Raw genomic sequence first — 144,179 nt, forward strand, 5'->3', positions numbered from 1 at the left:
CTACAAGATCACAAGACTTCAAAGTTGTAAAATAAGATAAACTTTTATGTGGGGTCAGTCACAAGTTATGAGGCTATAGAGTTACAAAGTAAATATTATATAGTTACATAGTAAAGCATTAACATCAAAGATCAAGGCATCTGGCCTTGAGTTTCAGCAGTTTCAGGTTTTTCTTATGTCTTGTCTAAAAAATATTAGAAATTAAAAAGGCAACCATATAGTGATTAACCAGCTACAATCATTTGTTAACTCTTTAACTCTCGGTTACATTAGCATCACTGAATATTAAGCATGTCCTTTAAAGACTGATGTAAACTATTTCTTTTTCCTTGGGGATAGTCCTAAAATATCAGAATCCTGAAATCCAAAACAGGGAAGTCAGACTTAGTGGCTTCCTGCAAATCAAGGATTGTTTTCAGGGAGTCTATTCATTGTCCAAAGATATGACTCAAAGAGTGAATTCCTGAAAATTAGGTGTGTGCATTTTTTTTTGGTGGGGGGGGGGTTCATCAATTTCATCAGATTTTCAAAGGGACAAAGAATTCAAAATAACTGCTTAGTAATGAGAAAAATGATCAAACATTTGCTCCCAGGACTTAAACTTTCAAACAGAAAGACCATAGATTTAATGGACTTGAACCAAGAGAGGTTGACCTGGGCAGTCAGTCTCAGGCAGGATTCATGCAAAACAACCCGAAGAATTCTGTAACTCCCCTGGGTAGTGTAGAAAGACTGACCCTCAAGCATGTAGGAACAATAGAGACTCACCTGGAGCTGAGAATTTTTCTGTAGAATCCCCCGTGGTTCTGCCATTGTCCTTTCTGAGACTGATGTTGAATTGCCAAGGCCTGCTAAAGGAGTTAGCTTCAGTCCTTGATGCCAGGGCTGCTCTTGTGACTCAAGTTTCCACAGAACCCAAGCCTTAATCACAGCCCTGCAGTCAAAACGGTAAACTTCAGTCTTCCCTCTCCATTCTTGAATGTCCTCCATAGCCAGAGTTCCCATCTACTTTAGACTGGAAGATATCTCAGGGCCTGAGACGTCCCAGAACTTGCCTGGGACTACTACTACTGGGTGGTAATGTTCCTGGAGCAGAGTTTAGTGAATGGAGAGCATCACATAGATTTGCATAAAGAAGAGTCTCCCTAGAGGACAGCCATGGACAGTACAGCAGGTTCACAAGAAAAGGGCCACACACTCATAAGGGATTTTGGTTCTTCTGATGAACCAAGTAAATATAATCTTATAGGTGTGTATGTGAGTTGTTTACTTTGATCTGTATCATTTAATGTTTAAAGAATTTTAGATGTATTTTATTGGGATAAAATTCATATACCATGAAATTCACAAGCTTGTGCAGCCACCACCACTATGAAATTCCAGAAATGTTCACCACCTTATAGAGAAACTCTTTACCCATGAGCACTTTTACTCCAAATTCTCCCCATCCTCCAGCTCCTGGCAACTACTATTCAACTTTGTCTTTATGGATTTACCTATTCTGGATATTTCATATACATGGAATCACACAGGTGGCCATTATGTCTGCCTTCTTTCAGTTAGCATGCTGTTATCTGTATCATAGCATGTATAAGAACTTCATTCCTTTTAATTACAGAAAGCATTCCATTGTATAGATACGCGACATTTCATGTATCTTTATCAGTTAATGGCTATTTGGGTTGTTTCCACTTTTTGGCTATTATGAATAATATCAAAAATTTGTGCACAAGTTTTATATTCATCCAGTATTTTATTTTGGGGGGCATTCATGTGCAATATTTGTGAGAACATGTTTCCAAGTGTCTTGGATATATACTTAGGCATAGAATTATTGAGTCATTCATTTTATTTTCTGTGGTTTGACACTTGCATCATTTAAGCCATAATCAACTCTAATCCTGAGTTCCAAGGCACTGCCAATTTATTTCTGTGAATACAACAAAGTCTGTTCTGTTTTTCTTTGGAGTCTCTCTGCCTGTTTGCATGTCCCCCTCTACCTCAGGACCCTCTCTGTGGACAGTGCTCATCAGGGTTTAATATTGCACATGTAGACTGATGTCATCAGTCTATACATAAACAGGTACTGAAAATTCTCTCCAGAAATTCAGTGGAAAATAGGACAATTCTAAATTGTTTGAAACTCTGGAGGAGTCTGGATAAGGGCCCTGCAAATGCTGAATTCAAAATTGAGGAAATATCAAGTAGGAATTTTCTGTCCAAGACTAGCAAGTTGTCTCCTCCCCCTCACTCAGTCTTCATGCAGGAAAGGCACAGAAACAGCAGACAGGACCCATCCCACCAGGGAAACATTTTAAAATCTCATAGCAGTGAAAAATACCCTCACTGTTTGAAAACCTGGTTGAAAGGGGAGGACAGTTCAAGGCCCAGATCAGTGACAGTCAAAGAGACTGAGAAAATGTGACCAGAGTCAATGTTTTCCAGCCCTGGTTCTGAATGCCCTTCACCCACCCTTGAGGGAAGGAGCAGCTGGCAACTATGCTCCAAGGCAGAGCAGCTTCTGAGGACAATTAAGCTACCTAACTGCCCCATCTGCTGGACAGTCCCGAAAGTACAAGGACCCTTTCTTAGGAACACAGGAGCTGGTCTACATGGCTGTACAGAAATTTGCACTGTATATGGCAGACAAATAGAGAAGACCCAACTGTTAAAGCAAGACCCCAAAACCCAGGTCTTGCTAGCCAGTGGAAAATAGAGCACCACTGGAAGCAAGGACATTTGTATTACCATACACAGTTAACTTCCTGGCATGCCCAGTGCCTGCCTCTCATCCCTGTGGCAGGCCATGGTGAGCACCAGATTTGGGGGAGAAGAGAGAACGTGACAAAAGAGATGAAAGATAGAAAAAAGACACTGGGTGATGACAATGAATAATTTGTAAGCTTGAAAAACAAATGACTCAATTTCTGGGAATGAAAAGGCACAATAGAGAAGATGAAAACCACAGTGGAGACTGTGCCTGTTTGGATGTATTGCATCCCCCAGAAAAAAGCCATGGTCTTTGATGTAATCTTGTGGGGGCAGATGTTATTAGTGTTGATTAGGTTGGACCCTTTTGATTGAATCCTTCCATGGAGATGTGACTCAACTGTGGGTGAGATCTTTCATTGGATTATTTCCATGGAGGTTTTGTCCCACTCAGGGAGGGTCTTTATTGGATCACTAGAGTACTTTAAATAGAATCACACAGCCCTAGATGCAGAGCAGCTGTGAGTGACATCTCGGAGATCCAAGTAGACCTACTCCAAGACACTTAGTAATCAGATTTTCAAATGTCAAAGAGAAAGCATTCTGAAAGCAGTGAGTGAAAAGCAATCCATCACATACAAGGGATGCTTGATAAGACTAAGTGCAGATCTCTCAGCAGAAACCATGGAGGCAAGAAGGCAATGGTGTGACATTCAAAATACTTAAAGAGAAAAACTGCCAACAAAAAATCCTTTATCTAGCAAAACTGTCCTTTAAAAAATGAGGTCAAGTTTTAAATATTTACAGATAAACATACTGGAGAGTTTGTGAACTGGAGAGCTCCTTTATAGGAAATACTAAAGGGAATGCTACAGACAGGAAAAGACAGGAGAGAGAGGTTTGGAGAAGAGTGTAGAAATGAAGATATGAGGTAAGGAAAGGGTAGAGATCAGGCATTTGATATTGAAGGAGTATAGAATATTCTACAGGGTTGTGTTGATCTAGAAATGGATGGCTCAATACTTTGTGATCATAGTACAATACTGTTAGTACACTGAAAATAGATAACAATATGGTTGAAAATGGAAGGTAGGGGTCTGTATGGCACTAGAAGGAAAAAGAAGATAAAGATTTGGACTGTATAACTTAGTGAAATCTAGAGTGGTCAATGAGTGTGTGCCAAGGGCTGGCCTAACCCTCAGCAACGGGCAGGGTCCTGATAGGGGGGCTGGAGTCGGCGAAAAAAATGAGACAGACACCTTGTTGTGTCCGGGTACGAAGATGAAATCTCCGACCAAGCAGAGCATCAGAGCTTTATTTTTATAATTTTCTGTAACATACGCACTAGCATTTAGGCAAGCAATACTAGAGTAGTTTGGCTAAATTTCAGACATTATCCTTACACAGTGATCAATAGGCTAGCAGGGACAGATTCCCTGAAGCGTAGCAAGACACAGTGCTTGGGCACAGGCATAGCAGTTCCTATTATTTAGTACCAAGCAACCTATAACTATTTTTTGTGTTCATGTTTTAGAGTCTGCTAATCATTACCTTTTTGTTTCTTCTAGCTAACTCTTTCAAAGCTTGGGAAGGGGGATTTTGAGGAGAAAGGGTGACCTATTGTTTTCTAAGAAAGGAGCAGGCATTTTCACTACGCTGACGCTAATGCAGGGTAAGCTGCTGGCTCATTAATGTAGCTAGGTGGGAGCATTCCACCACCACAGAGCCCAAAAGACGTCAAATGAGAAAAAGAGGCAGTATGAATATAAGAAACAGCAGCAAGAAACAAATTCCTTTTAGGCAGGAGTCATAGGCGCCACTCGATGCTCCGCCTTGTGGAACGGTCACCACGACATGTACTGAAGGCCCAAGGACCGTGCCACTAGGCCGACTGCCGGGTGCTGAATTGGCTGCCCACAAGTGTGATTAAATGTACAAATATAAGAATGTTTTTGCATGAGGGAGCAGCAAGTAAGAAGACATTATGAGGTATGCAGTGAAGTAAATGGACCGTAAGGAGAGTAGGTTGAGTAAAATAAACTGGAAATGAAAAGACAAACATTATGCCTCACTAATATGGACGAATAACAATGTGTAAACTCTGAGAACTGAATCTGGGAACTTGGGTTATAAGTGGAAGGCTTATGTAAAGGTTCCTGGATTGTAAGCTCTTATAGCAGTCACATTTATTCATGAGTTATAACAGTTATATCTAAATTTTGAGATTCTGAGCAGTTTGTGTGTGATGTGGTTGGTCCCTAGAGCTTCAGGTGTCTGTGTGGTACCTGGGACTCAGAGCCAGAGTTCAGCAGCTGTGACTGTTGGCATTGCCCCATGAATCAACTGTTAAAGGCTGAAAAGGAGATCAGACATCAACTGGAGATATGAATGAAATGGACTTGGTTGACGTTGGGGTAAATCAGACTAAAGGGTATAGGATGATATTAACTGCGTTTTAAAATTTTGACTTCTGTATGTGACCAAAGGAAGAGATCATTATATGATGCAAAATCTATATTTTCTATATCACACTATATAATTTAACTTGCATAGTCAGTTTTCTCAAATGCCATAACTACATGGAACCTTGACAAGAGAGTGAGTCCGTGTTATTTGTACAGGTTAGCATGAAGCCCTGATACAACCCAGAGTAATTTGGGCAGAGAATTTCAAATTGCATAGAGGGTTCATTCCAGAGGTAAGTTTTTTGCATTATGCAGATAAACCTTTTTAATTTTTAGTTTATTAGAATAGGAAATATCTGAGAATGTGACTGTGTGATTGTGAAAACCTTATGACTCACACTCCCTTTACCCAGTGTAACATAATTGTTTAATGTATTCTTTTTTTAAAATAATAGAAACATAAGTCACATAACAAATCCCTTAAAGTGTTTCAGTGATCTGTACAGAATTTTTTTTAGGGATGATAAAAATGAGTAGAAAAATGTGGATTAAAAGTAAATGAATAATATGGAAGAGGGGGTATGGGACATATGGGATGTATGGGATGTTTTGGGTGTTTTTTCACTTTTATTTTTATTTTTATTTTCTGGAGTAATGAAGATTTTCAAAAACTGGTGATGAGTGCACAACTGTATGATAATATACTGTGAACACATATTTCACACTTTGGATGATTGTATGATTTGTGAATATATTTCAATTTAAAAATGTAAAATATAAATGGGAAGAGCTGGTATGGGATGTTTGAGTGTTTCTTATTTTTATTCTTATTTTCATTTTTATTTTTCGGAGTAATGAAAATGTTCAAAAATTGTGTTGTTGAATGCACAACCATATTATGATACTGTGAACAATTGCACACATTGGATGATTGTATGGTATTGAATATGCTTCAATAAAATTATATTAAAAATATTGTGTTTACAGTGGTGGACCATGGATCTATTGGATGGCTGCCAGAGTTTCCTGATGGTTCAGCTCAAATAGTGTATTATTAATTTGGGTTCTCTAGAGAAACAGAACAGGAGATATCTTCAAATATGGGATTTTATAAAAGTGTCTCATGCAACTGTGGGGATGCAGGAGTCCAAATTCCATGGAAGGATGCATGAGTCCAAAACCCATAAGGCAGGTTTCATGAGTCCAAATTCTGTACAGCAGGATACACATGACTCTAAATTCTGTAGGGCAGGATGCACAAGTCCAAATTGTGTAGGGCTGGCAGCAAGCTGGCAACTCTGCTGAAGGTCTTTGATGAACTCCCCAGGAGAGGCTGGCTGAATAAGAAGTGAAAGTTCTGTCTGCTCTCCCTTAAAACTCTTCAACTGATTGGGTTAACTCCAGCTGATTGAATTGTCTCATTGTGGAAGACACCATTCTTGATGCAATCAGCCACGAATGCAATCCATTGATTGATGATTTAATAAACCAGGCTTATTGTTTATTAACCAGTGGCAAATATTCTTGCAGTAATGGTTAGGCCATTGGTTGGTTGATCAGACACTGGACACTATCACCTGGCCAAGTGGACACATGAACCTAAACATCACAGGTAGATAACTCTTGGAAAACATCTGAAACGTGATGTTCCATTACCACCCTTAGCAAGGTCCAGACCTCTGTATTCTTCCCTCCATCTCAGTTTCCCTTTTCTTTACTACCCTTCATGGTGTATAGGAATTGTATTTAGCATTCAAGAAATGTTAGGATAACATTTCTTTCTTGACTTTCCTTCACTCAATGCATCCAGACTTCTTGTTTTTTTTTTTAACATATTCTTTTTTTTTAAATAATTAAAACATAAGTCACATAACATAAATCCCTTTAAGTGTTTATTTCAGTGATCTGTACTATATACACACAGTGGTCACCTCTTCCTGTTTTGACACATTCATTTAAAAAAAAATTTTATTGTGGTGGTCTAGTTTGCTAATGCTGCTGGAAGGCAAAACACCAGAGATGGATTGGCTTTTATAAAAGGGGGTTTATTTGGTTACAAAGTTACAGTCTTAAGGCCATAGAGTGTACAAGGTAACGCATCAGCAATCGGTACCTTCACTGGAGGATGGCCAGTGGTGTCTAGAAAACCTCTGTTAGCTGGGAAGGTACGTGGCTGGCGTCTGCTCCAAAGTTCTGGTTTCAAAATGGCTTTCTCCCAAGACGTTCCTCTCTGGGCTTCAGTTCCTCAAAAATGTCACTCTTAGTTGCACTTGGGGTATTTGTCCTCTCTTAGCTTCTCCGGAGCAAGGATCTGTTTTCAACGGCTGTCTTCAAACTGCAGTTTCTCTCTCAGCTTCTGGGCATTCTTGAGTGTCCCTCTTGGCTGTAGCAGCTTGCTCCTTCTGTCTGATCTTATATAGTCCTCCAGTAATTTAATTCAGACCCACCCTGAGTGGGCAGGCCAACACCTCCATGGAAATTATCCGATCAGAGTCATCACCCACAGTTGGGTGGGGCACATCTCCATGGAAACAAAGAATTACAATCTAATTAACACTGATAGGTCTGCCCACACAAGATTACATCAAAGATAATGGCATTTGGGGGGACATAATACATTCAAACTGGCACATGTAAAATATAAATAACATAAAAACCATTTTAACCATTTTCAAATTCACAATTCTTTGATTTTAAGTACTTGGACACTGTTGTCTATTTCTCACTATTTTCTACTTACAGAAAGTTTTCATCATCCCTAAGAGAAATTCTGTACCCATTAAGCAGCAACTCCCCATACCCCTCCCACTATCCACTGGTAACCTTCATATGCTTTCTGTTTCTGTGTATTGGTCTATTCTAAATTATTTATATAAGTGGAATCATACAATATTTGCCCTTTGGGTCTGGCTTCATTTAGCATGCTTTCAAGGTTCATCCATGTTGTGGCATTTATCAAAACTTCATTCCCATTTATGACTGCATAACATTCTATGTATGTAGAATTATTCCACATTTTGTTTACCCATTCATCTTTACTGGACACTTGAATTGTTGGGTTGAATAGCCACCATTGGCTGTTGGGAATAATTGCTGTTATGAACATTGGTATACCTGTACCTGTTCAAGTCTTTACTTTCAATGCTTTTGGGTAAATGCCTAGAAGAAAAATTGCTGGTTATATGGTAATTCTGTTTAACTCCTTGGGGAACCTCTGATCTGTTTCCCAGAGTGACTATACCATCTTATATTCCTACGAAGTACAAGTGTTGCTAATTCTCTACAACCTCCCCAACAATTTTTTTAAATAATAGGCATCCTAGTGGGTATGTAGTGGTATTTCATTGTGAGTTTGATTTGCATTTCCTAATGGTTAATGATAAAATTCTTTTCATGTGCTTATCATCTCTTTGTATATTCACTTTGGTGAAATATCAATTCAAGTCCTTTATCTGTTTTTTTTTTTTTAATTGGACTGTTTGTGTTTTGTTGTTGAGTTGTAGTAGTTCTTAACATATTCTGGATATTAAACCTTTATCACATACATGATTTGCAACTGTTTTCCCCCATTCCATAGGTTGCCTTTTTACTTTTGGATAATGTCCTTTGCACAAGAAGTTTTAATTTTATGAAGTCAATTTATCTATTGTTTGTTTTGTTGTTGATGCATTTGTTGTCATATCTAAGAGTACAAGGTCCTGAAGATTTCCCCCTAAATTTTCTTCTATGAGTTTTCTGTTTTAGTTCTTATATTTAGGTCATTAATCCATTTTGAGTTAATTTTTGTATATGGAAAGAGGCAGGGGCCCAGTTCACTCTTTTGCATGTGGATTCAGAGTTGTCCCAGTTCCGTTTGTTAAAGAGAATAGTGCTTCCCCACTGGATGGACTTGTTGCCCTTGCCAAAAATCAATGGATATAGATGTATGGGCTTATTTCTGGACACTCAATTCTATTCCATTGTGCTATATGTCTAGTCCATGTGCCCCTACTGCACTGTTTGTGCAGCTTGGAAGCAAGTTTTGAAATCGAGAAGAGTAAGATGTCCAACTCTGTTCTTTTTCAATTGTTTTTGCTATCCAGGTCTCATTGTAATTCCACATGAATTTCAGGATTGGCTTTTACATTTCTTCACAAAAGTATGCTGGAATTTTGATAGGGATTGCATAAAATCTGTAGATTCTTTGGGTAGTATTGAGGTCCTAACAATATTACATCTTCCAATTCAAAAAATGGGGTATCTTTCCATCTACTTACATCTTTTTAAATTTCTTTCAGCAGTTTTGTAGTTTTAATTGTACAAGTCTTTCACCTCCTTGGTTAGATTTATTTCTAGGTATTTTATTCTTTTAGATGCTATTATAAATGGAACTCTTTTCTTGGTTTCCTCTTTGATGTATTCATTGCTAGTGAATAGAAACATGGATTTTTTTGTGATGCTCTTGTACCCAGATACTTGCTGAATTCATTTATTAGCTCTATTAAATTTTTTGTGGATTATTTGGGATTTTATGTATGGAACATAGTGAAATCTATGAATAGATATTGTTTTACTTCTTCCTTGCTAATTTGGATGGCTTTTATTTTTTTTCTTACCAAATTGCTCTGACTAGAACTTCCGCACAATGTTGAATAACAATGGTGAAAACAGACATTCTTGTCTTGTTCCTGATGATCTTAGTAGAAAACATTCAGTCTTTCACTATTGCTTAAGTACAATGTCCACTCTGAGTTTATCATAAGTGCCCTTTATAATGTGGAGAAAGTTACCTTCTATTCCTAGTTTATTATTGCCTTCTATATCAGTCTCTCACCTGCTACATTTTATCAATTCCAAGAGGCAAAGTTTTTCATATTTTAACATGTCAAATCAGGGTTCATGTCATAATCAGTCAGTGGTATGTTAAACTTAACTGGAAGCCTTTTTCTTATAGAGATATAAAACGATGGTGTCTTCTAGTTGATGTTATCTTGGATTTATTGAAATCCGGTACTTATCAAGGATGGTGTTGAGAAATCTTTACAAATGTAAAGTTAAACCTGATATGGTAGCCATCCTCAACTTCCCAGATGTGGTGTGCTAGCCCACTGAGGAAAAATGTCTTCTCTTTTCAGAGATAGTAATAAAAAATGATTTTAGCTGTAAACTATCCTGAGTGCCTCCAAGATTCCAACAAAATTACCTCAGAGTGCACCCTTATGAGCTCTATTGAGTCCAGACCATAGAAGAGGGAGAACAAGTAGCATCTGGCTCTTGGTTCTCTAGGATTGTTTCAGTGACTGCTGTCTCTCACTCATGGCACTCACTCTGCATCCTTTGTGCTCTTCTCTGCCTGAAACCTCCTCCCTCTTTCTTTTGTTCTGGCTGACTCTAGTTGTCCTCAAGACAGTCTCATGCCAGCGCCACACCTAATGTCCCTCCCTGAGGTGGCTTATGGGGCCCATTTTTCTGCTCCTATTACAGTCTTCACAGGCTGCATTTTAATTATCTCCTTTTCTATCCTCACAGTCAGAGCTCCCCAGAATGTCTCACTTGTGTTTTTGTTCAGATATAGCAGGCTGTTTGGTAAATCACAAGTGTCTGAGACCAATTGCTGGCTCATAAAGGCCCATTCCTCCATCTTGTCTTTTTTGGTACAGATTCCTATCCTTCTACTCCCAGTCAATGGTTTGCTCCTTTCAGATCTGACTCTTAGCCCAAGGTCCCAATGTGGTGCTGATAATGTGTTTCAAATTCCCTGTGGGGAAGAACCTAAGACAGTGTCTAGGAAAGACAGGGCAAAACAACATCTCTGTGAAAGACAGTGACCCAGAACACCAGTTCCAGTGATGCACCAACTGGACAAGATCTACTAAATTCACAGGGACCATACACTTGGTGAAATGGGGAGTCTGCATTCTGAAACGAGTGAGCCTGCTGAATGTCTGGCAGCCATGCTGCAGTGTGGGAAACCATGGGTTGGCATTTGGAGGTGGACTAGTTCTTTTTTTAAAACAACCCCAAAGTGGCGGCAGATATGGCAGCAAGAACCACACAGTGAAGTGCAGCAGGAAAGGGCTGTGTGAACACCTCAATATCTGGCATGGGAGATAGCTTTTCATGCACCTGCTGCTAATTGTCTCAGAGCAGTGAAGGCAGAGGTGAGCCAAAAGGGGGAAAAAACCATGCCCCTTGCAGCCTTCTTCCTGGCAGGCTGGGAATGCTCCTGCCTGGTGCCAGGGCCTCAGCCCGGAGCCACACCAAGAAACCCAGTGTGATGGGGGGTGTTTCTGGCAACACCGTGAACATGCCACAATATTGGGCATGGACAATAGCCTTTCCTGCACCCACAGCTAATTGTCCCAGAGCTGGGAAGGCAGAGCTGTGCAAAAAGGGGGAAATTAACATGCCCCATTCAGCTATCTTTGAAGCATGCTGGGAATGCACCCACATGGCCCAGTGGCCCAGGGCTTCCCTTGAAGGATGGCACACACTTGTGACATAGCACAGCCTTCCCTCAGCAAAGGCCCTAGAAGGCCATGGCTGGGAAGAGGAACCCACCCAGAAATTCCAGAGGCCCTATGCCAATACAAAGGACTTGTGGGTCAGCAGCAGAGACAATTTGTGGCGAGACTGAAATGAAGGTTTAGACTCTTGCAACAGCCTTAAATCTCAAGGAACACCTGGGAGGGTTTGATTTTTAAAGCTGCCCTACCTCCTTAACTACTCAGACACATGTCCCACATTCAGGGTGGACAGCACCAAAAACACACCAAACTTGGTGCACCAATTGGACCCCACAAGAACCAGACCCCCACACACCACAAAGACAAAGTTGGGGAGAACTGACTTCAGGGGAATAGTTGACTCGTGGATGCCATCTGCTGGTTAGTTAGAGAAAGTGTATGCTACCAAGCTGTAGATCTGACAAATTAGAGTTTGGTGTCTGAATAATCCTTCATAACCTAAAAGAATCCTATCAAGTAAAGCAAATGCCAAGAGGCCAATAACAACAGAAAATTTTAAAGCACATGAGAAAACCAGATGGTATGGATAACCCAAATCCAAACACCCAAATCAAAAGATCAGAAGAGACACAGTACTCGGAGAAATTAATCAAAGAACTAAAGACAAACAATGAGAGCATGGCACAGGATATAAAGGACATGAAGAAGACCCTAGAAGAGCATAAAGAAGAAATTGCAAGAGTAAATAAAAAAAAGATGATCTTATGGAAATAAAAAAATGACCAAATTAAAAATATTCTGTATACTCATAGTACAAGACTAGAGGAAGCTGAACAATGACTCAGCGACCTCAAGAACCACAGAATGGAAAATGAAAGAACAAAAGAAAGAATGGAGAAAAAATCAAAATGGATCTCAGGGATATGATAGATAAAATAAAACATCCAAATATAAGACTCATTGGTGTCCCAGGAGGGGAAGAGAGGGGTAAAGTTCTAGAAAGAGTATTCAAAGAAATTGTTGGAGAAAACTTCCCAAACCTTCTACACAATATAAATACACAAAGCATAAATGCCCAGCAAACTCCAAATGTAATAAATCCAAATAAACACACTCCAAGACATATTCTGATCAGACTGTCAAGTACTGAAGAGAAGGAGCAAGTTCTGAAAGCAGCAAGAGAAAAGCAATTCACCACATACAAAGGAAACAACATAAGACTAAGTTGTGACTACTCAGCAGCCACCATGGGGGTGAGAAGGCAGTGGCATGACATATTTAAAATTCTGAGAGAAAAATTTCCAACCAAGAATACTTTATCCAGCAAAACTCTCCTTCAAATTTGAGGGGGAGCTTAAATTTTTCACAGACAAACAAATGCTGAGAGAGTTTGCCAATAAAAGATCTGCCCTACTTCAGATTCTAAAGGGAACCCTACCAACAGAGAAACAACAGAAAGGAGAAAGAGATATAGAGAATTTTAACAGACATATATAGTACCTTACATCCCAAAGCACCAGAACACTCATTTTTCTCTAGTGATCACGGATCTTTCTCCAGAAGGGACCATAAGCTGGGACATAAAACAAGCCTCAAGAAATTAAAAAAAAAAAATTTGAATATACTCAAAGCACATTCTCCAACCACAATGGAATACAAATAGAAGTCAATATTTTTGAACTGTAACTCCACTATTTACTTCCGACATGATACAAATTACACAAACTCTAAGGACAAATCAGTGGTTTTGAACTCAATGTAAAATATGTAATTTTAGACAACTATATAAAGGTGGGCGAATGGAGGAGTATAGGAACATAGTTTATGTGTCCTATTGAAGTGAAGTTGGTATCAAAGAAAAACAAGATTGATATGGATTTAAGAGGTTAATTTTAAGCCCCACAGTAAACACAAAGAAATTATCAGAGAATTTAACCATAGAGATGAACTGTAGAGTTTGGGTTAAGAGAAATGGAGGAAGGGGTGATGGGGAGTTAAGAAATGAGTGTGGAGTTGCTGTTTGAGGTGAAGGGAAATTTCTAGTAATGGATGGTGGGAAAGAGCGTTACAACACTCTAAATGTGATTAATACCACTAATAGAAGTCTAGGGAGGGGCTGGAATGGGAAGATTTAGGCTGTATATATGTTTCCATAACTGAAAACAAACAAAAAAAAAAAGACAGTCTAAATAGATGATGATTGAATGCCAAGGATGAACTTGGATGGGATTGGAGGATAGAGGACAGGTGGCTCAAAGGGACACAGTTGAGACATTAGGTAAAGGAAATGTAGAATGTAAGCTTCGTATCATTGTTGAATCTCTTGTACTTCTTAGCTGCACTTAATGGGATTGAATAAAAGAATGTTCTTGTTCATGGGAAGTGTATATGTGAATTATAGTGTATGTTCAAGGGTGTGTGCAGCTAGCTCTCATATGTTCAGAAGACAGAGCAATAGATGATGGATGACAGGGAGGGAAAGAAATAACGATGTGACAGCATGTTAAAGTTGGTGGATTGAGCTATCGGGGAGGGGGTCAGGGTATGATGGAATTCTTTGTATGGTGTTAGTATTGTTTTTGTAACTGTTCCTATAACTTTGAATTTATTTCAAAATAAAAAAAAAGTTTGGTCCAACTATATGCTGATTAGAAGAGACTCAATTAAGACACAAAGAGGTGAAACAAATTTCAAATTTCTGGAAACACACAAATTACCTAAATGGATTCAAGAAGAAAGAGAAAATTACTTCAACAAGTAAAGAGATTAGAAAAGAAAATCTCAACAGACCAATAACAACTGAAGTGATTGAATCAGTAATTTAAAAAAATCTCCCAAAGAAGAAAAGTTGAGGACCAGATGGATTCACTGGTGAATTCTAGCAAACATTTAAAGAAGAATTAAGACCACAATCATCAATCCCTTCCAAAAAAATTCAAGAGGGAATAGTTATTAATTCATTCTGTGAGACCAGCATAACCCTGATATCAAAGAATGATAAAGATGTCACAAGAAAAGCAAATTACAGACAAATACCCCTGTTGAACACAAATGCAAAACTACTATAAAAAATACTGGCAAATTGAATCCAACAGTGTATAAAAGGATTATGTACCAGGTCCGAGTGGAATTTATTCCAGGAATGCAAGAGTAGTTAAGCATTCTCCTCCTGATTTAAACAATATAACAGTTGATCCTAATGTATAAAAATTTGTATAAACATTTTTCAATGTTATTGAGATACATTCACATATCATGCAGTCATACAAAGTGTACATTCAATTGTTCACAGTACCAAAAGGGGTTTGTGAAAGGAAATGAAATAAGCTTCAGTGACAGAGAGATTCCAAAAGGAGCTGGGAGGTCACTCTGGTCAGCACTCTTACACACAGTATAGACAACCTTTTTAGATTCTAATGAATTGGAACAGCTAGCAGTAAATGCCTGAAACTATCAAATTACAACCCAGAATCCTTGAATCTTGAAGATGATTGTATAAAAATGTAGCTTATGAGGAGTGACAACGTGATTGGGAAAGCCATATGGACCACACTCCCCTTTGCCTAGTGTATGAAGGGATAAGTAGAAAAATGGGGGCAAAAAAAAAAAAAAAAAAGAAAAAAAAAGGCACCTTGTGTTCTTTTTTACTTTAATTGTTCTTTTTCACTTTAATTTTTATTATTTGTGTGTGTGTGGTAATGAAAATGTTCAAAAGTTAATTTTGGTGATGTATAAACATTTTTAATCATTCAAACAGACACGTGATTCCCTCTCCCTGATGAATGAACTGAAATTCTTTTTGCAACAAGGTAAGGGATAAACAAAGATAGTGAGTAAAGAGTAGGTAACAAAGAATTTGGACCACGGGAATGTTTGCCAACTGATATGTTATTACCCTTGGAAAGATACAGGTCAGTTTGGAATTCCTGGGAGACACCTCAGGCCTAAGGAACAGTAGAGAAAACAAATTTGATTATGCCTACAGGACAAAATCTGAACTCCCAAGCACAGTATTGATGATGCAGCCTCTGTTCAGCTATCCTTTTCCTCTGCTCAGCTAGCCTGTAGCATCTGCTGCTTCAGGAATGTGGGCTCCCAACATGCCTTTGTCACCTTTGCTAGAAATCCAGTCCCCCTCTTGTCCTTTATCTGACTCACATCTGTTTCAAGACTCAGCCCAAGTATCTGTTCTTTTTTTTTGATTTTGTTTTCTGTTTCTTTTTTAATTGTTTTTGTGGCATGTAAAATTTTTTAACTTTATTTATCAAAAAGTTTTTTAAAAAACATTTGAAACAAAACAAAGGAATAAGAAAAACAAATAACCTGAAATAACTACATTTCTTCCAACACGTTCCTACCATACCCCAAGAAAATTAACAAACCATAGTCATTCCTGAGCATTCTGATACAATTAAGATTACTCTCCATTACTTATCTGTTCTTATTGCATTATTGTTCATTAGTTGCTGTCTATCTCCTACATTCTACAATATAAAACTTTTTTTAAAATTTTTCACAGAGTTCACATTAGTGGTAACATACAGTATCTCTCTTTTAGTGTCTGGCTTATTTCACTCAGCATTATGTCTTTAAGGTTCATCAATGTTGTCATATGTTTCACAACCTTGTTCCTTCTTATTGCTGTGTAGTATTCCATCGTGTGTACATACCACATTTTGTTTATCCACTCATCTGTTGAGGGACATTTGGATTGTTTCCATCTCTTGGCAATTGTGAACAGTGCTGCCATGAATATCAATGTGCAAATATCTGTTTGTGTCACTGCTTTCAGATCTTTTGGGTATAGACTGAGAAGTGAAATGGCTGGATTGAAGGGTAACTTGAAATCTAGTTTTCTAAGGAACTACCAGACTGTCCTCCAGAGTGGCTGTACCATGATACAGTCCTACCATCAATGAATAAAAGTTCCAATTTCTCCACATCCTCTCCAGCATTTGTAGTTTCCTGTTTATTTAATGGCAACCATTCTAACTGGTGTGAGATATCTCAATGTGGTCTTAATTTGTGTCTCCCTAATAGCTAGTGAAGATGAACATTTTTTCATGTGTTTTTTAGCCATTTGTATTTCCTCTTCAGAGAAATGTCTTTTCATATATTTTGCCCATGTTATAATTCAGTTGTTTGTACTATTGTCATTGAGTTGTAGGATTTCTTTATATATAGAAAATCAGTCTTTGATCATATATATGGTTTCCAAATATTTTTTCCCGTTGAGTTGGCTGCTCTTCTCCTTTTTTTTTTTTTTTTTTTTTTTTTTTAAAGACAAAATGGTTTTATATGTTAGTTTTTTTCTTTTACAAATTTTTAAACATATACAAAAGTAGAAAGAATAATACAATGAATTCCCTTATACTCATCACCTGCTTTAAGGACTGTCAATTCATGGCCAATTGAGTTTCATCTACACCCCTGCCGTACCACTGAGTCATTCTGAAATAAATCTCAGACATTATATCATTGCGTATGTAAATATTTCAGCATGTATCTCTAAGAGAAAAGGACTTTAAAAAAAAAGAGTCATGCTAACCATTATTATACCTAAAAATTAACAATCATTTTTAATATCAAATATCCAATCACTATTCAAATTCTCCAGTTGTCTCATTTCTAAAATATTTGTTTAAATCAGGTCCCAAATAAAGTCCATATATTACAAAGGTTGATGTCTCTTAAGACTCCTTTAAACTATAGATTCTTCTTTTTCTTTTCTCCCCTTACAATTTATTTGTTGAAGAAAACAGGTCATTTGTCCCGTAGAGTTTCCTACAGCCCGGGGTTGGATACATCTAGAAGCTTGTTACGATTCAGGTTCAACATTTGGCACGCCTGCTTCACAGTTATCGGTGTGTTCTTCCTTCAGGAGACATTACCTTCTGGCTGACTTGCTTTTTGTGATGTTAGCTACCACTGACGATGGATGCCTAGATCCATTATTTCATTAGGGTTTGCAAAGTAGTGAAACTCCAATTCTATCATTCTTTCTTCATATAATAGCTGAGTTACTTTTTTTTTAATTCAGTTTTATTAAAATATATTCACATACCATACAATCATCCATGGTATACAATCCACTGTTCACAGTGTGATCATACAGTTATGCATTCATCACCACAATCTATTTCTGAACATTTTCCTTACATCAGAAAGAATCAGAATCAGAATAAAAAATAAAAGTGAAAAAAAAGAACACCCAAACCATCCCCCCCACCCCACCCTATTTGTCATTTAGTTTTTTTTTTTTTTTTTAATCATCATTTTATTGAGATATATTCACATACCAAGCAGTCATACAAAACAAATTGTACTTTCGATTGTTTACAGTACCATTACATAGTTGTACATTCATCACCTAAATCAATCCCTGACATCTTCATTAGCACACACACAAAAATAACAAGAATAATAATTAGAGTGAAAAAAGAGCAATTGAAGTAAAAAAGAACACTAGGTACCTTTGTCTGTTTGTTTGCTTCCCCTACTTTTCTACACATCGATCCATAAACTAGACAAAGTGGAGTTTGGTCCTTATGGCATTCCCAATCCCACTGTCACCCCTCATAAGCTACATTTTTATACAACTGTCTTCGAGATTCATGGGTTCTGGGTTGTAGTTTAATAGTTTCAGGTATCCACCACCAGCTACCCCAATTCTTTAGAACCTAAAAAAGGTTGTCTAAAGTGTGCGTAAGAGTGCCCACCAGAGTGATCTCTCGGCACGTTTTGGAATCTCTCTGCCACTGAAGCTTATTTCATTTCCTTTCACATCCCCCTTTTGGTCAAGAAGATGTTCTCCATCCCACGATGCCGGGTCTACATTCCTCCCCGGGAGTCATATTCCACGTTGCCAGGGAGATTCACTTCCCTGGGTGTCTGATCCCACGTAGGGGGGAGGGCAGTGATTTCACCTTTCAAGTTGGCTTAGCCAGAGAGAGAGGGCCACATCTGAGCAACAAAGAGGCATTCAGGAGGAGACTCTTAGGCACAAATACAGGGAGGCCTAGCCTCTCCTTTGCAGCAACCGTCTTCCCAAGGGTAAAACCCATGGTAGAGGGCTCAACCCACCAAACCATCAGTCCCCCACGTCTGCGGCCATGCCAGCAACCATGGAGGTGGGGCAGGCGAACACCCCCGCACTCTCCACAGGCTCCTCAAGGGGGCACCACATCGTTTTTTGTTTTTTTTTTTTTTTCCTTGTTTGTCTTTTTTCTTTTCTTTTTTTTTTTTTTTTAACTTTCCCTTCTTTTTTCAAATCAACTGTATGAAAAAAAAAGTTAAAAAGAAAACAAACATACAATAAAAGAACATTTCAAAGAGACCATAGCAAGGGAGTAAGAAAAAGACAACTAACCTAAGATAACTGCTTAACTTCCAACATGTTCCTACTTTACCCCAAGAAAGTTACATACTATAGCAACATTTCAGTGAACTTGTTCCTACTACATCCATCAGAAATTAACAGACCATAGTCATTTCTGGGCATCCCCAGAACGTTAAATAGCTTATCTGTTCTTGGATTATTGTTCCCCCTTCCTTAATTGCTCTCTACTGCTAGTTCCCCTACATTCTACATTATAAACCATTTGTTTTACATTTTTCAAAGTTCACATTAGTGGTAGCATATAATATTTCTCTTTTTGTGCCTGGCTTATTTCGCTCAGCATTATGTCTTCAAGGTTCATCCATGTTGTCATATGTTTCACCAGATCGTTCCTTCTTACTGCCGCGTAGTATTCCATCGTGTGTATATACCACATTTTATTTATCCACTCATCTGTTAATGGACATTTGGGTTGTTTCCATCTCTTGGCAATTGTGAATAATGCTGCTATGAACATTGGCGTGCAGATATCTGTTCGTGTCACTGCTTTCCGATCTTCCGGGTATATCCCGAGAAGTGCAATCGCTGGATCGAATGGTAACTCTATCTCTAGTTTTCTAAGGAACTGCCAGACTGACTTCCAGAGTGGCTGAACCATTATACAGTCCCACCAACAATGAATAAGAGTTCCAATTTCTCCACATCCCCTCCAGCATTTGTAGTTTCCTGTTTGTTTAATGGCAGCCATTCTAACCGGTGTTAGATGGTATCTCATTGTGGTCTTAATTTGCATCTCTCTAATAGCTAGTGAAGCTGAACATTTTTTCATGTGTTTCTTGGCCATTTGTATTTCCTCTTCAGAGAACTGTCTTTTCATATCTTTTGCCCATTTTATAATTGGGCTGTCTGTACTATTGTCATTGAGTTGTAGGATTTCTTTGTATATGCAAGATATCAGTCTTTTGTCAGATACATGGTTTCCAAAAATTTTTTCCCATTGAGTTGGCTGCCTCTTTACCTTTTTGAGAAATTCCTTTGAGGTGCAGAAACTTCTAAGCTTGAGGAGTTCCCATTTATCTATTTTCTCTTTTGTTGCTTGTGCTTTGGGTGTAAAGTCTAGGAAGTGGCCTCCTAATACAAGGTCTTGAAGATGTTTTCCTACATTATCTTCTAGGAGTTTTATGGTACTTTCTTTTATATTGAGATCTTTGGTCCATTTTGAGTTAATTTTTGTGTAGGGTGTGAGGTAGGGGTCCTCTTTCATTCTTTTGGATATGGATATCCAACTCTCCCAGCCCCATTTGTTGAAAAGACCATTATGGCTCAGTTCGGTGACTTTGGGGGCCTTATCAAAGATCAGTCGGCCATAGATCTGAGGGTCTATCTCTGAATTCTCAATTCGATTCCATTGATCTATATGTCTATCTTTGTGCCAGTACCATGCTGTTTTGGCAACTGTGGCTTTATAATAAGCTTCAAAGTCAGGGAGTGTAAGTCCTCCCACTTCGTTTTTCTTTTTTAAAGTGTCTTTAGCAATTCGAGGCATCTTCCCTTTCCAAATAAATTTGATAACTAGCTTTTCCAAGTCTGCAAACTAGGTTGTTGGAATTTTGATTGGGATTGCATTGAATCTGTAGATGAGTTTGGGTAGAATTGACATCTTAATGACATTTAGCCTTCCTATCCATGAACATGGAATATTTTTCCATCTTTTAAGGTCCCCTTCTATTTCTTTTAGTAGAGTTATGTAGTTTTCTTTGTATAGGTCTTTTACATCTTTGGTTAAGTTTATTCCTAGGTACTTGATTTTTTTAGTTGCTATTGAAAATGGTATCTTTTTCTTGAGTGTCTCTTCAGTTTGTTCATTTCTAGCATATAGAAACATTACTGACTTATGTGCATTAATCTTGTATCCCGCTACTTTGCTAAATTTGTTTATTAGCTCTAGTAGGTGTATCGTTGATTTCTCAGGGTTTTCTAGATATAAGATCATATCATCTGCAAACAATGACAGTTTTACTTCTTCTTTTCCAATTTGGATGCCTTTTATTTCTTTGTCTTGCCGGATTGCCCTGGCTAGCACTTCCAGCACAATGTTGAATAACAGTGGTGACAGCGGGCATCCTTGTCTTGTTCCTGATCTTAGAGGGAAGGCTTTCAGTCTCTCACCATTGAGTACTATGCTGGCTGTGGGTTTTTCATATATGCTCTTTATCATGTTGAGGAAGTTTCCTTCAATTCCTACCTTTTGAAGTGTTTTTATCAAAAAGGGATGTTGGATTTTGTCAAATGCTTTTTCAGCATCTATTGAGATGATCAATTGATTTTTCCCTTTCGAGTTTTTAATGTGTTGTAATACATTGATTGTTTTTCTTATGTTGAACCATCCTTGCATGCCTGGAATGAACCCCACTTGGTCATGGTGTATGATTTTTTTAATGTGTCTTTGGATTCGATTTGCAAGTATTTTGTTGAGGATTTTTGCATCTATATTCATTAGGGAGATTGGCCGGTAGTTTTCCTTTTTTGTAGCATCTTTGCCTGGTTTTGGTATTAGATTGATGTTAGCTTCATAAAATGAGTTAGGTAGTGTTCCATTTTTTTCAATGTTTTGAAAGAGTTTGAGTAAGATTGGTGTCAGTTCTTTCTGGAAAGTTTGGTAGAATTCCCCTGTGAAGCCATCTGGCCCTGGGCATTTATTTGTGGGAAGATTTTTGATGACTGATTGGATCTCTTTGCTTGTGATGGGTTGGTTGAGGTCTTCTATTTCTTCTCTGGTCAGTCTAGGTTGTTCATATGTTTCCAGGAAATTGTCCATTTCTTCTACATTATCCAGTTTGTTGCCATACAGTTGTTCATAATATCCTCTTATAATTTTTTTAATTTCTTCAGGATCTGCAGTTATGTCACCTTTTTCATTCATTATTTTGTTTATATGGGTCTTCTCTCTTTTTGATTTTGTCAGTCTAGCTAGGGGCTTGTCAATCTTGTTGATCTTCTCAAAGAACCAACTTTTGGTGATATTTATCCTTTCTATTGTTTTTTTGTTCTCTATGTCATTTATTTCTGCTTTAATCCTTGTTATTTCTTTTCTTGTACTTGGTTTAGGATTGGTTTGCTGTTCATTTTCTAGCTTCTTCAGTTGATCCATTAGTTCTTTGATTTTGGCTCTTTCTTCCTTTTTAATATATGCGTTTAGTGCTATAAATTTCCCCCTTAGCACTGCTTTTGCTGCATCCCATAGGTTTTGGTATGTTGTGTTCTCATTTTCTTTCGTCTCTATATATTTAGCAATTTCTCTTGCTATTTCTTCTTTAACCCACTGATTGTTTAGGAGTGTGTTGTTTAACCTCCAGGTATTTGTGAATTTTCTAAGTCTCTGATGGTTATTGACTTCTAATTGTATTCCATTGTGGTCAGAGAATGTGCTTTGAATAATTTCAATCTTTTTAAATTTATTGAGGCTTGTTTTATGTCCCAGCATATGATCTATTCTGGAGAAAGTTCCGTGAGCACTAGAAAAGTATGTGTATCCTGTTGATTTGGGATGTAATGTCCTGTAGATGTCTGTTAAATCTAATTCATTTATCAGATTGTTTAGGTTTTCAATTTCCTTATTGGTCTTCTGTCTGGTTGATCTATCTATAGGAGAGAGTGATGTGTTGAAGTCTCCCACAATTATTGTGGAAACATCAATTGCTTCCTTTAGTTTTGCCAATGTTTCTCTCATGTATTTTGTGGCACCTTGATTGGGTGCATAGACATTTACGATTGTTATTTCTTCTTGCTGAATTGCCCCTTTTATTAGTATGTAGTGGCCTTCTTTGTCTCTCAAAACATCCCTGCATTTGAAGTCTATTTTATCTGAGATTAATATTGCTACACCTGCTTTCTTTTGGCTGTAGCTTGCATGAAATATTTTTTTCCATCCTTTCACTTTCAGTTTCTTTGTGTCCCTGTGTCTAAGATGAGTCTCTTGTATGCAACATATTGATGGTTCATTTTTTTTGATCCATTCTGCGAATCTATATCTTTTAATTGGGGAGTTTAATCCATTTACATTCAACGTTAAAACCGTGAAGGCATTTCTTGAATCGGCCATCTTATCCTTTGGATTATGTTTGCCATATTTTTCTCTCTCTCTATTAATATCCTTTATTGTACCCATACCGAATCTCTTTAGTACTGAACCTTTCTCCAAGTCTCTCTGTCCTGTCTTTGTTTCTCTGTCTGTAGGGCTCCCTTGAGTATCTCCAGTAGGGCAGGTCTCTTGTTAGCAAATTCTCTCAGCATTTGTTTGTCTGTGAAAAATTTAAGCTCTCCCTCAAATTTGAAGGAGAGCTTTGCTGGATAAAGTATTCTTGGCTGGAAATTCCTCTCACTCAGAATTTTAAATATATAGTGCCACTGCCTTCTCGCCTCCATGGTGGCTGCTGAGTAGTCACTACTTAGTCTTATGCTGTTTCCTTTGTATGTGGTGAATTGCTTTTCTCTTGCTGCTTTCAGAACTTGCTCCTTCTCTTCTATGTTTGACAGTGTGATCAGTATATGTCTCGGAGTGGGTTTTTTTGGATTTATTCTATTTGGAGTTCGCTGAGCATTTATGATTTGTGTATTTATGTTGTTTAGAAGATTTGGGAAGTTTTCCCCAACAATTTCTTTGAATACTCTTCCTAGACCTTTACCCTTTTCTTCCCCTTCTGGGACACCAATGAGTCTTATATTCGGACGTTTCATATTATCTATCATATCCCTGAGGTCCATTTCGAGTTTTTCAATTTTTTTCCCCATTCTTTCTTTTATGTTTTCATTTTCCATTCTGTCATCTTCCAGGTCACTGATTCGTTGTTCAACTTCCTCTAGTCTTGTACTATGAGTGTCCAGAATCTTTTTAATTTGGTCAACAGTTTCTTTAATTTCCATAAGATCATCCATTTTTTTATTTAGTCTTGCAATGTCTTCTTTATGCTCTTCTAGGGTCTTCTTGATTTCCTTCATATCCCGTACTAGGGTCTCATTGTTCATCTTTAGTTCTTTGAGTAGCTGCTCTAGGTGTGTCTCTTCTGGTCTTTTGATTTGGGTGCTTGGGCTTGGGTTATCCATATCGTCTGGTTTTTTCATATGCTTTATAATTTTCTGTTGTTTTTGGCCTCGTGGCATTTGCTGACCTTGATAGGGTTCTTTTAGGGTTTGTAGACCAGTTGAAGTCCTTATCTCTAATTTATCAGATCTACAGCTTCGTGGAGTACACTTTCTCTAACTAACCAGCAGGTGGCGTCCACGAGCCACCTGTTCTCCACAAGCCAGATCTCCCCTGCTTAGCCTTTTTGGTGAGTGGGGGAGTGAGTCTTGTGGGGCCCAATTGGTGTCCCAAGCTTGCGTGTGTAGTTGGTGTTGCCTGCCCTGTATGTGGGGCGTGTTTCTGGGCAGTCGGGGAGGGGGGGTGGCCCTAACAATCAAATCTCCCTGATGATCCTAGAGTTTTAAAGCTACTGCAATAGTCTAATCCTTCAGTTCAGTCCTGCCACAGTTTGTCTCTGCCACTGACCCACAAGTCTTTGGTATTGGCGTATGGCTCCTGAGACTTGCAAGTGGGCCCCTCTTCCAGGCTGTGCACCCCGGGTCCTCTGTTGAGGGATGACTGTGCTATGTCACAGGTGAGTGCCGTCCCCCCAGGGCAGTTCTGGGCTGCTGGGCTGTGTTGGGAGGCTCTCAGTCTGCTCAAATGATGGCTGAATGGGGCTCTGTTAATTCACACTGCTCCCCCTTCCCAGCTCTGGGACATTCAGCTGAGGTTGCAGGGAAGGCTAATGTCCACGCCCAGTTTTGTGGTGTGTGTCTGTTATTTGAAGCACTTCCGTCACACTGGGTTGTCTGGGGCAGCTCTGGGCTATGGGGCTGGCGATGGGCAGGAGTGTTTCCTGTCCACCAGGATGGTGGCTGTGAGCGGACACCCCCCTTTTCTTGGGAAGTTGTGTTGTTTAGTGAATTTTCTCAGCCACTGGATTATTGCCTTTTGTCTCAGAGCTCTCTTAGTTCTGCTCTTGACTTGACGTGCTCAAATTTCAATTCTTTGAAGCTTTCTGTATTGAGCTTCTTAGAGTAATTGTTTTAGAAAAAGCAAAAAGGATTTAAAAAAAAAAAAAAAAAAAAAAAAAAAACCGGCCCTCCTCAGAGATCTAATGGGTTATTGAAATGCTAATAGACAAAGCAACCAGGGCCATTAAGGAAAGGTGCACAGGGCAGAGAGATCAGCCTTGCTTCGGGATTTGCATATGCGCCTCAAGGCCTGATCTCCGCCCTTCCCCTTTCTGTGTTCACCAGAACTCCAAAAATCCTCTGCTTTTATTTTGGAGTTTTTCGTGTTGTTTTTTTTCTATGCCTGTCTCCTCTCTGCTGGGCTGGCTGCTCTCAGAGTCTCTGGTGTCTGGCCTCAGTCTATCTATGGTTGGAGTTTGAATCAGTAGAATGAGTTTCCGGTAAGAGCAGCCACTGCAATTCTCCCTTCTCCTTCCTGGAGCTGACAGCCCCTCCTCCCCCGGGACTGAGCCTGGCAGGGAGGGGCGCGGGTCCCCTGGCCGCAAAAACTTACAGATTTCGCTGATCTCAGCAGTTCCACGTTTTCATGAGTGTTGTATGAAGTATGCCCAAAGACAGATTGCTCTGTGGTGTCCAGTCCACGCAGTTCCTGGCTTTTTACCTACTTTCCTGGAGGAGTAACTAAAACATACAGCTCACCAGTCTGCCATCTTGCCCCCTACCTCTGCTCTTCTCCTTTTTGACAAATTCTTTTGAGGTACAGAGGCTTTTAATTTTGAGGAGTTCTCATTTATCTATTTTTTCTTTCATTGCTTATGCTTTGGGTGTAAGGTCTAGGAAACGAATTCATAATACAAGGTCTTCAAGATGTTTCCCTGCATTATCTTCTAGGAATTTTATGGCATTGTCTCTTGTTGAGTTCTTTGATCCACTTTGAGTTAATTTCTGTGTAGAGTGTGAGGTAGAGGTCCTCTTTCACTCTTTTGGATATGGATATCCAGTTCTCCCAACCCCTTTTATGGCCTTAGGACTGTAAATTTATAACCAAATAATCCCCCTTCATAAAAGCCAATCTATTTCTGGTGTTTTGCATAAGGGCAGCTTTAACAAACTGGAACAATCTTGCATCTTTTCTAACAGGTCTTATGAGGACCCAGCGTCAAGTTTGGTCAAAGAAATCTTGGTAATGCAAAATGTACTGGCCAGATGTGTTCTTCACTGCCTCTCTCCTGTGTGACCTCCAGCACTCACTGTTTGTCTTCATGTCCCTGCCAATCCCCATATGATAATTCAACCGTCACTCCCACAGGAAACAAGGAAGGGGAACACACTATGTAAACCACAGCTGCTCAGCTCAGGCATTAGCACCATGTGTGGCTGGGGTTGGGTGATGGTTAAGTGAGATGCCCTGCCATCTGTCTCACGTTCCCACATCAGCAAAGGTCCTGCTCAGGAGCCGAGAGCTGCTGTGCACTTGGCACACCCTGCACATCTCCACAGCCTGTGCCAAGGTGGAGGTGGGCGTGGGGGGTGGGGTGGGGTTCAGGAGCCCCTTGGTGGGCAGGGTGGGGAGCAGGTGGGGGCATGGGGAGCACTTGGGGTCACAGGTCTTTTCTGTTCACAGAACCGTACTGCCCAAGTACGCGTGGGCAAGGGGGACAAGCCGGTGACCTACAAGGAGGCCCATGCACCGCACTACATCACCCACCGTAAGAGCTGGCTGTCACTGCACACAGGTGAGGTGACAGTGACAAGCCAGAGAGATAGCAGCACACCCACCTCAGGGGGCACAGGAAAAGGAGCCCTCACTTTTGCTCAAAGTGTTTAAGGATGGTTTAAAAACAAAAACAAAAAATGACCCATGACTGTCAAGCAAATAGACAATGAACATGTGTACAAGATTTTACTTTAACAGTAATTAATGGGGGAATGAGATATCTAATAAAACTGGTTCAAAGGAGAAATAAAAAAGCTGAGACATATACATCAGGAATATTGAAATGAATTTGAAGATTAATGCATAATTGGCTTTTTCCACCTGGGAGGTGGGGGTCAACTGAACAGAAATGTTTTGCTGTCCCACTTTTACAAGTGTCCCATGCATCTGCATCTCCAGACTGTGCCATGAAATGATGTGTATAAGAACCTATAGGAATATAAGGCACTCCTCTGCCTCTGGTTTGCGTGGATCCTTGTCTTTCATTTCACAGTTGGTCACCACTGGGAAGAATCCTACTAGAGGTGGGGCAAGATGGCAGATTGGTGAGCTGTATGTTTTAGTTGCTTCTCCAGGAAAGTAGGTAGAAAGCCAGGAACTGTGTGGACTGGACACCACAGAGCAATTTGACTTTGGGCATACTTCATACAACACTCATGAACATGTCGAAGAGCTGAGATAAGCAAAATCTGTGAGTTTTTCCAGCCAGGGGACCCATGCCCCTCCCTGTTAGGCTCAGTCCTGTGGGAGGAGGGGCCATCAGCCCTGGGAAGGAGAAGGGAGAACTGCAGTGGCAGCTCTTATCGGAAACTCATCCAACTGATCCAAACTCCAACAATAGATAGACTGAGATCAGACACCAGAGAATCTGAGAGCAGCCAGCCCACCAGAGAGGAGATAGGCATAGCAAAAAACAGCAAGAAAAACTCCAAAATAAAAGCAGAGGATTCTTGGAGTTCTGGTGAACATAGAAAGGGGAAGGGCAGAGCTCAGGCCCTGAGGCTCATATGCAAATCCTGAAGAAAAACTGATCTCTCTGCCCCTTGGATCTTTCCTTAATGGCCCTAATTGCATTGTCTCTTAGCATTTCAATAACCCATTAAATCAAACAGACAGAAGACCAATAAGGAAATTGAAAACCTAAACAATCTGATAAATGAATTAGATTTAGCAGACATATATACAATATTACATCCCAAATCACCAGGATACACATACTTCTCTAGTGCTCATGGAACTTTCTCCAGAATAGAACATATGCTGGGACATAAAACAAGGCTCAATAAATTTAAAAAGATTGAAATTATTCAAAGCACATTCTCTGACCACAATGAAATACAATTAGAGGTCAATAACCATCAGAGACTTAGAAAATTCACAAATACCTGGAGGTTAAACAACACACTCCTAAACAATCAGTGGGGTAAAGAAGAAATAGCAAGAGAAATTGCTAATATATAGAGATGAATGAAAATGAGAACACAGCATACCAAAACCTATGGGATGCAGCAAAAGCAGTACTGAGGGGGAAATTTATAGCACTAAATGCATATATTAAAAAGGAAGAAAGAGCCAAAATCAAAGACCTAACTGATCAGCTGAAGAAGCTAGAAAATGAACAGCAAACCAATCCTAAACCAAGTAGAAGAAAAGAAATAACAAGGATTAAAGCAGAAATAAATGACATAGAGAACAAAAAAACAGTAGAGAGGATCAATATCATCAAAAGTTGGTTCTTTGAGAAGATCAACAAGATTGACAAGCCCCTAGCTAGACTGACAAAATCAAAAAGGGAGAAGACCCATATAAACAAAACAATGAATGAAAAAGGTGACATAACTGCAGATCCTGAAGAAATTAAAAAAATTATAAGAGGATACTATGAACAACTGTATGGCAACAAACTGGATAATGTAGAGGAAATGGACAATTTCCTGGAAACATATGAACAACCTAGATTGACCAGAGAAGAAATAGAAGACCTCAACCAACCCATCACAAGCAAAGAGATCCAATCAGTCATCAAAAATCTTCCCACAAATAAATGCCCAGGCCAGATGGCTTCACAGGGGAATTCTACCAAATTTTCCAGAAAGAACTGACACCAATCTTACTCAAATTGTTTCAAAACACTGAAGAAAATGGAACACTACCTAACTTGTTTTATGAAGCTAACATCAATCTAATACCAAAACCATGCAAAGATGCTACAAAAGAGGAAAACTACTGGCCAATCTCCATAATGAATATAGATGCAAAAATCCTCAACAAAATACTTGCAAATCGAATCCAAAGACACATTAAAAAAATCATACAGCATGACCAAGTGGGGTTCATTCCAGGCATGCAAGGATGGTTCAACATAAGAAAATCAATCAATGTATTACAACACATTAACAATTGGAAAGGGAAAAATCAAATGATCATCTCAAAAGATGCTGAAAAAGCATTTGACAAAATCCAACATCCCTTTTTTATAAAAACATTTCAAAAGGTAGGAATTGAAGGAAACTTCCTAAATATGATAAAGAGCATATATGAAAAACCCACAGCAAGCATAGTACTCAATGGTGAGAGACTGAAAGCCTTCCCTCTAAGATCAGGAACAAGACAAGGATGCCCGCTGTCACCACTGTTATTCAACATTGTGCTGGAAGTGCTAGCCAGGGCAATCTGGCAAGACAAAGAAATAAAAGGCATCCAAATTGGAAAAGAAGAAGTAAAAGTGTCATTGTTTGCAGATGATATGATCTTATATCTGGAAAACTCTGAGAAATCAATGATACAGCTACTAGAGCTAATAAACAAATTTAGCAAAGTAGCGGGATACAAGATTAATGCACAGAAGTCAGTAAGGTTTCTGTATGTTAGAAATGAACAAAGTGAAGAGACACTCAAGAAAAAGATACCATTTTCAATAGCAACTAAAAAAATCAAGTACCTAGGAATAAACTTAACCAAAGATGTAAAAGACCTATACAAAGAAAACTACATAACTCTACTAAAAGAAATAGAAGGGGACCTTAAAAGATGGAAAAATATTCCATGTTCATGGATAGGAAGGCTAAATGTCATTAAGATGTCAGTTCTACCCAAACTCATCTACAGATTCAGTGCAATCCCAATCAAAATTCCAACAACCTACTTTGCAGACTTGGAAAAGCTAGTTATCAAATTTATTTGGAAAGGGAAGATGCCTTGAATTGCTACAGACACTGTAAAAAAGAAAAACGAAGTGGGAGGACTTACACTCCCTGACTTTGAAGCTTATTATAAAGCCACAGTTGTCAAAACAGCATGGCACTGGCACAAAGATAGACATATAGATCAATGGAGTCTAATTGAGAATTCGGAGATAGACCCCCAGATCTATGGCCGACTGATCTTTGATAAGTCCCCCAAAGTCATTGAATAGGTCATAATGGTTTTTTCAACAAATGGGGCTGGGAGAGTTGGATATCCATATCCAAAAGAATGAAAGAGGACACCTACCTCACACCCTACACAAAAATTAACTCAAAATTGACCAAAGATCTCAATATAAAAGAAAGTACCATAAAACCCCTAGAAGATAAGGTAGGAAAACATCTTCAAGACCTTGTATTAGGTGGACACTTCCTAGACTTAAAACCCAAAGCACAAGCAACAAAAGAAAAAATAGATAAATGGGAACTCCTCAAGCTTAGAAGTTTCTGTACCTCAAAGGAATTTCTCAAAAAGGTAAAGAGGCAGCCAACAGAATGGGAAAAAATTTTTGGAAACCATGTATCTGACAAAAGACTGATTTCTTGCATATATAAAGAAATCCTACAACTCAATGACAAGAGTACAGACAGCCCAAGTATAAAATGGGCAAAAGATATGAAAGACAGTTCTCTGAAGAGGAAATACAAATGGCCAAGAAACACATGAAAAAATGTTCAGCTTCACTAGCTGTTAGAGAGATGCAAATTAAGACCTCAATGAGATACCATCTCACACCGATTAGAATGGCTGCCATTAAACAAACAGGAAACTACAAATGCTGGAGGGGATGTGGAGAAATTGGAACTCTTATTCATTGTTGGTGGGACTGTATAATGGTTCAGCCACTCTGGAAGTCAGTCTGGCAGTTCCTTAGAAAACTAGGTATAGAATTACCGTTCGATCCAGCGATTGCACTTCTCGGTATATACCCGGAAGATCAGAAAGCAGTGACACGAACAGATATCTGCACGTCAATGTTCATAGCAGCATTATTCACAATTGCCAAGAGATGGAAACAACCCAAATGTCCTTCAACAGATGAGTGGATAAATAAAATGTGGTATATACGCAGGATGGAATGCTACATGGCAGTAAGAAGGAACAATCTCGTGAAACATATGACAACATAGATGAACCTTGAAAACATAATGCTGAGCGAAATAAGCCAGGCACAAAAAGAGAAATGTTATATGCTACCACTAATGTGAACTTTGAAAAATGTAAAACAAATGGTTTATAATGTAGAATGTAGGGGAACTAGCAATGGAGAGCAATTAAGGAAGGGGGAACAATAATCCAAGAAGAACAGATAAGCTATCATGGGTAAATTTAATGTTCTGGGAATGCCCAGGAATGACTATGGTCTGTTAATTTCTGATGGGTATAGTAGGAACAAGTTCACAGAAATGTTGCTATATTAGGTAACTTTCTTGGGGTAGAGTAGGAACATGTTGGAAGTAAATTAGTTATCTTAGGTTAGTTGTCTTTTTCTTACTCTCTTGTTATGGTCTCTTTGAAATGTTCTTTTATTGTATTTTTAAAAATTTTTTTTAATTTTTTTATTTTTCATACTGTTGATTTAAAAAAAAATTAAAAAAACAAGGAAAAAAATATGTAGAGCCCCCTTGAGGAGCCAGTGAAGAATGCAGGGGTATTGGCCTACCCCACCTCGATGGTTGCTAACATGACCACAGACATAGGTGACTGCTGGTTTGATGGGTTGAGCCCTGTACCACAGGATTTACCCTTGGGAAGACTGTTGCTGCAAAGAAGAGGGTAGGCCTCCCTATAATTGTGCCTAAGAGCCTCCTCCCAAATGCCTCTTTGTTGCTCAGATGTGGCCCTCTCTCCCTCTACCTAAGCCAACTTGGCAGGTGAAATCACTGCCCTCTTCCCTAAGTGAGATCAGACACCCAAGGGAGTGAATCTCCCTGGCAACGTGGAATATGACTCCCGGGGAGGAATATAGACCCGGCTTCTTGGGATGGAGAACATTTTCTTGACCAAAAGGGGGATGTGAAAGGAAATGAAATAAGCTTCAGTGGCAGAGAGATTCCAAAAGGAGCCGAGAGGTCACTCTGGTAGGCACTCTTACGCACAATTTAGACAACCCTTTTTAGGTTCTAAAGAATTGGGGTAGCTGGTGGTAGATACCTGAAACCATCAAACTACAACCCAGAACCCATGAAGCTCAGAGACAATTGTGTAAAAATGTAGCTTATGAGGGGTGACAATGGGATTGGGAAAGTCATAAGGACCACACTCCCCTTTGTCTAGTTTATGGATGCATGAGTAGAAAAATAGGGGAAGGAAACAAACAGACAAAGGTACCCAGTGTTCTTTTTTACTTTAATTGCTCTTTTTCACTTTAATTATTATTCTTGTTATTTTTGTGTGTGTGCTAATGAAGGTGTCAGGGATTGATTTAGGTGATGAAAGTACAACTATGTAATGGTACTGTGAACAATTGAATGTATGATTTGTTTTGTATGACTGCATGGTATGTAAATATATCTCAATAAAATGAAGATTTAAAAAATAAATAAAAATAAATAAAATAAAAAAATAAAAAAAGAACCTATAGGACAATCACTGCCCTCCCCCCGCTTTTGCATCAATCTCTAGCCTGCAAAGAACTGAAGTATGTTGGAAAGAAGTGAAGTAGAACATGGGGAAATGCATCCCCTCCGTGTACTGAGGCCTTGTTTTTGAAGCTGCTGTAGAATAATGGCCCTCTCTGCTGTCCTGCCTCGCAGTGTGTCTCTACTATTCCCATGGAACTGTGGAGGGCTTCCCAGGGTTACCTGAATTTCAGCTTTGGCTCTACTTCATTGAGTACCTTGAGCCAATCACGATGTGGACACTTTACCCAAAATTTTTTTATTCTCTCCACATGGCAAGATCCATTTTTTGTGATTATAATCAGTGTTAATTTTTTAAAAATCAAAACAATATGAACAGATATGAAGAAGACCAAGAATCTTTCTTACAATTCTACCCCAGAAAGAACTGTTAACACTTGGTTGCATTTTATTTCCAAATGTACCATTTTTCAGAAATACTTTAGTATATACCCATCCATTCATTCAACAGTTACCTTCCCTGTGGCAGGCTCTCTTCTAAGTGCTTGGGATTCATTAATGGGCAAAACATGCCAAGATCCTTGTTTTTTGGCACTGATAAACTAGTGAAGGGGACACAATTAAGCCACTTAAAGACTCCAAGGAGTTGAAGGAGGTAGACATGCAGGTAAATGGGCACAGAGCATTTCAGAAAGTTGCCCCCATGAAAGCCTGTGTGTGGTGCTGCAGGAGGGAGAGGGTGGGGGGAAGCAGGGATTCCTGACTTTCAACCTGACACTGACCCTGACCCTCACCTTGAACCTAACCCTGACAATCTCTCACCCTCACCCTCATCCTGACCCTGACTGGACCTTCACACTGATCCTGAACTTGACAGTGACCCTGGCTCACTAACCCTGATGGTGGTGTTGGCTTTTACCCTGACCCCAACCTTGATTCATCCTGACCATGATTCTCACTCTGACACTGAACCTGAACCTCAGCCTCACTCTCACTGTGGCACTAATCCTGTCCCTGACTGTGTCCCACAGCCTGTCCCTCACCCTCAACCTCAGTGTAGCTATGACCATCACCCTCAGTCTCACTCAGACTTTCCATGATCATGTCTCTGACCCTTACCCTGAACACAACCCATGCTTGACCCTGAATCTGACCTTACCCTGTCTGACCCTCAGCCTCACTCTGACTTTCTCCATCACACTTACCCTCACCCTCCCCTGCACCCTGACGCTCCCTGGTCCCTCTCCTGGACACTGGACTTTACTCTGAACCTGACACCTACCTGGATCCTGTCTTTGATCCTGAATCTGACCCTTGCCCTAAGACCCTGACTCTGAACTTCATCGTAATATTACCATGAGCCTTATGGAGATACTGGTCTGGAAACTTAACCTGACCCTGGCTTCATCCTAACCAACACTGATGCTCACCTTGATTTTGGCCAGGACCCCTCACCCAGACCCCCTGGATGACCTTCATCCTGAAACTGAGTGTCATGTAAATCTGACCCTGACTGTTCAACCAGACTTACACCTAGACTCTGATCCCAACCTTGACACTGAGGTTCAACCCTCATGAATAGCATGTCCTTGAGCTTCTCCCTGACACCCTTAGCCAGGCCCTGTCCATCACACTGATCTGACCCTGGGCTTGACCCTGAACCTGACCATCACCCTGACCCTGATTTGGACCATTCTGACAATGCTTCTGACCTCAATCTGACATTTTCCCTCACCTTGTTTCTGATTCTCAACTAACACCAACCTGAACTTGTTCTCACCCTCACCCTCATCTTAAACTTGAACTTGACCTCATTCTGACATTAATGCTAAGCCCCAGCCTGAACTTGATCCCTTACCTTGGTCCTTTATTGTCACCTTCATTTTGAGCCTATCCCTCACCATATCCCTCAGGTTTTTTTAAAAAACTTTTTATTGCAGTAACTGATGTAGAGCACAAAATTCCTCCTTTTCCACAACATTCAAGTGTACAATTTCAGTAGTAGTAATTTATATTCACAGGATTGTGCTACCATCTCTGACACATGTTAACCCTCCTTTCTTATCACCTCAAACAGAAACTATTAATGTTTTAAGCTATCAATCTCTTACCACTCTGCCCCCTCCCATGCCCCTCTAACTTATAAACTACCATCTGTTTCTGTGCATTTTGCTTCTAGGTATTTCATATACCTGAGATCATATAATATTTGTCTTTTTGTGTCTGGCTTATTTCATTTACCACAATGTTGTGTGATATATATAGCATCTCCTACCTAACCAAGTATTGACCTCACTGTGACTTCCTTAGATATCCCTTCCTGGAACACACTGGAAGCATGCTGAGCTTTGGCTGCTATAACCTTGAGCACCACCCACCCCTAGTGAATATTCTTTTCAGAAAAGAGCACATAACAAAATATTTTCCCAATTCTTGCATGCAAGCCCCTGGCACTCAGGCACCGTTTTTCCTGTTGTATATATATAGTTATATATAACCTGTGGAGAGGTTGCCGTATGTGCAGAGTGAACTTCTTGCTTTCTCGCTGTCCATTGCAAGGTGACTGCAGCTCTGTATGGGAGGTACTAGGGGAATTTATCAGTTCCCCTAATAAATGTTATTGGACTGATCATTCTGGTATTTAGTGCCTCTTTCTTTGGAATATCAGTAGCACTGTTTGGGGCAGTCCCATCTGGGTCTTCCCCTAATTCTTCTTTTGGGGTGAGTCCTGCTGCTGGTTCAGTGGGACACAAAAGGTGTGGTCAGCAGGATTCTGGAGACATGAGCTGGGGAAAGAGGAAGTGGCGGAGAATTTCAGGTTGGCTGCAGGGGTCTATGTGGGGCTCTGTCACATGTCTTGTAGATGTCTGTGTCTGGGAGAATGGTGATGCTCTAAAAGCTCCAGCAGGTCTTGCCTCCCTGCCTAAAGGGCTAAAGTTGCATTCCACTGGCCAAGAGGGGAAGTGGCTGGTGACTGGGGTAGTGTGGCCCCTGTTGTGGGCAGAAAGAGTGGCTGCCAAAGCATGGTTACCCTTGAGGCCAGAGTATATAAACTAGAGGAAAAAGTGCGTTGGAGCAAAATATGAGGTCAACTGCAACTTTACTGGGAACTGATATGGCTGAACACATTAACCTGCTGGTGTGCAAAAAAGTGTGGGAAAAGGCTCTGTAAAGTAAAACTTCATAGTAAAGGCTCCCAGTTGGGATGCAAAGATGTGAAATCATTTAGCAAGATTGAATCTGAGGAGTTCAAGGAAATCACCTCAGAGAATGGGGAAGGGAAGTGTGTGCATGCACATCCCCTTACACAGAAAAGGTAAAACAGACTAGATCAGCAGGAGCTCAAGGGCCCCCTCTGTTCAGTGAATCAAATATATTCTACCTGGAACTAAACCCATATGGAGCTGAATGATAGCACAAGCTCTTTCTACCAAAATCCTAAGACAGGCGGTGTGGCTAGTAAGGTTTTAGGATAGTGCAGCTGATGGGCTTGTCTTGTGAGGCTGAGTGATGCTGAAAAGCTAAGTAATGCCACCACCCACCATCCATCAGACAGTGCTGACATGGGATGAGGTGGTGCTGGGCAGTCACACCTTTATTGACCAGCTCATTAATGTCTGCCAAGAGGCATGACTGTCAGAGGGGGAAACATCTGGAGTCGCCACCATCCCTGGAATTCTTTTGGAGGAGCACAAGCCCACTTTTTCTGGGACCCTTGATATCTCTACTTTTTCAGCAGGTATGAGGAATAATTAATAAAATGAACACTGCTCAGTTGGAAGGGAAACTTCCCCCCGCTGTTCAAGCCCTCTTGCTGGTATCCCTGTGTATGATGTAGAACAAGCCCTTGCTGGGATAGGGGAGGTACTTCTATCAGGGAATTGGCTGACACTGGGACTCTCACAGAACCCATTATGGACTCCAGCAGTGTTTGGTGAACTGTCCTTAACCTGGCAAATGCCTTTCTCACAAACCCACTCCTGCAGGAGGCCCAGGATCAATTCACTTTCCAGTGACAAGGACCATGGTTTACCTTCAGGGTACTGCTGCAGAGAGACTGAGAGGCTTAAAGGTAAAGAGTTCCTGTTGGGACAATGGAAATGTTTTGTTGATGGATGGTGGTGCTGGTAGCACAACATTGTGAATGTAATTAACAACACTGAATAATATATTTGAATGTAGTTAAAAGGGGAAATTTTATATTATGCATATGTTACTAGGATAAAATTTTTGTAAAATATCCATTGAACTGCATAACACAGTCAATCCTAAGGTAAGCAATGGACAATTATAGTAGAATTATAAAAAACTGTGCTTTTTATCAATTATAACAAATATTCCACACCAATGCAAGGTGTTAATAATAGGGTGACATAGGGGGATCTTGTATTTTATGCATGATTGTTCTGTAAATTCACAATTTCTCTAATAAAAAATTTTTAAAAATAAGAATAAATGGTAAATCATTTGTGTTCAGAGTGTATCCCCTGTATTTTTCAATGAGGGACTGGAAAAGTATTTTTACTTCCATTGATTTCTCTAGAATCCACTCCATTGCAGGGGAACTTCTCTTCAAATAATAAAAATATTACACCTTTTCCTAAAGCTTCCTGGGAAGCTTGTAAACTTTTCATATTGTTCACTTGGAATGGATTCTGGTAAGGAATGGGGGACTTAACAAGTGGTTCATAGAATTTTATTTAGATCCTGCCATGTTTTAAGCAACCTATCTGCAGATGGACACAGCAAATTGATCCATGAGAATGCCAGTCAAATTATGAATACTTTCCTTTTTCTTTTTATTAGAGAAGTTGTAGGTTTAGAGAAAAACCATGCATAAAATGCAGAATTCCCATATTCACTCTATTTTAACATCTTGCATTAATGTGGTAGATTTGCTATAAATTCATGGAAGAACATTTTTATAATTGTACTCTTAATTATAGTCCATCATTTCAATAAAGTTCACTGTGTTGTATAGTCTTATGTATTTTTTAAAATTTTTATTCTAATACCATGTTCAACCTAAAATTTCCACCTTTTACTACATTCAAATATAAAATTCAGTGCTGTCAATTATGTTCAAAATGCTGTGCTATCACAAACACCATCTGTTACCAAAATTTGATGATCACAGAAACTCTGCACAATTTAAGAATTAATTCCTCATTCCTATCGCCACCCTATTTGCTAGTAAACTATATCCTTTATTCTGACTCTATCAGTTTGCTTATTCTAATTATTTTGTATCAGTGGATCATATGACATTTGTTCTTTTGTTTCTGGCTTATTTCACTCAACATGGTATCTTCAAGGTTCATTCATGTTGTTGCACGTATCAGTCTCCATTCCACATAATATTCTATTGTATGTGTATACCATATTCTATTAATGCATTTCTAGGAATTTGTCCATTTCATCTAGGTTATCTGATTTGTTGGTTGTTCATTATATCCTCTTATAGTCCTTTTAGTTTCTGTTGGCTCAGTAGTGTCAGACCCCAGAAAAAAGAGTCTAACATATAGAAGGAATGTCTGATCCAGGGGCCCTGCTGCTTATCTCATAAATACCAGGTGTGCCATAAACTAAGGGTTGAAGGCTGTTTTAGAAATCCCAGTCACAGTGGCACCTAGACTCCAGGGGGCAGACAAGGCAAGATAAGATATGCCCATAAAGATGAATGACCACAAACAAGCCAAAAGGCCTGCTTCCTCCACATAGATAATATAATTCACATCAAGGAAGAGTGGTGTGTTAGAACCCTAGTAACCAGTCAGCAGAAACTGATAAGCACTCACCCAATCGAGGCCCAGAACACACTCAGCAGGACCCTCCCCCCCAACACCCAGCGTAGGTTTTTCCTTTAAAAAATGCTGCTCTCAGATAGAGGGCTGGAGCCATTTTTCTTTTCTTTCTTTTCTGATGGCTCCCACCTGCTTTCTTCTGCTTTCTTCCTCTAATAAACCTTAAACTCTCTACTTAAACCATGACTCACTGCATTTGTGTGGATTCTTGAATGGCTCTGAACCTAACATTTGGTGCTGAAGACCCGGGATGGAGGTTTGACTGAGGTTTAAGTTTCCTGGCCCCTCAGGACAATGGGGCAGCCTCCCAGTCAACTCCATTCCCTGAACTACACAGCCATTCAGGTTTCCATGCATTCAGTGGCTTGAGTCCATCAACTCAGACCACCTTGATGTGATGCCGGCTCACCCTCATGGCTCTCAAACATCTACAACTAATTCGGCCCTAGGTAGGTAAGTGATGTCTTTCTGCCCAGATCCCCCCTTGGGAGTTTTGTTCAGTGTCCAGTGGACATCCAGCCCACCTGAGGGTGGTGCCTTGGCTCGCTTTAATGCCTGGCTTCATAAGCCTAGGAAAACCTGAGTGCTCAGTCAAAACTCTCCATCACTCTGTGAGTGTCCTTCCCCGTTGCAGCAGTCAAAGTAACCCAGGGGATGCCTTGGGCGAAAGACTGCATGCATTTCCTGACCCCCAATGGCAAACTGGGGATGCCTGCTTGTTGTTGTGACCGGGTTGTATCGGTCTGGGCCATTAGTCTCACTTGAGCAATGTTTTGGGTGGTCTCTGTAAGCCTCTAAAGGAGCAGAGAACCATGGGTCCCCCCACGGGTGATCTCCATAAGCCTCTGATGAGCATGGCCCCAATTCATGTCAGCCTCTTCCAGGGAAATTGTAAGCCTCTAAAGGAGCTGGAAACCATGAATATCTCTCATGGGTGATCTCCATAAGCCTCTGATGAGCAAAAGTTCCCTAACAAATCACAAGCCTGTCAAATTTCTTAGATAATCATAGGTAATATACAGTCACTTTTCAATAGCTCCAAAACTGAATTTCCTCCTAACTCTACCACTTCAGATGTTTGAGCTTCAATTAAAAGGGGAAGTAGAACCAATACAATTTGGCTGCAGTATCCTTCAGAACAACAAAAACATTGGCCAGAAAATGGCACTTTTAATTGGCAAATTCTTGCTGAACTTAATAATTTTATTCGGCACAACAACAAGTGGTCTGTAGCTTTTAATCTTAAGCTTTCTAAACTGTTTGGTCCCGGCTATTCTTGAGCCACTCTGTCATCTCCTACCAAATCCTCCTCCTTCACAAAAAATCCTTCTAAGTCTTCCGCTTTCCTCTCTACAAAAGTTAACCCTGAAAAGCCTTTAAGCAGCTTCTCTTCTTTAACCCTGCAAATCATCCGCTTTGTAACTCTTCTCTAACCCCTTCCACTCTCCTCCCCTTGCTGTTAACCCCTTCCCCCACTTCTCATCCCATCGCCACCGCCCCCTCCCCACCTCACCCCACCTGCCCGCACGCAGCCCACTCGCTGCCCGTGCACCCCTCCCCCGTCTCCCGCTCCAGCCCTCCTCTCCTGGGTGGGAGAGCGCAGCAGGAACCCAGAGCATGCACACCTGGTGTAAGTGGAGGATGAATGAATAAGGCAAGAACTCCTCAATTACTGTCTGCTGCTGTTTTACTATCAACAAACCTACCCCATCCCTAACAATGTTTAGCCTCTAATTTACAAGCACTAAATTTGCATCCCAGTGAGCTGCTTCCATGTGTGAATGACCTCCTACTGTGCAGCTGCCCTAGCCTTAACTCTCTCCAACAAAAAGGATATAGTTTCCAAAAATAAAAAACAATTTTCTAAGCTACAAGTCACTTAATTAAAAATTTCCCTCTCCCCTAACAAAAAGAAAACTTACTTCTCTGTTTAATGAGAGGTCAGGCAAGCCTAACTATTTAAAACCATGTTTTCAAATGCCCTAATCCATGTCTCATGGGCTGTGAAGCTCCCCTCAGCTAACCAGAAATTTTTCCTAGAGTACCAGGACTCAGAAGTCCAGGTGAAAGCATCCGCTGCAGGTGGGCGCCAAGCACATCTGAGTTGAGGTAGCTTTACGGTTGGGACTTTCCCTGTGTTTGGTAAGTGTGTAATTTTTTTTGTTTGTTTATTATGCTCACTCTGCTTTCTTTTGTTTCAATTAATCTATTGTGTAGTAAGGCTAATTAAGTTAATCCAAGGGTCATGCATGAAAACTCAGTGGGTTTGAACCCCACTAACCATAACCCCAGATTTTGTAGTTCTCCTTTTAAATTTTGTGCAGTTTGCACAGTTTGCATTTGTGTAAAAAACGAGTAACATTTAAACAGCTCCTACTCTTATGTTCTGTCTTTATAATTTCTTTTGCTGTTGTTCAGCCATGGAAAACTCTCAAAATGTGCCAGTTACATCTTTCTTAAAAACTATTCTCAATAATTAGTCTAAATTTAAAAAGTGTCATTAAAATTGTTAATAAGCTACAGCGGCAGCCAGCTAGCCTTTATATGTGGTATGGCTAGCTATAGGAAACTGTCCCAAGAAAAACAATGAAATCTATAAGTTAAAAGAAAAGTTACAGCTTAAAAAATATATGCAAAACTTCCACCTCTGCTTTAATATCATAACTTCCAAAGCAATTAAAAAATATAATAATAATGTAAATGTGCTAGCCTATCAGTTTTTAAAATTAAGAAGTCAAAAAGACCTAGTCAAAAGGGTCCTTACAAAAACCTAAAATTGCTAAGAGAACATTAAAAGTAACTAATACAATTTAAAAATCAGCAAAAGTGAAAATTATCAAACCAGTGTCATAAAATAATACCTCTACTAAGGAATCTGATAATGAGAACTTTGACTCCCTCTCTCTACAAAAAATGTTTTGTTTTCAATATTTAGCATCATTCTAACAAGTTTGATTTTAGTGGTAATAGCATGTTGTATAGAAGGTATAAAGAATGTTTTTCTAATTAAGGGAAAAAGGCAAGTAGCTTTCTCCCAAATGACTGATTGTTTAGGAATGTAAAATAAAGCCTGGAAGGATAGGAATGTGGGATAAAGCTTAGATGGATACAGAAAATCATAGAAGGTTTGTAGAATGGAAAATTTATTTCCATAGTCAAGGTTGAAAGATAGGTACAGAAAGCTGTAAAAAGTTTGTAAAAACAATTATTTCTGTGGTCAAAGTTTAAAAATGGTAAAAACTAGTAATAACACTGCTTAACAACAAAACCTCAAAACTAAAAGAAAAAAGTAGTTTTATAAAACAAAATAGCATTAAATATTTTAACCACCACCCAAAGCAGTAATATGCAATGTTGTGGGTATGTGCCTAATAATTCACAAAAAAATAAAACATTCCTCACTGTACTGCAAGCTCCTCACATTAAGGTCTTTTGCTGTTTTTATTAAGAAAAGGTTTCCTTAAATTATTGAGGTGTTATTTCTTAATAAAAGGTTGTAGAATTGTTTTTCTAAATTATCAGTGTAGGATGCAAAAAGTCTCTTTTATCAAAAAAACTTCTTGTACTTCATGTTAACATTATTATGTCCTTGACTGTTTATTTAAATTCTTGTACTAAACATCTTTACGTTTAAATTATTGTCTGTCCCTATACTCTTATTTGAATGGGAGATTACTTAATAAAACCCAAACTAGCTAAATAATGACCTAATAAGTCTCAGGCCTTTTCTAATAGAAACCATAGGTTTAAAGTGTAACAAACAAACCTGTAACACGAGCACAAAATCCCCTTAACAGCCTTGCTTAGCCAGTAAATAAAACTATGTTTACTCATTTTATATTAAATAAAGCTTTGTAAATGTATAAAATTATTACTTGTTTTCTAAGCTATCCATGCCTCAAATAAATATATCCAAGAGAATACTTTGCTAAGTAATTAATTAAATTAAAAAAAAATCTCCTTGTAATCACAAAGCAACAAAGTTAAATCATTGTATTTTTAAGAGAAACAATGTAACACCTATACATTCCATTAATCCTTGTCAATAATTATTTATTACTATTTCAAGATGCATTAACTAAAGTGTTTTAATTATTTAAAAGGCAAAATGATTAAATTCATGGAATATAAGTTGCAAAAGAAACATTTAGACAATGTTGTAAGAATTAAAAACTTCTAACCTTTTGGTTACTGATATGCATAACATCAAACAACAATGTAGTACTGCTAGTTATAATTTCAGTTATTTTTAAAGTGTTATCTGTCACAAAAACAGCCAAATTTCCTTGTAAGTTACATTGTTTTACTCTAATGCTTCTCTGAAAATGCTTGCAGTTAGCTACAAGTCAAAGCTTCATCTTCACCAACAACAAAGAAACACTTTTAAAAAGAAGCAAGGCAAGTATATAAATTATGTTCTACCCATTATCTAACATAATCCTACTAAAAATGTAAAGAAAAATTAGACCTCTATTTTAATGAAAGTGCTTGCATGTTTAAACCAAGCTCCTAGAACTATACCTGCATTCTCTCTCTCCATCAGAGTTATTGGTAAAACCCATTTCTGTAGTCACTAAAACTATGAAAGTGTCAACCACATCACATGGACATGCTCCAGAAGTAAATGGACACATGCTGTTACTGAAAACACCTTTGCCTCTGCCTGCCAGAAAAGACTCAATCACTTAAGCTTTTTGGCGAACAAGTGCCTCCAGACTAGCTCTGCTGCATGGTGCCAGAGGGTGCTGTGAAACAACCCAATGAAACCCTGGAGCCCACCATCCTGTTTCCCAGAGGACCAATGATGCTGTGCTACAACTGTACAAAGAAGATACCTCCTGGAGCTGTAATTGCCAGTGTGATATGGTTGAAACTTAAAAACATAATTAACACTAAGGCCTGCTCTTATGAGGGGACAGCATGTAAGATATTGTAAACTTAACACCCAATGCAGCTCAGGAAAAACTTAGACATTCATTAGTATTCAGTGCTACACATATATACCAAATAAATATAACAATGTCTCTTCAATATTAAATCATATGCAAAATAGTAATAATGTTAAAATTATAGTAAATTAAATGCATTTTCTAAGTGGTTAATGAATTTACCATGAAATAGAAAATGGCCCTGATTACCATAGTTTGTGTTGTGCTTGTCACTTGTTTGTCTTAATTGTTGCCTGTATTGTATCTTCAAGTTTATGTCCAGAGCATCTTCCAAATTAATATAACAACTTATTAACCCTTGCTCAGCAAAAAGCAGTTACAAGAAAAAAACCTCCACACACTTCCCCCTTTATGGAAGATGCTCACAAGATACCGTTTCTTAAAAATAAGAAAATGTCTCATAAAAAGGAGAAATTTAATTGCTGAGTAAGTCTAAGTAAGTAAGAAATATTCAATAAAACTTTCTCTCAATTTTTCTTTCATTCTTCTCCATGCCTCTACAAGCTATTCTACTCCCCCTTATGGGGCCAGTAATTATCCTTATATTGATTTTTCTTTTTGCTCCTTACCTCTTACAATATCTAATTAAATTTATCAATAGGTCAATAGCAGCCGTTACTAACCAGCAAAACTCGAAAAACATACTCCTGCTACAACAAAAAAATTGAAAATCTGTTCCTGCTGCAGCAAAAGCCTCACTACCAGCTGGTTCCAGCAGAAAATATCCAAACATCAATCTAATAATGCTGAAACTTAGTTCAAAGCAACTCTGCCCCAACTCCATCCAAACCCAGCCAGAAGCAGCTAAGAGACAACTGAGACATCCCTTTCCCCTATAAACGTTGCTTCGAGCTAAGTTAAAGCATTAACCCAAAATTCTACCCTTTTATTTTTTATTAAAAATAAAAGGCAGGAATGACAGACCCCAGAAAAAAGAGTCTAATATATAGAAGGAATGTCTGATCCACAGGCCCTGCTGCTTATCTCATAAATACCAGGCGTGCCATAAACTAAGGGTTGAAGGCTGTTTTAGAAATCCCAGTCACAGTGGCACCTAGACTCCAGGGGGTGGACAAGGCAAGATCAGATACGCCCATAAGCCAAAAGGTCTGCTTCCTCCACATAGATAATATAGTGCACATCAAAGAAGTGTAGTGTGTTAGAACACTAGTAACCAGTCAGCAGAAACTGATAAGCACTCACCCAATCGAGGCCCAGAACACACTCAGCAGGATCCTTCCCCCCCAACACCCAATGTGGGTTTTTCCTTTAAAGAATGCTGCTCTCAGATAGAGGGCCAGAGCCATTTTTCCTTTCTTTTCTGATGGCTCCCACCTGCTTTCTTCTGCTTTCTTCCTCTAATAAACCTTAAACTCTCTACTTAAACCATGACTTGCTGTGTTTGTGTGGATTCTTGAACAGCTCTGAACCTAACAAGTAGGAATATCCCTCCTTTCATTTCTGATTTTTGTTATTTGCATCCTCTCTTTTTCTTTTTCAGTCTTGTTCAAGGTTAGTCAATTTTACTGATCTTTTCAAAAAATCAAATTTTAGCTTTATTGATTCTTTCTATTATTTTAAAGTTCCCTATCTCATTTATCTCCACTCTGATCTTTGTTATTTGTTTGTTCTTTTTCTAGATCCTGTAGTTTTGAGGCAAGGTCCCTGATTAGTGATCTTTCTCTTTTTTTTAATTGTAAACATTTCAGCTATAAATTTCCCACTCAACACTGCCTTTGCTGCACACCATAAGCTTTTCTTTGCATTATTTTCATTTTCATGCACCTCAAGATATTTCCTAATTTTCCTTGTGATTTCTTCTTTGAACCATGGGTTAAGAGTACATTGTTTAATTTGTACATATTTGTGGATTTTCCATTTCTCCCTATATTATTGATTTTTAGCTTCTTTGCATTGTGGTAGGAGAAGATGCATTGCATGATTTCAATATTTAAAAATTTATTGTAACTTGTTTTGTTACTGGACCAAGGTAGTGGATTCTTTTGCCCAAATGTGCTCAAATGACCAATTCCTGAGACACAAGGGTTTCAAAGAAAGAAAGAGTTTTATTGCTAGGCATGAAGCAGGAGAACAGATAGTCTAAATGGATCCAAATTCTATCTCCCCAAACTGCAGTAATTCTGATAGTTTTATAACATCAAAGGATGGGCAGGTTTTAGGATAATGAGTACAATGGACCAGATTATGTAATTAGAAGTGATCTAATTATTGAACACATGCAGATTGATTACATGCCTAGTCATAGAATGTATGTAGGAAAATGGCAGCCTTAATATGATGATGGGCATGATTTTTAGTATTATAATTATAATACTTGCAGGCTAACGTCTATGCCACTTCATGTTAGGTGGGCCTATTATGCTTAGATCCAGCTTCAGTTATCCAGATAACTTTGGATTTGGGGTGGGTTAGTTCTGGGCTGATCCTAGACCCTTCATTAATAAACATTGTGGACTGCCTTTGGTGATCATAGAACTTTAAATTCAAAAAATCTGGATCAATGGGTACAACTGAAGTTTCACAAGATTTCTACAATCACAAGGGTACAAGACAGAGACTATACAATAATTATCAGAGATCAAGGCAGGTGGATTACAACACAGGTTTCAGGTATTTCCCTCTGTCTACTCTAATATACCAGAAAGTAAAAAGGAGTATCTATATAGTGATTCAGTAATCATAATCACTCCTTAAATCCTAACTTCTCAGTTATAATTCCTAGAGGATGATCCATGTGCAGTAGAGATGAAGTGTGTATTCTGCTGCTGTTGGCAAAAGTGATCTATATGTGTACCTTATGATGCACACAGGGGCTATACTGCTACTTCTGGAACAAAGCCAGTGGCCCACAATGGGAGTGCAACTGGCTCCAGCCTGTGTTGTGGAGAAGCCACCAAGGATATCAAGAGCTTCCTCTACGGCATTTGAGTTGTTTTCTTATATCAGCACTTGCCAGGTAAGACAGTCCTTTAACTGTTTTCCATCATCTGGAGGAAGGTTACTGTCTTTAATATTCCTCTGCTGCCTTTGTCCCAGTGGTATTGGAATAATGCCTGCCCTCAGAGCTGGCCCAAAGAAATCTGAATTAGCTGGTGAAAGGTAGAGATCAGGGATCAGTCCAAACATGTCCGAAGTTTGGTGGACAATTTCTTTATGTCCCACACTGGCACCAGCAATTTGAGCACAGAGCTGGAACTCCAGTCCACACTGCTGCCTGTCACCTGGCTTGGGGAAGGGAGACGGTAGCTGTTGTGTGGAAGGTGCATCTCACTAGTCTTTATCACAATTTATCAGCCTCTTCTTCCCATTCATCCCTGGATGTTGCTTTGTGTTCCCCCAGACTATAGAATTTTAAAATGGCTGATTCAGACAGTTCCTGCCAGTTCAATAGTTGTTTTGGTGGGGGACTGATCCCTGGAGTTTCCAACTCTGCCATTTCCCCACAATCCTCTCCTCAATATATCCATGGTATCTGATGAGAAACTGACACCAAATCTTATTGCAGATTCCATTTATGTGAAGAATTGCTTATCTCTGGCTGCTTTCAGAATTTTGTTTTCATCTTTAGCATTTGCCATTTTGATTATTATATACTTGGAGTAGGTCTATTTGGATTTAATGTGTTTAGAGTTTCTTGGCCTTCTTAAATATGTATATTCAGGTGTTTCATAAGATTTAGGAAATTTGGGACCATTATTTCCTCAAAAACTCTTTGTGCCTCCTTTTCCTTCTCTCCTTCAGGGACTCCCATAATATGTATATGGGTGCAATTCATCTTGTTGCAGAGGGCCCTTAGGCTTTGATCAATTTTTAAGCAGTTTTATTGAGATAAATACACATACCATACCATCCTTCTAAAGTGTAAAGCACTAGTATAGTCACAGAGTTTGCCTTCATTACCACAATCAATTCTAGAACATTTTCTCAACTCCAAAAAAAACCCATATCCCTCTGCAGTCACATCTCAATCCTTCTCTTCTTCTCTAGTTCTACATAACCACTGATCTATTTCTGTTAGAAAAACACTTTTCTCGGTCTCTATAAATTTATTTATTTGCATTTTTTGTAAATTGAGTCAAACAATATATAGTACTTTTTGTCTATTTTCTTTCACTTAGCATAATGTCCCTATTTTTATATTTTATTTTTGTAATTGTATATTACCATTTACTAGCATCTATAGTTTGCTTTAGGTGTATTTTTACCCAACCTATACAACCCTATTATTAACACAACCTAATAATATTGTACATTTGTTTTAAGTCATGGAAGAACTTTCTTATATTTGTACCATTGGCCACTAATCATCCACAAGAGGGTTCATTATATTATACAGTCCCATGTTTCATCCTTTGGCTTTGCTTTTAATGACATACATGGTGCTAAGCTTTCCCTTTCAATGACAGTTGCACCCCCATATCATTGCTCTTAATTACACTCACTGTAATATGCCACCATCACCTCTATCCAATTCCAAACATCTACAATCTCCTTACAAATTCTGCTGAAGATCTCCATTCTCTGCCCTCATTCTGTCTTCTGTGACCTATATTCTAGATATTAAAACCATGAGTTTGCTAGTTATATTTATATCATATTAGTGAGGTTATCCAATATTTATCCTTTGATGTCACTCAACATAATGGCCTCAGGTTTCATCCTTGTTGTCACATTTCTTCTTAAAGCCAAATAATAATTCATCACGTGTATACAACACATTTTGTTTATCCATTCCTCAGTTCATGGGCTCCTGGTTTGTTCCCATCTTTTGGCAATTGTGAATAATGCCACTCTGAACATCCATGTGCAAATGTCTGTTTTCATCCATGTCTTCAGTCTTCCAAGTATAAACCTAGTAGTGGAATTGCCACATCATATGGCAATTCTATATTTAGCTTCCTAAAGAACTGCCAAACTTGTCTTCCACAGCAGCTGTACCATTCTACATTCCCACCAACAGTGAAAAGTGTTCTATTTCTCCACATCTTTCCAACACTTGCAGTTTTTTTTTTTTTTTAATAGGGGCAATTCTAGTAGATGTGAAATGATACCTCATTGTAGTTTTGATTTGCATTCCCCTGATATGTAGTTGTGTTGAACATCTTTTCATATGCTTTTTAGCAATTTGTGTATCCTCTTTGGATAAATGTCTATCAAGTCTTTTGTCCATTTGTAATTTGGGTTGTTTTTTGTTATTGAGTGTTAGGATCTCCTTTTAACATGAAAAGTTGGGAAAAATTCCATGTCCATAATAAACAAAATACAGTGGCAGTGGCTACATTAATAGACAACATAGACTTTGACAAAAATTATTATTAGCAAAAATTAAAACACTGTGTATTGTTAAATGGGTCAATTCATCAGGAAGATATAACAATTATGAATATATATGCACCTAACAACAGAGCTCAGAATATATGATGCAAACATTGATAGGAAAGGAAAAACAGATGGCTCAACAGTATTTTTAGAAAAATTCATATCACTTTCAACAAGGGATAAAATAAACAAACATGATAAATGGGGAACTTTAAAACTACTACAGGTCAGCAATACCTAATATATATAGAACACTTCACCCAACAACCTCAGAATACACATTTCTCTCAAGTGCTACTGGATGATCTAGGATACACCACATTTTACACAAAAAACAGATCTCAATAAATTTAAACATTCTGATAGTGTACAAGGTGCCTTCTGTGACCACAATAGGATGGAGCTAGAAATTCAATAATATAAAGAAAATGTCCAAATATGTGAAATTAAGAATTAGGTCTCAAAACATTGAAGAAAATGGGACACAACATAACACATTTTATGAAGCTAACATCAGTCTAATACCAAAACCAGGCAAAGTTGCCACAGATAAAGGAAAACTACAGCCCAATCTGCCTAATGAATATAGAAGCAAAAATTCTCAACAAAATACTTGAAAATCAAATCGAAAGACACATTAAAAAAATCATACACCATGACCAAGTGGGGTTCATTCCAGGCCTGCAAGGATGGTTCATCATAAGAAAATCAATGTATTACAGCACATTAGCAAATCAAGAGAGAAAAATCAAATGATCATCTCAATAGATGCTGAAGAAACATTCAACAAAATCCAACATCCCTTTTTGATAAAAACACTTCAAAAGGTAGGAATTGAAGGAAACTTCCTCAACATGATAAAGATCATATATGAAAAACCAACAGGTAGCATAGTACTCAATGGTGAAGGACTGAAAGCCTTCCCTCTAAGATCAGGAACAAGACAAGGATGCCCACTGTCACCACTATTATTCAACATTGTGCTAGAAGTGCTAGCCAGGGCAATCCAGCAAGACAAAGAAATAAAAGGCATCCAAACTGGGAAAGAAGAAGTAAAACTGTCATTGTTTGCAGATGATACGATCTTATATCTGGAAAACCCTGAGAAATCGACGATACAGCTACTAGAGCTAATAAACAAATTTAGCAAAGTAGCAGGATACAAGATTAATGCACAGAAGTCAGTAAGGTTTCTGCATGTTAGAAATGAACAAACTGAAGAGACACTCAAGAAAAAGATACCATTTTCAATAGCAATTAAAAAAATCAAGTACCTAGAAATAAACTTAACAAAAGATGTAAAAGACTGATACAAGGAAAACTACATAACTCTACTAAAAGAAATAGAAGGGGACCTTAAAAGATGGAAAAATATTCCATGTTCATGGATAGGAAGGCTAAATGTCATTAAGATGTCAATTCTAACCAAACTCATCTACAGATTCAATGCAATCCCAACCAAAATTCCAACAACCTACTTTGCAGACTTGGAAAAGGCTAATTATCAAATTTATTTGGAAAGAGTAGATACCTTGAATTGCTAAAAACACTCTATTTTAAACACTCTATTTCTTTTTTAAAAAGAAAAATGAAATGGGAGGACTTACACTCCCTGACTTTGAAGCTTATTATAAAGCCACAGTAGTCAAAACAGCATGGTACTGGCACAAAGGTAGACATATTGATCAATACAATTGAATTGAGAATTCAGAGATAGAACCCCAGATCTATGGCTGACTGATCTTTGATAAGGCTCCCAAAGTCACTGAACTGGGACATAACAGTCTTTTCAACAAATGGGGCTGGGAGAGTTGGATATCCATATCCAAAAGAATGAAAGAGGACCCCTACCTCACACCCTACACAAAAATTAACTCAAAGTGGATCAAAGATCCAATATAAATAACAGTACCATAATACTCCTAGAAGGTAACGTAGGGAAACATCTTCAAGACCTTGTATTAGGCGGACACTTCCTAGACCTTACACCCAAAGCACAAGAAACAAAAGAAAAAATAGAAAAATGGGAACTCCTCAAGCTTAGAAGTTTCTGTACCTCAAAGGAATCTGTCAAAAAGGTGAAGAGGCAGCCAACTCAATGGGAAAAAATTTTGCAAACCATGTATCTGACAAAAGAGTATATCTTGCATATACAAAAAAATCCTGCAACTCAATGACAATAGTACAGACAGCCCAATTATAAAATGGGCAAAAGATATGAAAAGACATTTCTCTGAAGAGGAAATACAAATGGCTAAGAAACACATGAAAAAATACTCAGTTTCACTAGCTATTAGAGAGATGCAAATGAAGACCACAATGAGATGCCATCTCACACCAATTAGAATGGTTGCCATTAAACAAACAGGAAACTACAAATGCTGGAGAGGATGTGGAGAAATTGGAACTCTTATTCATTGTTGGTGGGACTGTAGAATGGGCCAGCCACTCTGGATGTGTCTGGCAGTTCCTTAGAAAACCAGATATAGAGTTACCCTCAGATCCAGCAATCACACCTCTAGGTATATACCCGGAAGATCTGAAAGCAATGACGTGAACAGATATCTGCATGCCAATGTTCATAGGAGCATTATTCACAATTGCCAAGAGATGCAAAGAACCCAAATGTCCATCAACAGATGAGTGGATAAATGTGGTATATACACATAATGAATACTATGTGGCAGTAAGAAGGAATGTCATGAAACTTATGACAATATGGATGAACCTTGAAGACATAATGCTAAGTGAAATAAGCCAGGCACAAAACGAGAAATATTATATGCCCCCACTAATGTGAACATTGAAAAATGTAAAATAAATGGTTTATAATGTAGAATGTAGGGGAACAAATGATAGAGCGCAATTGATGGAGGGTAATGATAACCCAATAAGAACAGATAAGCTATCATGAGTAAATTTAACATCCTGGGAATGTCTGGAAATGACTATGGTCTGTTAATTTCTGATGGGTATGATAGGAACAAGTTCACAGAAATGTTGCTATAGTCAGTTATTTTCTTGGTGTAGAGTAGGAACATGTTGGAAGTAAAGTAGGTATTTTAGGTTAGTTGTCTTTTTCTCACTCTCTTGTTTTGTTATGTTTATTTGAAATGTTTTTACTGTATGTTTTTTTATTTTTTATTTTTTTGATATAGTTAATTAAAACAGAGTTAATTAAAAAAAACAATGAAAAAAAATGCAGAGCTCCCATGAGGAGCTTGTGGAGAATTCAGAGGTGTTGGGCTTCCCCACCTCAATGGTTGCTGCTGTGCTCACAGACATAGAGAACCGGTGGTTTGATGGGCTGAGCCCTCTACCATGGGACTTGCCCTTGGCAGGACTGTTGCTGCAAGGGAGAGGCTAGGCTTGCCTATAATTGTGCCTAAGAGCCTCCTCCCAAATGCCTCTTTGTTGCTCAGATGTGGCACTCTCTCTCTAGCTAAGCCAACTTGGCAGGTAAAAATCACTGCCCTCCCCCCTACATGGGATCTGACACCCAGGGGAGTAAATCTCCATTGCAACATGGAATATGACTCTCAGGGAGGAATCAAGACCCAGAATCTTGGAATGGAGAACATCTTCTTGACAAAAAGGGGGATGCGAAAGGAAATGAAATAAGTTTCAGTGGCTGAGAGATTCCCAAAAGGAGCTGAGAGGTCGGTCTGGTGGGCACTCTTATGCATCATATAGACAACCCTTTTTAGGTTCTAAGGAATTGGCATAGCTAGCAGTAAATACCTGAAACTATCAAACTACAACTGAGAATCCATGAATCTTGAAGATGATTGTATAAAAATGTAGCTTATGAGGGTGACAATGTGATTGGGAAAGCCATATGGACCACACTCTCCCTTGTGCAGTTTACAGGTGAATGAGTAGAAAAATGGGGGCAAAAAACAAAGGCACCCAGTGTTCTTTTTCCACTTTAATTGTTCTTTTTCACTTTAATTTTTATTATTATTTTTGTGTGTGTGGTAATGAAAATGTTCAAAAATCAATTTTGGTGATGAATGCACAACTATATAATGGTACTGTGAACAATAGAATGTATGCTTTGTTTTGTATGACTGCGTGGTATGTGAATATATCTCAATAAAAATGAATTAAAAAAAGAATTAGTAGGTCAATGAGGAAATCAGAAGGGAAATTAGGTAACATCTTGAAATAAACAAAAATTTAAGAAATACATACCTGTGACACCACCCATTCAAAGTTGATCTTAATTAGTTTGCTAGCATTCTCTGTCAGAGTATAAAAGGCAGAGACACTTGAAGAAAGTTCTGAGACAACCAGACCCAGATATCTAGAATGCTTAGCTAAGAGATGAACAACAGAGTTTGTCCCAGAGATGATAAATGAGAACCCACTATTTAAGGAGAAAGCCACTGGAATCAAAATCTTAAACTTAAGGAGAAAAGAACAAACAGATACCAGCCATGTGCCTTCCTAGGTGGCAGAGGTGTTCTGGACAACACTGGCCTTTTCCTAAGAGAAGGTATCTACCTGATGATACTTTAATTTGGTCATTTTCATGGCCTTAGTACTGTAAATTTGTGAACTAATAAAAATGCATTGTAAAAGTCAGTTTCTTTGGGTATATTGTATTTCTGGCAGCTTTAGCAATCTAGAACAGATTTCCATACCAGAGAACTGGGGTGCTGTGATTTGCAAATCCCAAAATGCTGAAATGGTTTTATAAATGGGTAAGGGTAAGATTCTGGAAGAATTGTGAGGAGCTTGCTAGAAACAGTCTACATTTCTTTTAAGAGACTGTTGTCAGAAATACGGATGCTAAAGGTTCTTCCAATGAGGACTTAGAAATTATGAATGCATCATTGCCTACTGGAAGGAAGGTGTTCCTTGTTTTTAAGTGGCAGAGAATTTGGCAAAATTGTGCCCTGGTATTGGATGGAAGGCAGTATTAGAAAGAATGAGCTGGGATACTTAACTGAAGAGATTTCCAATCTAAATGTGGAACGTGCAGCTTCTTGCAGCTTATAGTAAACTGTGAGATGAAGAAGATAAGCTGAGAACTGAACTCTTTGGTAGAAAGAAACCAGAAATTGATGGTCTGGAAAAATCTGTGCTTCCAGAAAGTGAGGCCCCAGAAGATAGTGCCTCACCTGAGAGTTTAACTAAATATGGAAAGTGATGAAAATTTCAGTACAAGAAAGGTTTGGAAATGGAGTTATCCAGGAAGGATTTGTGGAAAATCCTATTTTATGATGCTTTTGACCCCTGTATATTGTATGTCAAGCCAACAAACTTTTTGCAAGATCTGTATAAATTGAGCCATTGTCAGTCTGGACTGAAAGGGACAGATTGAAGGAAAGATGCTTCCCAGGCAGAACCACAAATGTTGAGGTCTGGAGTGAAAAGACCTTGGGTCAGGATAGTGGACCCACCCATGCCTATGGAGAGGTTGAGTTCAAAGGGGATAGAGCACATTCCCCAGACATTGAGGAGAGCCTGGTCACCACCCCACAGTTCTGAATGGGTTGAGTGTGTGCCCCAGAGTTGGCATATAGTCTGAGTGCCACCCAGATGTTTGAAGAGGGTGCAGCAAATAACAATATGGTCTCCCCAATACTTGGATATGTTGGAGTAATCACCCCAGTGTTGGAAGGGAGTAGAGCCACTGCATAAGCCCTTGGAAAGGGTGGGACTGCCATTCTCTCAATCCCCAAGGATAAAACATCATTACATAAATAACTCAGAGTTTGAAATCTAATGAAGCATGCTCTGAAGGTCTTAGGAATTGTTTTGGTCCAGTGATCCCTGTTTTTCTTTCAATTTCTCCCTATGGCAATGGGAATGTTTATCCTATGACTGTTCTTCCTTTGTATATTGGAAGCAGATAACTTGTTCTAAGTTTCACATGTTCAAAGCCAGAGGGGAATTTTGCTTTAGGAAAAACCATACCTGTAACTGATTTTGATAAGATTTTGTACTAATCTATTGTTACTAAAATGATTTTGGGCCTGTGAGTTACTGTGATGGAATGAATTCCATATTTTGCATATGAAAAGAACATGACTTTTTGGGGTACAGAGGGTGGAACATGCTGGTTTGTATCTATGATGTTTCCCAGGAAAGCCATGTTCTTTTTTTTTTATTTTGAAATAAATTCAAAGTTATAGGAACAGTTGCAAAAACAATACTAACCCCATACACATAATTCCATCATACCCCTCCCCCCTCCCCCAATAGCTCAATCCACCAACTTTAACATGCTGTCACATCATTATTTCTTTCCCTCCCTCCCTCCCTCCCTATCATCCATCATCTATTGCTCTGTCTTCTGAACATATGAGAGCTAGCTGCACACATCCTTGAACATATACTATAATTCACGTATACACTTCCCATGAACAAGAACATTCTTTTATGCAATCCCATTAAGTGCAGCTAAGAAGTACAAGAGATTCAACAATGATATGAAGCTTACATTTTATATTTCCTTTTCCTTATGTCTCAACTGTGTCCCTTTGAGCCACCTGTCCTCTATCCTCCAATCCCATCCAAGTTCATCCTTGGCATTCAATTCTCATCTGTTTAGACTGTCTTTTTTTTTTTCAATTGTGGAGACATATATACAGCCTAAATCTTCCCATTCCACCCCCTCCCTAGCCTTCCATTAGTGGGATTAATCACATTTAGAATGTTGTAATGCTCTTTCCCATCATCCATTACTAGAAATTTCCCTTCACCTCAAACAGCAACTCTACACTCATTTCTTAACTCCCCATTGCCCCTTACCCCATTTCTCTTAACCCAAACTCTACTTCTCATCTCTATGGTTATATTCTCTGATAATTTCTTTGTGTCTACTGTGGGGCTTAAAATTAACCTCTTAAATCCATATCGATCTTGCTTTTCTTTGATACCACCTTCACTTCAATAGGACACATAAACTATGTTCCTATACTCCTCCATTCCCCCACCTTTATATAGTTGTCTAAAATTATATATTTTACATTGAGTTCAAAACCACTGATTTGTCCTTAGAGTTTGTATATTTTATATCATGTAGGAAGTAAATAGTGGAGTTACAGTTCAAAAATTATTGACTTGTATTTGTATTCCATTGTGGTTGGAGAATGTGCTTTGAGTATATTCAAATTTTTTTTAAATTTTCTTGAGGCTTGTCTTATGTCTCAGCTTATGGTTCCTTCTGGAGAAAGATCCATTATCACTGGAGAAAAATAAGTGTCCTGGTGATTTGGGATGTAAGGTACTATATATGTCTGTTAAAATTCTCTATATCTCTTTCTCCTTTCTTTGTTTCTCTGTTGGTAGGTCTCCCTTTAGAATTTGAAGTAGGGCAGGTCTTTTATTGGCAAAGTCTCTCAGCATTTGTTTGTCTGTGAAAAATTTAAGCTCCCCCTCAAATTTGAAGGAGAGTTTTGCTGGATAAAGTATTCTTGGTTGGAAATTTTTCTCTCTCAGAATTTTAAATACATCATGCCACTGCTTTCTCACTTCCATGGTGGCTGCTGAGTAGTCACAACTTAGTCTTATGTTGTTTCCTTCGTATGTGGTGAATTGCTTTTCTGTTGCTACTTTCAGAACTTGCTCCTTCTCTTCAGTATTTGGGAGTCTGATCAGAATATGTCTTGGAGTGGGTTTATTTGGATTTATTCTATTTGGAGTTTGCTGGGCATTTATGCTTTGTGTATTTATATTTTGTAGAAGGTTGGGGAAGTTTTCCCTGACAATTTCTTTGAATACTCTTTCTAGACCTTTACCATTCTCTTCCCCTTCTGGGACACCAATGAGTCTTAAGTTTGGACATTTTATTTTATCTGTCATATCCCTGAGATCCATTTTGATTTTTTTTTTATTTTTTTCTCCATTCTTTCTTTTGTTCTTTCATTTTCTGTTCTGTGGACTTCTAGGACAGTGAAATGTTGTTCAGCTTCCTCTAGTCTTATATTGTGAATATCCAGAGTCTTTTTAATTTGGCCAACAGTTTCTTTTATTTCCATAAGATCTTCTATTTTTTTATTTACTCTCGCAATATCTTCTTTATGCTCTTTGAGGGTCTTCTTTATGTCACTTATATCCTGGGCCATGGTCTTCTTGATGTCCTTTAAATTCTTTGCCATGTTTTTGTTCCTTGATTGTAGTTCTTTGATTAATTGTGCAAGGTACTCTGTCTCTTCTGATATCTTGATTTGTGTGTTTGGAGTTGGATTCTTCATATCATCTGGTTTTATCATATGCATTAAGATTTTCTGTTGTTTTTGGCCTCTTGGCATTTGCTTTGCTTGATAGGGTTCTTTCAAGTTGTAAAAAAAAGTACCTATCTAATTTTTCAGAAACACTGTTTGATGGCATACACTTTAACTACCCAGCAGATGGCATCTGTGAGTCACCTATACCCCTCAAGTCAGTACTCCACCTTGTCCCTGTGGTGTGTGGGGAAATGATTCTTGTGGGGTTCATTTGGAGTACTCAATTTGGGTGTGTTGCTGGAGCTGTCTGCCCTGAATGTGGGGCAAGTGTATGGGTGGCCAGGGAGGAAGGACAGTTTTAATATTCAAATCCCCCAGGTTCCTGGGGATTCAAGGCCAATGCAAGAGTCTAAGCCTTCATTTCATTTCAGCCCCAGACCCTCTCTCTCAGTCCCACAAGACACTGGACTTGGTGTAGTGTCCCTGGGTTCTCCAAGCAGGTTCCCCAACTAGCCATGATCCTCCAGGACCTCTGTCAAGGGAATGCCATGCTATGTCACCAGTGCATTGCCATCCCTCAAAAGAAGCCCCAGGCTGCTGGGCCATGCCAGGGCACTTTCAGCCTGATGCAAAGATGGCCAAATGTGATGTCTCCACACTCCCCTCCTTGCACAGTTCCTCCTTCCCAGCTCCAGGACAACTGGTGGGGCTCTGGGCTGTGGGCATGGCCCCAGGCAGGAGTTTATCCAGCCCTCCAGGGAGCCAGCTGCTAGCCATGGGGTTTCTTTCTGCTTCTGGCTCTCCACTCTTTTCCCCCAGCCCCAAGGGTATCTGCAGTGGGCTATCTTCCAGGCCAGACACTGAGAGGCTGGCCCAGCCCCCTCTTGCTGTATTTTACTGCATGGTTCCCACTATTGCAGCTGCAGACCCTCCTGGGTTTTTCCCTTTTTTTTTTAAAGAGCCTGTCAGTCTCCAAATACCAAACCCTGGCTTTCCCAGACTGCTGCATGGCTGTGGGTCTTCCAGCCAGCTTACTCACTCATTTCAGAATGCAGACTCCTGGTTTCACCAAGTATACAGCCTCTGTGGAACTAGAAGACCTCGTCCTGCTGGCGCATCACTGTAACCGGTATTCTGGGTCACTTTCTAGTTTTTATCTAGTGTTTTTCACAGAAGTGTATTTTTGCCTTGTCTCACCTAGCCACCATCTTTTCCCAAGCCATGTTCTTAATGCAGTATTGTGGGTGACATGTTGGTGTTCCAGATGCCAGCAGCATTTTCCTCAGAGAAGTTATCTATTATATGATACCTTAATTTGGTCATTTTCATGGCATTAGAACTGTAAATTTGTGAACTAATAAATGCCTATTGTAAAAGTCAATCCATTTCTGGCATCTTTAGCAAACTGGAAGAGAGAGGCATTAATAGTGAACTTTCAGAAATAAAGTGAGTATAAGAGGATACTATGAATAACTCTACACACATTATAGAACTTTGAGGAAGTGGACAATTTCCAAGAAACCCATAATATACCTAAAGTGACTCAAGAAGAAATAGATCTCCAAGGAAATAACAAAACACTTAATCAATTTTACTAAAGAAAAATTGTGCATGCAAGTGTCTATTCATGTCCCTGCTTTCAGTTCTTCCAAATATATACCTAAGAGTGCAGTTGCAGAATCACATGGCAAACATATTGTTAGCCTTCTGTGGAATGACCACACTTCCCTCCAGAGGGGCTGCAGCTTTCTACTTGCCTAGCAATGGTGAATATATATATCTCTCTGTCCACATTTTCTCCAGCACTTGTATCTTTTGGTTTTTTAAATTGTTTAGTTTGACTTAAACTTTGTTTTTTTCCTGAGGGCCTACTGTAGTCGATTCTTGGCTCCTCTGGCACATAGCAGTCTGTGCTGGTATCTCCCTTCTCTTCTGGGTTTCAGGTTTCCATGATTTCAGCTTCTTGCTTCCCTGGCTTTCTCTCCTTGTATTCACTCTGTTTATAATGGATCCCAGTAGTAAGATTAAGACCCATCCTAATTGAAGTGGGGCACATCTTTTATTTTTCTATGCAATTTTATTGAGATATATTCACATACCATATGATCATCCAAACAGTACAGAGGTTCCAATTATCATATAATTGCATATTCGTCACCACATCAATTTTTCAACATTTTCTTTACCCCCCCCCAAAAAAAGAATAAAAATAAAGGAACACTTGAAACATCCTATACCTTTATCCCCCCTTATAATTTATTTTTTGTTTTCTTATCTGTCCATATACTGAATAAAGGCATTGTCAGTCACAGGGTTTCTGGAATTACACAGTCACACTTTAAGAGCCATCTTTACCAATCTTCAAAAATCAAGGCTTCTGGATTACAGTTCAACAGTTTCAGGTATTTTCTTCTATTCCAAAACACTAAAATCTAAAAAGGGATATCTACATAAAGCATAGAATAATCTCCAGAATGGCCTTCCAACTCTGTTTGAAATCCCTCAACCACTGAAACTTTTGTTTCATTTCTCTTTCCTCCTTTTGTTCCAAGAATGTTTAATGAATCCCATAATGCCAGGGCCAGGCTCATCCCCAGGAGTCATGTAGAGAGAATTCACATCTGAACAACAGAAGAGGATTTCTGGGGGTGATTCAGGCATAATTGTAAGTAAGCTTAGCCTCTTTGTAAGAATATGATTGATAATGGCAAGCCCCAAGACCAAGTGCTTGGCCAATTCAATTAGTAGTCCCCAATGCTTGTAAGACTATCAGCAATTCCCCAGGTGGGGAAGTTTAGTATTTCCAATTTGTTTCCCAGTTCCTCAAGGGCACTGTGCTTGTTAGTTTAACATGTCAATTGACCAAGTGATGGTGTCCAGGTGTCTGGTCAAGCAAGCAGTGTCCTCACCATTACTGCAAGGACATTTGTGGCTGGTTAATAAACCAGAAGTCTGGTTTATTAAATCATCAGTCAATTGACTGCAGCTGTGACTGAATACATCAATGAAGGGCATGTGTTCTAGTTTGCTAATGCTGTTGGAATGCAAAACACCAGAAATGGATTGGCTTTTATAAAAGGGGGTTTATTTGGTTACAAAGTTACAGTCTTAAGGCCTTAAAGTGTCCAAGGTAACACATCAGCAATCAGGTACCTTCACTGGAGGATGACCAATGGTGTCCAGAAAACCTCTGTTAGCTGGGAAGGCACATGGCTGGCATCTGCTCCAAAGTTCTGGTTTCAAAATGACTTTCTCCCAGGACGTTCCTCTCTATGCTGCAGTTCCTCAAAAATGTCACTCTTAATTGCTCTTGGGGCATTTTTCCTCTCACAGCTTCTCTGGAGCAAAAGTCTGCTTTCAACAGCTGTCTTCAAAATGTCTCTCATCATCTGCAGCTCCTCTCTCAGTTCCTGTGCATTCTTCAAAGTGTCCCTCTTGGCTGTAGCTCCTCTTCAAAATGTCACTCACATCTGCACTGTGTTCCTTCTATTATGTCAGCTCATTTATATGGCTCCAGTGATCAACTTAGACCCACCCCGAATGGGCGGAGCAACACCTCCATGGAAATTATCCTATCAGAGTCATCACCCACAGCTGGGTGGGGCACATTCCAAAGAAACACTCAAAGAATTACAATCTAATCAACACTGATAACATCTGCCACACAAGATTACATCAAAGATAATGGCATTTGGGGGACATAATACATTCAAACTGGCACAGGGTGTCTTCTGCAATTCAATCAGATTACATCAACAAAGGGCATGTCTTCTGCAATTCAAATCCAGCTGATTGAATTCTCAATTGAAAATTGAATCAGATGGATTTAATCCAATCAGTTGAAGACTTTTAAGGAAGAGAGGGAGAAACTTCACTTCTTTGGCTAGCTGTGAAGCATTCCCTGGGGAGTTCATCGAACACATTCATTGGTGTTGCTAGTTTGCTGCCTGAGGAGTTCATTGAACACCTTCATTGCAGTTGCCAGTTCACTGCCTATTCTATGGAATTTGGACTCATGCATCCCCACAGTTGTGTGAGACACTTCTATAAAATCTTACATTTACAGATACCTCTCATTGATTCTGTTTCCCCAGAGAACCCTAACTAACACAGCTTGGTACCAGGAGTGTTTCTTGAGGAACAGAGTCTTAAAATAGGCATTTATATTTTGTTTTCTACTCTGACTAGATTCAGAGGCACTAATTACTCCATTTCCAATAATTAAGATGACACTGACAGTCTATGGTGTGAGTTGGCAATGGAGATATGGAAAATAACACCATTTGACTCACTTACTCATAAACTTGTATGAAGCAAGGCTCTGGGTGACAATGTTTTTGAGACTTTAACAGAGTTTTGCAGAGATAAGAGGTATAATAATGTTGGCTGTCACTCTTAGATGTGCTGGATAAAGTTATAAGAGAAAGGGACAAGCTAAAGGCTTCAAATTTGAAACTTAAGTGCCGTATGAGAAATGTAAAAGTTTCTATGTGTGCCCTGAAAGAAAATCTTATTTCCTGTGGCCAAAGACTTGAGATTTCTAAAAACCAGACCCAGAGTATCACTGAGTGAGTAGCAGATTTACAACATAAACTATCAACCTCATAGGGTGTCTGCTACTAAAGACATTGATTGGAAAAGAATGGGGTCCTGAAACTTGGGATGGGGACATATGGATTGATAATGATGGCAGTGTGGACACTGGAACCCTGGATTCTGCTGAGTCTTTGCTAGATATACCAGTAACGGTCCACCCTGAGGAAGCAGCACCCCCATCTCCAGTCTGTCCTGAGGAGACAGCTACCCAATCTCCATCCTGCTTTGAGGAAACAGCTTCCTGAACTCCAGGCTTCCCTAAGAAGCCTGCCCTCCAACCTCTGCCTAAACAGATTAACCCTTCAGTACCTGCTAAACCTATAATCACCTCCCCTGAGGAAGCAGCCATCACTTCTCTGCCTGGAGGAATTAATCCTGTTTCATGAGATGAAACTGCAACAGAATGTCCTGAGGTAAATGGCTTGAGGGATACTTCTAATTCTTTTCATGATGCCCCAACCACTAGTCTTTTCTTCAACACCTATAACTAGACTAAAGTCCCAACAGGCTCTGAAGGGTGAGGTACAAAGTTACCCATGAGGAAGTACACTATACTCCAAAAGACCTTTATGAATTTTCCAGTTTATACAGACAGAAATCAGGGGAATATGCATGGGAATGGATATTAAGTGTGTGGAATAATGGTGGAAGGAATACAAAGTTGGATCAGGTTGAATTTATTGAAGTGGGCCCAATAAGCAGAGTTTGTGCATTCAATGTTGTAGTTTGAGGGGCTAGAAAGGGCATTAACAGTTTGGGTGGTTGGCTGAAGAATGAAAAGGTGGCCAACATTTCCTGAGGTTGAAATGTCAGAACTGCCCTGGTATAATGTAGAGGAGGGGAATCAAAGGCTTAGAGGGATTGTAGTGTTAGAGTGGATTTATCATGGAAGACCTGCTCTTACACCCCTGGAATGTCCAGAGGACACAACTTTTACCAGGACTGTGAGGAAAAAATTTGTGATACTAGCTGCATCATCCCTGAAGAGGTCTGTAGTTGCCCTACTCTGTAGGTCAGGTATTACTGTGGGAACTGCTGTCACTTAACTGGAATCCTTAAACACAGTGAGGATGATCAGCTCATGATTTGGCAGAAGCCATGTGGCAGCAGTTAATTAGGACAAGGTGGGTATGGCTACCATAATGGGAAACAGGCTAAAAGCAGCAGTCAAAATAATCTGACTCACAGAGACTTATGACATTGGCTAGTAGATCATGGAGTTCCTAGAATAAAATAGATTGGCAGTCTACTAAATTGTTTGATCTGTATAAGCAGAAGAATTCTAGGTCAAGTGAACAAAAATCTACCTTGAATTACAAACACAGAGTCATGGCCCCTTAATCAGTTCTCAGACTTGAGACAGTTTATAGACCCAGTGCCCCTTGAATGAGGGGAAGGCCAGGTATACTCGGTGAAGGACCCTGTTACACTGCCAAAGATTTATACTGTTAATCTTCCTCCCAGCTCTCCCTTGGGGGTCCTATGGCCTTTGACCAGGGTAACTATGCATTGGGGAAAAGGAAATGATCAGATATTTCTGGGATTATTAGACACTGGTTCAGAAGTGACATTAATTCTAGGAGACTCAAAAAGTCACTCTGGTCCAACAGTCAGAGTTGGGGCTCATCGAGGTCAGGTGATTGATGGAGTTTCAGCTTGAGTCTGTCTTACAGTGACACACTGGACCCATTCTGTAGATATTTCCCCAGTTCTGGAATGCATAATTGGAATAGACATAATCAGCAACTGGCAGAATCCTCATATTGGTTCCCTGACTCAGGGAGTAAGAGCTATTATTATAGAAAAGGCCAAGTGGAAGCCACTAGAACTGCCCCTGCATAGCAAAATACTAAACCAGAGCAGTACAGGCTTCCTGGAGGGATTGCAGACATTAATGCCATTATTCAGGACTTGAAGGATGCAGGGGTAACTAATCCCACTACATGCCCATTCAACTCTCCTATTTGGCATGTGCAGAAAAGATGGGTCTTGAAGGATGATGGTGGATTATCATAAGCTTAACCAGGTGGTGACTCCAATTGCAGCTGCTGCCCCAGATGTGGAATCATTGCTTGAACCAATCAACACATCCCCTGGTACCTGGTATGAAGCTATTGATCTGGCAAATGCTTTTTTCTCAATTGCTGTTAGTAAAAACCACCAGAAACCATTTGCATTCAGCTGGCAAGGCCAGCAGTATACATTCACTGTGCTACCTCAGGGTTATATCAACTCTCAAGCCCTGTGTCATAATACTGTCCACAGTGATCTTGATCATTTCTTCCTTCCACAAGATATCACACTGGTTCATTATATTGATGATATCATGTTGGTTGGACCTAGTGAGCAAGATGTAGGAACTACTCTAGTTTTGTTGGTAAGGTATTTGTGTGTCAGAGGATGGGTGATAAATACAACAAAAATACAGGGGCCTTCCACCTCAGTAAAATTTCTAGATGTCCAGTGATGTGAGACATGTTGAGATATCCCTTCTAAGAAGAAGGATAAGCTATTATATCTGGCCCCTCCTATGTCCAGAAAAGAGACACAATGCCTAGTTTGCCTCACTGGATATTGGAGACAACATATTCCTCACTTGGGTGTGCTACTCTGGCCCATTTACTGAGTGACCAGAAAAACTTCTAGTTTTGAGTGGGACTGGAACAAGATGAGGTTCTGCAACAGGTCCAGGCTGCTGTAAAAGCTGCTCTGCCACTTGAACCATATGATCCAGCTGATTCAGTGGTGCTGGAAGTACCAATGGCAAATAGAGATTCTGTTTGGAGCCTTTGGCAGGTTCCTATAGGGGAATCGCAATGCAGACTCTTAAGATTTTGGAGTAAAGCCTTACTCTCTTCTGTAGATAACTACTCTCCATTTGAGAAACAGATTTTGGCCTGCTATTCAGTCCTAGTGGAGACAGAATAATTAACCATGGGCCACCAAGCTACCATGAGACCTGAGTTCCCTATCATGAGCTGGTGTTGTCTGACCCACCAAGCTATAAAATTTGGCATGCACAGCAGCATTTCATCATAAAATGGAAATGGTGTATATGAGATAGGGCTCGAGCAGGTCCAGAAGGCACAAGAAAATTACATGAGGAAGTTGCCCAAATGCCCATGGCCCCACTCCTTCTACATTACCTCTTCTCTCCCAGCCCACAACTATGGCATCTCTGGGAGTTCCTTACAATCAGTTGACTGAGGAAGAGAAAACTTGGGCCTGTTTTACGGGTGGTTCTGCATGATATGCAGGCACCATCCATAAATGGACAGTGGCAGCACTGCTGCCCCTTTCTGGGATGTCCCTGAAGGACAGTTGTGAGGGGAAGTCCTCCCAGTGGGTGGGACTTCAAAGACTGCACCTGTTTGTTCATTTATCTTGGAAGAACTGGCCTGAGGTGCATTTGTATACTGATTCATGGGTGTTGCTAATGGTTTGGACTTTGAAAGGACTTTGAAGGGACATGATTGGAAAATTGGTGACAAAGAAGTTTGGGGAAGAGGTATGTGGATAGACCTCTCTGAGTGGGCAAAAATCATGAAGATATTTATGTCCCATGTGAATGCTCGCCAGAGGGTGACTTCAGCAGATGAAGATTTTAATGATCAAGTGGGTAAGATGACCTGTTCTTTGGATGCCAGTCAGCCTCTTTCCCCAGCAACTCCTGTCATTGCCCAACGGGTTCATGAACAAAGTGGTCATGTTGGTAGGGATGGAAGTTATGCATGGGCTCAGCAACATGGACTTCCACTCACCAAGGCCTATCTGGCCACAGCCACTACTGAGTGCCCAAACTGCTAGTAGCAGACACATACTCACCAATATGGCAGCATTCCCCGAGTTGATCAGCCCGATACCTGATGGCAGGTTGATCACACTGGAACACTTCCATCATGGAAGGGACTGCAATTTGTTCTCACTGTAATAGACAAATATTCTGGATATGGGTTTGCCTTCCCTGCACACAGTGCTTCTACTAAACTACCATCTATGGACTTAGGGTATGCCTTATCAACTGCCATGGTTTTCCACATAGCATTTCTTCTGACCAAGGAACCAACTTCACAGCAAATGAAGTGAGGGAATGGGCACGTGCTCATGGAATTCTCTGCTCTTACCACATTTCCCATCAATCAGTCACATCTGGGTTGATAGAATGGTGTAATGGCCTGTTGAAGACTCAATTATGTCACCAACTAGGTGGCAATACCTTGCAGGTCTGGGGCAGTGCTCTCCAGGAAGCTGTGTATGCTCCGAATCAGTGTGCACTCTGTGGGGCTGTTTATCTCATAGCCAGGATTCATGGGTCCAGGAATCAAGGGGTGGAAATAGGAGTGGTACCACTCACTATCACTCCTAGTGATCCACTAGGAAAATTTTGCTTCCTGTTCCTGCAACTTTAATCACTGCTCATCTACAAGTCTTAGTTCCAAAAGGATGAGTGCTTCCATCAGGAGACACAATAATTCCTTTGAACTGGAAGTCAAGACTGTCATCTTGCCATTTTGGGCTTCTTGTACCTCTGCTTCTGGCAAGGAAGAGGATTAGTGTACTGGCTGGGTTGATTGATCCTGACTATCAAGGGGAAATAGCACTGCAACTACACACTGGAGGTAAGGAAGAGTTTTTCTGGAATACAGGAGATCACCTATGATGTCTCTTAGTACCATGCCCTGTGATTAAAGTCAATGGAAAACTGCAACAACTCAATCCAGGCAGGTCTATGAATGGCCAAGAAACTTCAGGAATGAAGGTTTGGGTCACCCCACCAGGCAAAGAGCCAAGGCCAGCTGAATTGCTTACTGAGGATAAAGGGAACATGGAATGGGTAGTGGAAGAAGGTAGTGATAAATATGAACTATGACCATGTGACCAGTTACAGAAATGAGGAGTATGAAGGTATGAATATTTCTTCCTTGTTTCATTATGAGTATGTTTGTATTTGTCCATAAAGCAAATGTCTTTGTTTTCTTCTCTATCTTATTCCCTTATCATATGACATAAGCTATATTGTTCATTTTACTGTATTTAAGTTAAGGGAAATGAAATTTAAGAGTCAATGTCACCCAAGAACTTGCACCCTATTCTGGAGAGATTTAGTGCATTTCTGGTTGTATGCAGGACAGCTGAATATTGTTAAGCAAAATATATGTCTCTTACTGTGCTCTACTCAGAGATAAAGTATGGTTTAATGTGATGTGTATAAATGGCAAGTTGACAAGAGATGTACTCTGATGGTTAGGTTTATGTGCCCACTTGGCTGAGTGATGGTGTCCAGGTGTCTGGTCAAGCAAGCACTGTCCTGTTACTGCAAGGACATTTGTGGCTGGTTGATAAACCAGAAGGCAGGTTTGTTAAATTGTCAGTCAGTTGACTGCAGCTGTGACTGATTACATCAATGAAGGGCATGTCTTCTGTAATGAGAGAATTCAATCAGCTGGATTTAATTCAATCAGTCAAAGACTTTTAAGGAAGAGAGAGAGAACGTTCACTTCTTCTTTGGCTAGCCAGTAAAGTGAGGAGTTCATTGAATACCTTCATTGGAAATGCCAGTTCGCTGCCTGCTCTATGGAGTTTGGACTCATGCATCCCCACATTTGCATGAGACACTTTTATAAAATCTCATATTTACAGATATCTCTTGTTGATTCTGTTTCCCAAGAGAACCCTAACTAATACAGTCACTTTGCAAATACTTTTTTATTCTTTGCCCAATTTCTCTAGGGATATATTGGGGCTTCACACTTAATTGTACAAACCAAGCAGATTTCAATCCTCATTTGAAGTTCTGGGTAACTATGGTGTTTGAATAAACCAATCATGCAAGTTAAATTATATAGTCTTCTAGAGAACAGGTAAATTTTGCACCAAATTAACATTTCTTTATTTGGTCTTACACAGAAGTTGAAGTTTTAAAACTCCATCAATATCATTCTTTACACTTTAGTCTGATTTGCTTTAGTTCTGATCAGATCATTTGCATTCATATCCTGAAGTCATCTTTTTTTCAGTCTTTTTACCATTGTTCTTTGGGGTAATACTGACTTCCATAGCTGCATAATTCTTGGTCTGAGTCTCAGATGTCCACACATACTCAAATTTCCCCTAATAATGGGGTTGAAGGATCATATGGCATCTATTTTCACTTGGTTTGTTACCAACACCCTGCATTCCAGATGGGGTGCACCATTCTACTTTGATACCAACAGTGGATATCCCATTCTTCTCATTTTCACCAGCACTTGTAACTTTCTGTTTATTTTTAATTTTTTTCACACACCATACAATCCATCTTAAGTGAACAATCAGTGGTTCCTGGTATAATCACAAGTTATGAATTCACCACCACAATCTATATGAAGATATTTCTATTTCTACTGCAAATAAAGAAGAAAAAATTTGAAGAATAAAAAATGAACAACAACAAAAAAATAGAGTGGATACATAGCACCAAAAGTTTGTTCTTTAAGAAGATTAACAAGATTGACAAGCCCCTAGCTAGACTGACAAAATCAAAAAGAGAGAAGACCCATATAAACAAAATAATGAATGAGAAAGGTGGCATTACTGCAGATCCCAAAGAAATTAAAAAGATTACAAGAGGATACTATGAACAACTGTATGCCAACAAACTGGATAATGTAGAGGAAATGGACAATTTCCTGGAAACATATGAACAACCTACATTGACCAGAGAACAAACAGAAGACTTCAACTTCACAAGCAAAGAGAGGCAGTCATCAAAAAGCTTCCCACAAATAAATGCCCAGGGCCAGATGGCTTCACAGGGGAATTCTACCAAACTTTCCAAAAGAACTGACACCAATCTTGCTTAAACTCTTTCAAAACATCAAAGAAAATGGAACACTACCTAAGTCATTTTATGAAGCTAACATCAATCTAATACCAAAACCAGGCAAAGATGCCACGAAAAAGGAAAACTACAGTCCAATCTCCCTAATGAATATAGATACAAAAATTCTCAACAAAATATGTGCAAATCAAATCCAAAGACACATTAAAAAAATCATACACCATGACGAAATGGGGTTCATTCCAGGCATGCAAGGATGGTTCAACATAAGAAAATCAATCAATGTGTTACAACACATTAACAAATCAAAAGAGAAAAATCAAATGATCATCTCAATAGATGCTGAAAAATCATTCAACACAATCCAACATCCCTTTTTGATAAAAACACTTCAAAAGGTAGGAATTCAAGAAAACTTCCTCAATATGATGAAGAGCATATATGAAAAATCCACAGCCAGCATATGTAACTCAATGATGACAGACAGAAAGCCTTCCCTCTAAGATCAGGAACAAGATAAGGATGCCAACTATCACCACTGTTATTCAACATTGTGCTGGAAGGGCTAGCCAGGGCAATCTAGGAAGACAAAGAAATAAAAGGCATCCAAAGTGGAAAGGAAGAAGTAAAACTGTCATTGTTTGCAGATGATATGATCTTATATCTGGAAAACCTTGAGAAATCAATGATACAGCTACTAGAGCTATAAACAAATTTAGCAAAGTAGGGGGATACAAGATTAATGCACATAAGTCAGTAATGTTTCCATATGGTAGAAATGAACAAAGTGAAGAGACACTCAAGAAAAAGATACCCTTTTCAATAGCAACTAAAAAAAAATCAAGTACCTAGGAATAAACTTAATCAAAGATGTAAAAGACCTATGTAAAGAAAACTACATAACTGTACTAAAAGAAATAAAAGGGGACCTTAAAAGATGGAAAAATATTTCACGTTCATGGATAAGAAGGCTAAGTATCATTAAGATGTCAATTCTACCCAAACTCATCTACAGATTCAATGCAATCCCAATCAAAATTCCACCAACCTGCTTTTCAGACTTGGAAAAGCTAGTAATCAAATTTATTTGGAAAGGGAAGTTGCCTCAAATTGCTAAAGACACTCTAAAAAAGAAAAATGAAATGGGAGGACTTACACTCCCTGACTTTGAAGCTTATTATAAAGCCACAGTTGTGAAAACAGCATGGTACTGGCATAAAGATAGACACATTGATCAATGGAATCAAATTGAGAATTCAGAGATAGACCCCCAGATCTATGGCCGACTGATCTTTGATAAGGCCCCCAAAGTCACTGAACTGGGACATAACAGTCTTTTCAACAAATGGGGCCATGAGAGTTGGATATCCATGTCTAAAAGAATGAACAGAGAACCCCTCCCTCACATCCTACACAAAACTTAACTCAAAGTGGATCAAACACCTCAATATAAGAGACTCCTAGAAGGTAGTGTAGGGAAACATCTTCAAGACCTTGTGTTAGGTGGACACTTCCTAGAATTTACACCCAAAGCACATGCAACAAAAGAAAAAATAGATAAATGGGAATTCCTCAAGCTTAGAAGTTTCTGTACCTCAAAGGAATTTGTCAAAAAGGTGAAGGAGCAGACAATTCAATGGGAAAAAATTTTGGGATTTGACAAAAGAGTATCTCTTGCATATATAAAGAAATCCTACAACTCAATAACAATAGTAAAGACAGCCCAATTATAAAATGGGCAAAAGATATGAAAAGACAGTTCTCTGAAGAGGAAATAAAAATTGCCAAGAAACAAAGAAAAAAATGTTCAGCTTCACTAACTATTAGGGAGATGCAAATTAAGACCACAATGAGATAGCATCTCACACCAATTAGGATGGCTGCCATTAAACAAACAGGAAACTACAAATGCTGGAGAGGATGTGGAGAAATTGGAATGCCTATTCATTGTTGGTGGGACTGTAGAATGGTTCAACCACTCTGGATGTCAGTCTGACAGTTCCTTAGAAAACTAGATACAGAGTTACCCTTTGATCCAGCGATTGCACTTCTTGGTATATACCCACAAGATCTGAAAGCAGTGACACAAACAGATATCTACATGCCAGTGTTCACAGCAGCATTATTCACAATTGCCAAAAGATGGAAACAACCCAAATGTCCTTCAACAGATGAGTGGATAAATAAAATGTGGTATATACACACGATGGAATGCTATGCGGCAGTAAGAAGGAATGATGTCATGAAATATATGACAACATAGATGAACCCTGAAGACATAATGCTGAGCAAAATAAGCCAGGCAGAAAAAGAGAAATATTATATGCTGCCACTAATGTGAACACTGAAAAATGTAAAACAAATGGTTTATAATGTAGAATGTAGGGGAACTGGTGATAGAGAGCAATTAAGGAAGGGGGAACAATAATCCAATAAGAACAGATAAGCTATCATGGGTAAATTTAACATTCTGGGAGTTCCCAGGAATGACTATGGTCTGTTAATTTCTGATGGGTATATTAGGAACAAGTTCACAGAAATGTTGCTGTATCAGGTTACTTTCTTGAGATAGAGTAGGAACATTTTGGGAGTAAAGTAGTTATATTAGGTTAGTTGTCTGTTTCTTACTCCCTTATTATGGTCTGTTTGAAATGTTTTTTTATTATAAGTTTTTAAATTTTTTAATATTTTTTTATTTTTTATATAGTTGATTTAAAAAAAAGAATTAAAAAAAAAATGAAAAAATATACAGAGCCCCCTTGAGGAGCTGGTGGAGAATGCAGGGGTATTGGGCTTCCCCACCATGGTGGTTGCTAATGTGCTCACAGACATAAGGAAGTGGTGGTTTGATGGGTTGATCCCTCTACCACAGGATTTGCCCTTGGGAAGACAGTTGCTGCAAAGGAGAGGCTAGGCCTCCCTATAATTGTGCCTAAGAGCCTTTTCCCAAATGCCTCTTTGTTGCTCAGATGTGGTCCTCTCTCTCTAGCTAAGCCAACTTGGCAGGTGAAATCACTGCCCTCCCTCCTATGTGGGATCAGACACCCAGTGGAGTGAATCTCCCTGGCAACATGGAATATGACTCCCAGGGAGGAATGTAGACCCGGCATCATGGGATGGAGAACATCTTCTTGACCAAAAGTGGGATGTGAAAGGAAATGAAATAAGCTACAGTGGCAGAGAGATTCCAAAAGGAGCCGAGAGGTCACTCTGGTGGGCACTCTTACGCACAATACAGACAACCCTGTTTAGGTTCTAATGAATTGGAATAGCTAGCAGTAAATACCTGAAACTATCAAACTACAACCCAGAACCTGTGAATGATGAAGATGATTGTATAAAAATGTAGCTTATGAGGGGTGACAATGTGATTGGGAAAGCCATATGGACCACACTCCCCTTTGTCTATTTTATGGATGGATGAGTAGAAAAATGGAGGAAGGAAACAAACAAACCAACCAACAAAGGCACCCAGTGTTCTTCTTTACTTTAATTGCTCTTTTTCACTTTAATTGTTATTCTTGTTATTTTTGTGTGTGTGGTAATGAAGGTGTTAGGGATTGATTTTAGTGATGAATACACAGCTGTGTAATGGTACTGTGAACAATCAAATGTATGATTTGTTTTGTATGACTGCATGGTATGTGAATATATCTCAATAAAATGGATTTTAAAAAATGAACAAAAGAATTAAAAGGAGAAACAACAAGAATCCCATACCCTTTCCTTTTATCCCCACTCATTGTCATTTCACTTTTGTATATTGCCTTTGTTACATTTCGTGGAAGTATATTACAATATTATGGTTAACTATACACCCTAATTTGCATTGATTGTGTTTTTACATATACCATCCTATTTTTAACACCTTGCAATGTTGACATTCATTTGTCCTCCTTCATGTAAGAACAGTCTTATATTATACATTTAATCACCATCATTGTCCAGTCTAGATTTTGCTAAGTTACATAGTTCCAGTCCTTCTCTCTTTCCTTCTGATTTCATACATGCCCATAACCTTCCTCTTCCCAATCTATTCACACTCAACTTTGTTCAGTGTCCTTACAATATTGTGCTACCATTTACCATTTTGTCTTTTGGATTTTATATGTCCTAGGTTACTTCATTTAAATTTTTATCTTTTAACCCTTACTGATAGTCTGCATTTCTCTACTCTTCTCCAAACATCTCTCCTGTCTTTTCCTATCTGCCTGTAGTGCTTCTTTTAGTATTCTTTGTAGATCAGGTCTCTTGCTCACAAACTCACTCAGTGTCTAGAAAACCTCTGTCAACTGGGAAGGCATGTGGCTGGCATCTGTTGATCCCAGGTTGTGTTCCCGCTCCTCTCTCAGATACTGTGTGTTCTCAGTTCTTTCTCCCAGGGTGTTTCTCTCTAAGTACCTGAGGGCCTGTCATAGCATATCATGGGGAAAACTCTGGGCTTCATCTCTTAGCTAAACTTTCTTCTGTTTGCATCTCCAAGCATTTCTAAGCACCAGCAAGTATCTGGGCCTGTGTGGCTCTTTTAAAAGGACTCCAGTAAGCTAATTAATACTCATACTGAATGGGCAGGTCCACACATCCATGGACATAATTCAGAGTTTATCACCTACAGTTGGGTGAGTCACATATCCATGGAAACTACATAATCCAAATATCCCATGAGATTGGATTAAAACATGACTTTTAGAGGAACATAGTATATCCAGTCTCGCAAAGTTGCTGTCCATATCTGATTCATCTTTAATATGTTTGTCACCAGTGTCTGGATGAGAGCTTCAGAGCTCTATCCTCTTCTACCTTGTATGGTTTACCTTGTCCAGTGTCTCTTCCTGACCATCCAGAGAGCTCCATACTCTGAAATGAGTTAGGACCTTGGCAAGAGATACCTGAAGACCTGCTGAATCAGAAAGACAGCTTTTGTCTTGGCTTCCACTTAACTTTCTTGCAAGTGGAGCCTAAAGGCTTCTTGCCTGGACTCTTGGCTTATTGCTGAGTGTTCCTCTTCTAGGTGCTGTTTAAACAGCTGGGTACTGTTTAAGTTGATGTCTGACAGCAAGCATCATTTGAATAAAGTCACCCAGGAAAAAGGGCATCTGCATGGCCAGGGAAGTCCCCTTGGATCCAGATGGTGGAACAGAATTGCATCTTTGCTGGTGAGGCCTCTGGGTCAGAAGGTTAAGCAGCTGCAGTCTCAGCATGTAGGAACAATTCAGGGCTATGCTGTTCTGACCTCACAAAAAACCTCCCTGCTAACCAAGTGTCATGGCCCAAGGGGGTTTTAGGCCTAATTGTGTACTGATGTCTTGCAGCAGGGTAGAAATGATTGGTACTGCATCAGACAAAGTAGGCATTACTTTGTTTAGCTCTTTATAATCAATAGTCATCTTCCAGTTCTCAAGGGGATTTTTCCCTGGACAAACAGGGCTATTTAAAGGAATATGAGTGAGAACAATGATGCCCAGTCTTTCTTGCTCCTTTACAGCAGCAGTGATCTCCTGATGGCCTCCAGGCAGCTTATACTGGTGCACTGCTACCCTGAACCTGGGAGGAGGAACTTTCACTGCTAACCATTTAGCATGGCCCCTGAGAGCAGATTTGACTGACACCAGAGGCAAAACTCCCCTATGAACATTTGTAAGATAATATTCTGCAAAATGTCAATTCATAGTATATACTCCAGAAAAGGGGATATATACACTGTATAAGTTTGAGGGGGCAGTTGGCCATTTTTCATTACCACCCACCTCTGTGTTTCTTTAATTCCTTGGCCTCCATACCCAGAAATGGTTAATGTGGGGCCTCTGGCTTGTGATCTTTTTCCACATATTAGGGTATTTTTGGCTCCAGTGACCACTAGAGCCTAAATTTTATGCTCATTTGTTGGGGACCAGAAAGTAGTTCTATATGTGACCTCTGATCCCCAGTGTCCCCTTGAATTGCTCTCACTTGGGGATCAAGGCCCCACCTATACTCTAGGGGAAAGGGGGCCTCCCAGATTCCTTCAGCTGGAGGATCAGAAGGCTCCTTATGAAACATGGGCTGGGGATCATGGATTTAACAGCTAGAAATAGTATCCTCTTCCACAGTTCTAACCTCTGGCTTAGTACACCTTTGCTCCTTAGTTAACCTACTTCTTAGTTTAATTAACACTGCATTTGGCTGCTCATTGCTTTCCTGTGTTTTTGTCCTGGAGGCCATCAAGTCTGCCCATATTTGTCTATGCTATGCCTGGTTTGGGGCATCATGCCCCTGAAGGCATGACTGGTAGCTCTAACCCCAGATTTGTTTCACCTCAGGCAGTCTGTTCCTCCTATTTGGGCAATTACTGGCCATTTCAGACAATGGCTTTCTTACTAATGGATTGAGAGTTGGCATTAATGTTCTATACCATTGTTTAGGAGCAGTATGCAGAATTATCCCTCACAGCCCCACAGTGAAGGGTACATTATCTGGCCCAATGGCACCTGGCACATATATCGAGTGCTTCATTCTCAGCCCCTGTAGTACATCTTGGAGCTCATCTGTAGTGCTCCATTGAGGGGGCCGGTGAGGTAAGAGAAGTGAGCTGGTACAGATGACAAAGTAAGCAATTCATTGGAGTACTGGTGAAAATTCATCAAAATATCCCTTTCCTCAAATGCCATTTCCAATCAATGTGAGAATTTTCAGTGGCCAAAGAAGACTGAACAGTGGACTTATTCTTGAAACTCTCCATTTCATGTCACAAGGGCAAGAAATCCCTCTTTCCTAGGAAACAAGGTCATAGGACCATGTCAACCAGGTCACAGTGCTGAGGATTCATGGCCTTCAGTCACACATTCCTTCCCTCAGTAGACCCAAACCACCTGCAACCACAGTGACAAGGAACACCCTCTATGTTTTACTTCATGCTTAAATCCTCTGGAGTGCATCACTTCATCCTTCCTAAAGAAGGGATCTGATACTAGGAACATATTTGCAAATTCACTGGTGTGTCAGTGATAATTCCAGTCAACAAACTGTCCCTTCTCTTCAACATCACTTTTAATCAATGTGAGAATTCCTGCAGGCCCTTGAAGACTGGACAACAGACTTAATGTAAATAATCTTCATCACATCACTTCTCAAAGGAAGAAATTACTCTTCAATTTGTAAACCTGTGTTTATTCCATGTCAACAATCCTAAGAATTCCCACTAGCTCTTGAGACCTGGATGAGAGACTTATTCCTGATATTTTCCTTCATGTCACATCTTGAGAGGAAGAAATATGTAAACTTGTGCTTGATTGACTTCACCAATGTGAGAATTCCCATTGGCACTGAAGATTAGAATGCAGACTTATGCTTCATATTCTTCTCATGTCCCTGCAAATGATGATCAGGAGACCATGTAAAAGTGGTGAGGAACAGAGGCCTGTGGAAGCCAGTACATGGCCCAGCAGTGGAATTGGCAGGTCATGAATGCCATGTGACAGGAAAACAATCCACTATAGGTTTAATACCCTCACAGTACATAAGGGATTCCCTAGAAGATCTGGGCCAATAATTTTCAGAATCCTATATATCATTCATAGTGGCAGAGACACTAAGAAAGGAAAGCCATTTGGATGGAATGATGCTACATTTATTTTAACACCTGCAGATGCAAGAATCCCTGAAAGCAGTGTGGCCCTGAGACTTCCTGAATCCATTGCCAAGGAATGAATGCCACTGGGATAAAAAGATTCTCCACTTATCTTAACACAGGTAGATGATCAACAGTCCTTGAAAGCAACCAGGACCAGAGACCTCTGGAAGGTGGCAGATAGCCTGGAGTTGTAGTTGCCAATGAATCATTTCCATAGGGATGCAAAGATTCTTGGGTTATCTTAACACTGTAGATGATTAGGAGTCCCTGTAAGCTGTGAGGACCAGAGACCCCTGGAAGCTGGAAGTTGCTTGGTGATGGAGATGCCAATGAATGAAAGCAATTTGGATGGAAAAGTCTATATTTATTTTAACACCAGGAGCTTTAACAAAGACACTGCAAGCAGTGTGGCCCTGAGTCTTCTGGAATTTGATAAGTGGCACATGGCCTTGGAGTTGGCAATGATTGAATGTGTTTCAGATGTGAAGTCCCTCTGCTTATTTTAACACATGTAGATGATTGGTAATCCCTGTAAGTGGCAAGACCAGAGACCCCTGGCAGTGGATGTACACTAGTCACAGGATTATATATTGATGAATTATTTCTTCCCCTTGAGACATGGCATGAATGAGACTATCATGAATAAGTTGTCATCCATTCCTCAAGGACAAGTATTAATTTTCAGATCAGTTGGAAATCTCATTGAAGGGAAGGAACATTTTTGTGCGCGGAACTCTCACCCTCATAAATACATCATGTAATCAGCTCCCTTCTTTGGGGAGGAACAAAGTGGTGTTCCTTGAGGTGGATGTAGACCAAACACAGGCAAATATGTGAAAGAGCTGTGTCCTCCCTTTGACATATGGTGTGAGGAAGAGTCCCAAGAATAAGTCTTTCATGCAGTCTTCAAGGGCAAATTGGAAGTGGTATTGGAAGGAAGAGACATTTGATACTCACATCTGCAGAGGAGAAAGAATGATGTATTTCAGAGCATTTTTGCCCTTACTCTAACCTCCTGATGGTGCCTTGTAGAGGAATTATGCATGGAGAATGATGGAAACTGCATCCCACGCCAGCATAACTGAGGATGAATGAAGGTAGTTTGAATCCAATAAGCTTTCAGCAGTGTGTCCAGGTGGATGTGGACCAAGCACAGATTTCCATATGAAAGAGTTATGTTTTCCTCTCAAGACATGGTTTTGTTTTTTTAATTTTAATTTAATTTTAAAATTTTTCACTAGAAAAGTTGTATGTTTACAGAAACATCATGCACTAAGTGCAAAGTTCCCCTATATCCCCATCTCACACACACAGAGTGTTAGTTTTAGTAAACTTGGTTTACCTGAGGCTGATTCCTGGGAGACAGTAAGTTTTTTTAGACTTGGAAAATCAACTTCATTTACAAATGTTCTCCTATAAGCAAAGATGTCATTCCATTCCTTCAAAATACTATAACTGATTATTTCCACAAAAAATTACATAATTTTAATCTTTTTGTACAAAACTGTGTTAAGGGATGAGCAAATAAACTCATAAGATGATCTTAGACATAAAAACAGTATCAAACATACAAAAAGTTATCCAGAATAAATGTTCAATTGTCAGAGAGAGTGAAGAATTAAACTCACACTCATACACCTTAACTTTCCACCAGGAAATGAAAACATGATAATTTTTTGGAGATAAATCCTTCACAATAAACATAGCCTTCTATGCAGTGTGGTTGGATCGTGATTGTTTAGGATTGCTGTTGTAGGCTTACATTTATGTTGATTTAAAAAAACGTCATCATTGCAAAACTTTTCTACACAGATTTTCTACCAATGAAAATATGGTCTGTTATCATTAAGGCAAGTCAATAAAATAGCAAACACAAGAAAGAACTTAAAAGCACAATCATCGAAACAATTACTCTAAGAAGCTCAATACAGAAAGCTTCAAAGAATTGAAATTTGGACACGTCAAGTCAAGAGCAGAAATAAGAGAGCTCTGAGACAAAAGGCAATAATCCAGTGGCTGAGAAAATTCACTAAACAACACAACTTCCCAAGAAAAGGGGGGTGTCCGCTCACAGCCACCATCCTGGTGGACAGGAAACACTCCTGCCCATCGCCAGCCCCATAGCCCAGAGCTGCCCCAGACAACCCAGTGTGACGGAAGTGCTTCAAATAACAGGCACACACCACAAAACTGGGCGTGGACATTAGCCTTCCCTGCAACCTCAGCTGAATGTCCCAGAGCTGGGAAGGGGGAGCAGTGTGAATTAACAGAGCCCCATTCAGCCATCATTTGAGCAGACTGGGAGCCTCCCAACACAGCCCAGCAGCCCAGAACTGCCCTGGAGGGACGGCACTCACCTGTGACATAGCACAGTCATCCCTCAACAGAGGACCCGGGGTGCACAGCCTGGAAGAGGGGCCCACTTGCAAGTCTCAGGAGCCATACGCCAATACCAAAGACTTGTGGGTCAGTGGCAGAGACAAACTGTGGCAGGACTGAACTGAAGGATTAGACTATTGCAGTAGCTTTAAAACTCTAGGATCATCAGGGAGATTTGATTGTTAGGGCCACCCCCCCTCCCCGACTGCCCAGAAACACGCCCCACATACAGGGCAGGCAACACCAACTACACACGCAAGCTTGGGACACCAATTGGGCCCCACAAGACTCACTCCCCCACTCACCAAAAAGGCTAAGCAGGGGAGATCTGGCTTGTGGAGAACAGGTGGCTCGTGGACGCCACCTGCTGGTTAGTTAGAGAAAGTGTACTCCACGAAGCTGTAGATCTGATAAATTAGAGATAAGGACTTCAACTGGTCTACAAACCCTAAAAGAACCCTATCAAGGACAGCAAATGCCACGAGGCCAAAAACAACAGAAAATTATAAAGCATATGAAAAAACCAGACGATATGGATAACCCAAGCCCAAGCACCCAAATCAAAAGACCAGAAGAGACACACCTAGAGCAGCTACTCAAAGAACTAAAGATGAACAATGAGACCCTAGTACGGGATATGAAGGAAATCAAGAAGACCCTAGAAGAGCATAAAGAAGACATTGCAAGACTAAATAAAAAAATGGATGATCTTATGGAAAAGCACAATCATCATGTGACTGATATGCAAAATTAGAATTCTCCCTGAAATCAGGAGCACTGTTCCTCAATATTACTATAAATTTGACTTTTCCATAGCTGAGAAAATATATAGTCAAAAAATCTAACCAAAAAGTTTAAAATGACCTTTATATCATTTTATATATAATAATTAGTTTTTAAAATACTTTATCTAGGGAGATACTCACTCTCACATCATAGTTAAGTCATAAGGAATGATAAAAATTTGGGAAAACAGCAGCAACAAACTCATCCCTAAGAAGTAAAAGAAAGAAAAATCTCTATGAACATAGATATGACAGTCTAGCACCTTTTTCACAAACTTTTCCACAGCATGGACTATTATTAACAGCCAGAAATCAAGTGAGTTTCAATTCTGAATAGTTACTGCCTCTGTTTTATTGATCTGATCTTTTTTTAATGAAACTACAAGTGAAACATTTAAAAAATCAGATAAATAGGAACTCTTATTTTATTGTCAGCTTAACATATTTGTCAAATGCTAGGTTGGCCAGCTAAGATATCTATATTCTGATGATGACTGAAGCAATAACTTCTGTTGCATCTTTTCTTCCAAGTCTCCATTTCCCCCATGGATCTTCATACAAGTTATAAAGTAATACAATAGCAATTGAGTTTCCTATTATCAATGGTACTCTCATAACAGTTCTTACAGATCAAATAAGGTTCATTAGGAGAGGTTTGTTTCCTGGCTCTTCTCCAAATCTGCCAATTCCCTGGTCTGTTCTTGAGGAAGTGCTCCTTGTGCAGTACAGTGATGGCACTGATGCAGAGCAGGGCTGCCTGCAGCAGCAAGTACAGAGTAAAGGCCATGACTCCTGGAGCCACCCTGGGACCAACAGCTCACACCCCTGCTGCTGCACAGGATTTTGTGGTGCAATGGCCTCCCTGGGAGTGAGTTTTTGTTCTCTGCATGGTAAAAAAAACCATCAAGCTTCTCAGCTACAAAGATGAGGAGCAAACTCTGGGTCTGAAAAAATCTTAGAAATGTAAGTGATGCCTATTCCTGTTTGACAGAGGAGGGAAAGGAAGCCTAGGAGGGGATAAGTGACTTGCCCAGATCACATAAACTGAATGCATAGGTCTGAGCTCATGAGCCAGTGTTCTGGAATGCTGGGCTCTATGCCTCTCCTACCTGCCACTTATTTTCTCCCAGACTCCCACAGTTTCCAGACTCATCCCTGGCCTGGCCCACTTCCAGGTTTATCTATTCATCTGACTTCCTTGCCTCTGGGCCAGGCTTTTTCATAATCATTGCCTACTTGCCATCATTGGAGCCAGAAGCTCAGTCAACTACTTTGGGCTCCTGCCCTGTCAATTTTCCTGCTGGAATACTTGCTTGCATTGGCCCTCATCAAGGGCCAGCATCCATTACCTCACTAAGCCTTGGAACCCAAAACCAGATGTAACATCAGGCTCTCAGGAGCCACTTCTTTGTCCTCTGAATCTTGCTACTCATACCTTAAAGTCTTCTTCTTCTGTATTTCATGACTTCAGAAATACCTGGCTCCTCCCCCAAGTGATGAACAGAAGCTTCTGTAATGTTTATTATATTCCTTAAAATTTATTATATCCCTTAAAACTTTGTTATTATATTCCTATAAACTTTGTTTATAGGAGAACATTTAGTTCCTTAAACCAAATCTATCAAGGGACCTGAGGCTCTGGAGTATTCACCCTTGGCCCCTTTCCTGTAGATCCTGCCTGCTGTTACCTTATGGAGTCCCAGGATGCTATGCACGTTGCTCTCTTGGTGCTTGAAATGTTTCCCCCGGGTTCTGGGAGCTGGTTCTTCTTGACTTTGAATCTAGGACTGAAAACAGTACTGAAACTCTGGAAACCTGATACTTTGCTAACAAATTTTTTATAAAAACTTTTTTCTTCTGAAATACAAAAAGAATCTCTAATATCCTCAGGCTTTAGAAATGTCCATCTCTCCCTGGATCATAAATACAAATTTTAAGATATTGGTTGATTTGTAAATACCAAAACCTTCTCTTCCCTCCCCTCCATCCCTAGAGCCATGGAAACTACTCAAATGCTTCTGCAGAACTAGGAAGTTCAACCAGGTTGCCCCTGGATGCCAAGTTCAGGCACTGGAAGCTTCTCTTCCTAACAATACTGATCAACATGGGGGTTCTCTGCGTATGTGCATAACAACCAGTCTTTGACACTGCAGTTTCAAAAGGAGAGAGACTTTTATTGCAAAGTGCAAAACAAGGAGAACAGAAGGCCTATGATCCTTAAATCTGTCTCCCCTAACTGCTATTTCTCAATATGCTCCTCCCCAAAGTGGTGTGGAGTTTTATAGTATTCAAGGACAGGAAGGTTTAGGATAGGGAGAACAGTAGTCAAGATGACAAAGTTAGAAATAGTCTAATTATTTAGCATATACAAATCAATCACAAGCCAAGAAACAGGACAATGTAAAGAAATGGTTTCTTAACATGATGTTGGGCATGATTTTTAGTATTATAATGAGGTATAAGTCCCCTATATGTTAGGTGTAAGCTACTGTGCATGTCAGGCAGGACAATTTTGGTGAGAACTAGCTGTATCTAGTAAGATAGCTTAGGAATTAGTGTGGTTTAGTTCTGGGCTTACAAGTTCTTTCATTAATAAACAGTAAAGTGCTGTATACAAGATCACAAGACTTCAAAGTTGCAAAACAAGATAAAAGGGTACAAGTGGGGCCAGTCACAAGTTATCATGAGGCTTTACAGCTATAAGGTAAAGATGATATCATTATACAATAAAGCATCATCATCAAAGATCAAAGCTTCTGGCCTTGAGTATCAGTTAAGTTTCAGGTTTTACTTTTGGCTACTTTAAAATATACTAGCAAGTAAAAAGACATCTATATAATGATTCAGTAATTATAATAATTTGTTAACTCTTTAACTTTTGGTTACGTTAGCATCACTGAATATTAACCAGTTCTCTTAAGGGCTGATGCAAACTATTTCTCTTCCCTTGGGGAGAGTTCTAAAGTATATTATCAGAATCCTGAATTTGAAAACAGGGAAGCCAGCCTAGTGGCTTCCTTACAGATCAAGGATTCTTTACAAGGGGTCTATCCATTGTCCAAAGATAAGATTCAAACACTGAATTTCTGAAAATTATGTGTGTACATTTTTTTTTCTGGGGAGAATGTTCATCACTTTCATCAGATTTTCAAAGGGGCACAGAGTCCAAAATAAATTAATAACTGTTTATTAATCAGAAAAATGATCAAACATTTGCCCCCAGTATTTAAACTTTTAAACAAATACCATAGATTTAATGGACTTGGAGAAAGAGTGGTTACCAGGGCACTCAGTCTCAGGCACGATTCATGGAATGCAACCAAAGAATTCCAGAACTTCCTTAGGTACTGTAGAAAGATTGTCCCTCAAACATGTAGGAACAAGAGAGACTGACCTGGAGCTGAGGATTTTTCCATAGAGTCCCCTGTGGTTCTGCCATTGCCCTTTATGAGGGATTGATGTTGAAATACTGCGGGACACTGATTACGTGCTTCGACTTGGCGGGCCTGGGCCAGGGGATCGGCCACCCCTGGGGAGGGTAGTGGGTACGGGTGAACAGCGCCCTTCACAGCCCCCCGGGCCTGGGAAAGTGAGGCCGGAGGCAGGCCCCATTTCCTCACCCAAAATACCACTGTTAGGGGAGACTTGCCGGAGGGAACCGCCTTTTCCCCACCCCCTTATCTTGCCCGGACACTCCCCGTTGCCAGAGCAACTCCCCCACCGCCAGTGCGCATGCACAGTCACCGGAACTACTCCCGCCCCTTGTCTATCAACCTCCGCGCCCTCTCTGAACCAATCCAAGCCTTTGACCTCTACAGCTACCCCGCCCCCTAAGCGCCCAATATAAGCTGGTGTTCTCCCCTAATAAAGCTCTCTTGGTTTCATCCTCCCTCAAAGAACCGTGTCCCGCCTGCTCCTTCTCGCCGCCCTCCTTGCACGCCTCCGCCGGGGACTAGGGCCCAGTCCCCCGCCTCGCCCTCGCCTCCGGGAAAGAGCCCCCGCCGCCGGTACCCTCTGAGCAATGCCGAGAGCCGAGGGTTCAGCAACCGGCCGCCCCCCCCACCTCAGACAAATCAACTGCGACCGCAACTGGCGCCCAACGTGGGGCACCTGCACTTGGAAGTCCTCTCCATGCAGCGGTCCAGTGACGCCACTCGCTCACCCGGACGCCTCTCCAGCTTCCCTTCTCCTCGCCTGCAAGGTAAGGGCCGCCTCTCCTTCGCCGCTCCCGGAGCCGCCTCTCCCTCGCCGCTCCGCGTTAGGGGCCGCCTCTCCCTCGCCGCTCCGCGTTAGGGGCCGCCTCTCCCTCGCCGCTCCGTGTTAGGGGCCGCCTCTCCCTCGCCGCTCCGGAGCCGCTCCTCCCTTCCCCCATTATCCCGGCTGCCTCTCCTTCTTTTCTTCTATGACCCCCATTCTTCCTAACGCTCTCCCTCTTCCCCTCCATTACTTTGCTGTCCTCCTTTCTGTCTTTCTCTCTTTGTTTGGCGCTCTGTGCCTCTTTGCAACTGCCCCCCCAGACTGCTTCAAAATGGCGAACTTCCTCCTTCTTCTACTGAGGGGAGGAAGTGCTCTAGTGATGACGTCAGCCCTAAGCCGGGCTGGAAACCGCATGCGCTTTACCCCGCCCTTTCACAGGGCGGAGCTAGTCCGCCATCTTATGCCTTAAGCCCCGCCCTTTCGCAGGGCGGAGCTAGTCCGCCATCTTATGCCTTAAGCCCCGCCCTTTCATAGGGCGGAGCTAGTCCGCCATCTTGTGCCTTGGACCCCGCCCTTTCCCAGGGCGGGGATAATCCGCCATCTTGTGTCTTAGCCACGCCTACCGCGCCGCCCTCTTGCGACGCTTGGGGCCTCCCACTTCCACCTTCCCCTTCGACAAGCTCCCCTTTGGAGCCGCTGCCGGCAGCTGCCGCCGCCCCTCCCACCCTGCCGACTAACAACCCCTGGCTGCCTTCTACACCTCAAGACAACCCTTAGAACAGCGCTGCCCCTACCCCCACTCCCGTGCCAGGCCCTCTACTTTGGGTGCACCCTGCTAAAAGCCGGCTTAGGAAAATTTGCCCCGCAGTGCGGCTCTGGATCAGCCTAGCTTCAGATCTAGTCACCCTGGCTGTTCATGTATTTGGAGAGCTGCCGGAAAAAATTGTTTAGCCCCTGGACGCAGGCCAAACCCGCCTACTTATCCGTGATAACCCGGGCATGCAAATCCTCTTGGAAGGATTTCAGGGGGAATTCAGCTGCCATTATCCTAGCCATCGACTGTTACAGGGGCTCGCCAAGCTTCCCTTCCGCAGCCCTTTCCATCCTTTCCCCTCCTCTGCACCCATCCCGGGTGCCACTACCGTCTTCACTGACACCTCCAAAACCCGTTTCGCCTTCCTCTCTTATTCCCAGGACCACCCGGAACCCCGCCTATTCAGTTATGTCAACCTTCATTCAGTCCAAGTGGGGAAAATTCTGGCAGTGTCATACGCGCTAAACACCCACTGTAACCACCCAGTAAACATTTTCACTGACAGCCTCTACACGTGTCAGGTCTGCTGAGTCCTCGCGTTTTCCACCTTTTTCCCGGGAAACTCGGCCATTGATAAAGCCCTTTCTGAGCATCCTGGAGCATCGACAGGATCCTTGATTCATTAGCCACATTCGTAGTCACTCAGGCCTTCCGGGGCCCCTGGCTAATAGCAATAGTATAGTAGACCAAGCGATCTCAGCTCAAAATACCCAAGCTATGCTAACCCACATGGCAGCCCCTCCGGAGAACGCTGTTAACCAGGCCAAGTTATTGCATTCCAGGTTTCACTTTTCGGCTACGTCGTTACATCATCTATGTGGCCTCCCCCTAGATACCTGTAAACATCTTGTCCGCAATTGTGCAACTTGTGCGCCCTTTGCGCCGCTTGGCCCCTTACAACCTCAGGGAGTCAACCCACGAGGCCTAAAACCCAATTCTAGATGGCAAATGGACGTAACTCACGTTCCGTCCTTTGGACGCCTCAAGTATGTACATGTAATAATTGACACCTTCTCAACTATGTGTTATGCAGTCCCCCTTGCCGGGGAAACGGCCAAACACTGTATCAAGGCCCTAAGACAAGCGATTCTCTTCATGGGAGTCCCCTGGGACCTAAAAACAGACAATGGGCCTGCCTATCGCAGTGCCTCCTTTGCAGCCTTTCTTTAGTTATATAACATTACCCATCATTTCGGCATCCCCTATAATCCTCAGGGGCAAGCCATTGTAAAAGCAGTCCATCGCCGCTTAAAAACACAAATTGAAAAAGAAAGGGCAATGCTCCCCCAGGCAACTCCAGGGGACCTTATCATAGCAGCCCTTATTCACCTTAATCTACTCACATTCAATAAGGAAGGGCTTTCGCCCCTACATAAACATTGGGGGCCCTCGTATAGGCCCACCCAGGCCCCGATGGTTTACTGGAAGGACCCAGAGAATAATGCCTGGAAGGGTCCCTCCCCACTCCTCGCCCAGGGGTGCGGGTTTGCTTGTGTTTTCCCAGATGATGCAGCACAACCAATCTGGATCCCAGGAAGGGCAATCCGGCCCGCCACCAGCAACCACGCGTCTAACGAGACAAGAACGCCGTGGTCTCCGCAACCTGGTGCACCAGATGACAACAGTACATCTGGGCCTGGACCCCAGTCCGAGTGAACCCCCTTTTTCCACAGCCCTCCAGCCGCACCTCAGCTCCAACCAGCCGCACCTCAGCTGCAAACAACGCATCGCCAACCCCACCACCCCAACCTTTCCTACCCCCCTCTCGTTACTCCTCTCCGCTCCTCGGCCTTATCCAAGTGGCCTTCACCTCAGTGAATTCCTCCAACCCCAATCTTACCTCCTCTTGTTGGCTTTGCCTCTCCACTTCCTCCCCCCTGTATAAGCCAATTGCCTCCAACCTCTCCTTTTCAGAAAACACAGAGGACAGCCCCTCGGAATGCAATTGGAATACCTCTGCCGTCCCCCTAACCTTTCTTTCAGTCTCCTTTACAGGAAAGTGCATCCGCCCTCGCTCAAGTAACTCTCCCAACCTCACAGCTTGTGCCAACTACTCATCTCCCAGCAGCTCTGCCAAGTTTCTTATTCCCCACAACTCCTCCCAATGGCTGTGCTCCTCTACAGGACTTACCCCCTGCCTTAATGTGCAAACCCTCAATACCACTAATGAAACTTGCCTCCTAATTGTCCTTATCCCTAGGGTCTTATACCACAGCGAGGAAGACTTCTTCCTCCGCCTGGAAAGAACTGCAGATCCCGCCCTTCTGCAAAAGCGAGAGCCCATCACCGCCCTCACAATTGCCTCCCTCTTAGGTCTTGCAGGCGCTGGCACCGGAATCGCTGCATTAGCCAGTCAAGGCTCCGCCCTAACTCACCTCCGAGCGGCGGTTGACGAGGACATTCGTCACCTACAGAACGCTATTTCCCATCTTAAAAATTCTGTTAACTCCCTCTCTGAGGTAGTGCTCCAAAACCGCCGAGGTCTCAACCTTCTCCTCCTCAAAGAAGGAGGCCTCTGCGCCGCCCTAGAAGAAGAGTGCTGTGTATATGCCAATTCCACAGGTCTCGCTGAGGACAGCCTAAACAAGGCCCGAGAGGGACTAGAACAACGTAGAAGAAACCGTGAAGCCACCAGCTATTGGTCCCACATCTTTACCCCCCTCCTCCCTTACCTCCTCCCTCTCCTCGGCCCCCTATTAATGATCATTCTAGCTCTCACTTTAGGACCCTGCATTATCCGCAGAATCGTCCAACTTGTAAGAAAACAAACAGATGCTATTTTTTCCTCGTTCGTGCAAATCCAGTACCAGCGACTCGCCACCTCTGACGCTCCCTACTCCAAGATGACAACCAACCCTCCGCAACCTCACCGCCACCGGTCAACCCGCCGACCGCGAGGCCCTTCTCAATCGCCTGAACCTCGTACCAACCTCGAGCTCCAGTTAAACCTTCCACCTTCGCCCATCCCGCTAGCAGCAAGGCCCTTGTCGAGCGCCCGGGCGCCACACCAACGCTGAGCTCCAGCCTTGCTGAGCCACCGTCAACCCTTTTTCCCCTCCCCAACCTTCCCCTTCCCTCATCCTTTAGCGGACCTCTCCGGTAAGCTTCTTCCTTTAATTAGAAAAAAAGGGGGAAATGCGGGACACTGATTACGTGCTTCGACTTGGCGGGCCTGGGCCAGGGGATCGGCCACCCCTGGGGAGGGTAGTGGGTACGGGTGAACAGCGCCCTTCACAGCCCCCCGGGCCTGGGAAAGTGAGGCCGGAGGCAGGCCCCATTTCCTCACCCAAAATACCACTGTTAGGGGAGACTTGCCGGAGGGAACCGCCTTTTCCCCACCCCCTTATCTTGCCCGGACACTCCCCGTTGCCAGAGCAACTCCCCCACCGCCAGTGCGCATGCACAGTCACCGGAACTACTCCCGCCCCTTGTCTATCAACCTCCGCGCCCTCTCTGAACCAATCCAAGCCTTTGACCTCTACAGCTACCCCGCCCCCTAAGCGCCCAATATAAGCTGGTGTTCTCCCCTAATAAAGCTCTCTTGGTTTCATCCTCCCTCAAAGAACCGTGTCCCGCCTGCTCCTTCTCGCCGCCCTCCTTGCACGCCTCCGCCGGGGACTAGGGCCCAGTCCCCCGCCTCGCCCTCGCCTCCGGGAAAGAGCCCCCGCCGCCGGTACCCTCTGAGCAATGCCGAGAGCCGAGGGTTCAGCAACCGGCCGCCCCCCCCACCTCAGACAAATCAACTGCGACCGCAAAATACCATGGCCTGCTGAAGGGGGTTAGCTTCAGCCCTTGAGGCCAGGGCTGCTCTTGTGATTCAAATTTCTACAATACCCAAGCCTTGCATTACAGCCCTGGAGTAAAAATGGTGAACTTCAGTCTTCCTTCCCTATTCTTGAATGTTCCCCACAGCCAGAGGCTCTGCCTACTGTATACTGTAAGACATCTTCAGGGCCCAAGAGGCCCCAGAATTGGCCAAGGGACTACTGCTACTGGGTGGTAACATTCTTGGAGCAGAGTTTGGTGAAGGGAGAGCCTCTCACAGATTTGTGGAAGGAGTGAGTGATTCTCCCTCAAGGACAGCCCATGGACAGTGCAGTAGGTTGTTCACAAGAAAAGGGCCACACACTCTTAAGGGATTTTTGTTCCTCTGATGAAAGAAAGAACCAAGTAAATACAATCTTGTGGATGTGTATGTGAGTTGTTTCCTTTGATCTGTAGCATTTAATTTTTTTATTGAGATTGTTCAGATACCATACAACTATCCAAAGATCCAAAGTGTATGATCAATTGCCCAGGGCATCACCATACAGCTGTGCATCCATCAACACAATGATTTTTTTTCAATTTTTAGAACATTTTCACTACTCCAGAAAAGAAACAAAGATAAAAAAAGGAAATCCACATCCTCCCATACCCCTAACCACACCCCCCTCCATTACTGATTCATAGTTTTGGTATAGTACATTTGTTACTGTTGATGAAAGAATGTTAAAATACTACTAACTGTAGTATATAGTTTGAAATAGGTATATATTTTTCCCTATGTGTCTCTCTATTATTAACCTCTAGTTATAGTGACATATATTTGTTCTAGTTCATGAGAGAGATTCCTAATATTTGTATAGTTAATCATGGACATTGTCCACTACAAGATTCACTGTTTCATTCATTCCCATCTTTTAACCTCCGACTTTCCTTCTGATGACATGTGTGACTCTGAGCTTACCCTTTCCACCACCTTCACACAACTTTTAGTACTGTTAGTTATTCTCACTATATGCTACCATCACCCTTGTCCATTTCCAAATATTTAAGTTCACCCTAGTTGAACATTCTGCTCATATAAGCAACTGCTCCTCATTCTTTAGCCTCATTCTATATCCTGCTAGCTTATATTTCATGTCTATGAGTTTACATATAATAATTAGTTCATATCAGTGAGACCCTGCAATATTTGCCTTTATGTGTCTGTCTTATTTCACTCAATATAGTGCCCTCAAGATTTCTTCATCAACCCATTTCTTTTAAGATGGTTTTGTTCAAACACTATGCATTCTGTCCTAAGTAAATAATCATTGGTTCCCCATAGAGTCATATATTTATGTATTGAGCACCATCACCACTCTCTGTATAGGGACATTTCTTCCACAAAGATAGAGGAAGAATCAAAGAAGGCAGAGAGGCAAAAGAAAAAGGCAAGAGAAAGAGAAAAACAAACAAAAAAAACTTGATAGCTAGAAGGTGATTAAAGGAAAGACAGCATTAACCTAAAGTAGAATAAAGAGTCAGACAACGTCACCAATGCCAGGGGTCCCATACCCTTCCCCTATTCCCCACCCCCCCATGTGCATTTAGCTTTGATATATTGCTTTTGTTACATTAAAGGAAGCATAATAGAATGTTTCTGTTAATTCTAGCCTCTAGTTGCATTGATTGTATTTTCCCCCCAATCCCACCCTATTTTTAATGTTTTGCAATGTTGACATTCATTTGTTCTACCTCATGTAAAAACATATTTGTACCTTTTATTACAATTGTTGAGCACTCTAGGTTTCCCTGAGTTACACAGTCCCAGTCCTTATCATTCATCTTTTGTTCTGGTGTCCCACATGATCCCAGCCTTCCTCTTTCAACCATATTCACAGTCATCTTTGTTCAGTGTACTTACATTGCTGTGCTACTATCTCCCAAAACTGTTTTCCAAACCTCTCACTCCTGTCTTTTCCTTTCTGTTTGCAGTGCTTCCTTTAGTGTTTCCTGTAAAGCAGATTTCTTGTTCAAAAACTTGGTCATTGTATGTCAGATAATATTTTAAGCTTTCCCTCATATCTGAAGGATAGTTTTGCTGGATATAGGATTCTTGGTTGGTGGTTTTTCTCTTTCAGTATCTTAAATATATCAAAGCACTTCCTTCTTACTTCCATGGTTTCTATTGAGAAATCCACACATAGTCTTATCAAGCTTCCTTTGTATGTGATAGATCACTTTTCTCTTGCTGCCTTCAGGATTCTCTCTTTATCTTTGATGTTTGATAATCTGATTATTAAGGTTCTTGGCATAGGCCTATTCAGATCTATTCTGTTTGGAGTATGCTGTGCTTCTTGGATCTGTAATTTTATGTCTTTCATAAAAGATGGGAAATTTTCATTGATTTTTTCCTCTATTATTGCTTCTGCCCCTTTTCCCTTCTCTTCTCCTTCTGGGACAACAATGACACATAAATTCTTGCTTTTCATTTTGTCTTTAAGTTCCCAGAGATGTTGCTCATATTTTTTTGTTCTTTTCTCTATCTGTTCTTTTGCATGTAGGCTGTCAGGTGCCTCATTCGCCAGTTCCTGAGTGTTTTCTTCTGCCTCTTGAGGTCTGCTGTGTATGTTTCCAGTGTGTCTTTCATCTGTTGTGTTGTGCCTTTCATTTCCATAGATTCTGCCAGTTGGTTTTTTGAAGTTTCAATTTCTACCTTATGTATGTCCTGTGTCTTCTTTATACAGTTCATGTCTTTTGCCATATCTTCCCTAAACTTTTTTAATTGACTTATTATTAGTTGTTTCAATTCCTGCATCACAGTTGAAGTGCAAATTTGTTCCCCTGACTGGGCCATAACCTCATTTTTCTTGGTGTAGTTTTCTGTTGTCTAGGCATGGTTTCCTTGGTTACCCCAATCAGGCCTCTCCAGACCAGAATGGGCTAAGGTCCCAGAGGGAAGAAATAGTAAGTATCTGGTTTCCCTGAGGGTGTGTCTTAGAAAATTAGTACACCCTCTGATGCCTCTGGTCACTGTGCTTTTCTGCTCAGCAGGTGGAGCCTGTTAGCCTATAATTCTTGACTGGTGTAAGGAGGTGTGTCTCTTTTTCTCCAAGTTCTGAATGAAAGGCAGTTAGTGGAGCTGAGCCACACCCCTTTCCTCTTAGAGAAGATAGACCCCCTAGGGGGAGGTCATTAGCATTTCAGTGGTCTCTCTCTGCCTGTGCTATACCCTTGTCTGGGTCACAGAACTGGGAACTAAAAATGGCTGAGGCTTTCTCCACTGAATTGAAAAAGGAACAGAGCTAGTCTGAGGTGACCCTCCAGCTCTCCAAGGTCAGTTGTCACCCAAAGCCTCTGTCTACTTGTTGCGGATTCATACCTCATAGTGAGCAGTTCACATTCACTAATTAAAACCCCAGTTGGGAACCTAAGATGGTGGCTAGGTGAGACAGGGCAAAAAAACACCTCCATGAAAAATACTAGATAAAAACCAGAAAGTGATCCAGAACACCAGTTTCAGCAATGCACCAGCTGGACAAGGTCTGCTAAAACCACAGGGACCATTCACTTGGTAAAACCAGGAGTCTGCATTCTGAAATGAGTGAGTAAGCTGGCTGAAAGTCCCGTGGCCACACTGCAGTGTGCGGAAACTGGGGGTTGGTGTTTGGAGATGGACGAGTTCTTCTAAAAAACAAACAAACAAACAAAAAACCCAGTTATGATGGTATGAACCATGCAGTGAAGCATGGCAGGAGCAGGCTGTGCCAACCTCTCAGTGTCTGACATGGAAGAGAGACCACTGCTGATTCCCTCAGGGCCAGGGGGCAGAGGGGAGAGCCAAAAGGAGAGTGAAACCACACTGCTTGCAGCTGGCTCCCCAGCAGGCTGGAGACACTCCTTCCTGGGGCCATACCTACAGCCCAGAGCCATGCCAGGAAACCCAGTGTGATGGGGAGTATACCCCATGGCACCACACACACACCACAATATCAGCCATGGACAGTGGCCTTGGATGCATACACAGCTGGTTGTCCTGGAGCTGGGAAGGTAGAGCTGTGCAAAAGGGGGGGGGGGTTGAGAGACTCAATTCAGCCATCTTTGCATCAGGCTGGGAGCACCCCTGTATGGCCTGGTGGTCTGGGGCTTCCCTAGAGGGATGGCATGCACTTGTGACATAGCACAGCTTTCCCCCAGCAGAGGTCCTGGAAGATCACAGCTGAGAAGGGGGGGCCCACTCAGAAAACCCAGGGACACTACATCAATACCAGGGGATTGTGGGACAGTGGCAGAGAAAATCTGGGGCAAAACTGAAAAGAAGGTTTAGACTCTTGCAACAGCCTGGAATCTCCAGGAACACCTGGGAAGTTTGATTATTAAAGCTGCCCTGCCTCCATAACCACCCAGACACATGCACCACAAGTTGTATTTTTTACAACTTGAAAGAACCCTATCAAGCAAAGCAAATGCCAAGAGGCCAAAAACAACAGAAAATCTTAAAGCATATGATAAACCAGATGATATGGAGAACCCAATCCCAAACACTGAAATCAAAATATCAGAAGAGACACAGTACTTGGTGCAATTAATCAAAGAACAAGAGCATGGCACAGGATATCAAGGACAGGAAGAAGAACATGGCACAGGATATAAAGGACATAAAGAAGACCTTAGAAGAGTGTAAAGAAGAAATTGCAACAGTAAATAAAAAAATAGATGATCTTATGGAAATAAAAGAAACTGTTGGCCAAATTAAAAAGACTCTGGATACTCATAACACAAGATCAGAGGAAGATGAACGACTCAGTGTCCTAGAAGTCCACAGAACAGAAAATGAAAGAACAAAAGAAAGAATGGGAAAAAAATTGAAAAAATCATAGTGGATCTCAGGGATATGATACATAAAATAAAACATCCAAACTTAAGACTCATTGGTGTCCCAAAAGGGAAAGAGAAGGGTAAAGGTCTAGAAAGAGTATTCAAAGAAATTGTCAGGGAAAACTTCCCAAACCTTCTACACAATATAAATACACAAAGCATAAATGCCCAGTGAACTCCAAACAGAATATATCCAAATAAACCCACTCCAAGACATATTCTGATCAGACTCTCAAATACTGAAGAGAAGGAGCAAGTTCTGTAAGCAGCAAGAGAAAAGCAATTCACCACATACAAAGGAAACAACATAAGACTAAGTTGTGACTACTCAGTGACCACCATGGAGGTGAGAAGGCAGCAGGATGACATATTTAAAATTCTGAGAGAGAAAAATTTCCAACCAAGAATACTTTATCCAGCAAAACTCTCCTTCAAATTTGAGGGGGAGATTAAATTTTTCACAGACAAACAAATGCTGAGAGATTTTGCCAATAAAAGACCTGTCCTACTTCAGATACTAAAGGGAGCCCTACCAACAGAGAAACAAAGAAAGGAGAAAGAGATATAGGGAATTTTAACAGACATATATAGAACCTTACATCCCAAATCACCAGGACACACATTTTTCACTAGTGATCATGGATCTTTCTCCAGAATAGACCATATGCTGGGACATAAAACAAGCCTCAATAAATTAAAAAAAAAAAATTAGATATATTCAAAGCATATTCTCTGACCACAATGGAATACAAACAGAAGTCAATAATTTTTTATTTGTAACTCCACTATTTACTTCCTACATGATGAAAAATACACAAACTCTAATGACAAATCAGTGGTTTTGGACTCAATGTAAAATATGTAATATTTGACAAGAACTGTATAAAGGTGGGGGAATGGAGAAGTATAGGAACATAGCTTACATGTCCTATTGAAGTTAAGTTGGTATCAAAGAAAAACAAGATTGTTATGGATTTAAGAGATTAAAAGTAAGCCCCACAGTAAACACAAAGAAATTATCAGAGAATATGACCATAGAGATGAAAAGTAGAGTATGGGTTATGAGAAGTGGGGGAAGGGGCAATGGGGAGTTAGGAAATGAGTGTAGGGTTGCTGTTTGAGGTGAAGGGAAATTTCTAGTAATGGAAGGTGGGAAAGTGATATCATTACAACATTATAAATGTGATTAATCCCACTAATGAAATGCTAGGGAGGGGGTGGAATGGGAAGATTTAGGCTGTATATATGTTTCCATAATTGAAAAAAAAAAAAGACAGTCTAAACAGATGACAATTGAATGCCAAGGATGATCCTGGATGGGATCTGAGGATGGAGGACAGGAGGCTCAAAGGGACACAGTTGAGATATAAGAAAAAAAAAAGGAAATATAGAGTGTAAGCTTTATATCAATGTTAAATTTCTTGAACTTCTTAGCTGCACTTAATGGGATTGCATAAAAGAATGTTCTTGTACATGGGAATTGTATATTTGAATTATAGTGTTTGTTCAAGGATGTGTGCAGCTTGCTCTCATATGTTCAGAAGACAGAGCAATAGATGATGGATGAAAGGGAAGGGAGGGAGGGAGGGAAAGAAAGAAATGGTGGTGTGACAGCATGTTACAGTTGATGGATCGGTGTATCAGGGGAGGGGGTCAGGGTATGCTGGAGTTCTGTGTATGGGATTTGTATTGTTTTTGCAACTGTTCCTATAACTTTGAATTTATTTCAAAATAAAATTAAAAAACAAAACAAAACAAAAACCCCAGTGGAGCTCAACTGAGCTATATTCGCTTTCTGGGAGAAAGCTTCTCTCTGACACCATGAGGCTTTGTAGCTCGGGCTGTGAGGGAGGGGTCTCCCAATTTGGATCTGCAGTTTTTACTTACAGATTTTATGCTGTGATCTTGGGCATTCCTCTCATTTCAGGTGGTGTATGATGAGTGGATGGTCACATTTGTCCACCTGAAGTTATTCCAAATTATTTACTAGTTGTTTCTGGTTTTTTTCAGTTGTTCCAGGGGGACAACTTAGCTTCCCCTCCTCTCTATGCTGCCATCTTCTGTATCATTTAATTTTTAAAGAATTCTAGATGTATTTCATTGGGATGTAATTCATGTACCATGAAATTCACAAACTTGTGCAGCCATCAGCACTATCAAATTCCAGAAATGTTCACCACCCTAAAAAGAAACTCTTTACTCATGAGCAGCCTTATTCCCAATTCCCCCCATCCTCCAACCCATGGCAACTACTAATCTACTTTCTGTCTCTATGGATTTGCCTATTCTGGATATTTCATATACATGGAATCACACATTAACTGACTGTTTCTGGCTTCTTTGAGTTAGCATGCTGATATCCATATCATAGCATGTATCAGAAGTTCATTCCTTTTTATTGCAGAATAACATTCCATCGTACAGGTATGCCAGTTAATGGATATTTGGGTTGTTTCCTGTTTTTGGCTATTATGAAGTTTTGCATTCATACAGCATTTTATTTTTTGGAGCATTTCATGTGCAAGATTTGTGAGAATACGTTTTTAACTTTCTTGAGTATATACTTATGAGTAGAATTGTTGAATCATTCATTTAATTTTTTATGGTTTGACACTTGCATCATTTAATCCACAATACACTGTAATCCTGAGTTCCAAGACACTGAGTATTTATTTCATTGAATACAACAAGGGCTGTTCCTTAATCTTTGGAGCCTCTCTGCATGTTTGCATGTCCCCTCATCAGGGCTTAATATTGTATGTACAGAGGTGGGCCATGGATCTAGTGGATGTCTGCCAGACTTTCCAGATGGTTCAGCTCAGGTAGATAACTCTTTGGAAAAACATCTCAAACATGATGTTCCACAACCACCATTTACAAAGTACAGACCTTGGTACTCTTCCATGCATCTTAGTTTTCCTTTTCTATCTATCCTTCTTTGTGTTTATAGATACTTTATTTAGCAGTCAAGAAATGTTAGAATAACATTTCTTTCCTGACTGTTCTTCACTCTGTGCATCCAAGCTTTTTCCTTTTTTTGTTTTTTACCATATTCATTTTTTTAAAAAAATTGAAACATAATTCACATAAAATTCAACTTTTTATGTGCTTAGTCTGTAGTATATACACTATGTTGTACAATTATCACCTCTTCCTGTTTCCACACATTCATTTTCTTTAAAAAAAATTTATTGTGGTAAAATATATATAACATAACATTTTAACCATTTTTAAGTTCACAATTCAGTGATTTAAAGTACTTGGGCAATGTTGTCTGTTTCTCACTACTATCAACTTCCAGAACAACTTCATCATCCCAAACAGAAATTCTGTATCCATTAAGCAAGAACTCCCATACACTCTCCCATTATTCCCTGGTCACCTTCATATATTTTTTGTTTCTGTATATTGGTGTATTCTAAATTATATAATTGGAATCATATATTTGTCCTTAGTGTCTGGCTTATTTCATTTAGCATGCTTTAAAAGTTCATCCATGTTGTAGCATGTATCAGAACTTCATTCCCTTTTATGACTGAATTATATTCCACGTATGTGGAATTATTCCACATTTTGTTTAGCCATTCATCTTTTACTGGACACTTGGATTGTTGGGTTGAATACCCACCATTTAGCTGTTGTGAATAATGCTGCTATGAACAGTGGTGTACAATTACCTGTTCAAGACTTTGCTTTCAATTCTTTGGGGTAAATACCTAGAAGGAGAATTTGTGGGTTATATGGTAGTTCTATGTTCAGCTTCTTGAGGAAACTTTGAACTCTTTTCCACAGTGATTGTACCATCTTATATTCCCACAAAGAATGTACAAGTGTTGCTATTTTTCTACAACATTGCCAAAATTTTTTTTAATAATAGGCATTCTAGTGGGTATGAAGTGTATTTCTTTGTGATATTGATTTGCATTTCCCTAATGGCCAATGATAAAATTCTTTTCATGTGCTTATCATCTCTGTGTATTCACTTTGGTGAAATATCAAGTCAACTCCATTGACAATTTTTAAAATTGGACTGTGTTTTTCTTGTTTAGTTGTAATAGTTTTTAAGATATTCTGGCTATTAAACCCTGTGCCAGTTTGTATATTTATGTCCCCCAGAAAAAGCCATATTCTTTAATGCATTCTTGTGGGGGCAGACATATTACTGTGGATTGGGCTGAAACCTATTGGTTCAGTATCCATGGAGACATGACTCACCCAACTGTAGGTGATAACTCTGATTGGATAATTTCCATGGAGGTGTGGCCCCACCCATTCAGCATGGACCTTGCTTAGATTACTGGAACACTATACAAGCTCAGACAGAAAGAGCTCAGAGCTAGCTATATCTGAGACAGTTTGAAGATGGACGTTGGAAGCTGATGCAGATGTCTTAGAGAACACCATTTTGAAATACAACCTGGGAGCAAGCAGATGCCAGCCACGTGCCTTCCCAGCTAACAAATATTTTCCAGATGCCCATGGCCTTTCTCCAGTGAAGGCATGTTTTTTTGATGGACACTTTATGGCCTTAAGACTTTAACTGTGTAACTAGATAAACCCCCTTTATGAAAGCCAATCCATTTCTGGCGTTTTGCATTCCAGCAGCATTAGCAAACCAGAAAAAAACCCTTATCAGATATATGATTTGCAACTATTTTCTCCCATTCCATAGGTTGTTTTTTTACTTTTTTGATAATGTCCTTTGCACAAAAGGTTTTAATTTTGTTGAAATACAATTTATCTCTAGTTTATTTTTTTGTTGATGCTTTTGGTATCATATCTAAGAGTACAAGGCATTAAAGATTTCCTGATAAATTTGGGTCATTAATCCTTTTTTACTTAATTTTATATATGGAAAGAGATAGGGGTCCAAATTCATTCTTTTGCATGTGGATTCACAGTTCCCCCAGTCCATTTGCTAAAAAGAATATTCTTTCCCAATTGGATGGACTTGTTGCCCTTGTCAAAAATCAAATGGTTATAGACATATGAGTTTATTTCTGGACCCTCAATTCTATTTCATGGGGCTATATGCCTATTCCATATGCCAGTACCACACTCTGTTTACTGCAGCTTTTTAGCAACTTTTGAAATCGAGAAGAGTAAGACCCCCAACTCTGTTCTTTTTCAAGATTGTTTTGGCTATACAGGACTCCCTACAATTCCACATGAATTTCAGGATTGACTTTTAGATTTCTGCACAAAAGTCTGCTGGAATTTTGATAGGGTTTGCATTAAATGTGTAGATTGCTATGAGTAGTATTGAGATCGTAACAATATTACATCTTCCAGTTAATGAAAGTGGGGTGTCTTTCCATCTATTTAGGTCTTTTTTAATTTCCTTCAGCAATATTTTGTAGTTTTCAGTGTACAAGTGTTTCACATCCCTAGTTAGATTTATTTCTATGTATTTTATTCTTTTAGATGCTATTATAAATGAAATTCTTTCTTGATTTCCTCTTTGGCATGTTCATAGCTAGTGAATTCAAAGACTGATTTTTCTGTGATGTTCTTGTACCCTGATACATTGCTAAATTCATTTATTGGCTCTATTAACTCCTCTTGTGGATTATTTGTAATTTTCTATATGTAACATAGTGTAATCATGAATATTGTTTTACTTCTTTCTTACTAATTTGGATGCCTTTTATTTCTTTTTCTTACCAAATTGTTCTGACTAGAATTTCTAGCACAATGTTGAATAACCATGCTGAAAACAGGCATTTTTGCCTTGTTCCTGATCTTAGTGGGAAAACTTTCATCTTTCACTATTGTATAAATACAATGTTCACTCTGAGTTTATCATAAGTGCCCTTTATTATGTGGAGAAAGTTACTTTCTACTCCTAATTTATTGCATGCCTTCTATATCAGTCTCTCACCTGCTATATTTTATCAACTCTAAGAGGCAAAGTTTTTCATATTTTAACATGTCAAATCAGGGTTCATGCTATATTCAGTCAGTGGTATTAAATTTATTTGTCAGCCTTTTTCTTAATGACATATAAAACAATGTTGTGTCTTCTAATTGATATTATCTTGTATTTTTTGAAATACAGTACCTAGCAAGGATGGTGTTAAGAAATCTTTACCAGTGGAAAGCTGAACCTGATCTGGTAGCCATCCTCAACTTCCCAGATGTGGTGTGCTAGCCCAGTAAAGAAAAACCTCTTCTCTTTTCTGAGACAGTAATAAAAATGATTTTAGCTGTAAGTCTTTCCAGAGTTCCTCTAAGACCCTGACAAAATTACCTCAGAGTGCACCTTTATGAGCTCTGTTGAGTCCAGACCATAGAAGGGGGAGAACAAAAAGCATCTGGCTCTTGGTTCTCTAGAATTGTCTCTGTGACTGCTGCCTCTCACCCATGGCACTCACTCTGCATCCTTTCTTCATGCTCCTCTCTGCCTGGAGCCTTCTCCCACCTTCCTTGGTTCTGGCAAACTCTCCTTGTCCTCAGGATGGTGAGTCTCATGCCAGCCCCACCCCAAATGTCCCTCCCTGAGGAGGCATATAGGGCCCTTTTTTCTGCTCCTATTGTCATCTTCACTTGCTGCCTTTTAATTATCTCCTTTTCTGTCCTCCCAGTCACAACTTTCCAGAATGTATCACTTGTGTTTTTGTTCAGATCTAGCAGGGTGTTTTGTAAATCCCAGCCATCTGAGACACAACTGCTGGCTCATACAAGGCCCATTCCTCCATCTTGTCTTTCTTGGTGCAGATTCCTATCTTTCTACTCCCAGCCAATGGTTTGGCCCTTTTGGGTTCTGACTCTTAGCCCAAGGTCCCAATGTGGTGCTGATAATGTGGTTCCAATATCAGGAGAGTGGATATCCCCAGGACCCCTTTCACTGGGTGAAGGAAATATATTCCCCAAAGTTAAAGTAAGCAATTATACCTTGGTAGATTTACAGGGAAGAACTTGCCCTCTGCCCACTGAGCTTACCTCTTTTCCTGTGCCGCAGCAGAGGGAGAATGGGAGTGGTAGCATGGAGCCTGAATTCACAGGGGTGAGCCTGTGGATCCTGCTCTATGTAGCCTTTATTCAAGGGAAATATGTGATCAGAGCTACTGTGGTTGACTGCCTATCTGAGAGAGAATGGCTTTGAGACACCTCTCTTGCTTTAACTGTTAGGATTTCAGTGGTTGTTTGACTGAGAGCCTCTGGGATTCATCTTGGTGAATGGGTTGATTGTTAAGAGAAAATGACTTACCAGGAATAGTGTAAAAACATAGATTTACAAAATTTAAAGTCATCAGTTCTGAGTCAGGATAAACCAGGCCTTGGAAATGGAACCATCATTAGTTTAACTGTCTTGGCTAACACTCCTTGCCGATAGGGAGGCAGATGTTCCTCAGGCTGAGGAGCCCTCTCCTTGAGGCTAGATTATGATGAGTTCAGGGAATAAACTCTGTGTTCTAGGTTCTGCAAATCCAGGAGGGCCCAGAGGGATGCCTCCCACACAGTGTCACCACACCACCTGGCAATTGTTAGGTCTGCTGTATCCTCTGAGCATTACTCCAGGTGAGCCCATGGTGGCCTGCACTGGACTCAACTGGACAGAACATCTCAAAGAATTTCAGACCACCCAGCAGGTCACTCATTTGCCTTGTGTCCCAAGAGTGGTAGACTTGGGCTGAGTCCATTAGAACTGATCCTTTGAGTCTCCTTCCATCCATACATGAGCTGCCTGGGTCTTCCAGGACCAAGTGGGAGAAAAGAGAAGGTTTAAGGAACATCCAACTGACCTTCTTTCCCAAAGGAATTCTCTGCATATACAGGTTTTGGAAATCTCCCAAATAAACATTGAGTTTAGGGCATGGTTTTTCAACCCTGTCTGAAAATTGGAATTACCTGAGGAGCATTTAAAAAGTACTGGTGCCTAGTCCCCACCCTCAAGACTTATTTAATTGTTCTGGTGTTCTGGGGGATTGTTTTGGGCATGGAACACCAGACAGGATATTTAAAACATGTCCAAGGTATTCTATCACGCAGTCAGAGGTGAGAACCACTGGTTTTAGAGCCTAGAAGTGTCTTCTGTTTCCTTCTGGTTTTCTTGTGGACAGTAAGACATTTTTTCCTGATAAGTGTGGTTTTACATCTCTGTCTCCTCAATGGTCCCAGGGCTTTGGTCCCATACCCCACAGCATGGTTGTGAGTGGGCCTGTAGTTTGGGGCCACCACTAGGAGGATTTCCTTCTTTTCTGGATGTGGCTGCTCTATAATCATGAAGTCCACAAAAGCCAGTTGGAAGTAGTCTGCTGCTAACCATGGATACCCAGGCCATTCTCCCATCTGAATGCATGGAACCTCTAATGAAATTGTTTCCATGGATATGTGGACCCTGTCCACTCAGGACAGGTCTTGATTGGTTCACTGGATTATTTAAGAGAACTCAAGAGCCGACACTAACATGTTGCTGATGCTTAGAGATGTGGATAGAAGGATGTCTGGAGATGCTAGATGAAGCCCAGAGTTTACCCTGGAGGAGCTAAGAGAGGTCCATACCTCCATAGTACACTAGTACTACTACAAACCCACAGTAATCAAAAGAGTGTGATGAATGATTAATTAGAAACAAAAACAACAGCAAAATACAAAATAAAACAAACAGTGTGGTACCTACATAAGGATGTATGTGTAGACCAATGGAATAGAATTGAAAGTCCACAAATAGATCCACACATGGCCAGTTAATTTTCAACAAAGGTGGCAGGTTCATTCAGTGGTGAAAGAATAGTCTCCAACAAATGATGCTATGAAACCTTGATATTCACATGCCAAAGAATGAAGTTGGACTGCTACATCACACCATATACAAAAATTATCTTTAAAATGAATTAATGACTTAAATATAATGGCTAAAACCATAAAACTCTTGGAAGATAACATAGAAGAAAATCTCTAGAATTTTGGATTTGGCATTGTATTATATAGGATATCAAAAGCACGAACAACAAATGAAACAATATAGGTAAATTTTAGTTTATTGAAATTAAACATTTTTGTGCTTCAAAGGGGGATGTGAAATGAAATGAAATAAAGCTTCAGTGACTGAGAGATTTCAAATGGAGTCAAGAGGTCACTCTGGTGGACATTCTTACACATTATATAGATAACATCTTTTAGGTTGTCATGTATTGGAATAGCTAGAAGTAAATACCTGAAACTATCAAACTCTAACCCAATAGCCTTGACTCTTGAAGGTGATTGTATAGCAATATAGATTCCAGAGGGTGACAGTGTGATTGTGACAACCTTATGGATTGCACTTTATCCAGTGTATGGATGGATGAGTAGATAAATCGGGACAAAAACTAAATGAAAAAGAGGGTGGGATGGGGGGATAGTATGGGTGTTCTTTCTTATTTTTATTTTTTATTCTTATTCTGATTCTTTCTGGTATAATGAAAATGTTCAAAAATAGATTGGGGTGATGAATGCACAACTATATGATGTTATCGTGAACAGTTGATTGTACACCATGGATGACTGTATGGTATGTGAATATATCTCAATAAATCTGAATTAAAAAAAACACACACACACACACAAAACCACTAAGAGTCAATAAGAATGGATTTCCAGTCTTCAACTGCTGTCTTCCAAAGGTAATAAAGTCTCTGGAAAATACTTGTTTTTATTAAAAAAAATTTTCATGCTTCAAAGGGTATTATGTAGAACCTGGAAAGACTACCTAGTGAATGGGAGAAAATAGTTGCAAATCCAATACCTGATAAGGGTTTAAAATCCAGAATATATAAAGAACACTTAGAACTTGACAATAAAGAGACAAACAATTCAATGAAAAAATGGATAAAGGACTTGAATAGACATTTCTTTAAAGAAGATATACAAATGGACATTAAGCACATGAAAACAATGCTTAACATTACTAGCCATCAGGGAAATGCAAATCAAAAGCAAATGGAATACCTCTTCACACCCATAAGAAAGGAATTTTTTTTAAATTAAACTACCCAGCATTGGCAAGGATGTACAGAAATAGGAATACTTATATGTTATTAGTGGGATTGTAAAATGGTGCAGCCACTATGGAAAGAAGTATGGTTGTTACTCACATATTAAAATATGTGATTATCACACGATTCAGCAATTCTACTCTAGGGTAAATATGCAACAAAACTGAAATAAGGGACTTTAACAGATACTTACATACCAATATTCATAGCAGCCTTATTCACAATAGCCAAAAGTTGGAAACAACCCAAGTGCCCATCACCAGATGAATACATAAAATGTGGTACATACAAAGAATGCAATATTGCTTGACTATAAGAAGGAATGAAATTCTGAGATGTACCGCAATGTGGATGAGCCTTTAAACAAATTATGCTGAGTGAAATAAGCAAGGTACATAAGGTTACATATTACATGATTTTACTTTATGAAATATCTTGAAGTAGCAAATTTATAGAAACAGAAAGTAAATTGGAAGTTACCAGTGGATGGAGTCAGGGTGAAAGGGGGAATTGTTACTTGGTGAAAATAGATTGTTTCCAAAAACAAGACAAAACAAAATGAAACCAACCCAGAAATGGTAGTGATCTCAGGGCAAACAATAAGAGAAGGCCAACATCACAGTTAACCTGAGATACTGGCTGTGGCAAGCAACACACTAGTTGACCAGCTTGAAATGTAACCAGGATTTGTGCGAAACAAGACAGTTGTGGTGGGTCTTGATAAACATCCCCATATTCCTGGTCTTCTGAAAGCCCGTGTGCACACATTCTCAGCGGAGACCTAAGAGGGCCCTCACTATCTACTCCTTCCTGGTTGAGTGTTTTTGTATGCACTCAGAAAGCAAAAGCTGGGGAGTACTTGTAAATTGCTTGAACTTTGAATGAACTGTCCAAACCACACATAAATCCACTGGCAAAGGGTGGAAGACTTACTGGCTGAAGGTATTTAAAGTACAGTTTCTGGCCACAAATCTATGTTGACCCAGGGATGACCCTTAGGATTCCAGATTTAAAAATAAAACAGGAATTTTACACATGAGCAAAGAAATCAGCAGTCATACACTGTGGGGGAAAATAAAGAATTTCAATCCCAATTTTATTTACAAAAGTGACAAAAACCTAATTTCCACCAAAGGAGAGTAATTAAACAGTTACCCTATGAGTCTGGAATGTGACACAGCAATTTAAAATATATTTTAAAGAATGCATAATAAAAAGGGAATATGTGCCTGTTAATTGTTTGGTGAGAGAGCAATTGTACAAACACTGCATGTACAAAATGTACATGTTAGGTGTTTTGACTAGGAAGAGAAGAGATCAATGCTCGACTGGAGAAAGTTTTATTGTAGCCATGCTCAGGCAGGCTGAAGCCTAAGAGTGGCAACAGCCGCAAACAAATGTGGGAGTACAGCTTTATAGCATTTTGGGAGGGATGTTGGGGGAATAACTTTTGGTGGGTAAGGTAGAGAAATGAGGAGTTTGACATCAGAGGATTGGTTTGTTCAGGATAAGATAAGGAGTTGACATCAGGGTCAGATAAGGAGTTGATGCCAGGGAGGTTATTATATTATGGAAAATTGTTTATGTTCTTGCTCAGACTGCTATGTTAGTTAAGATTGGGTGTGCCAGTTTGAATGTATTATGTCCCCCAAAATGCCATTATCTTTGATGCACCCTTGTGTGTGCAGATGTATTAGTGTTGATTAGATTGCAATTCTTAGTGTTTCCATGGAGATGTGACCCACCTAACTGTAGGTGATAAACCTGTTAGACAATTTCAGTGCAGGCGTGGCCTTGCCCATTCAGCATGGGACTTGATTAGTTACTAAACAGTAACTCAGACAGAAGGAGTGAGCTTGCTACAGCTGAGAGGGGCACTTTGAAGTATGCACAGGAGCTGAGAGAGGAGAAGCATCTTGCAGAGACATTTTGGAGATGGCCTTTGAAAGCAGACTTTTGCTCTGGAGAAGCTAAGAGAAGACATACCCCCCAAAAGCAACTAAGAGTGATATTTCTGAGGCACTGCAGCCTAAAGAGAAATGCCCTGGGAGAAAGCCATTTTGAAACAAGAACTCTGGAGCAGTTGCCAGCCATGTGCCTTCCCAGCTAACAGAGGTTTTCCAGATGCCATTGGCCATCCTCCAGTGAAGGTACCTGATTGTTGATGCCTTACCTTGGACACTTTATGGCCTTAAGATGGTAACTTTGTAACCAAATAAACCCCCTTTATAAAAGCAGATTCATTTCTGGTGTTTTGCATAACAGCAGCATTAGCAAACCAGAATAGTGGGTTTTATGTTAACAGTCGTGTCTGTTGTGGGAGAACTTCTACGGGTGTGTGGTGTATGTGTTGGGGGTGGGGAGTTTTGCCTAACAGTATAAAAAAATTTTCTCCTTGTGATTTAACACAATGTAGCAATGCATACTAATGTATAAAACTTGGTATGAAAATTTTTAGTCATGCAAACAGACTCACATGATCCCCTCTCCCCAATGAACTAACTGAAACTCTTTTTGCACCAATGTAGGGTATAAACAAAGATAGTAAATAAAGTGTAGGTAGCAAGGAATTTGACCATGGAAATGTTTGCCAACTGGCATGACCTTATCACTCTTGGAAAGAAGTATGTCAGTTTGGATTTCCTGGGAGACACCTCAGGACTAAGGAACAGTGGAGAAAACAAATTTGATTATGTCTTGAGGACAAAATCTGAACTCCCAGGGATAGCAATGGTGATGCAGCCTCTGCTCTGCTAGCCTGTATCATCTCCCGCTTCTAGAAAACCAGTCCTCCTCTTGTCCTTTATCTGACTCACATCTGTTTCAAGACTCAGTCCAAGCATCTGTTTTTACCCCTCTCCTGTTTCCTCTGATCAGAGTGCCATCCCGTGAGTTCTCATAGAACCCTCCATAGCTATTTCAACTCCTCAAGAGGTACTATCCTTAAAAAAAATTATTAGCTTCTCAATCGGTGCCAACAATTTTACAATACAATTTACAGAAAAACCATTTTTGTATTGATTTTATGGATGAGGGAAACTGAGGCCCAGGAAGTTGAGGTCAGTTGACCAAATTACACAGACAGAGAGCAGTGGGTCCAGGATCTGCACTCAGGCAATTCAGACACCAGATCTCATGCTTCTCCCAACTTGGAGCAAGTATAAAAACTTATCAAATTATAAAAGTATCAGGCTTTTTAGAAACATATAAAAGGGGGGAAACTGTCATTCTAGAAAGATTCTTTAGGAATAGAAAGTTCTTATGTTTGGAAAGTACTGTGGACTGGAAGACATCTCATCCCAGTCCTGACTTCTTATCCAATCTGCTGAAAAATTGGAGGCCACAATTTTTACCTTTATTAATAAGTTTTATGAGAACTCAGCCTCAAGTTTGGTCAAAGAAATCTTGGTAATGCAAAATGTACTGGCCAGAATTCAAACAGGTCCTTCTCTGCCTCTCTCCAGTGTGACCTCCAGCAACTCACTGTTTGTCTTTATGCCCCTGCCTAACCCCAGATGATAATTCAGCCCTCCTTGCCACAGGACACAAAGACGGTGAAAACATTCTGTAAACATCAGCAATTGTCATCTTTGTCAGCCAAATGTGGCCAAATATTGGCAACTACACATAATTCAATAGAATACAACTAATAACAACTATCATTGCTGAAATACTCTCTTTTGATCTAACACTCTGTGAGGTAGGAACTATTACTAAAGTCCATTTTACACATCAGGGAACTGAGGCTTAACTGTACCAAGATTGTTATACCTGGGTCTGACTATAGAGCCCATGCTTTTTGGTTTCTGTTCAGAGTTCTGAAATAAGGCACCATAAGGGCTGGCTGTCACTGCACACAGGTGAGGTGACAATGACATACCAGAGAGCTGGCAGCATGCCCACCTCAGGGGACAAAGGAAAGGGAGCCATCACTTTTGTTCATTATGTTAAAGGATGGTTTAAACACAAAACAAAACAAAACAAACAAAAAAAAAACACCCAGACTGTCAAGCAAATAGAAAATGAACATGTGTCAAAGATTTTTGTTTAACTCAGTAATAAATGGAGTCAGAAATCTAATAAAACAGGTTCAAAGGAGAAGTTAAAAAGCCAAGACATATGCATCAGGAATATTGAAATGAATTTTAAGATAGATTCACAACTGGTTTTTCCACATGGGGTGTGTGTGTCAAATGAACATCCAAAGAACAGAAATTGTTATCATGTCTGTAGACAAGAATTATTTTGCATTGTTATTAGTTATCTTCAATTTAACAAGATGTAAGAGACAATGACATGCCTAAAGGCCCCTTTAGAATCATATGACAGATGATTGTGCTCTAAGTGATGCCATTTTCCTTGTAAGCACAAATGTTTCTCTACAAGTAGTATTTGTTTGGCTCCTGTAGGTGGGGAGGGGTTCTCAGTTTGGATGTCTGAGATGCACTGGAAAACTTATTTACAATATAGATTCCTGTCCCCCAACCCCTCAGGTCTGTTTCTAAGGTCTGGGGGTGGGGTGTGGAGAATCTTTTAACATATTCCTTAAGTGTTGCAGGGGGCTCCAGGGACCACATTTTGTAACTCTCTGATGGAGGCTCTCATGGGAGAGCTTGTGTGCTTAATCTTAGAAGTAGCTGGTGGACTCTAAAGGATGGCCAGTTCTTCTAAAAGCCAAGAAAGAGTGGGAAAGTGGCTAGATCATCTTTTTGTGCCCTGGCTTCAGGCCTCAGTCTCCTCTTTTGTAAAACAAGCATAATGGTATCACCTACCTTGCAGGATTGGTTTGAGAATTTAATGAAATGAAGTGCTTTGTTGTTATCCCACTGGTAGAGGAAAACAGAAGAGGAGGTGGACGGGGCATGGGGGTGATGCCCATAGCTTGTGGGTGGAGTCTGGTGGGTCCCTGAGGCAGCTGGGCTGACTCTTCTGTGATGTCCTTCTCTCTGCAAGTAACCTGGGTGGGAAGGAGCTTGCTTCAGAGCAAGCAGTGGAGGATGTCTTCCTGCACAAGTTCATGCTGGGTACCTTCCCAGGATGCCTGGCTGGCCAGGTGGAGATCTGTGCCCTGATGCTCAGGCAACTGCCTTCTCACAAGTACTACTTCCTTGTGGGCTACAGTGAAATTTTGCTGTCCCACTTTTACAAATGTCTCATGCATCTGCATCTCCAGACTGTGAAGCCTACATCACACTTATACCAAAATCATACAAAGATACTACAAAGACCAATCCCTTTAATGGTTATAGTTGCAAAAATTTTCAACAAAATGCTTGCAAATCAAATCCAGCAGCACATTAAAAGAGTTATACACCATGACCAGGTGGAATTTATTCCAGGTATGCAAGTCTGGTTCAACATAAGGAAATCAATTAATGTAATACATCACATTAAAAAATCAAAGCAGAAGAACAACATGATCATCATGATTGATGCAGAAAAGGCATTTGACAAAACTCAACATCCTTTCACGATGAAAATGCTTCAAAGGATAGGAATACAAGGGAACTTTCTCAATATGATAAATGCAATATATAAAAAACCCATTGCTAACATCATACTGAGTGGGGAATGACTGAAAGTTTTCCCTCTAAGATCAGGAACAAGGCATGGATGCCCACTGTCACCATTGTTATTCAACCTTGTGCTGGAAGTTCTAGCTAGAGTAATTAGGCAAGAAAAGGAAATAAATGCATCCAAATTGGAGAGGAAGAAGTAAAACATTCACTGTTTGCAGATGACATGTTTTTCTATGTAGAAAATCAAGAAAAATCTACAGCAAAGCTACTAGAACTAGTCAATGAATACAGCAAAGGGCAGGCTACAAATCAACATGCAAAAATCTGTAGTGTTCCTATACATGAGTAATGTGCAACAAGAGGGGGAAATCAAGAAAAAAATTCCATTTACAATAGCAACCAAAATAATCAAGTATTTAGGAATAAACTTAACCTAGGCCACAAAAGATATTTGCAGAGAAAACTACAAGAAACTGCTAAAAGAAATTGAACAGGACCTAAAAAAATGGAAGAACATACCATGTTCATGAATTGGAAGATTAAATATAGTTAAGATGGTAATTTTGCCTAAATTGATTTATAGATTCAATGCAATACCAATTAAAATCCCAACAAGTTACTATGCAGAAATAGAAAAACCAATAACCAAATTTATTTTGAAGGGCAAAGTGCCCTGAATAGTGAAAAATATCTTAAGAGGAACAAAGTGGGAGGTCTTACACTATCTGACTTTGACACATATTACAAAGCTACCTTGGTCAAACCAGCATGGTACTTTGTTACATTTAATGGAAGCATATACTGTTGACCATAGACTCCAGTTTGCTTTATGTTTTTTCCCAAATACCAGCCCTTTTTCAACACATTTCATGGTTGACATTCATTTGTTCTCCCACGTGTGAGAACATTTTTATATTTGTACATTTAGTAACAGTCATTGGCCACTCCAGTTTTTGCCAAGTTATAAAGTCCCAGTCTTCATCATCTATCTTTAACTCTGGTGTCATACATTCCCCTATCCCACCTCTTTCAGCCTTACTCACAGACATCTTTGTTCAGTGTACTTACAATATTGTGCTACCATCACACAGTATTATGCTATCTATTTCTGGATCTATACAATCAATCCTGCTGAACATTCTGCAGTCCTTCAGCACCAAATACTTTATCTCTACCCTCTTTCTATCTCCTGATAGCCTGTTATCAGTTTTTAACTCTCAAAGTTTGCTCATTAATGTTAGTTCATATTAGTGAGACCATACAGTATTTGTCCTTTTGTTTCTGGCTAACTTCACTCAACATAATGTCCTCAAGGGGCATCCACATTATTACATGATCCATGTCTTTGTTCTGTCTTACAGCTGCATAATATTCCATCATGTGTATATACCACAGTTTGTTTATCCACTTGTCCACTGATGGACATTTGGGCTGCTTCCATCTCTTGGCAATTGTGAATAATGCTGCAATAAACATTGGTTTACAAATACCCATTTGTGTCTTAACTTTCAGTTCCTTTGAGTATATATCTAGCGATGGAATAACTGGGTCATATGGCAGATCTATAGTTACCTTCCTGAGGATCCTCCACACTGTCTTCTGGAGTGGTTGCACCATTCTACATTCCCACCAACAATGAATAAGTGTGCCTCCTTCTCCACATCCTCTCCAGCACTTGTAGCTTTCTGTGTTTTGGATAATGGCCATTCTGGTAGGTGTGAGATGATGTCTCATTGTCATCTTGATTTGCATTTCCCCAATAGCCAGTGAAGTTGAGCATTTTTTCATGTTTTTGAGCCATTTATATTTTCTTTTCAGAAAAATGTCTGCCCATGTGTTTTGCCCATTTTTTAATTGGGTTGTTTGTCTTTCTGTTGTTGAGTTGTAGGATTGCTTTATACATTTGGGATATTAAACCCTTATCTGATATCTGGTTTCCAAATATTGTCTCCCACTATGTAGGCTGCCTTTTTACTTTTTTAACAAAATCCTTTGATGTGCAAAAGTGTTTGATTCTGAGGAGATCTCATTTGACTATTTGTTTTTTGGTTGCTCATGCTTTGGGTGTAAGGTCTAGGAAACCACCTCCTATCACGAAGTCTTTAAGATGTTGCCCTACATTTTCTTCTAAGAGTCTTATGGTCTTAGCACTTATCTTTAGGTCTTTGATCCACTTGGAGTTAATTTTTGTATAAAGTATGAGGTAGGAGTCCTCTTTCATTGTTTTGGAAATTTATATCCAGTTCTCCAAACACCGTTTATTGAAGAGGCCACTCTGTCCCAGTTGCTTTGGCTTGACTGCCTTATCAAAGATCAATTGTCCATAGATGTGAGACTCTATTTCTGAACACTCAATTCAATTTCATTGGTCTGTATCTCTGTCATTATGCCAGTACCATGCTGTTTTGAGAACTGTAGCTTTGTAGTATGTTTCAAAGTCAGGTAGTGTGAGATCTCCCACTTCATTCCTCTTTCTCAAGATGTTTTTGGCTATTCAGGGCACCTTGCCCTTCCAAATAAATTTGGTTATTGGTTTTTCTATTTCTGCAAAGCAAGTTCTTGGAATTTTAATTGGTATTGTATTGAATCTATAAATCAGTTTAGGTACAGTTGACATCTTAATTATATTCAGTCTTTCAATCCATGAACATGGTATGTTCTTCCATTTTTTTTAGGTCCTGTTCAATTTCTTTTAGCAGTTTCTTGTAGTTTTCTTTGTATAGGTCTTTTGTGGCCTGGGTTAAGTTTATTCCTAAATACATGATTTTTTGGCTGCTATTGCAAATGGAGTTTTTTTTAAGTTCCTTCCTCTTGTTGCACATTACTTGTGTATAAGAACACTACAGATTTTTGCATGTTGATCTTGTAGCCTGCCACTTGACTTATTCATTGATTAGCTCTAATAGCTTTCCTGTAGATTTTTCTGGATTTTGTACATACAGAATCATGTCATCTGCAAACAGTGAATGCTTTATTTCTTCCTCTCCAATTTGGATGCCTTTTATTTCCTTTTCTTGCCTAATTACTCTGGCTAGAACTTCCAGCACAGTGTTGAATAACAATGGTGACTGTGGGCATCCCTGTCTTGTTCCTGATCTTAGTGGGAAAGCTTTCAATGTTTTCCCATTGAGTACAAAGTTAGCTGTGGGTTTTTTATATATTGCCTTTATCATATTGAGAAAATTCCCTTCTATTCTTATCTTTTGAAGTGTTTTCATCAAGAAAGGATGTTGAATATTGTCAAATGCATTTTCTGCCTTGACTGAGATGATTATGTGCTTCTTTTGCTTTGATTTATTGATGTTGTGTATTACATTAATTGATTTTCTTGTGTTGAACCAGCCTTGCATACCTGGAATAAACCCCATGTGGTCATGGTGTCTAATTCTTTTAATATGCTGGTGGATTCTATTTGAGAGTATTTTGTTGAGGATTTTTGCATCTATATTCATTAAAGAGATTGGTCTATAATTTTCTTTATTTGTAGTATCTTTGTCTGATTTTGATATTAGGGTGATGTTGGCTTCATAGAATGAGTTGGGTAGTTTTCTCTCCTCTTCAATTTTTTGAAGAGTTTGAGCAGGATTGGTATTAATTCTTTCTTGAATGCTTGGTAGAATTCACATGTGAAGCTATCTGGTCCTGGGCTTTTATTTTGGGGGAGATTTTTGATGACTGACTCAATCTCTCACTGTCCTCCCCCCATGTGGACCTGACTCCCAGGGATGAATCTGGACCTGGCATTATGGGATTGAAAACATCTTGACCAAAAGAGGGATGTGAAATGAAATGAAATAAAGCTTCGGTTGCTGAGAAATTTCAAATGGCATTGAGAGGTTACTCTGGTGAATTCTTACATACTATATAGGTAACACTTTTTAAGTTTTAATGTATTGGAATAGCTAGAAGTAAATACCTGAAACTTCCAAACTCCAACCCAGTAGCCTTGACTCTTGAAGACATTTGTATAACAATGTAGATTTCAAAGAGTGACAGTGTGATTGTGAAAACCTTGTGGATCACACTCTCTTCATCCAGTGTGTGGATGAATGAGTAGAAAAATGGGGGCAAAAACTAAATTAAAAATAGGGTGGGATGGGGAGATGATTTGGGTGTTCTTTTTTATTTTTATTTTTTATTCTTATTCTGATTTTTTCTAGTATAATGAAAATGTTCAAAAATAGATTGGGGCGATGAATGCACAACTATATGATGGTACCGTGAACAGTTGATTGTACACCATGGATGATTGTATGGTATGTAAATATATCCTAATTAAACTGAATTAAAAAAAAACAGCATTGTACTGGCATAAGGATAGATATACCAAATAATGGAAATGAGTTGAGTGTTCAGAAATAGACACAAGTATGGACAATTAACCTTTGATAAGGCAGTCAAGCCAAAGCAACTGGGACAGAGCAGCCTCTGCAAATAAATGGGGTATGTACTTGGAAGATCTGAGAGCAGAGGCATGAATGGACATTTGCACACTAGTGTTTATGGATGCAATATTCATGATTTGCAGTGGGTGGAGGTGGCCTAAGGGTACATCAACTGAGGAACAGAATGGTGAACTGTGGTATATGCATATAATGCAATATTGAGCTACTACAGGAAGGAGTGAAGCTGTGAGACACCCAGCAAGGTGAATGGATCCTGTAGACAGCATTTTGAATGAAGTAAACCAGAAACAAAGGCAAACACTATAATGCCTCATGAATATGGACTACCATGTGTAAACTCAGAATTGAATCTTAGAGCACAGCCTATTAGGGGAATGATTATTCTAATGGTTCCTAGATTGTAAGCTCTTACAGCTGTGAAATCTACTCCTGAATTGTAACAGCTGTCTCCAAACTCTGAGTTGCTGATCCCTTTGTTTATAACCTGATTGGTCTCTGGAATGTGTATCTGTATGACACCTGAAACTCAGAGCTAGCGCTCACCTGATATGAATGTCAGTATTGGCATGTACAGCAACTCTCAGAAATAAAAGCTGAGAAAGCACAAAGACTTCAATTAGAGATATGAATGAAGCAGATCTGGTTAACACTAGGGCAAATTGCACCAAAGGGTAAAGGTCAAAATTGACTGTGTTTCAAAGCTTCAACTTTCATGTGAGACCAAGGGAAGAGATGTTTATTTGGCATAGGATCTATATTTTCTAAACAATATAAGTTCTACAGACAGTTTGTTCAAACACCATGATTACATGGACTTTGAATACGAAGTAAGATATGGTAGGATTGTATAGGTTAGAGTGAAATAGCAACACATATCAAAGTAATTTGGGCAGAGAATAAAAATATATATGCAGGGCCCCCCTGAGGAGCTGAGGGAAAATGCAGAAGTGTTGGACTTCCTCACCTGGGTTGTTGCTGATGTTCTCACAAACATTGAGGACTGAGGGTTTGGTGTGCTGAGCCATCCTTGGGCTTCATTTATGAAGCTCATTACTGCAGAGGAGAGACTAAACCTGCTTATTATTGTGTCTAAGAGTCTCCCCCTGAGTACTTCTTTGTAGCTCAGATGTGGCCCTCTCCCTCTAGCTAAGCCAGTTCAGCAGGTGAACTCACTGTCCTCCTCTCTATGTGGAACCTGACTCTCAGAGTTGTAGATTTCCCTGGCAATGCAGGATATGACCCCCAGGGATGAATCTGGACCCAGCATCATTGGATTGAGGACATCTTCTTGACCAAAAGGGGGATGCAAAATGAAATAAAGTAAAACTTCAGTAGCTGAGAGATTTCAAATGGAGTCAAGAGGTCACTCTGGTGGACATTCTTGTGCACTATATAGATAACACTTTTAGGTTTTATTGTATTGGAATAGCTAGAAGTAAATATCTGAAACTACCAAACTCCAACCTAGTAGCCTTGACTCTTGAAGATGACTGTATAGCAATGTAGATTACAAGGTGTGATAGAGTGATTGTGAAAACCTTGTGGATTTCACTCCCTTTATCCAGTGTATGGATGGATGAGTAGATAAATTGAGACAAAAAGTAAATGAAAAACAGGATGGGATGGGGGATGATTTGGGTGTTCTTTCTTATTTTTATTTTTTATTCTTATTCTGATTCTTTCTTGTATAAGGAAGATGTTCAAAAATAGATTGGGGTAATGAATGCACAACTATATGATGGTACCATGAACAGTTGATTGTACACCATGGATGATTGTATGGTATATGAATATATTTCAAGAAAACTGAATTTAAAATAAAAAAAGAGCCACACAGACCCAGGTGGAGAGAACTGAGAGTGACATTTTGAAGAGCAGCTGCAGCTAAGAGGGGACAAAACACCCCAAAAGCAACACTTTGGAGAATGCCATTTTGAAATACAACACAGGAGCAAGCAGATGCCAGCCATATGCCTTCCCAGCTAACAGAGATTTTCTGGATGCCAATGGCCTTTCTCCAGTGAAGTTACTCTTTGTTAATGCCTTACCTTTGACACTTATGGCCTTAAGATTGTAACTTTGTAACCAAATAAAACTCCTCTATAAAAGCCATTCCATTTCTGGTGTTTTGCAAAAGGGCAGCATTAGCAAACTGGAGCAGGTAGTTTCCATGGCTCTGGGGATGGAGGTGACAGGAGTGAAGGTTTTGGGATTTACAGGTCAACCAACATTTTAAAATTTGTGTTTATGATACAGGGAGAGATAGACATTTCTAAAGCATGATGATATTAGAGATTGTTTTTGAATTTCAGAAGGGAAAAGATTTTTTTTAAATTTGTTAGCAAAGTATCAGGATTCCAGAGTTCCAGTATTGTTTTCAGCCCTGGTTTCAAAAGTCAAGGAGAACCAGTCTTCCAGAACCCAGGGTAAACATTTCAAACACCATGGGAAAAAATATGTGTAAAATCCTGGGACTCCAGAGAGCCACAGCAGGCAGGATCACTAGGAAAGTGACCAAGGGTGAATACCCCAGAGCCTCAGGGTCCCTTGCTAGGTTTTGATTTAAGGCATGTAATAAACATGACAGGAACTTCTGGTCACCACTTGGGGGAGGAGCCAGGTGTTTCTGAATTCATGAAATACAGAGGAAGGAGACTCCAAGGTCTAAGTAGTAAGATTCAGAGGATCAAGAAGTGGCTGCTGAGAGCCTGATGATACAGCTGACATTGGGTTCCAAGGCTCAGTGGGGTAATGGTTGTTGGTCCTTAATGAGGACAACTGCAAGCAAGTATTCCAGCATGAAAGTTGACAGGGCAGGAGCCCAAAGTATGTGGCTAATCTTCTGGCTCCAGTGTTGGCAAGTGGGCCACAGATGATCTCATGGAGAAAACCTGGCCCGGAGGCAAGGGAGTCAGGTGAGAAGATAACCTGGAAGTGGGACAGGCCAGGGGTGAGCCTAGAAATCATGGGAGTTTGTGAGAAGGTAAGTGGTAGGTAGGAGAGGCATAGAACCCAGTGGTCCAGAACACTGGCTCATGAGCTCAGATCTACACTCAGGTCATGTGATCTGTGAAAGTCACTTAATGTGATCTTGGCAAGTCACTTAACCCCTCCTAGGCTTCCTTTTCCTCATGTATAAAATGGGGATAAGCATCACTTATGTTTGTGAGATTTGTTCAGGCCCAGGGTTTCCTCCTCAGATTTCTAGCTGAGATGAGAAGCTTGATTTTTTTCACATGCAGTGAAAATAAAACTGTCTCCAAGGGAGTCTGTGGCACCACCACATCCTGGACAGTGGCAGGTGCATGAGCTGTTGGGCCCAGGGTGGCTCATGGAGGATATGACTCCTGGGGATGAATCTGGACCCAGCATCATGGGATTGAGGACATCTTCTTGATGAAAACAGGGATGAAAAATGCAACAAAGTAAAGCTTCAGTGGCTGAGAGATTTCAAATGGAGTCAAGAGGTCACTCTGGTGGACATTCTTATGCACTATATAGATAAGTCTCTTTGGTTTACCCTGTACTCGCTGCAGGTGGCCCTGCTCTGCATCAATCCCATGGCTGTACTGCATGTGGAGCACTTCCTCAAGAACATTGGCTGGGAACAGACAAGGGAATTGGCAGATTCAGAGAGGAGCCTGGAATCAAATCTCAGCTAATGAACCCTATTCAATCTGCAAGAACCGTGATGAGAGTGCCATTGATAATAGTAAACTCAACTGCAATTATATTACTTTAATTTTTGGGGTGAAGATACATGGTGGAAATGGAGACTCAGAAGAGAAGATAAAACAGAAGTTATTACTTCAGTCATTATTGGAATATAGGTATCTTAGCTGGACAACCTTGCACTTGACAAAATGTAAAGCTGACAATAAAAAAGTTTCTATTTATTTAAATTGTAAAAAAGTTGCACTTGTAGTTTCATTACAAAAAGATCAGATCAATAAGACAGGCATTAACTATTCAGAATTGAAATACATTTGATTGCTAGCTATTAATAATCAAATTGTCCATGCTGTGAAAATTTTTGTTAAAAAGGTATTAGACTGTCATGTCTATGTCCAGAAATATCTTTCTTTCTTTCACTTCTCAGGGATGAAGTTGTTGTTTCCCCAAATTTTAGACATCCCTAATCACATAGTGATGATGTGAGAGTGATTATCACCCCTAGATAAAATTTAAAGGGTTATAAAAACATTTTGTATATAAAATGATAAATAGGTAATTTTAAATTTTTGAGTTAAAATTTTTGACCATATATTGTCTCAGCTATGGAAAAGTCAAATTTATTGTAACTACTTGGAGCAGTACTCCCTGATTTCAGGGAGAATTCTAATTTTGTTAGTCAATCAGTCACATGATGATTGTGCTTTTGTTTTAAATTCTTTCTTGCATTTATTTTATTGACTTGCCTGAACAATGAGACCAGACTGTATTTTCACTACTAGAAAATCTGTGTAGAAAAGTCTGTGCCCATTTTACAATGATGACTTATTTTTCTTAATCAGCATAAATGTAAGCCTACAAGAGGAATCCTAAATAATCACAATTAAATGACGCTACATAAAGTCTATGTTTACTGTGAAGGATTTATTTTCTGAAAATTATCATGTTTTCATTTCCTGGTAGAAACATTAAGGTGTGTGAGTTTAATTCTTCATTCTGTCTGACGATAGAACATTTATTCTGGATAAGTTGTAGGTTTGATTTTTTTTTTATGCCTAAGACCATCTTGTGAGGTTATTTGCTCATCCCTTAATACACTTTTTTACAAAAAGATTAAAATTATGTGTTTTTTGTGGAAATAAGGTTATAAAATTTTGAAGGGATGGAATGACAATTTTGTTTATAGAACATTTGTAAATAAAGTTGAATTTCCATGTCTAAAAAAAACTCTCTCTCAGGATGCAGCTTCATGTGAACCAAGCTTACAAAAACTAACATTCTGTATGTGTGAGTGGGGTACAGTGGGACTTTTTTCTTCTGCATGATGCTTCTGTGAACCTACAACTGTTCTAATAATTTAAAAATTAAATTAAAATTTAAAGCAACAAAAACTAACATGAAACCAATGAATAGGTTTATGAGAAAAGTAACCTGGTCGACCAGATAACCATGTGGCCATTTACCTTTAACAGTTAAAGTGGCAGTAAACTGTTTGAGAGAGGAATGGAAGTTAGAGACAGATATGAGGTTGACCCAAGTAGAATTAAAGGATGCTTTGAATAAAAGATTAAAGCAAGTAGATAGAGACCTAGAAACTTTAGCCTGTCACTATGTTTGAGTAAAAGGGCAGAAACTGCATAAGATCCAAGTCAGGAGCATTTTAACATTCCCTGATTGGGATCCCAAAATACGGGATTGGGTGAATTTTTCCTCTGATGAGTGTGGCCCAAAATCAGAGTGGGACCAAGTAGAGGACTGAGCTTGTTTGTCCCTGGGCCAATGCAAATTCAAATCAGAGTGTGTCACATTCCCTAGTGAGGCAGGCGGAGAGAGGGAGGCTGCTGCTGAGGTGGTCCCTGATGCACCTACTGAGCAAAAGGTGTTCGTTATATTGCAGGACTTTTCCACAGCTGAATTAAGAGATATTGGGAATCAATATATACAAAAACCTAGAGAACCCTTAGCAAATTGGCTTCTGTGGCTTGGGACAATGATGCTGATGGCAACTTGCTCTCTGGGCATGAGATAAGTAAACTATCCTCAGTCACCACCCACCCCTCTCTACACCAGTGCATATATGCACTAGCCCCTAGCACTGAAACACATTCACAACTTTATTGGCGTATATGCCAGTGTAAAGAAGACTAGCCTAATGAAAGGGACTTACCTAACCCAACACCTCAGTGGAGCACTATAGATGAGCTCCAAGACGTACTACAGGGGCTGAGAGTGAAACATTTGATATATGTGCCAGGTGCCATTGGGCCAGATAAGGTACCTTTCTCCATGGGGATGTGAGGGACAATTCTGCATACTAATCCTAACCAATGGTATGGAACATTGGGTCAGTTTGAATGTATTATGCCCCCCAAAGCTCCATTATCTTTGATGTAATCTTGTGTGGACAGAGTTATCAGTGTTGATTAGATTGTAATTCTTTGTTTCCATGGAGATGTACCCCACCCAACTATGCGTGATGACTCTGATTGGATAATTTCCATGTAGGTGTTAACCCACCCATTCAGGGTGGGTCTAAATTAAATCACTGGAGCCATGTAATGAGCTGACAAACAGAAGGAACTCAGTGCAGCTGAGAGTGACTTTTTGAAGAGGAGCTACAGCCAAGAGGGACACTTTGAAGAAAACACAGGAGCTGCAGATGAGAAACAGTTTGAAGATGGCCATTGAAAGCAGACTTTTGCTCTGGAGAAGCTAAGAGAGGACAAATACCCCAAGTGCAACTAAGAGTGACATTTTTGAGGAACTGCAGCCTGGAGAGGAACATCCTGGGAGAAAGCCATTTTGAAACCAGAACTTTGGAGCAGGCACCAGCCACGTACCTTCCCAGCTAACAGAGGTTTTCCGGACACCATTGGCCATCCTCCAGTGAAGGTACCCAATTGCTGATGTGTTAGCTTGGACACTTTATGGCCTTAAGACTGTAACTGTGCAACCAAATAAATCCCCTTTATAAAAGCTGATCCATTTCCAGTGTTTTGCATTCCACAGCACTAGCAAACTAGGACAAACATTAATGCCAACTCTCAATTCATTAATAAGAAAGTCTTTGTCTGAAGCAGCCCAGGTAACTGCCCAACTAGGAGAAACAGACCACCTGGGGCAAAACAAAGCTGGAGTTAGAGCAACTGTCATGCCCTCAGGAGCCTGATGTTCCACACCAGGTGTCATGTAGACAAATGTGGGCACATTTGGTGGACACTGGGACAAAAACAGAGGAAATTGATGGGCAGCCAAGCGCAGTGTTAATTAAGCTATGAAGTAGATTGCCTAAGGAGCAACAGTTTACTAAGTCAGAGGTTAAAACTCTGGAAGAGGATACTATTTCTAGCAAGAAAATCCATGATCCCCGGCCCATACCTTGTAATGAGCCCTCTGCTCCTAGGTTGAAGAGATCTGGGAGGCCCCCTTTCCCCTGCATTATGGCTCAGGTCAAGATCCCCAAGTGAGAGCAATTCATGGGGACACCTTGGATCAGAGGCCACAAATGAAACTATTTTCTGGTCCCCAAGCAATGAGCATAGGTTTTTTTCTCTAGTGGACACTGGCACAAAATATAACCTAATATATGGGAAAAGACCACAAACCAGAGCCCCACATTAACCATTGCTGGGTATGGGGGCCAAGGAATTAAAGCCACACAGAGGTGGGTGGTAAAGCAGATTGGCCAACTGCCCCCTCAAACTTATGCAATGTATATATCTGCTATTCCAGAGTATATACTAGTAATTGACATTCTGCAGAATATCACCTTGCAAACTACCATACAGGAATTTTGCCTCTTGTGTCCAGTAGTCAAAGCTGTTCTCAGGGGCCATGCTAAATGTCCACCAGAGAAGGTTCCTTCTCCCTGGTGCATGGTAGCAATGTGCCATTATAAGCTGCCTGGAGGCCATCAGATCACTGCCACTATAAAGGAGCAGAAAGAGTCAGCATCATCAGCCCCACTCAAAGTCCTTTAAGTAGCCCTGTTTGGTCAGTGAAAAAGCCTTTTGAGACCTGGAGGAAGACTATTGATTATAGAGAGCTAATGAAGTAATGCCTCCTTTGTTTGCTGCAGTACCAAACATTGCTATCCTGGGGCAAGGCATCTGTATGCAGTTAGGCCTAAAACTCCCTTGGGCCATGACACCTGGCAGTTTTTTGAGATGTCAGAACAGCATAGCCCTGAACTGTCCCTGCCTTCTGAGACTGCAGCTGTCTTAACCTTCTGACCCAGAGGCCTCATCAGCTACCACACAATCCTGTTCCACCATCTGACTTCAAGGGGACTTCCCCGGCCATGCATCATGCCCTCTTTCCTGGGTGACTTTATCCTGATGAGACTTTAGTCTCCACTAGTAAGAAAGTTAAGTGGAAGCCAAGCCAAAACCAGTCTTCAAATCAGCCAGGTCTTTGGGTATCTCTTGCCAAGGTCTTAACTCCTTTCAGAATATGGGGATATCTGGCAGGTCAGGAAGAGACATTGGATGAGGTCAACCCTACAAGGTGGGAGAGGAGAGAGCCCTGAAGCTCTTGCCCAGACACTGGACACATAAAAATGTGAGTGAGTTCTGTATAGCACCTGTGCCAGATTAGATATATTATGTTTCCCCCAAAGCCATGGTTTCACCCAATCTTCTGGGATATTTGGATTAGATTGTTTCCATGGAGATGTGACTCACCCAGCTGTAGGTTATAACTCTGATTGAATTATTTCCATGGAGGTGTGGCTCTGCCCATTCAGCATGAGTCTTGATTAGTTTACTGGAGTCCTTTGAAAAGTCACACAGGCCCAGATGATTGCTGACGCTTGGATATGCAGACAGAAGGACATTTAGCTAAGAAATGAAACCCAGAGTCTGCCTTGGGATATGCTAAGACAGACCCCCAGATACTTAGAGAGAAACTTCCTGGGAGAAAGAACCAAGAACCCACAGCAGATGAGAGAGGAGCTGGAACACAACCCGGGATCAGCAGATGCTAGCCATGGGCCTTCCCAGCTGACAGAGGTGTTCCAGACGCCATTGGCTATTCTTTAGTTACAGTATCCTCATGTTGATGCCTTAGTTTGGACACTTTTATGGCTGTAGAACTGGAAGTCTGTAGCCAAATAAACCTCCCTTATAAAAACAAATCCATTTCGGGTATTTTGCATAATGGCAGCATTAACAAACAGGAACAGTGCCCCTTAGAAGACCAGCATTTATAGGGGAGATTAGCAAAAGACAGGGACTCATTTGGTCAGAGGATGCTTAGAAATATGCCAGCAGCTGCCTTTGAGATCCACTTTAGAGGGGGCCTGCCTTCTGAATCCAGGAAGTGGCCAGGAGGGGTGGTATCTGTGAAGAGATGAGTGAAAGCTTGGGAGTTTGAGGAAGTGTCTGCAGCCAGGTGTGCAATATGAGCTTTCAGGGCAGAGGCAGCATGCATGCTGACCTTTAAAACTGGCATCTAGGATGTGGCATGTGGGAAGAGATGGAGGAGTGAGGAGGTGGGAAGTGTGCAATTTCTATGGGGGGATAACAAGAAGTTCTTCTTGCCTAGATCAGGACTCAGCAAACCATTGTCCATGTATGGCCTCCAAACTGAGTACTTATTACATGTTTAAATAGTTGATAAAAACATCAGAAGTATATTTAACAAAAAGTGAACATTACATTAGGTCCAAATTTCAGTGTCCATAAAGTTTTATTGGAACACAGCAACACCTGTTGGTTTACTTTTTGTCTATGGTCACTTTCACACTGCAGTGACAGAGCCAAGTAATTGCAACACAGACTGTACAACCTGCAAGCCTAAATATTTGCTATCTGGCCCTTTACTGGTGGCCTGTTTCTGGGCTAGATGATGATTGTAGAAAGAGATATTGACATAGGAGCAGCAAGCCACTTTGTTGGATGACACTGAGTTACTCTAGCATGACAAGAGAAATTGAAACAAAGTATTCACACCATTTCCTTCATATCTGAGCCCATCTTGGTTTACTGTAATTAGGAAAATGTTCAGAGGCCCAGACTCTCCAATATCTCAGCAAGAAGGCCTGCTGGGAGCAGTCCCGGAACCTGAAAACTACAGAGAAACTGCATGTTTCTGTCTACATGTTGTTTTGAGCATGTACCTGTATTTGCACATAAAAAATATTTACCATCTGTGCCCCATTGTACCATCAAACAATCACATCCTGTTTTAATTGATTCTACTACACCTTTTCTTGGCATCACACTTCCCTTCCCATCACATTGAGCCTGTCTATGTGATGCAAGAATGAGTGCAGCTTCAATTTCCCTGTAAAGAACAGGGGACCTCTGCTTGCAGGAGGGTGCACCATGGCCCAATCTATGTGGATTTCCCCACTTCTGACACTCTATGAGGCAGGTGCTGGTGTTCTCCTTGAGGAAACAGGAAAGTTAAGGCACACAGAGTTGGGAGAACCCCATGGCTGCCATCTGTGCATTCATTCATTCCATTCACTCATCAAAGATTTATAAAGCTCCTACAGTGCCAGGTGCAGTCCTGGGGGTTGGGGGGGATAAAATGATGGGTAATGTGCAGTAAGTCCCTGGCCTCAGGAGTCTGTGGGGGCAGACTCATAAACAGATAAATCACAATGCATGATGTTGAGTGTCATCCTGGAGGTAAAAACAAATATGAGAGTTTATAAAAGTATCTCACACAACTGTGGTGTTGCATGAGTCCAAATTCTACAGGGCAGGATGCACAAGTCCAAATTCTGTAGGGCAGGCCATGAGCTGGCATCTCTGATGAGGCTCTTTGATGAACTCCTCAGGAGAGAAGGCTGGCTGAAGAGAAAGTGAAATTTCCCTTCTCCCTTGAAGTCATTAACTGATTGGATTAAATCAAACTGATTGCATTCTCTCCTTGTGGAATACATTCCCTTAGTTGATCACGGATGTAATCAACAACAAATGCAATCAACTGATCAATGATTTAATAAACCAGCTATCTGGTTTATTAACTAGCCATGAAATGTCCTTGCAGTAATGGTTACACCAGTGCGTCCTTGACCTGACTACCAAGCACCATCTCCAGGTCAAGTTGACACATGACCTAATATCACAGACACAGCAGCAGATTTAAAGAGGCAGGAGAAAGGATAAGTGAACTGGAGAATAGAGCAAGTGGATGCAAACACACAAAAGAACAAATGGTGAAAAGTTAAAAGTTTTGAATTGGGTCTCAGAAATAATGGACAAGAATCATTGGTTTCCCAGAAGATGAGAATAGTAAAGGGCTAAGAAAAGTATTTCAGGAGAGACATGTGGAAAACTCACCAACCCTTATGAAAGACATAAATATGCAAATCAATGGAGCCCAATGAACTCAAAATAGAATAAATGCTAATAGATATACTCCTAGACACATACTAATCAGATTGTCAAATGCTGAAGAGGAGGAGGAAGTCCAGAAATTAGCAAGAGAAAAGTGAGACACTACATAAAAGGGAAACCATATAAGACTAAGTGCTGATTCCCCAAGGGGCATCATGGAAGCAAGAAGGCAGAGTGGTGACATATTTAAGATTCCGAAGAAATTTCCAGCCAAGAATTCTTTATCCAGGAAAGCTGTCCTTCAAAAATGAGGAAGACTTTAAATGTTTCACAGACAAGCAAATGCTGAGCAAGTTTGTTAACAAGAGACCTGCACTTCAAGAAATACTGAAAAAAAAAAAAAAAAAAGACAAGAAAGGTGAGGAGAAGTGCACAGAATTGAAGAGTATTTGAAAAGATCATTGACAGGATCAAAAGAGAGGGAATATAGACTTGACAAATAACCAAAGGATAAGATGGTGGGTTCAAGCACTGCCTTTACAATAATAACTTTGAAGTAAACAGATTAAACTCCCCAATTGAAAGATACAGACTGGAAGAATGGATCAATCAATGGACTAATGGATCCACTGATATGCTGTTTACAAGAGAACTCATTTTAGAACCAAAGATACAAGTAGTTTGAAAGTAAAATGATGTAAAAAAAATAATCCACACAAGCCATAACCAAATGAAAGCAAGGGTAGCTATAGTAATATCAGATGAAATAGACATTAAATGCAAATATGTCTTAAGAGACAAGGGAGGATGCTATATATTAATAAAAAGGACAAGTCACCAAGAAAAAATGAGTCTTAAATGTTTATACATCCAACCAAGGAGCTCCAAAATACAAGAGGCAAACATTGGCAAATTAGGGAACAATAAACATTTCTGCAATTATAGTGGGAGACTTCAACATACCATTCTCTTCTATAGATAGAATAACCAGACATAGGATCAACAAGGAAATAGAGAAAATAAACAATGTGATAAATTAATTATACCTAAAAGACATATAGATCATTGCATCCAAAAACACAAGGATATACATTCTTCTGAGGTGCTCATGGAATATGATCCAGGATAGATGATATGTTGGGGCACAAAATAGGTCTCAATAAACTTAAAAAGATTGGAATTATGTAAAACACTTTTGCTGATCATAAAGGAATGAAGTTGGAAACCAATAACCACCAAAGACCCAGATCTTTCACACACATATAGAGATTAAACAACACACTCATAGACAATCAGTGGGTCATAGAAGAAAATAATGGTGATTAAATGTACAAATATAAGAAAGTTTTAACATGAGATAGAACAAATGAATGTCACCATTGCAAGATGTTAAAAATGGGATGGTATATGGAAAAAATAAAATTAATGCAAACTAGGGTCCACAGTTAAATAACATTGTAATATTCTTTCTTTAATTGTAAAAAAGGCAATATACCAAAGCAAAATGTCAGTAAGAGGGGGATACAAGGGAAGGGTATGGTATTCTTGTTCTTGCTACTTTTTTTTTTCATTCTTTTCTTTCTTTGCAGAAGAAATAGAAATGTTCTCCTATATATTGTTGTGGTGAATGCATAAATATGTGATTATACTGGGAGCCATTGATTGTACACATAGAATGGATTGTATGGTGTTTGTACCAGTTTGAATATATTGTGTCCCCCAAACACTATTATCTTTGATGTAATCTTGTGTGGGCAGATGTTATCAGTGTTGATTAGATTGAGTGTTTCTGTGGAGATGTGCCCCACCCAACTGTGGGTGATGACTCTGGATAATTTCCATGGAGTGTTGGCCCACCCATTGGGTGGGCCTTGATCAGTGGAGCCATATAAATGAACTGACAAACAGAAGGAACTCAGTGCATCTGTGAGTGACATTTTGAAGAGGAGCTACAGCCAAGAGGGACACTTTGAAGAAAACAGAGGAGCTGCAGATGAGAGACAGTTTGAAAATGGCCCGTGAAAGCAGACTCTTGCTCTGGAGAAGCTGAGAGAGGACAAATATCCCAAGTGCAACTAAGAGTGACATTTTTGAGGAACTGCAGCCTAGAGAGGAACGTCCTGGTAGAAAGCCATTTTGAAACCAGAACTTTGGAGCAGATGCCAGCCACATGCCTTCCCAGCTAACAGAAGTCTCCCGGACACCATTGGCCATCCTCCAGTGAAGGTACCTGATCGCTGGTGTGTTACCTTGGACACTTTATGGCCTTAAGACTGTAACTGTGTGACCAAATAAACCCCCTTTCATAAAAGCCAATCCATTTCTGGTGTTTTGCATTCTGGCAGCATTAGCAAACTAGAACAGTGTTTAAACAAAACTGTTTAAAAATAAATAGAGAGACAGGGCAAGATGGCATAGGGAGGTGTGGAATTTAGTTAGCCCTCTAGAACAGCTAGTAAAGAGCCAGGAAAGACTAGTAAATACTCTGGAAGTACTGTTTGGGGGACTCCATGACTGAGCACATGTGCACCAGTCTGGAATGGGAGAAAGGGCCAAGATCACAGTGTAGAACTGTAATTAAAGTCCCTCAAACTGCAGAGGCAGTGCCCTTCCCACACTGACATGGCAGGCTGAGTTGAAACACTTCCCTATGGGAAAAAGAAGTGGTCTCGGCCAGGAGCAGGGCAAGGTGGCAATAATCATGGTTTAAATTAACATTTGGACTACTGAATACAAGCTATGAGCACAGATAAACACAGTCAAGCAGGAAAGGAACTCAAAGGTCTCTCTTGGCACAGAGAAGGAAGGGCTTACAGAAAATAAATAAATAAAAACAGAGGCTTTTGGAGTGGGCCAAGCTCAGAATCATGGAAAAGGGGTGATCCCCAAGAAAAGGGACACATAGAGCCTGTTACCAACTCTGGCTCCTGACTGGTGAAACTGTGGGGCAGGAGTCTGGCTCTGAAAAGGGATTTTTTTCTCCTCTTTTTAAAAATGAGTCTAAGTAACTCATTAGAGAAAGCCTCAGGTATTTTCAATTGTCAGGGCTGATGTAGGCAAGGGTGGATGTGATAATTCCCTAAAAGATGTATCCTACTCAAAAAAGTGGGGGGAGCAGGCCCAGGCTTAAGCAGCAGCCTTGCTTCAGGTGCTGGGGGGCAGGGGACATAAACAGCTTAAGCTTGGCTTCTGACTCACCCTTGGTCTCAACTACTCCCCTTGCAAGGAAAGGGTTTGCTGAGAATTAAAGGTGCCACATCTCTTTATGCCCATGGGGAGCTGCAGGCTGACAATGACCACCTGCTGGGAAAGATAGGAAAAGCAGAGTCCAGAGGCCTCACAGGGGTCTGACAATTTGCTGCATCTCATCCTCAGGGGAGCTTGATACTGATCATAACCTCATCCTGGGACCATGGTCAGTCTAGTCTGAGAATATTTGTTTTGGGTTGATCATATCTGGGCAAACCCTCCACAAAAGAAAAAAGTTTCCATATAGGCAAGGCAAGAACCAAAATAATGAGAAGTGAAAAACTCTGATAAGTTAAACAGAAGCTTTGCTAGAAGTCTAGAATATGTTGAACTGAATGCCAAAGAACAGATAGAGAACAAAGCCAACCAAAAAGAAATCCATAGGTAAAAGATTGAAAATGATTCCTAGAATAAACTAGTCAAGGAAACAAGATGCCTTGACACCAACAAATTTATGAGTCACACTTGGGAAAACAAAGATATGGCCCAAAGGAGCAAACTAGGACTTCAAATGAGATACATGAGTTGAAACAACTAATTAAAGGTGTTCAAATATGCTAAAGTAATTAAAAAATCAAATCAACCAGTTTAGGGAAGATATGGTGAGAGTGATAAAGGATATAAAGAAGACATTTGGCAAGCAAAAGGAAGAACTCAAAAGTTTGATAAAAGAACTGGCAGAACTTATGGAAATGAAAGGCAAATAGAAGAGATGAAAACCACGAAGCAGGCTTACAACAACAGATTTGAAGAGGCAGAAGAAAGGATCAGTGAACTAGAGGATAAGACACCTGACATCCTACACACAAAACAACAGATGGGGAAAACAATGAAAAAATATGAGCAGGGTCTCAGGGAACTGAATGACAACATGAAATGCACAAATATACATGTCATGGGTGTCTCAGAAGAAAAGAGAAAATCAGCAGAAAGAATAATGGAGGCAATAATCACTGAAAATTCCAAATCTGTTATGAAAGACATAAAATTACAGATCCAAGAAGCACAGCATACCCCAAAGAGAATAGACCCAAATAGACCTATTCCAAGACACTAATCAGATTGTCAAATGTCAAAGACAGAGAATTTTGTAAGCAGCAAGAGAAAAATGATCCATCACATACAAGGGAAGCTTGGTAAGATATCTCAGCAGAAACCATAGAAGCGAGAAGGCGGTGGAGTGATATATTTAAGATACTGAAAGAGAAAAACTGCCAACCAAGAATTCTATATCCAGCAAAACTTCAGTGCCAAAAGGAGGGATAGTTTAAAATATTTTCAGACAAACAGACACTGAGAGAGTTTGTGAACAAAGAATACTAAAAGGAGCACAAAGGGCAGATAGGTAAAGACAGGAGAGAGGTCTGGAGAAGAGAAATGAAGACTATCAGTAAGGGTAAAAAGTTAAAAAAAAATTAGATTAAGTTAGGGTGTATAAAATCCAAAAGACAAAATGGTAAATGGTAGCACAATATTTTAAGGATACTGACAAAATTGAGTGTGAACAGGTTTGGAAGAGGAAGGCTATGTATGAAACCAGAAGGAAAGAGAGAATAGAAAGACTGGGACTGTATAACTTACAGTCATGATGATGACTAAATGTACAAATATAAGACTGTTCTTATATGAAGGACAAATGAATGTCAAAATTGCAAGGTGTTAAAAATAGGATGGTATATGGGGAAATACAATCAATGCAAGTTAGGGTCTATAGTTAAGAGTTACATTGTAATATACATCCATAAAATGTAACAAAGTCAATATACAAAAGCTAAATGACAATAAGAGTGGGGGTAAAAGGAAAAGGTACAGGAATTTTTATTTTTTATTCTTCAATTTTTTTCTCTTATTTCTTTGCAGTAAAAAAAAGAAATATCCTCATATAGATTGTGGTGGTGAATGCACAACTGTGATTATACCAGGAGTCACTGATTGTTCACTTAGGATAGATTCTATGGTGTGTGAATAAAACTGTTTAAAAATAAACAGAGACCAATTCTGGGAAGATGGCGACATAGAAAGAAGTGGAAGACTTAGTCTCCCCCAGAACAATTCATAAATGAACAAAAAACCAGTAAATAACCTGGAATGGTAGCAGGGAGACAAACGTGACAGTATACTCAACATCCACTGACATGAATTGGGAGGAATGCCCGAGATCACAGCATAAAATCTGTAAGTAAAATTGCGGACCCGCGCTGAGAGCCGAGTACCTAGAGCCGGGAGCCCCTCCCTCACAGAAGCCGCACCGTGCACTTTCTCAGCCCAGCCCCAAGTGAGGTTTTAATAATAACTGCTCAATACAGACAGCGAATCCTCAACAAGTAGACAGAGGCTTTTGGTGACAACTGACCTTGGGAGAATTGGGGGAAATAGTCTGTCTCTTGCTCTCTCTCTGTGGAGAAAACCTCAGCTGCTCTCAGCCCACAAGGCATTGCAGTAAAGACAGCCCCATACATTCTGCATTCTGAAATGAGCTGAGAGCCCCGCGGCACAGCCAAGCAGCCCAGGGCTTCCCTAGACGGACGGCACACACTGATGACATAGCACGGCATTCCCCTTGGCTGAGGGAGGAACGCGGCTGGGAGGGGGGATCTTCTTGGAGAACCCAGAGGCGCTACGCCAAGTCAGGTGGTTTACGGGACACCGAGAGAGAGCTGCCCGTCCTCCCTGGCCACCCGTGCACGCACCCCACATTCAGGGCAGGTGACTCCAGCGGTGCGCCCAGGCTGAGCTCTCCAACTGAACACACAAGAATCATTTCCATTCACTATGTGAGAACTGACTGGAGGAATATAGGTGGCTCACAGACGCCGTCTGCTGGTTACTTAGAGAAAGTGTACGTCACCAAACTGTGTCTCTGAAAAATTAGATCAATATCCCTTTTTCTTCCATATAACTTGAAAGAACCCTATCAAGCAAAACAAATGCCAAGAGGCCAAAAACAACGGAAAATCTTAATGCATATGATAAAACCAGATGATATGGAGAATCCACCTCCAAACACACAAATCAAGATTTTGGAAGAAACATTATACATCACAAATTTAATTAAAGAACTACAATCAAAGAACGAAAACATGGCAAAGGATTTAAAGGACATCAAGAGGACCATGGCCCAGGATATAAGTGCCATAATAAAGACCCTAGAAGAGCATAAAGAAGACATTGCAAGAGTAAATAAAAAAATAGAAGATCTTATGGAAATAAAAGAAACTGTTGGCCAAATTAAAAAGACTCTGGATATTCACAATACAAGACTAGAGGAAGCTGAACAACATCTCAGTGTCCTAGAAATCCACAGAACAGAAAATGAAAGAACAAAAGAAAGAATGGAGAAAAAAAATTGAAAAAATCACAATGGATCTCAGGCATACGATAGATAAAATAAAACGTCCAAACTTAAGACTCATTGGTGTCCCAGAAGGCAAAGAGAAAGGTAAAGGTCTAGAAAGAGTATTCAAAGAAATTGTTCGGGAAAACTTCCCCAACCTTCTACACAATATAAACACACAAAGCATAAATGCCCAGTGAACTCCAAATAGAATAAATCCAAATAAACCCACTCCAAGACATATCCTGATCAGACTCTCAAATATGGAAGAGAAGGAGCAAGTTCTGAAAACAGCAAGAGAAAAGCAGTTCACCACATACAAAGGAAACAATATAAGACTAAGTAGTGACTACTCAGTGGCCACTATGGAGGCAAGAAGGCAGTGGCATGACATATTTAAAATTCTGAGAGAGAAAAATTTCCAACCAAGAATACTTTATCCAGCAAAACTCTCCTTCAAATTTGAGGGAGAGCTTAAATTTTTCACAGACAGACAAATGCTGAGAGACTTTGCCAGTAAAAGACCTGCCCTACTTCAGATTCTAAAGGAAGCCCTACCAACAGAGAGACAAAGAAAGGAGAAAGAGATATAGAGAATTTTAACAGACATATATAGTACCTTACATCCCAAATCACCAGGACACTCATTTTTCTCTAGTGATCACAGATCTTTCTCCAGAAGGGACCATAAGCTGGGACATAAAACAAGCCTCAAGAAATTAAAAAAAAAAAATTGAATATACTCAAAGCACATTCTCCAAACACAATGGAATACAAATAGAAGTCAATAATTTTTGAACTATAACTCCACTATTTACTTCCTACATGATAAAAAATACACAAACTCTAAGGACAAATCAGTGGTTTTGAACTCAATGTAAAATATGTAATTTTAGACAACTATATAAACATGAGGGAATGAAGGAGTATAGGAACATAGTTCATGTGCCCTATTGAAGTGAAGGTGGTATCAAAGAAAAACAGGATTGATGGGGATTTGAGAGGTTGATTTTGGGCCCCACAGTGAACACAGAGAAATTATCAGAGAATGTAACCATAGAGATGAAATTAGAGTTTGGGTTAAGAGAAATGGGGGAAGGGGCAATGGGAAGATAAGAAAGGAGTGTAGGGTAGCTGTTTGAGATGAAGGGAGATTTCTAGCAATGGATGGTGGGAAAGAGCATAACATCATTCTAAATGTGATTGATCCCACTGATGGAAGGCTGGGGAGGGGGTGGATTGGGAGGATTTGGGCTGTATATATGTTTCCACAAATGAAAAATAGGAAAAAAAAGACAGTTTAACTAGACAACAATTGAATGCTAAGGATGAACTTGGATGGGATTGGAGGGTGGAGGACAGGTGGCTCGAAGGGACACAGTTGAGACATAAGGAAGAGGAAATGTGAAGTGTGAGCATTGTGTCGTTGTTGAATCTCTTATACTTCTTAGCTGTGCTTAATGGAATTATATAAAACAATGTTCTTGTTTATGGGAAGTACATACGTGAATTATAGTGTATGTTCAAGGATGTGTGCAGCTAACTCTCATATGTTCAGAAGACAGAGAAATATATGATGGATGATAGATAGGGAGGGAGGGAGGGAGGGAAAGAAATAGTGGTGTGACAGCAGGTTAAAGTTGGTGGATTGAGCTCTCAGGGGAGGGGGGTCAGGGTATGATGGAATTCTGTGTACGGGGCTAGTATTGTTTTTGCAACTATTCATGTAACTTTGAATTTATTTCAAAATAAAATAAAAATAATAATAAACAGAAAGATACAAGTGCTGGAGAAAATGTGGAGAGCAGTTTGTACCTATCCACTATTGGTAGGGAAGTAGAATGGTGCACCCCATGTGCATGTAATAAGGTGGTTCCACAGGAGGCCAATATATAGGGTTGCCATATGACCCTGCAACCCCATTATTAGACACATACCTGGAAGAACTGAAAAGAGGGACACGAATTGACATTTCCACAGTGGCATTTATAGCAGCAGTATTTATGATTTACAATGGGTGGAAGTGGCCTAAGGGTATATTGACTGATGAATGAAAAGGCGAACTGTTGTGCATACATACAATGGAATACTGAATGACTGCAAAACGGATTCAAGTTGGGAGGCATGCAATTAGATGAATGAACCTTAAGGACAGTATGTTGAAATAAGCCAGAAATGAAAAGACTATTATAATCCCTCACTAATATGCACTAAATATAATATGAAAACTCTGAGAATTGAATTTGAGAGCATAGGTTATTAGAAGGCTTACTGTAACAGTTCCTGGATTTTAAGTTCCTACACCAGTCATGTCTATTCCTGAGTTGTTACAGTCATTTCTAAAGTGTGAGATGCTGGGCTCTTTGTGTACAACCTCATCATTCCCTAGAAATTCATATGTGTGTGGATGTCTGAGACTCAGAGCAAGAGTTCTGTGGCTATGAAAGCCAGTATTACATCATACAACAATGGTTAAAAAGGCTGAAAAAGAGATAACTTCAATTAAAGATATGAATGTAGATAATCTGGTCAGAAATAAGGCAAATCAGACTAAAGTGTAAAGAATGATACTGACAGTGTTTTAAAACTTCAACTTCTGTGTGAGACCAAAGAAAGAGACGTTAATTTGTTGCAAAGTTTACTTTTTCTCTAGCACACTACCTAATTTAACTTATGTGGTCAGTTTATTCAAACATGATAATTACATGGAACCTTGAAAATGGAGTGAGATCATGGTGGTTTGTACAGGTTAATATGATGCCAAGATTCATCTCAGAGTAATTTGGGCAAAGAATAAAAAAATATTTCCAATGTGCTATTGAGGGACTGGGAAACAATACTAAACTTCCATACCTGGGGAATTGCTGATAGTCTTAGAAGCATTGTGGACTACAAATTTAATTGGCCAAGCCCTTGATATCAGGGCTCACCCTTATGAAGCATATTCCTACAAAGAAGTTAAGCTTACTTGCAGTTATGCCTGAGTCATCCTGAGATCCTCTTTTGTTGCTGAGATATGGTCTCTCCCTAAGCCAATTCTGCAGGAATACTCACTGCCCTCCTCCTTATGTGGGACATGACTCCAAGGGGTGTAAGTCTCCTTAGCAATGAGGGACATGAGTCCTGGGGATGAGCCTGGTCCTGACTGGGATTGAGTAAACATTCTTGGAACAAAAGGTGGGAAGAGGAATGAAACAAAAGTTTCAGTGGCTGAGGGTTTCAAATAGAGTTGAGAGGTCATTCTGGAGGTTATTCTTATACTTTATGTAGATATCCCATTTTAGATTTTAGTGTTCTGGAATAAGTAGAAGGAAATACCTGAAATTGTGGAACTGTATTCCAGTAGCCTTGATTTTCAAAGATGATTGTGTAACTATATGGCTGTTAAGGTGTGACTGTGTAATTCCAGAAACTTTGCAATGAACACACCCTTTATCCAGTGTATGGACAGATAAGAAAAAAACAGAAAATAAATAATAAGGGGGCAAGGTAAAGAGTATAGGGTGTTTCGGGTGCTCTTTTTACATTCTTTGTGGAGGTAATGAAAATGTTAAAAAATTGACTGTGGGGATGAATGCACAATTATATGATAATGTGAACCATTGATGGCACAGTTTGGATTATATGGTATGTGAATATATCTCAAAAATTGCATAGAAAAGTGAAAGAAGATGTGGCCTACCTCAAGTACTATGGTCTTAATCTTACTACTGGGATCCATTATAAACAAAATGAATACAGAGAGAGAAAGCCAAGAAAGTAAGAAGCTGAAATCAAGGAAACCTTAAACCCAGAAGAGAAGGGAGATACCAGCACAGGCTGTCATGTGCCTTCCCATGGGGCAGAGGAGCCAAGAATCGCTTGCAGTAGGTCTTCGGAAAGGAAACATTGCCTTCATGAGGCCTTGATTTGGACATTTTCCCAGCCTCAGAATAAATAACCATTGTTTAAGTCAAAATAAAAAATTAAATTAAAAAAAAAAACAGTTATAAGGGCTGGAGAAGATGTGGACAGAGAGATATACCTACTCATTATTGGTAGGCAATAGAATGCTGCAGCCCCTCTGGAGGGCAGTGTGGTAGTTCCACAGAAGGCTAAGAATAGGTTTGCCATGTGACTCGTCAACCACATTATTAGTTACATATTTGGAAGAACTGAAAGCAGGGACATGAATAGACATTTACATGCAGACTTTTTCTTAAATGGCTGTTTCTTTTTAAATCATAATTGACCCAGTGTCTTATTTCTTTGGAGAGCTATTTCTTCTTGAGTCATTTTAGGTATATTATGGGTTTCTAGGAAATAGCCCACTTCTTTGAAGTTTTAAAATATATTGGTGTACAGCTATTCAGAGTATCTCCTTACAATCACCTTATTTCTGTAAGGTCACTATTAATGCCCCTCTGTTCCAGTTTCCTAAAGCTGCTAGAAATGCAATATACTAGAAATGGATTGGCTTTTATAATGGGTGTTTATTAGTTCACAAATTCACAGTTCTAATGCCGTGAAAATGACCAACTTAACGTATCATGAGGTAGATATCTTCCCCAAGGAAAAGGCTGAAGTCATCCAGAACATCTCTGTCAGCAAGGAAGCCATATGGCTGACATCTGCAGGTCCTTTGCTCCTGGGCTGCTTTACTTCCAGCTTCCAGTTCCAGTGTATTTCTCCTTAAGCATCTCTGGGTTCTCACTTAGCTTATCTGGGGCAAACTCTGGGCTTCATCACTTGACTTAGCATTCCAAATGTCTGGGTCTGGTTGGCTCTGCACTCTCATCAAAATATCTCTGCCTTTTGTCCTCTGATAGAGGATACTGGTAAACTAAGACCCACCTTAAATGAGTGGGGTCACAGCTCTGTGGAAGTAATCTAATCAAAAGGCACAGCTCACAACTGGGTGTGTCACATCTCCATGGAAATAACCTAAGGAAAAGATGACACACAAAATAAGTCTGCAGCTACAAGGCTGCATTAAAAGAACATGGCTTTTCTGAGGACATAATAGATCCAAATCTGTCATCCATTGGGCATCAGATACTGTTTCAGCTGCCTCAGGCATACAGTATAGCACCTCTGGCACTGGAAAAAAGTGCACAATGGGCTGGATTATGAGTGGTTCTAATAATCCTGGAATGCTTGGACCTATGTACCCCATGTACCTGTTTCCTGACTCAGGGTGGAAGGCATCACCAATGGCTTATTCTGGTCAGGCTCATGGATGGAATGTGATTGTAGAATCAAATATTCCCTAGTGTAGCAAAGGGTCATCTGGAAACAACTGGTGGTGTGGAAAGTCACCATTCATTTTACTCATATATATGTATATGGCAAGATTCTTTTTATGGTGGATATCTTTGGAATGATATAGCAAGTTAGGGATATACCAAACTGCTTTTCACATAAAATGAAGCTTGAGATTCTGGTGAGAGAGAGGTTGAGGATGATCCCTTCCTGGAGGATGAGGATATGGACTTAACCTCAGTGATATCCATGAAACAGTTTAATTTCCCATGAATACTTCTGCTGCAGGGTGGATCCTCCACTGAACTGGATGTGCAATTCCACACCGTGAAATTATAGGCCCAGGAACATGATTTCTGTCTCTTAATAAATTTCTAGGGTATAGAAACTGAGTTTCATTTTTAATTTGGATGCTATAATATTTCTAATATTAATAATGGCCTCCAATTGTGTTTTGCTAATTTAATAGTTGTTTCTATATAACCAAACATGTCATCTGTAGTTTCCTTACCTCCCTAGTTTGATGCTTTTTTTTCCACTTTGACTTATTACATTAAATAACTTCCCATTGTGTCTATATGTAATTATGGGAGAAGACACCATTTTCTTAGTCTAAATTTAGGGTAAAGCAACCAGTCTTCCAATGTTTCATAAAATATTAGGTGTAGTGATGAAAACAGAAATTCTTCTAGAGTCCCAACTTTAGTAGGAAAGAATTCAGACTTTTAAAATTATGAGGTTAGCAGAAAACTTTCCATACATGCATGCTCTGGATCATAACTTTTAAAATTTAATGTCGAGGAGGCGGGGCAAGATGGCAGACTGGTGAGCTGTAAGTTTTAGTTACTCCTCCAGGAAAGTAGGTAAAAAGCCAGGAACTACGTGGACTGGACACCACAGAGCAATCTGTCTTTGGGCATGCTTCATGCAACACTCATGAAAATGTCGAACTGCTGAGATCAGCGAAATCTGTAAGTTTTTGCGGCCAGGGGACCCGCGCCCCTCCCTGCCAGGCTCAGTCCCGTGGGAGGAGGGGCTGTCAGCTCCGGGAAGGAGAAGGGAGAACTGCAGTGCCTGCTCTTATCAGAAACTCATTCTACTGATCCAGATTCCAACCATAGATAGACTGAGACCAGACACCAGAGAATCTGAGAGCTGCCAGCCCAGCAGAGAGGAGACAGGCATAGAAAAAAAAAAAAAAATAAAAATAACACGAAAAACTCCAAAATAAAAGCAGAGGATTTTTGGAGTTCTGGTGAACACAGAAAGGGGAAGGGCGGAGCTCAGGCCTTGAGGCACATATGCAAATCCCGAAGAAAAGCTGATCTCTCTGCCCTGTGGACCTTTCCTTAATGGCCCTGGTTGCTGTGTCTATTAGCATTTCAATAACCCATTAGATCTCTGAGGAGGGCCCTTTTTTTTTTTTTTTTAATCCTTTTTACTTTTTCTAAAACAATTACTCTAAGAAGCCCAATACAGAAAGCTTCAAAGAATTGCAATTTGGGCACGTCAAGTCAAGAGCAGAACTAAGAGAGCTCTGAGACAAAAGGCAATAATCCAGTGGCTGAGAAAATTCACTAAACACCACAACTTCCCAAGAAAAGGGGGGTGTCCGCTCACAGCCACCATCCTGGTGGACAGGAAACACTCCTGCCCATCGCCAGCCCCATAGCCCAGAGCTGTTCCAGACAACCCAGTGTGACGGAAGTGCTTCAAATAACAGGCACACACCACAAAACTGGGCGTGGACATTAGTCTTCCCTGCAACCTCAGCTGATTGTCCCAGAGCTGGGAAGGTGGAGCAGTGTGAATTAACAAAGCCCCATTCAGCCATCATTTGAGCAGACTGGGAGCCTCCCTACACAGCCCAGCAGCCCAGAACTGCCCTGGGGGGACGGCACTCACCTGTGACATAGCACAGTCATCCCTCAACAGAGGACCCGGGGTGCACGGCCTGGAAGAGGGGCCCACTTGCAAGTCTCAGGAGCCATACGCCAATACCAAAGACTTGTGGGTCAGTGGCAGAGACAAACTGTGGCAGGACTGAACTGAAGGATTAGACTATTGCAGCAGCTTTAAAACTCTAGGATCATCAGGGAGATTTGATTGTTAGGGCCACCCCCCCTCCCCGACTGCCCAGAAACACGCCCCACATACAGGGCAGGCAACACCAACTACACACGCAAGCTTGGTACACCAATTGGGCCCCACAAGACTCACTCCCCCACTCACCAAAAAGGCTAAGCAAGGGAGAACTGGCTTGTGGTGAACAGGTGGCTCGTGGACGCCACCTGCTGGTTAGTTAGAGAAAGTGTACTCCACGAAGCTGTAGATCTGATAAATTAGAGATAAGGACTTCAATAGGTCTACAAACCCTAAAAGAACCCTATCAAGTTCAGCAAATGCCACGAGGCCAAAAACAACAGAAAATTTTAAAGCATATGAAAAAACCAGACGATATGGATAACCCAAGCCCAAGCACCCAAATCAAAAGACCAGAAGAGACACAGCACCTAGAGCAGCTACTCAAAGAACTAAAGATGAACAATGAGACCATAGTACGGGATATGAAGGAAATCAAGAAGACTCTAGAAGAGCATAAAGAAGACATTGCAAGACTAAATAAAAAAATGGATGATCTTATGGAAATTAAAGAAACTGTTGACCAAATTAAAAAGATTCTGGACACTCATAGTACAAGACTAGAGGAAGTTGAACAACAAATCAGTGACCTGGAAGATGACAGAATGGAAAATGAAAGCATAAAAGAAAGAATGGGGAAAAAAATTGAAAAAATCGAAATGGACCTCAGGGATATGATAGATAATATGAAACGTCCAAATATAAGACTCATTGGTGTCCCAGAAGGGGAAGAAAAGGGTAAAGGTCTAGGAAGAGTATTCAAAGAAATTGTTGGGGAAAACTTCCCAAATCTTCTAAACAACATAAATACACAAATCATAAATGCTCAGCGAACTCCAAATAGAATAAATCCAAATAAACCCACTCCGAGACATATACTGATCACACTGTCAAACACAGAAGAGAAGGAGCAAGTTCTGAAAGCAGCAAGAGAAAAGCAATTCACCACATACAAAGGAAACAGCATAAGACTAAGTAGTGACTACTCAGCAGCCACCATGGAGGCAAGAAGGCAGTGGCACGATATATTTAAAATTCTGAGTGAGAAAAATTTCCAGCCAAGAATATTTTATCCAGCAAAGCTCTCCTTCAAATTTGAGGGAGAGCTTAAATTTTTCACAGACAAACAAATGCTGAGAGAATTTGCTAACAAGAGACCTGCCCTACTGGAGATACTAATGGGAGCCCTACAGACAGAGAAACAAAGACAGGACAGAGAGACTTGGAGAAAGGTTCAGTACTAAAGAGATTCGGTATGGGTACAATAAAGGTTATTAATAGAGAGAGGGAAAAATATGGCAAACATAAACCAAAGGATAAGATGGCCGATTCAAGAAATGCCTTCATGGTTTTAACGTTGAATGTAAATGGATTAAACTCCCCAATTAAAAGATATAGATTCGCAGAATGGATCAAAAAAAATGAACCATCAATATGTTGCATACAAGAGACTCATCTTAGACACAGGGACACAAAGAAACTGAAAGTGAAAGGATGGAAAAAAATATTTCATGCAAGCTACAGCCAAAAGAAAGCAGGTGTAGCAATATTAATCTCAGATAAAATAGACTTCAAATGCAGGGATGTTTTGAGAGACAAAGAAGGCCACTACATACTAATAAAAGGGGCAATTCAGCAAGAGGAAATAACAATCGTAAATGTCTATGCACCCAATCAAGGTGCCACAAAATACATGAGAGAAACACTGGCAAAACTAAAGGAAGCAATTGATGTTTCCACAATAATTGTGGGAGACTTCAACACATCACTCTCTCCTATAGATAGATCAACCAGACAGAAGACCAATAAGGAAATTGAAAACCTAAACAATCTGATAAATGAATTAGATTTAACAGACATATACAGGACATTACATCCCAAATCACCAGGATACACATACTTTTCTAGTGCTCACGGAACTTTCTCCAGAATAGATCATATGCTGGGACATAAAACAAGCCTCAATAAATTTAAAAAGATTCAAATCATTCAAAGCACATTCTCTGACCACAATGGAATACAATTAGAATTCAATAACCATCAGAGACTTAGAAAATTCACAAATACCTGGAGGTTAAACAACACACTCCTAAACAATCACTGGGTTAAAGAAGAAATAGCAAGAGAAATTGCTAAATATATAGAGACGAATGAATATGAGAACACAACATACCAAAACCTATGGGATGCAGCAAAAGCAGTGCTAAGGGGGAAATTTATAGCACTAAATGCATATATTAAAAAGGAAGAAAGAGCCAAAATCAAAGAACTAATGGATCAACTGAAGAAGATAGAAAATGAACAGCAAACCAATCCTAAACCAAGTACAAGAAAAGAAATAACAAGGATTAAAGCAGAAATAAATGACATAGAGAACAAAAAAACAATAGAGAGGATAAATATCACCAAAAGTTGGTTCTTTGAGAAGATCAACAAGATTGACAAGCCCCTAGCTAGACTGACAAAATCAAAAAGAGAGAAGACCCATATAAACAAAATAATGAATGAAAAAGGTGACATAACTGCAGATCCTGAAGAAATTAAAAAAATTATAAGAGGATATTATGAACAACTGTATGGCAACAAACTGGATAATGTAGAAGAAATGGACAATTTCCTGGAAACATATGAACAACCTAGACTGACCAGAGAAGAAATAGAAGACCTCAACCAACCCATCACAAGCAAAGAGATCCAATCAGTCATCAAAAATCTTCCCACAAATTAATGCCCAGGGCCAGATGGCTTCACAGGGGAATTCTACCAAACTTTCCAGAAAGAACTGACACCAATCTTACTCAAACTCTTTCAAAACATTGAAGAAAATGGAACACTACCTAACTCATTTTATGAAGCTAACATCAATCTAATACCAAAACCAGGCAAAGATGCTACAAAAAAGGAAAACTACCGGCCAATCTCCCTAATGAATATAGATGCAAAAATCCTCAACAAAATACTTGCAAATTGAATCCAAAGACACATTAAAAAAATCATACACCATGACCAAGTGCGGTTCATTCCAGGCATGCAAGGATGGTTCAACATAAGAAAAACAATCAATGTATTACAACACATTAAAAACTCGAAAGGGAAAAATCAATTGATCATCTCAATAGATGCTGAAAAAGCATTTGACAAAATCCAACATCCCTTTTTGATAAAAACACTTCAAAAGGTAGGAATTTAAGGAAACTTCCTCAACATGATAAAGAGCATATATGAAAAACCCACAGCCAGCATAGTACTCAATGGTGAGAGACTGAAAGCCTTCCCTCTAAGATCAGGAACAAGACAAGGATGCCCGCTGTCACCACTGTTATTCAACATTGTGCTGGAAGTGCTAGCCAGGGCAATCCGGCAAGACAAAGAAATAAAAGGCATCCAAATTGGAAAAGAAGAAGTAAAACTGTCATTGTTTGCAGATGATATGATCTTATATCTAGAAAACCCTGAGAAATCAACGATACAGCTACTAGAGCTAATAAACAAATTTAGCAAAGTAGCGGGATACAAGGTTAATGCACATAAGTCAGTAATGTTTCTATATGCTAGAAATGAACAAACTGAAGAGACACTCAAGAAAAAGATACCATTTTCAATATCAACTAAAAAAATCAAGTACCTAGGAATAAACTTAACCAAAGATGTAAAAGACCTATACAAAGAAAACTACATAACTCTACTAAAAGAAATAGAAGGGGACCTTAAAAGATGGAAAAATATTCCATGTTCATGGATAGGAAGGCTAAATGTCATTAAGATGTCAATTCTACCCAAACTCATCTACAGATTCAATGCAATCCCAATCAAAATTCCAACAACCTACTTTGCAGACTTGGAAAAGCTAGTTATCAAATTTATTTGGAAAGGGAAGATGCCTCGAATTGCTAAAGACACTCTAAAAAAGAAAAACGAAGTGGGAGGACTTACACTCCCTGACTTTGAAGCTTATTATAAAGCCACAGTTGCCAAAACAGCATGGTACTGGCACAAAGATAGACATATAGATCAATGGAATCGAATTGAGAATTCAGAGATAGACCCTCAGATCTATGGCTGACTGATCTTTGATAAGGCCCCCAAAGTCACTGAACTGAGTCATAATGGTCTTTTCAACAAATGGGGCTGGGAGAGTTGGATATCCATATCCAAAAGAATGAAAGAGGACCCCTACCTCACCCCCTACACAAAAATTAACTCAAAATGGACCAAAGATCTCAATATAAAAGAAAGTACCATAAAACTCCTAGAAGATAATGTAGGAAAACATCTTCAAGACCTTGTATTAGGCGGCCACTTCCTAGACTTTACACCCAAAGCACAAGCAACAAAAGAGAAAATAGATAAATGGGAACTCCTCAAGCTTAGAAGTTTCTGCACCTCAAAGGAATTTCTCAAAAAGGTAAAGAGGCAGCCAACTCAATGGGAAAAAATTTTTGGAAACCATGTATCTGACAAAAGACTGACATCTTGCATATACAAAGAAATCCTACAACTCAATGACAATAGTACAGACAGCCCAATTATAAAATGGGCAAAAGATATGAAAAGACAGTTCTCTGAAGAGGAAATACAAATGGCAAGAAACACATGAAAAAATGTTCAGCTTCACTAGCTATTAGAGAGATGCAAATTAAGACCACAATGAGATACCATCTAACACCGGTTAGAATGGCTGCCATTAAACAAACAGGAAACTACAAATGCTGGAGGGGATGTGGAGAAATTGGAACTCTTATTCATTGTTGGTGGGACTGTATAATGGTTCAGCCACTCTGGAAGTCAGTCTGGCAGTTCCTTAGAAAACTAGATATAGAGTTACCATTCGATCCAGCGATTGCACTTCTCGGTATATACCCGGAAGATCAGAAAGCAGTGACACGAACAGATATCTGCACGCCAATGTTCATAGCAGCATTATTCACAATTGCCAAGAGATGGAAACAACCCAATTGTCCTTCAACAGATGAGTGGATAAATAAAATGTGGTATATACACACGATGGAATACCACGCGGCAGTAAGAAGGAACGATCTGGTGAAACATATGACAACATGGATGAACCTTGAAGACATAATGCTGAGCGAAATAAGCCAGGCACAAAAAGAGAAATATTATATGCTACCACTAATGTGAACTTTGAAAACTGTAAAACAAATGGTTTATAATGTAGAACGTAGGGGAACTAGCAGTAGAGAGCAATTAAGGAAGGGGGAACAATAATCCAAGAAGAACAGATAAGCTATTTAACGTTCTGGGGATGCCCAGAAATGACTATGGTCTGTTAATTTCTGATGGATATAGTAGGAACAAGTTCACAGAAATGTTGCTATATTATGTAACTTTCTTGGGGTAAAGTAGGAACATGTTGGAAGTTAAGCAGTTATCTTAGGTTAGTTGTCTTTTTCTTACTCCCTTGTTATGGTCTCTTTGAAATGTTCTTTTATTGTATGTTTGTTTTCTTTTTAACTTTTTTTTTTCATACAGTTGATTTAAAAAAGAAGGGAAAGTTAAAAAAAAAAAAAGAAAGAAAAACAAGGAAAAAAAAAAAAGATGTAGTGCCCCCTTGAGGAGCCTGTGGAGAACGCAGGGGTATTCGCCTACCCCACCTCCATGGTTGCTAACATGACCACAGACATAGGGGACTGGTGGTTTGATGGGTTGAGCCCTCTACCATAAGTTTTACCCTTGGGAAGATGGTTGCTGCAAAGGAGAGGCTAGGCCTCCCTATATTTGTGCCTAAGAGTCTCCTCCTGAATGCCTCTTTGTTGCTCAGATGTGGCCCTGTCTCTCTGGCTAAGCCAACTTGAAAGGTGAAATCACTGCCCTCCCCCCTACGTGGGATCAGACACCCAGGGGAGTGAATCTCCCTGGCAACGTAGAATATGACTCCCGGGGAGGAATGTAGACCCGGCATCGTGGGACGGAGAACATCTTCTTGACCAAAAGGGGGATGTGAAAGGAAATGAAATAAGCTTCAGTGGCAGAGAGATTCCAAAACGAGCCGAGAGATCACTCTGGTGGGCACTCTTACGCACACTTTAGACAACCCTTTTTAGGTTCTAAAGAATTGGGGTAGCTGGTGGTAGATACCTGAAACTATCAAAGTACAACCCAGAACCCATGAATCTCGAAGACAGTTGTATAAAAATGTAGCTTATGAGGGGTGACAATGGGATTGGGAAAGCCATAAGGACCACACTCCACTTTGTCTAGTTTATGGATGGATGTGTAGAAAAGTAGGGGAAGGAAACAAACAGACAAAGGTACCCAGTGTTCTTTTTTACTTCAATTGCTCTTTTTCACTCTAATTATTATTCTTGTTATTTTTGTGTGTGTGCTAATGAAGGTGTCAGGGATTGATTTAGGTGATGAATGTACAACTATGTAATGGTACTGTAAACAATCGAAAGTACGATTTGTTTTGTATGACTGCGTGGTATGTGAATATATCTCAATAAAATGATGATTAAAAAAAAAAAAAAGAATATGTTCCTCAACAGGAGTCCCAAGAACCTTAAAGAATACCTGGATCCCTGAGACTCTATAAAAGTTTCACTCTCTAAGTTTATTTGTCAGAAACTTAGATCCTTCAGAGTGCCCCTATGTCAACTAAGTCCTGAAACACAGGGGCAATAGCTTTTTCAAGAACAACTAGATATGCCCCCTTTCCTCATAAGGTTGACACACACCCTTTTTCAACATGATCAGGTTATGGTGGTCACTGCCTAGACATCTCTAAAGATCAGAAAAGTGATTAAAC

General features: G+C 40.1%; 1 protein-coding gene and 2 pseudogenes across 1 annotated transcript; 2 read left to right on the forward strand and 1 right to left on the reverse strand.

The window, feature by feature from the left end:
• Positions 1-26,341: 26,341 nt before the first annotated feature.
• LOC119535511 (28S ribosomal protein S24, mitochondrial-like) lies at positions 26,342-107,758 on the forward strand (the record flags this gene model as incomplete). The annotated part of the gene is made up of 3 exons (XM_037837825.1): positions 26,342-26,455; positions 26,563-26,674; positions 107,514-107,758. Coding segments are annotated over exons 1-3 (471 nt in total), but the record flags the coding sequence as incomplete, so codon positions are not given.
• On the reverse strand, positions 79,423-79,732 carry LOC119534805 (annotated as a pseudogene).
• Positions 107,759-115,974: 8,216 nt separating the features above from the next.
• LOC119535512 lies at positions 115,975-116,228 on the forward strand (annotated as a pseudogene).
• Positions 116,229-144,179: the final 27,951 nt, after the last annotated feature.

The sequence above is a fragment of the Choloepus didactylus genome, chromosome 5 (genome assembly GCF_015220235.1).
Source record: "Choloepus didactylus isolate mChoDid1 chromosome 5, mChoDid1.pri, whole genome shotgun sequence".
NCBI lineage: Eukaryota > Metazoa > Chordata > Mammalia > Pilosa > Megalonychidae > Choloepus > Choloepus didactylus.